Source organism: Scyliorhinus torazame, chromosome 24 (assembly GCF_047496885.1).
Source record: "Scyliorhinus torazame isolate Kashiwa2021f chromosome 24, sScyTor2.1, whole genome shotgun sequence".
NCBI lineage: Eukaryota > Metazoa > Chordata > Chondrichthyes > Carcharhiniformes > Scyliorhinidae > Scyliorhinus > Scyliorhinus torazame.
In genome coordinates, this window is record NC_092730.1 from 13712097 (window position 1) to 13838585 (window position 126489).

At 57.7% G+C, this 126489-nt stretch overlaps 1 protein-coding gene and 1 pseudogene across 1 annotated transcript; both read right to left on the reverse strand.

The window, feature by feature from the left end:
• Positions 1-6339: 6339 nt before the first annotated feature.
• Positions 6340-114872, reverse strand: LOC140400196 (serine/threonine-protein kinase D3-like). The gene is made up of 13 exons (XM_072489663.1): positions 114571-114872; positions 72656-72797; positions 72311-72442; positions 71652-71779; positions 67663-67858; positions 63271-63354; positions 61460-61625; positions 39825-39948; positions 25161-25238; positions 24096-24378; positions 23941-23969; positions 15304-15376; positions 6340-6500 (listed from the first exon to the last, which is right to left on the reverse strand). Exons 2-13 carry the CDS (start codon positions 72771-72773, stop codon positions 6340-6342), a joined length of 1572 nt encoding a protein of 523 aa, XP_072345764.1. The 5' UTR covers positions 72774-72797; positions 114571-114872.
• Positions 114873-126320: 11448 nt separating this feature from the next.
• LOC140400197 (seipin-like) overlaps positions 126321-126489 on the reverse strand; it is a 51209-nt pseudogene continuing 51040 nt past the window's right edge.

Genomic DNA, 126489 nt, shown 5'->3' on the forward strand with positions numbered 1-126489 from the left:
TCCCCATCAAACACTCCCAGGACAGGTACAGCACGGGGTTAGATACAGAGTAAAGCTCCCTCTACACTGTCCCCATCAAACACTCCCAGGACAGGTACAGCACGGGGTTAGATACAGAGTAAAGCTCCCGCTACACTGTCCCCATCAAACACTCCCAGGACAGGTACAGCACGGGGTTAGATACAGAGTAAAGCTCCCTCTACACTGTGTCCATTAAACACCCCCAGGACAGGTACAGCACGGGATTAGATACAGAGTAAAGCTCCCTCTACACTGTCCCCATCAAACATTCCCAGGACAGGTACAGTACGGGGTTAGATACAGAGTAAAGCTGCTCTACACTGTCCCCATCAAACACTCCCAGGACAGGTACAGCACGGGGTTAGATACAGAGTAAAGCTCCCTCTACACTGTCCCCATCAAACACTCCCAGGACAGGTACAGCACAGGGTTAGATACAGAGTAAAGCTCCCTCTACACTGTCCCCATCAAACACTCCCAGGACAGGTACAGCACGGGGTTAGATACAGAGTAAAGCTCCCTCTACACTGTCCCCATCAAACACTCCCAGGACAGGTACAGCACGGGGTTAGATACAGAGTAAAGCTCCCTCTACACTGTCCCCATCAAACACTCCCAGGGCAGGTCCAGCACGGGGTTAGATACAGAGTAAAGCTCCCTCTACACTGTCCCCAACACTCCCAGGACAGGTACAGCATGGGGTTAGATACAGAGTAAAGCTCCCTCTACACTGTCCCCATCAAACTCTCCCAGGACAGGTACAGCACGGGGTTAGATACAGAGTAAAGCTCCCTCCACACTGTCCCCATCAAACACCCCCAGGACAGGTACAGCTCGGGGTTAGATACAGAGGAAAGCTCCCTCCACACTGTCCCCATCAAACACTCCAGGACAGGTACAGCACGTGGTTAGATACAGAGTAAAGCTCCCTCTACACTGTCCCCATCAAACACTCCCAGGACAGGTACAGCACGGGATTAGATACTGAGTAAAGCTCCCTCGACACTGTCCCCATCAAACACTCCCAGGACAGGTACAGCACGGGGTTAGATACAGAGTAAAGCTCCCTCTACACTGTCCCTATCAAACACTCCCAGGGCAGGTCCAGCACGGGGTTAGATACAGAGTAAAGCTCCCTCTACACTGTCCCCAACACTCCCAGGACAGGTACAGCATGGGGTTAGATACAGAGTAAAGCTCCCTCCACACTGTCCCCATCAAACACTCCAGGACAGGTACAGCACGGGGTTAGATACAGAGTAAAGCTCCCTCTACACTGTCGCCATCAAACACTCCCAGGACAGGTACAGCACGGGGTTAGATACAGAGTAAAGCTCCCTCTACACTGTCCCCATCAAACACTCCAGGACAGGTACAGCACGGGGTTAGATACAGAGTAAAGCTCCCTCTACACTGTCCCCATTAAACACTCCCAGGACAGGTACAGCACGGGGTTAGATACAGAGTAAAGCTCCCTCTACACTGTCCCATCAAACACTCCCAGGACAGGTACAGCACGGGGTTAGATACAGAGTACAGCTCCCTCTACACTGTCCCCATCAAACACTCCCAGGACAGGTACAGCACGGGGTTAGATACAGAGTAAAGCTCCCTCTACACTGTCCCCATCAAACACTCCCAGGACAGGTACAGCACGGGGTTAGATACAGAGTAAAGCTCCTCTACACTGTCCCCATCAAACACTCACAGGACAGGTACAGCACGGGGTTAGATACAGAGTAAAGCTCCCTCTACACTGTCCCCATTAAACACTCCCAGGACAGGTACAGCACGGGGTTAGATACAGAGTAAAGCTCCCTCTACACTGTCCCCATCAAACACTCCCAGGACAGGTACAGCACGGGGTTAGATACAGAGTACAGCTCCCTCTACACTGTCCCCATCAAACACTCCCAGGACAGGTACAGCACGGGGTTAGATACAGAGTAAAGCTCCCTCTACACTGTCCCCATCAAACACTCCCAGGACAGGTACAGCACGGGGTTAGATACAGAGTAAAGCTCCCTCTACACTGTCCCCATCAAACACTCCCAGGACAGGTGCAGCACGGGGTTAGATACAGAGTAAAGCTCCCTCTACACTGTCCCCATCAAACACTCCCAGGACAGGTACAGCACGGGGTTAGATACAGAGTAAAGCTCCCTCTACACTGTCCCCTCACTCCCAGGACAGGTACAGCACGTCATCCTGAATGGCCCCTCCGGTGCGGGATTTGAACCCGCGCTGTTGAGTTGAGGATCCGCTGTGATCATGGTTAACGGCGGAGCAGGTTCGAGAGGCTGACTGGCACCGAGTTTGTCTGTTTCCCGATGTGGTCTGACCAATCGGAGTGAGACATAACATCGTTACTTTAATAAAGGCAAGCATCCCATTGGCCTCCTCAATTACCTGCCGTTCCTGCTTTTGGTGACTCCTGCCCTTGAACTCCCGGATCCCTCTGTAACTCGGAATTCTGCTCTCCGTTTGAGTAACACTCCGCTTCTTTATTCTTCCTGCCAAAGCAAACAACCTCACATTTTCCCACATCGTGCTCCCTCCGCCAGATTCTAGCCCCCCTCACTCAACTTGTCTACACCCGTCTGCAGTCTCGCTATGCCTTCTTCACAACATACCTTCCTACCTATCTTTGTATCGTCCGCAGATTTAGCACCGTGCCCTCGTTCCCCTCAGCTCGTGCATCGTAAGAAGTTGAGGCCTCAGCAGAGACCCCTGCGGGACTCCTCTCGTCACGTCCTGCTGATCCGGGAAAGACCCATTTTTGCATACTCTCTGTTACGGTAGACTACTGCAGAAAATACGGAGGCATGGGATTCAGGGTGATTTAGCAGTTTGGATCAGAAATTGGCTGGCTGGAAGAAGACAAAGGGTGGTGGTTGATGGGAAATGTTCAGACTGGAGTCCAGTTACTAGTGGTGTACCACAAGGATCTGTTTTGGGGCCACTGCTGTTTGTCATTTTTATAAATGACCTGGAGGAGGGCGTAGAAGGATGGGTGAGTAAATTTGCGGATGACACTAAAGTCGGTGGAGTTGTGGACAGTGCGGAAGGATGTTACAAGTTACAGAGGGACATAGATAAGCTGCAGCGCTGGGCTGAGAGGTGGCAAATGGAGTTTCATGCAGAAAAGTGTGAGGTGATTCATTTTGGAAGGAATACCAGGAAGACAGAGTACTGGGCTAATGGTAAGATTCTTGGCAGTGTGGATGAGCAGAGAGACCTCGGTGTCCATGTACATAGATCCCTGAAAGTTGCCACCCAGGTTGAGAGGGTTGTTAAGAAGGCGTACGGTGTGTTAGCTTTTATTGGTAGAGGGATTGAGTTTCGGAGCCATGAGGTCATGTTGCAGCTGTACAAAACTCTGGTGCGGCCGCATTTGGAGTATTGCGTGCAATTCTGGTCGCCGCATTATAGGAAGGATGTGGAAGCATTGGAAAGGGTGCAGAGGAGATTTACCGGAATGTTGCCTGGAGGGATGGAGGGAAGATCTTATGAGGAAAGGCTGAGGGACTTGAGATTGTTTTCGTTAGAGAGAAGAAGGTTAAGAGGTGACTTAATTGAGGCATACAAGATGATCAGAGGATTGGATAGGGTGGACAGTGAGAGTCTTTTTCCTCGGATGGTGATGGCTAGCACGAGGGTACATAGCTTTAAATTGAGGGGAGATAGATATAGGACAGATGTCAGAGGTAGGTTCTTTACTCAGAGAGTAGTAAGGGCGTGGAATGCCCTGCCTGCAACAGTAGTGGACTCGCCCACACTAAGGGCATTCAAATGGTCATTGGATAGACATATGGACGATAAGGGAATAGTGTAGATGGGCTTTAGAGCGGTTTCACAGGTCGGTGCAACATCGAGGGCCGAAGGGCCTGTACTGCTCTGTAATGTTCTGTGTTCTATGTTTCCTGCCAGCCAGCCATCTCTCTTTGCTAATGTGTTACCCCCCTCTTACCATGAACTTCTATTTTCCGCAATAACCCTTTGATGTGGCAGCTCATCAAGTGTCTTCTGGAAATCCGAGTTCAGTACATCCACGGGCTCCCCTCTAACCACAGCACATCATAACTTCAAACAAGACTTCCCTTTCACCAAACCATGCTGACTCTCCCCGATTACCTTGTGATAGAAACCTACTTTTCTTACAGGTAATAAAAGTTTGAGGGAAGAAATGATTTAGTGACATTATACTATTAAAAATCATATATTAGCCATGACAGCAGAGAATGCTGAGAGCGTGGGAAAGATCAGATAAGGAAGTCAGGGCGGGATTCTCTCAGCCCAGGCCGGGCCAGAGAATCGCCGGGACGGGCGGGAATCGCGCCACGCCGCCCCGACAGCGGTCCGCCGATTCTCAGGCAAGAGGACAATCGGCGCCATTGGCGCGCCGCCGGTCAGGGGCCACTCTACCTGGCCCCCCCACCCGGCGATTCCCGGGGCCAAGCGGCCACGCACAAAATCCGGGTCCCGCCTGCGCCGTCCTCGTGTGGTCTTACCCGGCGGGACCTCGACGTGGATGCATCCGGGGGCAGTCTGGTGGGGGGGGGGGGGTCCGACCCCGGGGGGGGGGGGGGGGGTGGGGGGCCTCCGCTGTGGCCTGGCCTGCGGTCGGGACCTACCGATCGGCGGGCCGGCCTCTCGGGCTGGGGGCCTCTTTTGTTCCGCGCCGGCCCCTGGAGCCCCGCGCCATGTTGCGTCGTTGCCGGCGCGGAGAAGGGAGCCACCGTGCATGCGCGGGAATCGCGCCGGTCCCGCTGCGCGTGCGCTGACCCGTGCCGCCCATCTGACGCCGGGGATCGGCAGCTGGAGCGGCGTGGGTCAAAGGTGCGGAATGCTCTGCCTCTTTGGGGGCCGAGCCCCAACATTGAGGGGCTAGGCCGACGCCGGAGGGATTTCCGCCCCGCCAGCTGGCGGGAAAGGCCTTTGTTGCCCCGCCAGCTGGCGCGGAAATGACATCTCCGGGCGGCGCACGCGCGGGAGCGTCAGCGGCCGCTGACAGTTTCCTGCGCATGCGCAGTGGGGGGAGTCTCTTCCGCCTCCGCCATGGTGGAGGCCGTGGCGGAGGCGGAAGGGAAAGAGTGCCCCCACGGCACAGGCCCGCCCGCGGATCGGTGGGCCCCGATCGCGGGCCAGGCCACCGTGGGGGCACCCCCCGGGGTCAGATCGCCCCGCGCCCCCCCCCCGGAGCCCGCCCACGCCGCCTTGTCCCGCTGGTAAATAGGTACTCTAATTTACGCCGGCAGGACAGGCAATTTATCGGCGGGACTTCGGCCCATCCGGGCCGGAGAATCGACCGGGGGGGGGGGCCCGCCAACCGGCGCGGCCCGATTCCCGCCCCCGCCGATTATCCGGTGCCGGAGACTTCGGCAACCAGCGGGGACGGGATTCACGGCGGCCAACGGCCATTCTCCGACCCGCTGGGGGGTCGGAGAAAGACGCCCCCGAATTGTAACTTGAATTCAACTCGACCAATCTGTACTTGCGTTGGACAAACAACTTTTTAGATTCTGTATTCGAATTTGACTCGATCAGTCGACTTTGAAACTGACGCAAATAAAGCTGACTTCACCTAAGAAGCTCAGTCTCGAGCTCTGCCGATTAATAGACAGTGCGGCGACACGTAAATTTATTAATAAAGTACAGATCCATCACCTTGAGTTTGTATCAGCTGCCCAATAACATCCTGATCCACTCCAAAACCTTCCCCACCACAGACGCCAAGCGAGTCGGCCTGTCATTCCTGCTTCCTGCCTTCCTCCCTTTTTGAATCGAGGGGTTATATTTGCGACCCTCCAGTCTGACGGAACCTTTCCAGAATCGAGCGGATTTTGAGACGAAAACACCACGTCAGCTCCTCCCCCACACGCCACCTCTTTTCAGACCCGATGGTAAGACAGGAAGGCAGACAGCATTGTCAGAGACCCCTCCCACCCAGGCACTGCCTTCCTCCAGACCCTTCCGTCAGGCAGAAGATGCAGAAGTCTGAAGACTCGCACATCCAGACAGAGGACCAGCTTCTTCCCCACAGCTACCAGACTCCTCAACGACTCCCCCTCGGACTGATCTGTTCCCTGTAAGAGCACTATTCACCACGCCCTATGCTGCTCTTGCTCATGTATTTGCTTTGTTTGGCCCCTTGTTCCGCACTGTAACCAATCACTGTTTGTCGATGTGACATTTGTCAATGTTCTCTGTCGATTATTCTTTTTGTCTACTATGTACGTACTGTGTACGTTCCCTCGGCCGCAGAGAAATACTTTTCACTGTACTTCGGTACACATGACAATAAATGGAATGGCTCACTCAATCCGGACACAGAGATGGTCGGTCTGCAGTTGTGTTCTGCTCCGGACTCACCTGTAAGATCGACACTTCATTGCGGAGCTGACTTTCTTGTTTGCTTTCGAAGCGCAATTTGTCGATAACCTTGATTGCGACATCCCGGCCGGTTTTCCTGTGTTTTCCTTGTTGACAGAGAGCAGGAGAATCCGTTAATATCCCCAAAATGGATCGTTTCCGGCTGGAGACCCTCTCCGAAATTACAACCCCCATCTCTCCGGCTCCTCCCCCCCCATCTCTCCGGCTCCTCTCCCCCCATCTCTCCGGCTCCTCTCCCCCCATCTCTCCGGCTCCTCTCCCCCATCTCTCCGGCTCCTCCCCCCCCATCTCTCCGGCTCCTCTCCCCCCATCTCTCCGGCTCCTCTCCCCCCATCTCTCCGACTCCTCTCCCCCCATCTCTCCGGCTCCTCTCCCCCATCTCTCCGGCTCCTCTCCCCCCATCTCTCCGGCTCCTCTCCCCCCATCTCTCCGGCTCCTCTCCCTCCATCTCTCCGGCTCCTCTCCCCCCATCTCTCCGGCTCCTCTCCCCCCATCTCTTCGGCGCCTCTCCCCCCATCTCTCCGGCTCCTCTCCCTCCATCTCTCCGGCTCCTCTCCCTCCATCTCTCCGGCTCCTCTCCCCCATCTCTCCGGCTCCTCACCCCCCATCTCTCCGGCTCCTCTCCCCCCATCTCTCCGGCTCCTCTCCCTCCATCTCTCCGGCTCCTCTCCCTCCATCTCTCCGGCTCCTCTCCCCCATCTCTCCGGCTCCTCTCCCCCCATCTCTCCGGCTCCTCTCCCCCCATCTCTCCGGCTCCTCCCCCCCATCTCTCCGGCTCCTCTCCCCCCCATCTCTCCGGCTCCTCTCCCCCCATCTCTCCGGCTCCTCCCCCCCCATCTCTCCGGCTCCTCTCCCCCCATCTCTCCGGCTCCTCTCCCCCATCTCTCCGGCTCCTCTCCCCCCATCTCTCCGGCTCCTCTCCCCCCATCTCTCCGGCTCCTCTCCCCCCATCACTCCGGCTCCTCTCCCCCCATCTCTCCGGCTCCTCTCCCCCCATCTCTCCGGCTCCTCTCCCCCCATCTCTCCCCCTCCTCCACCCCCCATCTCTCCGGCTCCTCTCCCCCCATCTCTCCGGCTCCTCTCCCCCCATCTCTCCGGCTCCTCTCCCCCCATCTCTCCGGCTCCTCTCCCCCCATCTCTCCGGCTCCTCTCCCCCCATCTCTCCGGCTCCTCTCCCCCCATCTCTCCGGCTCCTCTCCCCCCCATCTCTCCGGCTCCTCTCCCCCCATCTCTCCGGCTCCTCTCCCCCCCATCTCTCCGGCTCCTCTCCCCCATCTCTCCGGCTCCTCTCCCCCCCATCTCTCCGGCTCCTCTCCCCCATCTCTCCGGCTCCTCTCCCCCCATCTCTCCGGCACCTCTCCCCCATCTCTCCGGCTCCTCTCCCCCATCTCTCCGGCTCCTCTCCCCCCCATCTCTCCGGCACCTCTCCCCCCATCTCTCCGGCTCCTCTCCCCCCCATCTCTCCGGCTCCTCTCCCCCCATCTCTCCGGCTCCTCTCCCTCCATCTCTCCGGCTCCTCTCCCTCCATCTCTCCGGCTCCTCTCCCCCATCTCTCCGGCTCCTCTCCCCCCATCTCTCCGGCTCCTCTCCCCCCATCTCTCCGGCTCCTCCCCCCCATCTCTCCGGCTCCTCTCCCCCCCATCTCTCCGGCTCCTCTCCCCCCATCTCTCCGGCTCCTCCCCCCCCATCTCTCCGGCTCCTCTCCCCCCCATCTCTCCGGCTCCTCTCCCCCATCTCTCCGGCTCCTCTCCCCCCATCTCTCCGGCTCCTCTCCCCCCATCTCTCCGGCTCCTCTCCCCCCATCACTCCGGCTCCTCTCCCCCCATCTCTCCGGCTCCTCTCCCCCCATCTCTCCGGCTCCTCTCCCCCCATCTCTCCCCCTCCTCCACCCCCCATCTCTCCGGCTCCTCTCCCCCCATCTCTCCGGCTCCTCTCCCCCCATCTCTCCGGCTCCTCTCCCCCCATCTCTCCGGCTCCTCTCCCCCCATCTCTCCGGCTCCTCTCCCCCCATCTCTCCGGCTCCTCTCCCCCCATCTCTCCGGCTCCTCTCCCCCCCATCTCTCCGGCTCCTCTCCCCCCATCTCTCCGGCTCCTCTCCCCCCCATCTCTCCGGCTCCTCTCCCCCATCTCTCCGGCTCCTCTCCCCCCCATCTCTCCGGCTCCTCTCCCCCATCTCTCCGGCTCCTCTCCCCCCATCTCTCCGGCACCTCTCCCCCATCTCTCCGGCTCCTCTCCCCCATCTCTCCGGCTCCTCTCCCCCCCATCTCTCCGGCACCTCTCCCCCCATCTCTCCGGCTCCTCTCCCCCCATCTCTCCGGCTCCTCTCCCCCCATCTCTCCGGCTCCTCTCCCCCCATCTCTCCGGCTCCTCTCTCCCATCTCTCCGGCTCCTCTCCCCCCATCTCTCCGGCTCCTCTCCCCCCATCTCTCCGGCTCCTCTCCCCCCATCTCTCCGGCTCCTCTCCCCCCCATCTCTCCGGCTCCTCTCCCCCCATCTCTCCGGCTCCTCTCCCCCCATCTCTCCGGCTCCTCTCCCCCCATCTCTCCGGCTCCGCTCTCCCCATCACTCCGGCTCCTCCCCCCATCTCTCCCCCTCCTCCCCCCCCATCTCTCCGGCTCCTCTCCCCCATCTCTCCCCCTCCTCTCCCCCCAACTCTCCAGCTCCTCTCCCCCCATCTCTCCGGCTCCTCCCCCCATCTCTCCGGCTCCTCTCCCCCCATCTCTCCAGCTCCTCTCCCCCCTCATCTCTCCGGCTCCTCACCCCCCCCATCTCTCCGGCTCCTCTCCCCCCATCTCTCCCCCTCCTCCCCCCCCCATCTCTCAGGCTCCTCCCCCCCCATCTCTACCCCTCCCCTCCCCCCATCTCTCCGGCTCCTCCCCCCCATCTCTCCGGCTCCTCTCCCCCCATCTCTCCGGCTCCTTCCCCCCCATCTCTCCGGCTCCTCCCCCCATCTCTCCGGCTCCTCTCCCCCATCTCTCCGGCTCCTCTCCCCCATCTCTCCGGCTCCTCTCCCCCCATCTCTCCCCCTCCTCCCCCCATCTCTCCGGCTCCTCTCCCCCATCTCTCCGGCTCCTCTCCCCCCATCTCTCCGGCTCCTCTCCCCCATCTATCCGGCTCCTCTCCCCCCATCTCTCCGGCTCCTCCCCCCATCTCTCCAGCTCCTCTCCCCCCATCTCTCCGGCTCCTCTCCCCCCATTTCTCCGGCTCCTCTCCCCCCATCTCTCCGGCTCCTCTCCCCCCATCTCTCCGGCTCCTCTCCCCCCATCTCTCCGGCTCCTCTCCCCCCATCTCCCCGGCTCCTCCCCCATCTCTCCGGCTCCTCCCCCATCTCTCCGGCTCCTCTCCCCCCATCTCCCCAGCTCCTCTCCCCCCATCTCTCCAGCTCCTCTCCCCCCATCTCTCCGGCTCCTCTCCCCCATCTCTCCGGCTCCTCTCCCCCCAATTCTCCGGCTCCTCTCCCCCCATCTCTCCGGCTCATCTCCCCATCTCCCCGGCTCCTCCCCCCATCTCTCCGGCTCCTCCCCCCATCTCTCCGGCTCCTCTCCCCCATCTCTCCGGCTCCTCTCCCCCATCTCTCCGGCTCCTCTCCCCCCATCTCTCCCCCTCCCCGCCCCCATCCCTCCGGCTCCTCCCCCCATCTCTCCGGCTCCTCTCCCCCCATCTCTCCGGCTCCTCTCCCCCCCCATCTCTCCGGCTCCTCCGTCCCCCATCTCTCCCCCATCTTGAGCTGGCAAGGTGGATACAGAACTGGCTAGGCCATAGAAGGCAGAGGGTAGCAATGGAGGGATGCTTTTCTAATTGGAGGGCTGTGACCAGTGGTGTTCCACAGGGATCAGTGCTGGGACCTTTGCTGTTTGTAGTATATATAAATGATTTGGAGGAAAATGTAACTGGTCTGATTAGTAAGTTTGCAGACGACACAAAGGTTGGTGGAATTGCGGATAGCGATGGGGACTGTCAGAGGATACAGCAGGATTTAGATTGTTTGGAGACTTGGGCGGAGAGATGGCAGATGGAGTTTAATCCGGACAAATGTGAGGTAATGCATTTTGGAAGGTCTAATGCAGGTAGGGAATATACAGTGAATGGTAGAACCCTCAAGAGTATTGAAAGTCAAAGAGATCTAGGAGTACAGGTCCACAGGTCATTGAAAGGGGCAACACAGGTGGAGAAGGTAGTCAAGAAGGCATACGGCATGCTTGCCTTCATTGGCCGGGGCATTGAGTATAAGAATTGGCAAGTCATGTTGCAGCTGTATAGAACCTTAGTTAGGCCACTCTTGGAGTATAGTGTTCAATTCTGGTCGCCACACTACCAGAAGGATGTGGAGGCTTTAGAGAGGGTGCAGAAGAGATTTACCAGAATGTTGCCTGGTATGGAGGGCATTAGCTATGAGGAGCGGTTGAATAAACTCGGTTTGTCCTCACTGGAAGGACGGAGGTTGAGGGGAGACCTGATAGAGGTCTACAAAATTATGAGGGGCATAGACAGAGTGGATAGTCAGAGGCTGTTCCCCAGGGTAGAGGGGTCAATTACTAGGGGGCATAGGTTTAAGGTGAGAGGGGCAAGGTTCAGAGGGGATGTACGAGGCAAGTTTTTTACGCAGAGGGCAGTGGGTGCCTGGAACTCGTTACCGGAGGAGGTGGTGGAAGCAGGGACGATAGTGACGTTTAAGGGGCATCTTGACAAATATATGAATAGGATGGGAATAGAGGGATAGGGACCCAGGAAGTGTAGAAGATTGTAGTTTGGTCGGGCAGCATGGTCGGCACGGGCTTGGAGGGCCGAAGGGCCCGTTCCTGTGCTGTACATTTCTTTGTTCTTTGTTCTTTGTTCTCCGGTTCCTCTCCCCCCATCTCTCCGGCTCCTCCTCCCCCCCATCTCTCCAGCTCCTCCCCCCATCTCTCCGGCTCCTCTCCCCCCATTTCTCCGGCTCCTCCCCCCATTTCTCCGGCTCCTCCCCCCCAATTCTCCGGCTCCTCTCCCCCCATCTCTCCGGCTCCTCTCCCCCCATCTCTCCGGCTCCTCTCCCCCATCTCTCCGGCTCCTCTCCCCCCATCTCTCCGGCTCCTCTCCCCCATCTCTCCGGCTCCTCTCCCCCCATCTCTCCGGCTCCTCACCCCCCCCATCTCTCCGGCTCCTCTCCCCCCCATCTCTCCGGCTCCTGTCCCCCCATCTCTCTGGCTCCCTCTCCCCCCATCTCTCCCCCTCCTCCCCCCCATCTCTCCGGCTCCTCTCCCCCCATCTCTCCCCCTCCTCTCCCCCCAACTCTCCGGCTCCTCTCCCCCCATCTCTCCAGCTCCTCTCCCCCCATCTCTCCCCCTCCTCTCCCCCCATCTCTCCGGCTCCTCACCCCCCCCATCTCTCCGGCTCCTCTCCCCCATCTCTCCCCCTCCACCCCCCCCCATCAGTCCGGCTCCTCCCCCCCATCTCTCCCCCTCCCCTCCCCCCATCTCTCCGGCTCCTCCCCCCCATCTCTCCGGCTCCTCCCCCCCATCTCTCCGGCTCCTCTCCCCTCATCTCTCCGGCTCCTCTCCCCCCATCTCTCCGGCTCCTCTCCCCCATCTCTCCAGCTCCTCTCCCCCATCTCTCCCCCTCCCCTCCCCCATCTCTCCGGCTCCTCCCCCCCCCCCATCTCTCCGGCTCCTCTCCCCCATCTCTCCGGCTCCTCCCCCATCTCTCCGGCTCCCCCCCCCATCTCTCCGGCTCCTCTCCCCCCATCTCTCCGGCTCCTCCCCCATCTCTCCGGCTCCTCCCCCCATCTCTCCGGCTCCTCTCCCCCATCTCTCCGGCTCCTCTCCCCCCATCTCTCCCCCTCCCCTCCCCCCATCTCTCCGGCCCCTCCCCCCATCTCTCCGGCTCCTCTCCCCCATCTCTCCGGCTCCTCTCCCCCATCTCTCCGGCTCCTCTCCCCTATCTATCCGGCTCCTCTCCCCCCATCTCTCCGGCTCCTCCCCCCATCTCTCCAGCTCCTCTCCCCCCATCTCTCCGGCTCCTCTCCCCCCATTTCTCCGGCTCCTCTCCCCCCATCTCTCCGGCTCCTCTCCCCCCATCTCTCCGGCTCCTCTCCCCCCATCTCTCCGGCTCCTCTCCCCCCATCTCTCCGGCTCCTCTCCCCCATCTCTCCGGCTCCTCTCCCCCCATCTCTCCGGCCACTCCCCCATCTCTCCGGCTCCTCTCCCCCCATCTCCTCTCCCCCCATCTCTCCGGCTCCTCTCCCCCCATCTCTCCGGCTCCTCTCCCCCCATCTCTCCGGCTCCTCTCCCCCCATCTCTCCAGCTCCTCTCCCCCCATCTCTCCGGCTCCTCTCCCCCCATCTCTCCGGCTCCTCTCCCCCCAATTCTCCGGCTCCTCTCCCCCCATCTCTCCGGCTCATCTCCCCCCATCTCCCCGGCTCCTCCCCCATCTCTCCGGCTCCTCCCCCCATCTCTCCGGCTCCTCTCCCCCATCTCTCCGGCTCCTCTCCCCCATCTCTCCGGCTCCTCTCCCCCCATCTCTCCCCCTCCCCGCCCCCCATCTCTCCGGCTCCTCCCCCCATCTCTCCGGCTCCTCTCCCCCATCTCTCCGGCTCCTCTCCCCCCATCTCTCCGGCTCCTCTCCCCCCATCTCTCCGGCTCCTCTCCCCCCCAATTCTCCGGCTCCTCTCCCCCATCTCTCCGGCTCATCTCCCCCCATCTCCCCGGCTCCTCCCCCCCATCTCTCCGGTTCCTCTCCCCCATCTCTCCGGCTCCTCCCCCCCATCTCTCCGGCTCCTCTCCCCCCCATCTCTCCGGCTCCTCCACCCCCCCATCTCTCCCCCATCTTGAGCTGGCAAGGTGGATACAGAACTGGCTAGGCCATAGAAGGCAGAGAGTAGCAATGGAGGGATGCTTTTCTAATTGGAGGGCTGTGACCAGTGGTGTTCCACAGGGATCAGTGCTGGGACCTTTGCTGTTTGTAGTATATATAAATGATTTGGAGGAAAATGTAACTGGTCTGATTAGTAAGTTTGCAGACGACACAAAGGTTGGTGGAATTGCGGATAGCGATGAGGACTGTCAGAGGATACAGCAGGATTTAGATTGTCTGGAGACTTGGGCGGAGAGATGGCAGATGGAGTTTAATCCGGACAAATGTGAGGTAATGCATTTTGGAAGGTCTAATGCAGGTAGGGAATATACAGTGAATGGTAGAACCCTCAAGAGTATTGAAAGTCAAAGAGATCTAGGAGTACAGGTCCACAGGTCTTTGAAAGGGGCAACACAGGTGGAGAAGGTAGTCAAGAAGGCATACGGCATGCTTGCCTTCATTGGCCGGGGCATTGAGTATAAGAATTGGCAAGTCATGTTGCAGCTGTATAGAACCTTAGTTAGGCCACTCTTGGAGTATAGTGTTCAATTCTGGTCGCCACACTACCAGAAGGATGTGGAGGCTTTAGAGAGGGTGCAGAAGAGATTTACCAGAATGTTGCCTTGTATGGAGGGCATTAGCTATGAGGAGCGGTTGAATAAACTCGGTTTGTCCTCACTGGAAGGACGGAGGTTGAGGGGAGACCTGATAGAGGTCTACAAAATTATGAGGGGCATAGACAGAGTGGATAGTCAGAGGCTTTTCCCCAGGGTAGAGGGGTCAATTACTAGGGGGCATAGGTTTAAGGTGAGAGGGGCAAGGTTCAGAGGGGATGTACGAGGCAAGTTTTTTACGCAGAGGGCAGTGGGTGCCTGGAACTCGTGACCGGAGGAGGTGGTGGAAGCAGGGACGATAGTGACGTTTAAGGGGCATCTTGACAAATATATGAATAGGATGGGAATAGAGGGATAGGGACCCAGGAAGTGTAGAAGATTGTAGTTTGGTCGGGCAGCATGGTCGGCACGGGCTTGGAGGGCCGAACGGCCTGTTCCTGTGCTGTACATTTCTTTGTTCTTTGTTCTTTGTTCTCCGGTTCCTCTCCCCCCATCTCTCCGGCTCCTCTCCCCCCATTTCTCCGGCTCCTCCCCCCATTTCTCCGGCTCCTCCCCCCCATCTCTCCGGCTCCTCTCCCCCATCTCTCCGGCTCCTCTCCCCCCATCTCTCCGGCTCCTCTCCCCCATCTCTCCGGCTCCTCTCCCCCCATCTCTCCAGCTCCTCTCCCCCCATCTCTCCGGCTCCTCTCTCCCCCATCTCTCCGGCTCCTCTCCCCCCATCTCTCCGGCTCCTCCCCCCCCATCTCTCCGGCTCCTCTCCCCCATCTCTCCGGCTCCTCTCCCCCCATCTCTCCGGCTCCTCTCCCCCCATCTCTCCGGCTCCTCTCCCCCCATCTCTCCGGCTCCTCTCCCCCCATCTCTCCCCCTCCTCTCCCCCCATCTCTCCAGCTCCTCTCCCCCCATCTCTCTGGCTCCTCTCCCCCCATCTCTCCGGCTCCTCTCCCCCCATCTCTCCGGCTCCTCTCCCCCATCTCTCCGGCTCCTCTCCCCCCATCTCTCCGGCTCCTCTCCCCCCATCTCTCCGGCTCCTCTCCCCCCATCTCTCCGGCTCCTCTCCCCCCATCTCTCCCCCTCCTCTCCCCCCATCTCTCCAGCTCCTCTCCCCCCATCTCTCTGGCTCCTCTCCCCCCATCTCTCCGGCTCCTCTCCCCCCATCTCTCCGGCTCCTCTCCCCCCATCTCTCCCCCCATCTCTCCGGCTCCTCCGGGGGGTGGGATGGGGTGTGGGGTTGGGGGGGGCGGTGAGCAGTATGAAGAAGAATCTATTGTCCTGCTGTCACTGAGTCCCATACCTTTTGGAATAAGGGGTCTGTCTGTGACTGGAAATTGGACCCCATAGCTGTTGTGATGCCACCCACAGTCAAACTGCGTGGCAGCACGCACTATTCGGGCCATCGCTTCACCAGTCCCCCAGGGTGCCTCATTCACGTCAATTTCCACATCCTTACCTCCATAAACAACACCAAACTGACCCGATCCTAGAACATCGTCAGGGAATATCTGATAGACCACGCTGATATCCTACCAGGGAGAGAGAGAGAGAGAGAGTGAGGGAGAGTGAGAGAGGGAGTGAGGGAGGGAGGGAGAGAGAGAGACTGAGTGAGTGAGTGAGTGGGGGAGGGAGGGAGAGTGAGGGAGGGAGGGAGAGAGAGAGAGAGAGAGAGAGTGAGGGAGGGAGGGAGGGAGGGAGGGAGAGTGAGGGAGGGAGAGTGAGGGAGGGAGGGAGAGAGAGAGAATGAGTGAGGAAGGGCGCGAAGATGTGAAACAGGAATTGTGGTGGCGAGATTGTTAGGGCCGGAGTGATCGCCAAGGCCGGGAGGGATCGCCAAGGCCGGGAGTGATTGCCAAGGCCGGGAGTGATCGCCAAGGCCGGGAGTGATCGCCAAGGCCGGAGTGATCGCCAAGGCCGGGAGTGATCGCCAAGGCCGGGAGGGATCGCCAAGGCCGGGAGTGATCGCCAAGGCCGGGAGTGATCGCCAAGGCCGGGAGGGATCGCCAAGGCCGGGAGTGATCGCCAAGGCCGGGAGTGATCGCCAAGGCCGGGAGTGATCGCCAAGGCCGGGAGTGATCGCCAAGGCCGGGAGTGATCGCCAAGGCCGGGTGTGATCGCCAGGGCCGAGAGTGATCGCCAAGGCCGGGAAATCGCAAGGCCGGGAGTGATCGCCAAGGCCGGGAGTGATCGCCAAGGCCGGGAGTGATCGCCAAGGCCGGGAGTGATCGCCAAGGCCGGAGTGATCGCCAAGGCCGGAGTGATCGCCAAGGCCGGGAGTGATCGCCAAGGCCGGGAGTGATCGCCAAGGCCGGGAGTGATCGCCAAGGCCGGGAGTGATCGCCAAGGCCGGGAGTGATCGCCAAGGCCGGGAGTGATCGCCAAGGCCGGGAGTGATCGCCGAGGCCGGGAGTGATCGCCGAGGCCGGGAGTGATCGCCGAGGCCGGGTGTGATCGCCGAGGCCGGGAGTGATCGCCGAGGCCGAGAGTGATCGCCAAGGCCGGGAGTGATCGCCAAGGCCGGGAGTGATCGCCAAGGCCGGGAGTGATCGCCAAGGCCGGGTGTGATCGCCAGGGCCGAGAGTGATCGCCAAGGCCGGGAGTGATCGCCAAGGCCGGGAGTGATCGCCAAGGCTGGGAAATCGCCAAGGCCGGAGTGATCGCCAAGGCCGGGAGTGATCGCCAAGGCCGGGAGTGATCGCCAAGGCCGGGAGTGATCGCCATGGCCGGGAGTGATCGCCAAGGCCGGGAGTGATCGCCAAGGCCGGGAGTGATCGCCAAGGCCGGGAGTGATCGCCAAGGCCGGGAGTGATCGCCAAGGCCGGGAGTGATCGCCAAGGCCGGGAGTGATCGCCAAGGCCGGGAGTGATCGCCAAGGCCGGGAAATCGCCAAGGCCGGGAGGGATCGCCAAGGCCGGGAGTGATTGCCAAGGCCGGGAGTGATCGCCAAGGCCGGGAAATCGCCAAGGCCGGGAGTGATCGCCAAGGCCGGGAGTGATCGCCAAGGCCGGGAAATCGCCAAGGCCGGGAGTGATCGCCAAGGCCGGAGTGATCGCCAAGGCCGGAGTGATCGCCAAGGCCGGGAGTGATCGCCAAGGCCGGGAGTGATCGCCAAGGCCGGGAGTGATCGCCAAGGCCGGAGTGATCGCCAAGGCCGGGTGTGATCGCCAGGGCCGAGAGTGATCGCCGAGGCCGGGAGTGATCGCCGAGGCCGGGAGTGATCGCCGAGGCCGGGAGTGATCGCCGAGGCCGGGTGTGATCGCCGAGGCCGGGAGTGATCGCCGAGGCCGAGAGTGATCGCCAAGGCCGGGAGTGATCGCCAAGGCCGGGAGTGATCGCCAAGGCCGGAGTGATCGCCAAGGCCGGAGTGATCGCCAAGGCCGGGAGTGATCGCCAAGGCCGGGAGTGATCGCCAAGGCCGGAGTGATCGCCAAGGCCGGGAGATCGCCAAGGACGGGAGTGATCGCCAAGGACGGGAGTGATCGCCAAGGGCCGGAGTGATCGCCAAGGGCCGGAGTGATCGCCAAGGCCGGGAGATCGCCAAGGCCGGGAGATCGCCAAGGCCGGAGTGATCGCCAAGGCCGGGAGTGATCGCCAAGGCCGGAGTGATCGCCAAGGCCGGAGTGATCGCCAAGGGCCGGAGTGATCGCCAAGGCCGGGAGAGATCGCCAGGGCCGGGAGATTGCCAAGGCCGGGAGATCGCCAAGGCCGGAGTGATCGCCAAGGCCGGGAAATCGCCAAGGCCGGGAGATCGCCAAGGCCGGGAGTGATCGCCAAGGCCGGAGTGATCGCCAAGGCCGGGAGTGATCGCCAAGGCCGGGAAATCGCCAAGGCCGGGAGATCGCCAAGGCCGGGAGTGATCGCCAAGGCCGGGTGTGATCGCCAAGGCCGGGAGTGATCGCCAAGGCCGGGAGTGATCGCCAAGGCCGGGAGTGATCGCCAAGGCCGGGAGTGATCGCCAAGGCCGGGAGTGATCGCCAAGGCCGGGAGTGATCGCCAAGGCCGGGAGATCGCCAAGGCCGGGAGTGATCGCCAAGGCCGGGAGTGATCGCCAAGGCCGGGAGTGATCGCCAAGGCCGGGAGAGATCGCCAAGGCCGGGAGATCGCCAAGGCCGGGAGTGATCGCCAAGGCCGGGAGTGATCGCCAAGGCCGGGAGATTGCCAAGGCCGGAGTGATCGCCAAGGCCAGGAGATCGCCAAGGCCGGGAGTGATCGCCAAGGCCGGGAGTGATCGCCAAGGCCGGGAGTGATCGCCAAGGCCGGGTGTGATCGCCAGGGCCGAGAGTGATCGCCAAGGCCGGGAGATCGCCAAGGCCGGGAGTGATCGCCAAGGACGGGAGTGATTGCCAAGGACGGGAGTGATCGCCGAGGCCGGGAGATCGCCAAGGCCGGGCGAGATCGCCAAGGCCGGGCGAGATCGCCAAGCCGGGTGTGATCGCCAGGGCCGAGAGTGATTGCCAAGGACGGGAGTGATCGCCAAGGCCGGGAGAGATCGCCAAGGCCGGGAGATCGCCAAGGCCGGGAGATCGCCAAGGCCGGGAGTGATCGCCAAGGCCGGAGTGATCGCCAAGGCCGGGAGTGATCGCCAAGGCCGGGAGTGATCGCCAAGGCCGGGAGTGATCGCCAAGGCCGGGAGTGATCGCCAAGGCCGGGAGAGATCGCCAAGGCCGGGCGAGATCGCCAAGGCCGGGAGTGATCTCCAAGGCCGGGAAACCGCCAAGGCCGGGAGTGATCGCCAAGGCCGGGAGTGATCGCCAAGGCCGGGAGCGATCGCCAAGGCCGGGAGATCGCCAAGGCCGGGAGTGATCGCCAAGGCCGGAGTGATCGCCAAGGCCGGGGAGTGATCGCCAAGGCCGGGAAATCGCCAAGGCCGGGAGATCGCCAAGGCCGGGAGTGATCGCCAAGGCCGGGTGTGATCGCCAAGGCCGGGAGTGATCGCCAAGGCCGGGAGTGATCGCCAAGGCCGGGAGTGATCGCCAAGGCCGGGAGTGATCGCCAAGGCCGGGAGTGATCGCCAAGGCCGGGAGTGATCGCCAAGGCCGGGAGTGATCGCCAAGGCCGGGAGTGATCGCCAAGGCCGGGTGTGATCGCCAGGGCCGAGAGTGATCGCCAAGGCCGGGAGATCGCCAAGGCCGGGAGTGATCGCCAAGGACGGGAGTGATTGCCAAGGACGGGAGTGATCGCCGAGGCCGGGAGATCGCCAAGGCCGGGCGAGATCGCCAAGGCCGGGCGAGATCGCCAAGGCCGGGTGTGATCGCCAGGGCCGAGAGTGATTGCCAAGGACGGGAGTGATCGCCAAGGCCGGGAGAGATCGCCAAGGCCGGGAGATCGCCAAGGCCGGGAGATCGCCAAGGCCGGGAGTGATCGCCAAGGCCGGAGTGATCGCCAAGGCCGGGAGTGATCGCCAAGGCCGGGAGTGATCGCCAAGGCCGGGAGTGATCGCCAAGGCCGGGAGTGATCGCCAAGGCCGGGAGAGATCGCCAAGGCCGGGCGAGATCGCCAAGGCCGGGAGTGCGGGAGTGATCTCCAAGGCCGGGAAACCGCCAAGGCCGGGAGTGATCGCCAAGGCCGGGAGTGATCGCCAAGGCCGGGAGCGATCGCCAAGGCCGGGAGATCGCCAAGGCCGGGAGTGATCGCCAAGGCCGGAGTGATCGCCAAGGCCGGGAGTGATCGCCAAGGCCGGGAAATCGCCAAGGCCGGGAGATCGCCAAGGCCGGGAGTGATCGCCAAGGCCGGGTGTGATCGCCAAGGCCGGGAGTGATCGCCAAGGCCGGGAGTGATCGCCAAGGCCGGGAGTGATCGCCAAGGCCGGGAGTGATCGCCAAGGCCGGGAGTGATCGCCAGGCCGGGAGTGATCGCCAAGGCCGGGAGATCGCCAAGGCCGGAGTGATCGCCAAGGCCGGGAGTGATCGCCAAGGCCGGGAGTGATCGCCAAGGCCGGGAGAGATCGCCAAGGCCGGGAGATCGCCAAGGCCGGGAGTGATCGCCAAGGCCGGGAGTGATCGCCAAGGCCGGGAGATTGCCAAGGCCGGAGTGATCGCCAAGGCCAGGAGATCGCCAAGGCCGGGAGTGATCGCCAAGGCCGGGAGTGATCGCCAAGGCCGGGAGTGATCGCCAAGGCGGGTGTGATCGCCAGGGCCGAGAGTGATCGCCAAGGCCGGGAGATCGCCAAGGCCGGGAGTGATCGCCAACAGGACGGGAGTGATTGCCAAGGACGGGAGTGATCGCCGAGGCCGGGGAGATCGCCAAGGCCGGGCGAGATCGCCAAGGCCGGGCGAGATCGCCAAGGCCGGGTGTGATCGCCAGGGCCGAGAGTGATTGCCAAGGACGGGAGTGATCGCCAAGGCCGGGAGAGATCGCCAAGGCCGGAGATCGCCAAGGCCGGGAGATCGCCAAGGCCGGGAGTGATCGCCAAGGCCGGAGTGATCGCCAAGGCCGGGAGTGATCGCCAAGGCCGGGAGTGATCGCCAAGGCCGGGAGTGATCGCCAAGGCCGGGAGTGATCGCAAGGCCGGGAGAGATCGCCAAGGCCGGGCGAGATCGCCAAGGCCGGGAGTGATCTCCAAGGCCGGGAAACCGCCAAGGCCGGGAGTGATCGCCAAGGCCGGGAGTGATCGCCAAGGCCGGGAGCGATCGCCAAGGCCGGGAGATCGCCAAGGCCGGGCGAGATCGCCAAGGCCGGGCGAGATCGCCAAGGCCGGGTGTGATCGCCAGGGCCGAGAGTGATTGCCAAGGACGGGAGTGATCGCCAAGGCCGGGAGAGATCGCCAAGGCCGGGAGATCGCCAAGGCCGGGAGATCGCCAAGGCCGGGAGTGATCGCCAAGGCCGGAGTGATCGCCAAGGCCGGGAGTGATCGCCAAGGCCGGGAGTGATCGCCAAGGCCGGGAGTGATCGCCAAGGCCGGGAGTGATCGCCAAGGCCGGGAGAGATCGCCAAGGCCGGGCGAGATCGCCAAGGCCGGGAGTGATCTCCAAGGCCGGGAAACCGCCAAGGCCGGGAGTGATCGCCAAGGCCGGGAGTGATCGCCAAGGCCGGGAGCGATCGCCAAGGCCGGGAGATCGCCAAGGCCGGGAGTGATCGCCAAGGCCGGGAGTGATCGCCAAGGCCGGGAGTGATCGCCAAGGCCGGGAGTGATCGCCAAGGCCGGGAGAGATCGCCAAGGCCGGGAGTGATCGCCAAGGCCGGGAGAGATCGCCAAGGCCGGGAGTGATCGCCAAGGCCGGAGTGATCGCCAAGGCCGGGAGTGATCGCCAAGGCCGGGAGATCGCCAAGGCCGGGAGTGATCGCCAAGGCCGGGAGATCGCCAAGGCCGGGAGTGATCGCCAAGGCCGGGAGTGATCGCCAAGGCCGGGAGAGATCGCCAAGGCCGGGAGTGATCGCCAAGGCAGGAGTGATCGCCAAGGCTGGGAAATCGCCAAGGCCGGGAGTGATCGCCAAGGCCGGGGAGTGATCGCCAAGGCCGGGAGTGATCGCCAAGGCTGGGAAATCGCCAAGGCCGGGGAGTGATCGCCAAGGCCGGGAGTGATCGCCAAGGCTGCGAGATCGCCAAGGCCGGGAGTGATCGCCAATGCCGGGAGTGATCGCCAAGGCTGCGAGATCGCCAAGGCCGGGAGTGATCGCCAAGGCCGGGAGTGATCGCCAAGGCCGGGAGTGATCGCCAAGGCCGGGGAGTGATCGCCAAGGCTGCGAGATCGCCAAGGCCGGGAGTGATCGCCAAGGCCGGGAGTGATCGCCAAGGCTGCGAGATCGCCAAGGCCGGGAGTGATCGCCAAGGCCGGGAGTGATCGCCAAGGCCGGGAGTGATCGCCAAGGCTGCGAGATCGCCAAGGCCGGGAGTGATCGCCAAGGCCGGGAGTGATCGCCAAGGCCGGGAGTGATCGCCAAGGCCGGGAGAGATCGCCAAGGCCGGGAGTGATCGCCAAGGCTGGGAGAGATCGCCAAGGCCGGGAGATCGCCAAGGCCGGGAGTGATCGCCAAGGCCGGGAGTGATCGCCAAGGCCGGGAGTGATCGCCAAGGCCGGAGAGATCGCCAAGGCCGGGAGATCGCCAAGGCAGGAGTGATCGCCAAGGCTGGGAAATCGCCAAGGCCGGGAGTGATCGCCAAGGCCGGGAGTGATCGCCAAGGCCGGGAGTGATCGCCAAGGCTGCGAGATCGCCAAGGCCGGGAGTGATCGCCAAGGCTGGGAGTGATCGCCAAGCCGGGAGTGATCGCCAAGGCTGCGAGATCGCCAAGGCCGGGAGTGATCACCAAGGCCGGGAGAGATCGCCAAGGCCGGGAGATCGCCAAGGCCGGGAGTGATCGCCAAGGCCGGGAGTGATCGCCAAGGCCGGGAGTGATCGCCAAGGCCGGGAGTGATCGCCATGGCCGGGAGTGATCGCCAAGGCCGGGAGATCGCCAAGGCGGGAGTGATCGCCAAGGCCGGGAGAGATCGCCAAGGCCGGGAGTGATCGCCAAGGCCGGGAGATCGCCAAGGCCGGGAGATCGCCAAGGCCGGGAGTGATCGCCAAGGCTGGGAGTGATCGCCAAGGCCGGGAGAGATCGCCAAGGCCGGGAGATCGCCAAGGCCAGGAGAGATCGCCAAGGCCGGGAGATCGCCAAGGCCGGGAGTGATCGCCAAGGCTGGGAGTGATCACCAAGGCCGGGAGTGATCGCCAAGGCTGGGAGTGATCGCCAAGGCCGGCAGTGATCGCCAAGGCCGGGAGTGATCGCCAAGGCTGGGAGTGATCGCCAAGGCCGGGAGTGATCGCCAAGGCCGGGAGATCGCCAAGGCCGGGAGTGATCGCAGGCGGGAGTGATCGCCAAGGCCGGGAGTGATCGCCAAGGCCGGGAGTGACCGCCATGGCCGGGAGTGATCGCCAAGGCCGGGAGATCGCCAAGGCCGGGAGTGATCGCCAAGGCCGGGAGAGATCGCCAAGGCCGGGAGTGATCGCCAAGGCCGGGAGATCGCCAAGGCCGGGAGATCGCCAAGGCCGGGAGTGATCGCCAAGGCTGGAGTGATCGCCAAGGCCGGGAGAGATCGCCAAGGCCGGGAGATCGCCAAGGCCAGGAGAGATCGCCAAGGCCGGGAGATCGCCAAGGCCGGGAGTGATCGCCAAGGCCGGGAGTGATCGCCAAGGCCGGGAGATCGGCAAGGCCGGGAGTGATCGCCAAGGCCGGGAGTGATCGCCAAGGCCGGGAATGATCGCCATGGCTGGGAGATCGCCAAGGCCGGGAGATCGGCAAGGCCGGGAGTGATCGCCAAGGCCGGGAGATCGGCAAGACCGGGAGATCGCCAAGGCTGGGAGTGATCGCCAAGGCCGGGAGTGATCGCCAAGGCCGGGAGTGATCGCCAAGGCTGGGAAATCGCCAAGGACGGGAGTGATCGCCAAGGCTGGGAGTGATCGCCAAGGCCGGGAGTGATCGCCAAGGCCGGGAGTGATCGCCAAGGCTGGGAGTGATCGCCAAGGCCGGGAGATCGCCAAGACCGGGAGATCGCCAAGACCGGGAGATCGGCAGGGCCCGTTCCCCCTCAATGCCCCGCCCCCCTCAATGCTCCTCCCATCGATGACTCCAACCCGCTTGATGGCCCATCCACCTCGATGACCCCTCCCCCTCGATGCCCCCTCCCCCTCGATGCCCCATCCCCCTCGATGCCCCATCCCCTCGATGACCCCTCCCCCTCGATGACCCCTCCCCCTCGATGTCCCTTCCCCTCGATGCCCCCACTCCCTCAATGCCCCCTCCCCCTCGATGTCCCTCCCCCTCGATGCCCCCTCCCCTCATGATGTCCCTCCTCCTCGATGCCCCCTCCCCCTCATTGCCCTGCCGCTCAGTGTCTCCTCCCCCTTGATTTCCCCTCCCCTCGATGCTCCTCCCCCTCGATGTCCCTCTCTCTTCATGTCCCCACCCCTTCGCTGCCCCTCCCCATCAATGCCCCCCTCTCGATGCCCCCTCCACCTCCAGCCCCTCTCACTCCGCCAAACCCCCCCCCCCCGTGACCCTCTCTCCACGACACCCCCTCCATCAGCCCCACCCCACCGTCCCGCTGGACAAACCTTCCCCCCAGCCACTAACCCAACACTGCCTCCCGCTGCCTCAGACGCTCTCCCCGCGTACCGTGTTTTTCTGCGGCTGGTGGCTGGAATCTGAGGTGGGGGAGGGAGAGGGAGAGAGAGAGAGAGAGGGACCGTTAGTAATTCAATAATGTGACCCCCTCACCGCGGCCCATAATAACCCCTCCCTCCCCCCCCCCCTCCCTACCTGATACTCACCCTGATCCCTGCTAGACCGTGTCCGGCTGCCCTGTGGGGACTGTGGCACGACTGGCATCAGGGCCTGCCGGATGGCTTGCTCCCAGGCCTGGGCCACGCCAGAGCCTCGAAGCCCTCCCGACAGGCCCGAGCTCAGAGCCTCAGCCGAGACGTGGAGGTTCTCCCCCACGTACAGGGTGTCCGAGTCAGTGATCACCTCGAAAGAGTGGGGGGCGGCGCCCGGCGACAGACTGCAGAACTCCTTGGCGGACTTGACCAGAAGGATTTGGGAGAGGGGGATCTCCTGCGAGTGTGAGAGAGAGAGAGAGAGAGAGAGAGAGGAGAGTGTCACGCTGAACTGGAGCAGTGTTTTTCAAACTTTTTTTTCCGGGGACCATTTTACCAACCGGTCAACGTTCGGCACCCACGCCGGCCGACCTGCGCGACCCACGCCGGCCGACCTGCGCGACCCACGCCGGCCGACCTTCGCGACCCACGCTGCCGACCTGCCCGACCCACCATTTTCGATTGCCTTGTTCACTGCTGACAAAAATGGAGGAAATGGTTTTTGGTCCCTTTGGCCCTCGTACCCGCTCCTCCAATGGAACCTGTTGGATGAAGGGGAAGCCTTCCGGTGTGGGAAAGTATGGAGGCTCCATCTGTCCAAAGTTCTGCATTTTTTTCCTGGAAAATTTATCAAAGAACCCCCCCCCCCCCGAACTAGTAAAAAAAAAATTAATTAAACGAATAAACCCCCCCCCCCCCCCCCCCCCCCCCCGAACTTATAAAAAAAAATAGCTGCGACACGATGATCTGGCAGTGCGGCCAAATATTTAATATCTGTTCCCGGCCATTTTGAAGGCCGCTCGCAGCCGGCGTGATTAAAAGCCGGCTCCTGTGCCTGTCGCGCGCGGATTTACGAGATCGGGAGTGCGGCGACGGGCAGCTCCGCGACCCTCCCGCGGCTCGCACCCCCGGGTGTGACAATGCCTGAACTGGAGGGTGAAGGAAGACAGGCGTCCTGCTCGAAGCCGGACACCGAGGGACATTCAGGCTCCCATTCAACAAGCGGGAATTCTGCAATACCTTGTAGAACTTGGTCCCCGTTTCGTTCTGATAGAGAGTGATGCACTTGCTGTCCAGCCGCCAGTAATGTCTCTTCCTCTGTCAAGTAATCAAGATCAGAAATAAATAAGCAGAGCTCAGCTACACAGAGAGTGATTCTCACCCTGAATAAACAGTGACTCTGTACAGTTACACAGTGAGTGATCCTCACCCTGAATAAACAGTGACTCTGTACAGTTACACAGTGAGTGATCCTCACACTGCTGAATAAACAGTGACTCTGTACAGTTACACAGTGAGTGACCCTCACCCTGCTGAATAAACAGTGACTCTGTACAGTTACACAGTGAGTGATCCTCACCCTGCTGAATAAACAGTGACTCTGTACAGTTACACAGTGAGTGACCCTCACCCTGCTGAATAAACAGTGACTCTGTACAGTTACACAGTGAGTGACCCTCACCCTGCTGAATAAACAGTGACTCTGTACAGTTACACAGTGAGTGATCCTCACCCTGCTGAATAAACAGTGACTCTGTACAGTTACACAGTGAGTGATCCTCACCCTGAATAAACAGTGACTCTGTACAGTTACACAGTGAGTGACCCTCACCCTGCTGAATAAACAGTGACTCTGTACAGTTACACAGTGAGTGATCCTCACCCTGCTGAATAAACAGTGACTCTGTACAGTTACACAGTGAGTGACCCTCACCCTGCTGAATAAACAGTGACTCTGTACAGTTACACAGTGAGTGATCCTCACCCTGAATAAACAGTGATTCTGTACAGTTACACAGTGAGTGATCCTCACCCTGAATAAACAGTGACTCTGTACAGTTACACAGTGAGTGATCCTCACCCTGAATAAACAGTGACTCTGTACAGTTACACAGTGAGTGACCCTCACCCTGCTGAATAAACAGTGACTCTGTACAGTTACACAGTGAGTGACCCTCACCCTGCTGAATAAACAGTGACTCTGTACAGTTACACAGTGAGTGATCCTCACCCTGCTGAATAAACAGTGACTCTGTACAGTTACACAGTGAGTGATCCTCACCCTGCTGAATAAACAGTGACTCTGTACAGTTACACAGTGAGTGATCCTCACCCTGAATAAACAGTGACTCTGTACAGTTACACAGTGAGTGATCCTCATCCTGAATAAACAGTGACTCTGTACAGTTACACAGTGAGTGATCCTCACCCTGCTGAATAAACAGTGACTCTGTACAGTTACACAGTGAGTGATTCTCACCCTGCTGAATAAACAGTGACTCTGTCCAGTTACACAGTGAGTGATCCTCACCATGAATAAACAGTGACTCTGTACAGTTACACAGTGAGTGATCCTCACCCTGAATAAACAGTGACTCTGTACAGTTACACAGTGAGTGATCCTCACCCTGAATAAACAGTGACTCTGTACAGTTACACAGAGAGTGACCCTCACCCTGCTGAATAAACAGTGACTCTATACAGTTACACAGTGAGTGATCCTCACCCTGCTGAATAAACAATGACTTTGTACAGTTACACAGTGAGTGATCCTCACCCCGCTGAATAAACAGTGACTCTGTACAGTTACACAGTGAGTGATCCTCACCCTGAATAAACAGTGACTCTGTATAGTTACACAGTGAGTGATCCTCACCCTGCTGAATAAACAGTGACTCTCTACAGTTACACAGTGAGTGATCCTCACCCTGCTGAATAAACAGTGACTCTGTACAGTTACACAGTGAGTGATCCTCACCCTGAATAAACAGTGACTCTGTACAGTTACACAGTGAGTGATCCTCACACTGCTGAATAAACAGTGACTCTGTACAGTAACACAGTGAGTGATCCTCACCCTGCTGAATAAACAGTGACTCTGTACAGTTACACAGTGAGTGATCCTCACCCTGCTGAATAAACAGTGACTCTGTACAGTTACACAGTGAGTGATCCTCACCCTGCTGAATAAACAGTGACTCTGTACAGTTACACAGTGAGCGGTCCTCACCCTGAATAAACAGTGACTCTGTACAGTTACACAGTGAGTGATCCTCGCCCTGCTGAATAAACAGTGACTCTGTACAGTTACACAGTGAGTGACCCTCACCCTGCTGAATAAACAGTGACTCTGTACAGTTACACAGTGAGTGATCCTCACCCTGCTGAATAAACAGGAACCCTGTACAGTTACACAGTGAGTGATCCTCACCCTGCTGAATAAACAGTGACTCTGTAGAGTTGCACAGTGAGTGATCCTCACCCTGAATAAACAGTGACTCTGTACAGTTACACAGTGAGTGACCCTCACCCTGCTGAATAAACAGTGACTCTGTTCAGTTACACAGTGAGTGATCCTCACCCTGCTGAATAAACAGTGACCCTGTACAGTTACACAGTGAGTGACCCTCACCCTGCTGAATAAACAGTGACTCTGTACAGTTACACAGTGAGTGATCCTCACCCTGCTGAATAAACATGGACCCTGTACAGTTACACAGTGAATGATCCTCACCCTGAATAAAGAGTGACTCTGTACAGTTACACAGTGAGTGACCCTCACCCTGCTGATTAAACAGTGACTCTGTACAGTTACACAGTGAGTGATCCTCACCCTGCTGAATAAACAGGGACCCTGTACAGTTACACAGTGAGTGATCCTCACCCTGAATAAACAGTGACTCTGTACAGTTACAGTGAGTGATCCTCACCCTGAATAAACAGTGACTCTGTACAGTTACACAGTGAGTGACCCTCACCCTGCTGAATAAACAGTGACTCTGTACAGTTACACAGTGAGTGATCCTCACCCTGCTGAATAAACAGCGACTCTGTACAGTTACACAGTGAGTGATCCTCACCCTGAATAAACAGTGACTCTGTACAGTTACACAGTGAGTGATCCTCACACTGCTGAATAAACAGTGACTCTGTACAGCAACACAGTGAGTGACCCTCACACTGCTGAATAAACAGTGACTCTGTACAGTTACACAGTGAGTGACCCTCACTCTGAATAAACAGTGACTCTGTACAGTTACACAGTGAGTGATCCTCACCCTGCTGAATAAACAGTGACTCTGTACAGCAACACAGTGAGTGACCCTCACACTGCTGAATAAACAGTGACTCTGTACGGTTACACAGTGAGTGACCCTCACTCTGAATAAACAGTGACTCTGTACAGTTACACAGTGAGTGACCCTCACCCTGCTGAATAAACAGTGACTCTGTACAGTTACACAGTGAGTGATCCTCACCCTGCTGAATAAACAGTGACTCTGTACAGTTACACAGTGAGTGACCCTCACCCTGCTGAATAAACAGTGACTCTGTACAGTTACACAGTGAGTGACCCTCAACCTGAATAAACAGTGACTCTGTACAGTTACACAGTGAGTGATCCTCACCCTGCTGAATAAACAGTGACTCTGTACAGTTACACAGTGAGTGATCCTCACCCTGCTGAATAAACAGTGACTCTGTCCAGTTACACAGTGAGTGATCCTCACCCTGAATAAACAGTGACTCTGTACAGCTACACAGTGAGTGATCCTCACCCTGCTGAATAAACAGTGACCCTGTACAGTTACACAGTGAGTGACCCTCACCCTGCTGAATAAACAGTGACACTGTACAGTTACACAGTGAGTGATCCTCAGCCTGCTGAATAAACAGTGACTCTGTACAGTTACACAGTGAGTGACCCTCACCCTGCTGAATAAACAGTGACACTGTACAGTTACACAGTGAGTGATCCTCACCCTGCTGAATAAACAGTGACTCTGTACAGTTACACAGTGAGTGACCCTCACGCTGCTGAATAAACAGTGACTCTGTATAGGTACACAGTGAGTGATCCTCACCCTGAATAAACAGTGACTCTGTACAGTTACACAGTGAGTGACCCTCAACCTGAATAAACAGTGACTCTGTACAGTTACACAGTGAGTGACCCTCACACTGCTGAATAAACAGTGACTCTGTACGGTTACACAGTGAGTGACCCTCACTCTGAATAAACAGTGACTCTGTACAGTTACACAGTGAGTGACCCTCACCCTGCTGAATAAACAGTGACTCTGTACAGTTACACAGTGAGTGATCCTCACCCTGCTGAATAAACAGTGACTCTGTACAGTTACACAGTGAGTGACCCTCACCCTGCTGAATAAACAGTGACTCTGTACAGTTACACAGTGAGTGACCCTCAACCTGAATAAACAGTGACTCTGTACAGTTACACAGTGAGTGATCCTCACCCTGCTGAATAAACAGTGACTCTGTACAGTTACACAGTGAGTGATCCTCACCCTGCTGAATAAACAGTGACTCTGTCCAGTTACACAGTGAGTGATCCTCACCCTGAATAAACAGTGACTCTGTACAGCTACACAGTGAGTGATCCTCACCCTGCTGAATAAACAGTGACCCTGTACAGTTACACAGTGAGTGACCCTCACCCTGCTGAATAAACAGTGACACTGTACAGTTACACAGTGAGTGATCCTCAGCCTGCTGAATAAACAGTGACTCTGTACAGTTACACAGTGAGTGACCCTCACCCTGTTGAATAAACAGTGACACTGTACAGTTACACAGTGAGTGATCCTCACCCTGCTGAATAAACAGTGACTCTGTACAGTTACACAGTGAGTGACCCTCACGCTGCTGAATAAACAGTGACTCTGTATAGGTACACAGTGAGTGATCCTCACCCTGAATAAACAGTGACTCTGTACAGTTACACAGTGAGTGACCCTCACCCTGAATAAACAGTGACTCTGTACAGTTACACAGTGAGTGATGCTCACCCTGCTGAATAAACAGTAACTCTGTACAGTTACACAGTGAGTGACCCTCACCCTGAATAAACAGCGACTCTGTACAGTTACACAGGGAGTGATCCTCACCCTGCTGAATAAACAGTGACTCAGTACAGTTACACAGTGAGTGATCCTCACCCTGCTGAATAAACAGTGACTCTGTACAGTTACACAGTGAGTGATCCTCACCCTGCTGAATAAACAGTGACTCTGTACAGTTACAGAGTGAGTGACCCTCACCCTGAATAAACAGTGACTCTGTACAGTTACACAGTGAGTGATCCTCACCCTGAATAAACAGTGACTCTGTACAGTTACACAGTGAGTGATCCTCACCCTGCTGAATAAACAGTGACTCTGTACAGTTACACAGTGAGTGATCCTCACCCTGCTGAATAAACAGTGACTCTGTACAGTTACACAGTGAGTGATCCTCACCCTGCTGAATAAACAGTGACTCTGTACAGTTACACAGTGAGTGATCCTCATCCTGAATAAACAGTGACTCTGTACAGTTACACAGTGAGTGATCCTCACCCTGAATAAACAGTGACTCTGTACAGTTACACAGTGAGTGATCCTCACCATGCTGAATAAACAGTGACTCTGTACAGTTACACAGTGAGTGATCCTCATCCGGCTGAATAAACAGTGACTCTGTACAGTTACACAGTGAGTGATCCTCACCCTGCTGAATAAACAGTGACTCTGTACAGTTACACAGTGAGTGATCCTCACCCTGCTGAATAAACAGTGTCTCTGTACAGTTACACAGTGAGTGATCCTCACCCTGAATAAACAGTGACTCTGTACAGTTACACAGTGAGTGATCCTCACCCTGCTGAATAAACAGTGACTCTGTACAGTTACACAGTGAGTGATCCTCACCGTGAATAAACAGTGACTCTGTACAGTTACACAGTGAGTGATCCTCACCCTGCTGAATAAACAGTGACTCTGTACAGTTACACAGTGAGTGATCCTCACCCTGAATAAACAGTGACTCTGTACAGTTACACAGTGAGCGATCCTCACCCTGAATAAACAGTGACTCTGTACAGTTACACAGTGTGTGATCCTCACCCTTAATAAACAGTGACTCTGTACAGTTACACAGTGAGTGATCCTCACTCTGAATAAACAGTGACTCTGTACAGTTACACAGTGAGTGATCCTCACCCTGCTGAATAAACAGTGACTCTGTACAGTTACACAGTGAGTGATCCTCACCCTGCTGAATAAACACTGACTCTGTACAGTTACACAGTGAGTGATCCTCACCCTGTTGAATAAACAGTGACTCTGTACAGTTACAGTGAGTGATCCTCACCCTGCTGAATAAACAGTGACTCTGTACAGTTACACAGTGAGTGACCCTCACCCTGAATAAACAGTGACTCTGTACAGTTACACAGTGAGTGATCCTCACCCTGCTGAATAAACAGTGACTCTGTAGAGTTACACAGTGAGTGATCCTCACCCTGAATAAACAGTGACTCTGTACAGTTACACAGTGAGTGACCCTCACCCTGCTGAATAAACAGTGACTCTGTACAGTTACACAGTGAGTGATCCTCACCCTGCTGAATAAACAGTGACCCTGTACAGTTACACAGTGAGTGACCCTCACCCTGCTGAATAAACAGTGACTCTGTACAGTTACACAGTGAGTGATCCTCACCCTGCTGAATAAACAGGGACCCTGTACAGTTACACAGTGAGTGATCCTCACCCTGAATAAACAGTGACTCTGTACAGTTACACAGTGAGTGACCCTCACCCTGCTGAATAAACAGTGACTCTGTACAGTTACACAGTGAGTGATCCTCACCCTGCTGAATAAACAGGGACCCTGTACAGTTACACAGTGAGTGATCCTCACCCTGAATAAACAGTGACTCTGTACAGTTACACAGTGAGTGATCCTCACCCTGCTGAGTAAACAGTGACTCTGTACAGTTACACAGTGAGTGACCCTCACCCTGCTGAATAAACAGTGACTCTGTACAGTTACACAGTGAGTGATCCTCACCCTGCTGAATAAACAGCGACTCTGTACAGTTACACAGTGAGTGATCCTCACCCTGAATAAACAGTGACTCTGTACAGTTACACAGTGAGTGATCCTCACCGTGCTGAATAAACAGTGACTCTGTACAGTTACACAGTGAGTGACCCTCACACTGCTGAATAAACAGTGACTCTGTACAGTTACACAGTGAGTGACCCTCACCCTGAATCAACAGTGACTCTGTACAGTTACACAGTGAGTGATCCACACCCTGCTGAATAAACAGGGACCCTGTACAGTTACACAGTGAGTGACCCTCACCCTGCTGAATAAACAGTGACACTGTACAGTTACACAGTGAGTGATCCTCAGCCTGCTGAATAAACAGTGACTCTGTACAGTTACACAGTGAGTGACCCTCACCCTGCTGAATAAACAGTGACACTGTACAGTTACACAGTGAGTGATCCTCACCCTGCTGAATAAACAGTGACTCTGTACAGTTACACAGTGAGTGACCCTCACCCTGCTGAATATACAGTGACTCTGTACAGTTACACAGTGAGTGATCCTCACCCTGAATAAACAGTGACTCTGTACAGTTACACAGTGAGTGATCCTCACCCTGCTGAATAAACACTGACTCTGTACAGTTACACAGTGAGTGACCCTCACCCTGAATAAACAGTGACTCTGTACAGTTACACAGTGAGTGACCCTCACCCTGAATAAACAGTGACTCTGTACAGTTACACAGTGAGTGATCCTCACCCTGCTGAATAAACAGTAACTCTGTACAGTTACACAGTGAGTGACCCTCACCCTGAATAAACAGCGACTCTGTACAGTTACACAGGGAGTGATCCTCACCCTGCTGAATAAACAGTGACTCAGTACAGTTACACAGTGAGTGATCCTCACCCTGCTGAATAAACAGTGACTCTGTACAGTTACACAGTGAGTGATCCTCACCCTGCTGAATAAACAGTGACTCTGTACAGTTACACAGTGAGTGACCCTCACCCTGAATAAACAGTGACTCTGTACAGTTACACAGTGAGTGATCCTCACCCTGAATAAACAGTGACTCTGTACAGTTACACAGTGAGTGATCCTCACCCTGCTGAATAAACAGTGACTCTGTACAGTTACACAGTGAGTGATCCTCACCCTGCTGAATAAACAGTGACTCTGTACAGTTACACAGTGAGTGATCCTCATCCTGAATAAACAGTGACTCTGTACAGTTACACAGTGAGTGATCCACACCCGGAATAAACAGTGACTCTGTACAGTTACACAGTGAGTGATCCTCACCCTGCTGAATAAACAGTGACTCTGTACAGTTACACAGTGAGTGATCCTCACCCTGCTGAATAAACAGTGACTCTGTACAGTTACACAGTGAGTGATCCTCACCCTGCTGAATAAACAGTGACTCAGTACAGTTACACAGTGAGTGATCCTCACCCTGCTGAATAAACAGTGACTCTGTACAGTTACACAGTGAGTGATCCTCACCCTGCTGAATAAACAGTGACTCTGTACAGTTACACAGTGAGTGATCCTCACCCTGAATAAACAGCGACTCTGTACAGTTACACAGTGAGTGACCCTCACCCTGCTGAATAAACAGTGACTCTGTACAGTTACACAGTGAGTGATCCTCACCCTGCTGAATAAACAGTGACTCTGTACAGTTACACAGTGAGTGATCCTCACCCTGAATAAACAGTGACTCTGTACAGTTACACAGTGAGCGATCCTCACCCTGAATAAACAGTGACTCTGTACAGTTACACAGTGTGTGATCCTCACCCTTAATAAACAGTGACTCTGTACAGTTACACAGTGAGTGATCCTCACCCTGCTGAATAAACAGTGACTCTGTACAGTTACACAGTGAGTGATCCTCACCCTGCTGAATAAACAGTGTCTCTGTACAGTTACACAGTGAGTGATCCTCACCCTGAATAAACAGTGACTCTGTACAGTTACACAGTGAGTGATCCTCACCCTGCTGAATAAACAGTGACTCTGTACAGTTACACAGTGAGTGATCCTCACCGTGAATAAACAGTGACTCTGTACAGTTACACAGTGAGTGATCCTCACCCTGCTGAATAAACAGTGACTCTGTACAGTTACACAGTGAGTGATCCTCACCCTGAATAAACAGTGACTCTGTACAGTTACACAGTGAGCGATCCTCACCCTGAATAAACAGTGACTCTGTACAGTTACACAGTGTGTGATCCTCACCCTTAATAAACAGTGACTCTGTACAGTTACACAGTGAGTGATCCTCACTCTGAATAAACAGTGACTCTGTACAGTTACACAGTGAGTGATCCTCACCCTGCTGAATAAACAGTGACTCTGTACAGTTACACAGTGAGTGATCCTCACCCTGCTGAATAAACACTGACTCTGTACAGTTACACAGTGAGTGATCCTCACCCTGTTGAATAAACAGTGACTCTGTACAGTTACAGTGAGTGATCCTCACCCTGCTGAATAAACAGTGACTCTGTACAGTTACACAGTGAGTGACCCTCACCCTGAATAAACAGTGACTCTGTACAGTTACACAGTGAGTGATCCTCACCCTGCTGAATAAACAGTGACTCTGTAGAGTTACACAGTGAGTGATCCTCACCCTGAATAAACAGTGACTCTGTACAGTTACACAGTGAGTGACCCTCACCCTGCTGAATAAACAGTGACTCTGTACAGTTACACAGTGAGTGATCCTCACCCTGCTGAATAAACAGTGACCCTGTACAGTTACACAGTGAGTGACCCTCACCCTGCTGAATAAACAGTGACTCTGTACAGTTACACAGTGAGTGATCCTCACCCTGCTGAATAAACAGGGACCCTGTACAGTTACACAGTGAGTGATCCTCACCCTGAATAAACAGTGACTCTGTACAGTTACACAGTGAGTGACCCTCACCCTGCTGAATAAACAGTGACTCTGTACAGTTACACAGTGAGTGATCCTCACCCTGCTGAATAAACAGGGACCCTGTACAGTTACACAGTGAGTGATCCTCACCCTGAATAAACAGTGACTCTGTACAGTTACACAGTGAGTGATCCTCACCCTGCTGAGTAAACAGTGACTCTGTACAGTTACACAGTGAGTGACCCTCACCCTGCTGAATAAACAGTGACTCTGTACAGTTACACAGTGAGTGATCCTCACCCTGCTGAATAAACAGCGACTCTGTACAGTTACACAGTGAGTGATCCTCACCCTGAATAAACAGTGACTCTGTACAGTTACACAGTGAGTGATCCTCACCGTGCTGAATAAACAGTGACTCTGTACAGTTACACAGTGAGTGACCCTCACACTGCTGAATAAACAGTGACTCTGTACAGTTACACAGTGAGTGACCCTCACCCTGAATCAACAGTGACTCTGTACAGTTACACAGTGAGTGATCCACACCCTGCTGAATAAACAGGGACCCTGTACAGTTACACAGTGAGTGACCCTCACCCTGCTGAATAAACAGTGACACTGTACAGTTACACAGTGAGTGATCCTCAGCCTGCTGAATAAACAGTGACCCTGTACAGTTACACAGTGAGTGACCCTCACCCTGCTGAATAAACAGTGACACTGTACAGTTACACAGTGAGTGATCCTCACCCTGCTGAATAAACAGTGACTCTGTACAGTTACACAGTGAGTGACCCTCACCCTGCTGAATATACAGTGACTCTGTACAGTTACACAGTGAGTGATCCTCACCCTGAATAAACAGTGACTCTGTACAGTTACACAGTGAGTGATCATCACCCTGCTGAATAAACACTGACTCTGTACAGTTACACAGTGAGTGACCCTCACCCTGAATAAACAGTGACTCTGTACAGTTACACAGTGAGTGACCCTCACCCTGAATAAACAGTGACTCTGTACAGTTACACAGTGAGTGATCCTCACCCTGCTGAATAAACAGTAACTCTGTACAGTTACACAGTGAGTGACCCTCACCCTGAATAAACAGCGACTCTGTACAGTTACACAGGGAGTGATCCTCACCCTGCTGAATAAACAGTGACTCAGTACAGTTACACAGTGAGTGATCCTCACCCTGCTGAATAAACAGTGACTCTGTACAGTTACACAGTGAGTGATCCTCACCCTGCTGAATAAACAGTGACTCTGTACAGTTACACAGTGAGTGACCCTCACCCTGAATAAACAGTGACTCTGTACAGTTACACAGTGAGTGATCCTCACCCTGAATAAACAGTGACTCTGTACAGTTACACAGTGAGTGATCCTCACCCTGCTGAATAAACAGTGACTCTGTACAGTTACACAGTGAGTGATCCTCACCCTGCTGAATAAACAGTGACTCTGTACAGTTACACAGTGAGTGATCCTCATCCTGAATAAACAGTGACTCTGTACAGTTACACAGTGAGTGATCCACACCCGGAATAAACAGTGACTCTGTACAGTTACACAGTGAGTGATCCTCACCCTGCTGAATAAACAGTGACTCTGTACAGTTACACAGTGAGTGATCCTCACCCTGCTGAATAAACAGTGACTCTGTACAGTTACACAGTGAGTGATCCTCACCCTGCTGAATAAACAGTGACTCAGTACAGTTACACAGTGAGTGATCCTCACCCTGCTGAATAAACAGTGACTCTGTACAGTTACACAGTGAGTGATCCTCACCCTGCTGAATAAACAGTGACTCTGTACAGTTACACAGTGAGTGATCCTCACCCTGAATAAACAGCGACTCTGTACAGTTACACAGTGAGTGACCCTCACCCTGCTGAATAAACAGTGACTCTGTACAGTTACACAGTGAGTGATCCTCACCCTGCTGAATAAACAGTGACTCTGTACAGTTACACAGTGAGTGATCCTCACCCTGAATAAACAGTGACTCTGTACAGTTACACAGTGAGCGATCCTCACCCTGAATAAACAGTGACTCTGTACAGTTACACAGTGTGTGATCCTCACCCTTAATAAACAGTGACTCTGTACAGTTACACAGTGAGTGATCCTCACTCTGAATAAACAGTGACTCTGTACAGTTACACAGTGAGTGATCCTCACCCTGCTGAATAAACAGTGACTCTGTACAGTTACACAGTGAGTGATCCTCACCCTGAATAAACAGTGACTCTGTACAGTTACACAGTGAGTGATCCTCACCCTGCTGAATGAACAGTGACTGTACAGTTACACAGTGAGTGATCCTCACCCTGTTGAATAAACAGTGACTCTGTACAGTTACACAGTGAGTGATCCTTACCCTGAATAAACAGTGACTCTGTACAGTTACACAGTGAGTGACCCTCACCCTGCTGAATAAACAGTGACTCTGTACAGTTACAGTGAGTGATCCTCACCCTGAATAAACAGTGAGTCTGTACAGTTACACAGTGAGCGATCCTCACCCTGCTGAATAAACAGTGACACTGTACAGTTACACAGTGAGTGATCCTCACCCTGAATAAACAGTGACTCTGTACAGTTACACAGTGAGCGATCCTCGCCCTGCTGAATACACAGTGACTCTGTACAGTTACACAGTGAGTGATCCTCACCCTGCTGAATAAACAGTGACTCTGTACAGTTACACAGTGAGTGATCCTCACTCTGCTGAATAAACAGTGACTCTGTACAGTTACAGTGAGTGATCCTCACCCTGAATAAACAGTGACTCTGTACAGTTACAGTGAGTGATCCTCACCCTGAATAAACAGTGACTCTGTACAGTTACACAGTGAGTGATCCTCACCCTGAATAAACAGTGACTCTGTACAGTTACACAGTGAGTGATCCTCACCCTGCTGAATAAACAGTGACTCTGTACAGTTACACAGTGAGTGATCCTCACTCTGCTGAATAAACAGTGACTCTGTACAGTTACAGTGAGTGATCCTCACACTGCTGAATAAACAGTGACTCTGTACAGTTACACAGTGAGTGACCCTCACCCTGAATAAACAGTGACTCTGTACAGTTACACAGTGAGTGATCCTCACCCTGAATAAACAGTGACTCTGTACAGTTACACAGTGAGTGACCCTCACCCTGCTGAATAAACAGTGACTCTGTACAGTTACACAGTGAGTGATCCTCACCCTGAATAAAAAGTGACTCTGTACAGTTACACAGTGAGTGATCCTCACCCTGCTGAATAAACAGTGACTCTGTACAGTTACAGTGAGTGATCCTCACCCTGCTGAATAAACAGTGACTCTGTACAGTTACACAGTGAGTGACCCTCACCCTGAATAAACAGTGACACTGTACAGTTACACAGTGAGTGATCCTCACCCTGAATAAACAGTGACTCTGTACAGTTACACAGTGAGTGACCCTCACCCTGCTGAATAAACAGTGACTCTGTACAGTTACACAGTGAGTGATCCTCACCCTGAATAAACAGTGACTCTGTACAGTTACACAGTGAGTGACCCTCACCCTGCTGAATAAACAGTGACTCTGTACAGTTACACAGTGAGTGATCCTCACCCTGCTGAATAAACAGTGACTCTGTACAGTTACACAGTGAGTGACCCTCACCCTGCTGAATAAACAGTGACTCTGTACAGTTACACAGTGAGTGACCCTCAACCTGAATAAACAGTGACTCTGTACAGTTACACAGTGAGTGATCCTCACCCTGCTAAATAAACAGTGACTCTGTACAGTTACACAGTGAGTGATCCTCACCCTGCTGAATAAACAGTGACTCTGTATAGTTACACAGTGAGTGATCCTCACCCTGCTGAATAAACAGTGACTCTGTACAGTTACACAGTGAGTGATTCTCACCCTGCTGAATAAACAGTGACTCTGTACAGTTACACAGTGAGTGATCCTCACCCTGAATAAACAGTGACTCTGTACAGTTACACAGTGAGTGACCCTCACCCTGCTGAATAAACAGTGACTCTGTACAGTTACACAGTGAGTGATCCTCACCCTGAATAAACAGTGACTCTGTACAGTTACACAGTGAGTGACCCTCACCCTGCTGAATAAACAGTGACTCTGTACAGTTACACAGTGAGTGATCCTCACCCTGCTGAATAAACAGTGACTCTGTACAGTTACACAGTGAGTGACCCTCACCCTGCTGAATAAACAGTGACTCTGTACAGTTACACAGTGAGTGACCCTCAACCTGAATAAACAGTGACTCTGTACAGTTACACAGTGAGTGATCCTCACCCTGCTGAATAAACAGTGACTCTGTACAGTTACACAGTGAGTGATCCTCACCCTGCTGAATAAACAGTGACTCTGTATAGTTACACAGTGAGTGATCCTCACCCTGCTGAATAAACAGTGACTCTGTACAGTTACACAGTGAGTGATCCTCACCCTGCTGAATAAACAGTGACTCTGTACAGTTACACAGTGAGTGACCCTCACCCTGAATAAACAGTGACTCTGTACAGTTACACAGTGAGTGACCCTCACCCTGAATAAACAGTGACTCTGTACAGTTACACAGTGAGTGATTCTCACCCTGCTGAATAAACAGTGACTCTGTACAGTGACACAGTGAATGACCCTCACCCTGAATAAACAGTGACTCTGTACAGTTACACAGTGAGTGATCCTCACCCTGAATAAACAGTGATTAGACGCATCTGTTAAAGGGCCAGGATTGTAATGATGGGCTGAATGGCCTTACACTGTGCGGGGCGAGTCTGTCTTCGCTAAAAGCCAGGATGTACTTTGACCGCGAGACGGTCTATTATCACGGATTTGCTTCCCCGCCGTTCCCCTGCCTGTCTAACCGGTCTGTGGAGCTGCGACGGACTGAAGGACACACTGACCAGAGAGTCGATCTTGCTGTAGTGCATCAACCAGCCCTCCACCAGTACGGTACTGCACTTGCGTTTGGCGTGGCGGAGTGACTGAACCACTCGCATCAACGGGATGTTGTTGCTGGAACGCGGGCTAGGATGAAATAGAGATCGAGCATCAATCAGTAAAATCCGGAACATCCCTCCCACTTCGAGGACACGGGGGTGGTGGAGAAGGTGACACCTCACACCCCTCTGTCTCAAAGCAGCATCGACACAGAGTGCTGCACTGTCAGAGGGTCAGTACTGAGGGAGTGCTGCACTGTCAGAGGGTCAGTACTGAGGGAGAGCCGCACTGTCAGAGGGTCAGTGCTGAGGGAGTGCCGCACTGTCAGAGGGTCAGTACTGAGGGAGTGCCGCACTGTCAGAGGGTCAGTGCTGAGGGAGTGCTGCACTGTCAGAGGGTCAGTACTGAGGGAGCGCTGCACTGTCAGAGGGTCAGTGCTGAGGGAGTGCCGCACTGTCAGAGGGTCAGTACTGAGGGAGTGCCGCACTGTCAGAGGGTCAGTACTGATGGAACGCCGCACTGTCAGAGGGTCAGTGCTGAGGGAGTGCCGCACTGTCAGAGGGTCAGTACTGAGGGAGTGCTGCACTGTCAGAGGGTCAGTACTGAGGGAGTGCCGCACTGTCAGAGGGTCAGTACTGAGGGAGTGCTGCACTGTCAGAGGGTCAGTCCTGAGGGAGAGCCGCACTGTCAGAGGGTCAGTACTGAGGGAGCTCCGCACTGTCAGAGAGTCAGTACTGAGGGAGTGCTGCACTGTCAGAGGGTCAGTCCTGAGGGAGAGCCGCACTGTCAGAGGGTCAGTACTGAGGGAGTGCGGCACTGTCAGAGGGTCAGTCCTGAGGGTGTGCCGCACTGTCAGAGGGTCAGTACTGAGGGAGTGCCGCACTGTCAGAGGGTCAGTACTGAGGGAGTGCTGCACTGTCAGAGGGTCAGTCCTGAGGGAGAGCCGCACTGTCAGAGGATCAGTACTGAGGGAGTGCTGCACTGTCAGAGGGTCAGTACTGAGGGAGTGCTGCACTGTCAGAGGGTCAGTAGTGTGGGAGCGCATCACTGTCAGAGGGTCAGTACTGAGGGAGTGCCGCACTGTCAGAGGGTCAGTACTGAGGGAGTGCCGCACTATCAGAGGGTCAGTACTGAGGGAGCGCCGCACTGTCTGAGGGTCAGTACTGAGGGAGTGCCGCACTGTCAGAGGGTCAGTACTGAGGGAGTGCTGCACTGTCAGAGGGTCAGTACTGCGGGAGTGCCGCACTGTCAGAGGGTCAGTACTGAGGGAGTGCCGCACTGTCAGAGGGTCAGTACTCAGGGAGGGCTGCACTGTCAGAGGGTCAGTACTGAGGGAGTGCCGCACTGTCAGAGGCTCAGTACTGAGGGAGTGCCGCACTGTCAGAGGGTCAGTACTGAGGGAGTGCCGCATTGTCAGAGGGTCAGTACAGAGGGAGTGCTGCACTGTCAGAGGGTCAGTACTGAGGGAGCGCTGCACTGTCACAGGGCAGTACTGAGGGAGTGCCGCATTATCAGAGGGTCAGTACTGAGGGAGTGCTGCACTGTCAGAGGGTCAGTACTGAGGGAGTGCCGCACTGTCAGAGGGTGAGTACTGAGGGAGCGCCGCACTGTCAGAGGGTCAGTACTGAGGGAGTGCCGCACTGTCAGAGGGTCAGTACTGAGGGAGCGCCTCACTGTCAGAGGGTCAGTACTGAGGGAGAGCCGCACTGTCAGAGGGTCAGTACTGAGGGAGTGCCGCACTGTCAGAGGGTCAGTACTGAGGGAGCGCCTCACTGTCAGAGGGTCAGTACTGAGGGAGAGCCGCACTGTCAGAGGGTCAGTACTGAGGGAGTGCCGCACTGTCAGAGGGTCAGTACTGAGGGAGTGCTGCACTGTCAGAGGGTCAGTACTGAGGGAGTGCCGCACTGTGGGAGGGTCAGTACTGAGGGAGTTCCGCACTGTCAGAGTGTCGGTACTGAGGGAGTGCCGCACTGTCGGAGGGTCAGTACTGAGGGAGTGCCGGACTGTCAGAGGGTCAGTACTGAGGGAGCCGCACTGTCAGAGGGTCAGTACTGAGGGAGTGCCGCATTGTCAGAGGGTCAGTACTGAGGGAGCGCTGCACTGTCAGAGGGTCAGCACTGAGGGAGTGCTGCACTGTCAGAGGGTCAGTACTGAGGGAATGCCGCACTTCCAGAGGGTCAGTACTGAGGGAGTGCTGCACTGTCAGAGGGTCAGTACTGAGGGAGTGCCGCACTGTCAGAGGGTCAGTACTGAGGGAGTTCCGCACTGTCAGAGCGTCAGTACTGAGGGATTGCTGCACTGTTAGCGGGTCAGTACTGAGGGTGTGCCGCACTGTCAGAGGGTCAGTACTGAGGGAGTACTACACTGTCAGAGGGTCAGGACTGAGGGAGTGCCGCATTGTCAGAGGGTCAGTACTGTGGCAGTGCCTCACTGTCAGAGGGTCAGGACTGAGGGAATGCTGCACTGTCAGAGGTTCAGTACTGAGGGAGTGCCGCACTGTCAGAGGGTCAGTACTGAGGGAGTGCCGCACTGTCAGAGGGTCAGGACTGAGGGAATGCTGCACTGTCAGAGGTTCAGTACTGAGGGAGTGCCGCACTGTTAGAGGGTCAGTACTGAGGGAGCACCGCACTTTCAGAGGGTTAGTACTGAGGGAGTGCCGCACTGTCAGAGGCTCAGTACTGAGGGAGTGCCGCACTGTCAGAGGGTCAGTGCTGAGGGAGTGCTACACTGTCAGAGGGTCAGTACTGAGGGAGCGCCGCATTGTCAGAGGGTCAGTGCTGAGGGAGAGCCGCACTGTCAGAGGGTCAGTACTGAGGGAGTGCCGCACTGTCAGAGGGTCAGTGCTGAGGGAGTGCTACACTGTCAGAGGGTCAGTACTGAGGGAGTGCCGCATTGTCAGAGGGTCAGTACTGAGGGAGTGCCGCACTGTCAGAGGGTCAGTACTGAGGGAATGCTGCACTGTCAGGGGGTCAGTACTGAGGGAGTGCCGCATTGTCAGAGGGTCAGTACTGAGGGAGTGCTACACTGTCAGAGGGTCAGTACTGAGGGAGTGCCGCATTGTCTGAGGGTCAGTACTGAGTGAGTGCCGCACTGTCAGAGGGTCAGTACTGAGGGAGTGCGGCACTGTCAGAGGGTCAGTCCTGAGGGTGTGCCGCACTGTCAGAGGGTCAGTACTGAGGGAGTGCCGCACTGTCAGAGGGTCAGTACTGAGGGAGAGCTGCACTGTCAGAGGGTCAGTCCTGAGGGAGAGCCGCACTGTCAGAGGATCAGTACTGAGGGAGTGCTGCACTGTCAGAGGGTCAGTACTGAGGGAGTGCTGCACTGTCAGAGGGTCAGTAGTGTGGGAGCGCATCACTGTCAGAGGGTCAGTACTGAGGGAGTGCCGCACTGTCAGAGGGTCAGTACTGAGGGAGTGCCGCACTATCAGAGGGTCAGTACTGAGGGAGCGCCGCACTGTCTGAGGGTCAGTACTGAGGGAGTGCCGCACTGTCAGAGGGTCAGTACTGAGGGAGTGCTGCACTGTCAGAGGGTCAGTACTGAGGGAGTGCCGCACTGTCAGAGGGTCAGTACTGAGGGAGTGCCGCACTGTCAGAGGGTCAGTACTGAGGGAGGGCTGCACTGTCAGAGGGTCAGTACTGAGGGAGTGCCGCACTGTCAGAGGCTCAGTACTGAGGGAGTGCCGCACTGTCAGAGGGTCAGTACTGAGGGAGTGCCGCATTGTCAGAGGGTCAGTACAGAGGGAGTGCTGCACTGTCAGAGGGTCAGTACTGAGGGAGCGCTGCACTGTCAGAGGGTCAGTACTGAGGGAGTGCCGCACTGTCAGAGGGTGAGTACTGAGGGAGCGCCGCACTGTCAGAGGGTCAGTACTGAGGGAGTGCCGCACTGTCAGAGGGTCAGTACTGAGGGAGCGCCTCACTGTCAGAGGGTCAGTACTGAGGGAGAGCCGCACTGTCAGAGGGTCAGTACTGAGGGAGTGCCGCACTGTCAGAGGGTCAGTACTGAGGGAGCGCCTCACTGTCAGAGGGTCAGTACAGAGGGAGAGCCGCACTGTCAGAGGGTCAGTACTGAGGGAGTGCCGCACTGTCAGAGGGTCAGTACTGAGGGAGTGCTGCACTGTCAGAGGGTCAGTACTGAGGGAGTGCCGCACTGTCGGAGGGTCAGTACTGAGGGAGTTCCGCACTGTTAGAGGGTCGGTACTGAGGGAGTGCCGCACTGTCGGAGGGTCAGTACTGAGGGAGTGCCGGACTGTCAGAGGGTCAGTACTGAGGGAGCCGCACTGTCAGAGGGTCAGTACTGAGGGAGTGCCGCATTGTCAGAGGGTCAGTACTGAGGGAGCGCTGCACTGTCAGAGGGTCAGCACTGAGGGAGTGCTGCACTGTCAGAGGGTCAGTACTGAGGGAATGCCGCACTACCAGAGGGTCAGTACTGAGGGAGTGCTGCACTGTCAGAGGGTCAGTACTGAGGGAGTGCCGCACTGTCAGAGGGTCAGTACTGAGGGAGTTCCGCACTGTCAGAGCGTCAGTACTGAGGGATTGCTGCACTGTTAGCGGGTCAGTACTGAGGGTGTGCCGCACTGTCAGAGGGTCAGTACAGAGGGAGTACTACACTGTCAGAGGGTCAGGACTGAGGGAGTGCCGCATTGTCAGAGGGTCAGTACTGTGGCAGTGCCTCACTGTCAGAGGGTCAGTACTGAGGGAGTGCCGCACTGTCAGAGGGTCAGGACTGAGGGAATGCTGCACTGTCAGAGGTTCAGTACTGAGGGAGTGCCGCACTGTTAGAGGGTCAGTACTGAGGGAGCACCGCACTTTCAGAGGGTTAGTACTGAGGGAGTGCCGCACTGTCAGAGGCTCAGTACTGAGGGAGTGCCGCACTGTCAGAGGGTCAGTGCTGAGGGAGTGCTACACTGTCAGAGGGTCAGTACTGAGGGAGCGCCGCATTGTCAGAGGGTCAGTGCTGAGGGAGAGCCGCACTGTCAGAGGGTCAGTACTGAGGGAGTGCCGCACTGTCAGAGGGTCAGTGCTGAGGGAGTGCTACACTGTCAGAGGGTCAGTACTGAGGGAGTGCCGCATTGTCAGAGGGTCAGTACTGAGGGAGTGCCGCACTGTCAGAGGGTCAGTACTGAGGGAATGCTGCACTGTCAGGGGGTCAGTACTGAGGGAGTGCCGCATTGTCAGAGGGTCAGTACTGAGGGAGTGCTACACTGTCAGAGGGTCAGTACTGAGGGAGTGCCGCATTGTCTGAGGGTCAGTACTGAGTGAGTGCCGCACTGTCAGAGGGTCAGTACTGAGGGAGTGCTGCACTGTCAGAGGGTCAGTACTGAGGGAGTGCCGCATTGTCAGAGGCTCAGTACTGAGGGAGTGCTACACTGTCAGAGGGTCAGTACTGAGGGAGTGCCGCATTGTCTGAGGGTCAGTACTGAGGGAGAGCCGCACTGTTAGAGGGTCAGTACTGAGGGAGTGCCGCACTGTCAGAGGGTCAGTACTGAGGGAGTGCCGCACTGTCAGAGGGTCAGTACTGAGGGAGTGCTGCACTGTCAGAGGGTCAGTACTGAGGGAGCGCCGCACTGTCAGAGGGTCAATGCTGAGGGAGTGCCGCATTGTCAGAGTGTCAGTACTGAGGGAGTGCTACACTGTCAGAGGGTCAGTACGGAGGAAGTGCCGCACTGTCAGAGAGCCAGTACTGAGGGAGTGCTGCACTGTCAGAGGGTCAGTACTGAGGGAGCGCCGCACTGTCAGAGGGTCAGTACTGAGGGAGTGCCGCATTGTCAGAGGGTCAGTACTGAGGGAGTGCTACACTGTCAGAGGGTCAGTACTGAGGGAGTGCCGCACTGTCAGAGGGTCAGTACTGAGGGAGTGCCGCACTGTCAGAGGGTCAGTACTGAGGGAGTGCCGCACTGTCAGAGGGTCAGTACTGAGGGAGTGCCGCACTGTCAGAGGGTCAGTACTGAGGGTGCGCTGCACTGTCAGAGGGTCAGTACTGAGGGAGTGCTACACTGTCAGAGGGTCAGTACGGAGGAAGTGCGGCACTGTCAGAGAGCCAGTACTGAGGGAGTGCTGCACTGTCAGAGGGTCAGTACTGAGGGAGCGCCGCACTGTCAGAGGGTCAATGCTGAGGGAGTGCCGCACTGTCAGAGGGTCAATGCTGAGGGAGTGTCGCACTGTCAGAGGGTCAGTACTGAGGGAGTGCTGCACTGTCAGAGGGTCAGTACTGAGGGAGTGCCGCACTGTCAGAGGGTCAGTACTGAGGGAGTGCCGCACTGTCAGAGGGTCAGTACTGAGGGAGTGCTGCACTGTCACAGGGTCAGTACTGAGGGAGTGCCGCACTGTCAGAGGGTCAGTACTGAGGGAGTGCCGCACTGTCAGAGGGTCAGTACTGAGGGAGTGCCGCACTGTCAGAGGGTCAGTACTGAGGGAGTGCCGCACTGTCAGAGGGTCTGTCCTGAGGGAGTGCTACACTGTCAGAGGGTCAGTACTGAGGGAGTGCCGCATTGTCAGAGGGTCAGTACTGAGGGAGTGCCGCACTGTCAGAGGGTCAGTACTAAGGGAGTGCTGCACTGTCAGAGGGTCAGTACTGAGCGAGCGCCGCACTGTCAGAGGGTCAATGCTGAGGGAGTGTCGCACTGTCAGAGGGTCAGTACTGAGGGAGTGCTGCACTGTCAGAGGGTCAGTACTGAGGGAGTCCCGCACTGTCAGAGGGTCAGTACTGATGGAGTGCTGCACTGTCAGAGGGTCAGTACTGAGGGAGTGCCGCACTGTCAGAGGGTCAGTACTGAGGGAGTGCCGCACTGTCAGAGGGTTAGTACTGATGGAGTGCTGCACTGTCAGAGGGTCAGTACTGAGGGAGTGCCGCACTGTCAGATGGTCAGTACCGAGGGAGTGCCGCACTGTCAGAGGGTCAGTACTGAGGGAGTGCCGCACTGTCAGAGTGTCAGTACTGAGGGAGCGCTGCACTGTCAGAGGGTCAGTACTGAGCGAGTGCTGCACTGTCAGAGGGTCAGTACTGAGGGAGTGCTGCACTGTCAGAGGGTCAGTACTGAGGGAGTGCCGCACTGTCAGAGGGTCAGTACTGAGGGAGCGCCGCACTGTCCGAGGGTCAGTGCTGAGGGAGTGCCGCACTGTCAGAGGGTCAGTACTGAGGGAGCACCGCACTGTCACAGGGTCAGTACTGAGGGAGTGCCGCACTGTCCGAGGGTCAGTACTGAGGGAGTGCCGGACTGTCAGAGGGTCAGTACTGAGGGAGCCGCACTGTCAGAGGGTCAGTACTGAGGGAGCGCCGCACTGTCAGAGGGTCAGTACTGAGGGAGTGCCGAATTGTCAGAGGGTCAGTACTGAGGGAGCGCTGCACTGTCAGAGGGTCAGTACTGAGGGAGTGCTGCACTGTCAGAGGGTCAGTACTGAGGGAATGCCGCACTGTCAGAGGGTCAGGACTGAGGGAGCGCTGCACTGTCAGAGGGTCAGTACTGAGTGAGTGCCGCACTGTCAGAGGGTCAGTACTGAGGGAGTGCTGCACTGTCAGAGGATCAGTACTGAGGGAGTGCTACACTGTCAGAGGGTCAGTCCAGAGGGAGTGCCGCATTGTCAGAGGGTCAGTACTGAGGGTGTGCCGCACTGTCAGAGCGTCAGTACTGAGGGAGTGCTGCACTGTTAGCGAGTCAGTACTGAGGGTGTGCTGCACTGTCAGAGGGTCAGTACTGAGGGAGTGCCGCACTGTCAGAGGGTCAGTACTGAGGGAGTGCTGCACTGTTAGCGAGTCAGTACTGAGGGTGTGCTGCACTGTCAGAGGCTCAGTACTGAGGGAATGCCGCACTGTCAGAGGGTCAGTACTGAGGGAGTGCCGCACTGTCAGAGGGTCAGTACTGAGGGAGCGCTGCACTGTCAGAGGCTCAGTACTGAGGGAATGCCGCACTGTCAGAGGGTCTGTACTGAGGGAGTGCCGCACTGTCAGAGGGTCAGTACTGAGGGAGTGCCGCACTGTCAGAGGGTCAGTACTGAGGGAGTGCCGCACTGTCAGAGGGTCAGTACTGAGGGAGTGCCGCACTGTCAGAGGGTGAGTACTGAGGGAGCGCCGCACTGTCAGAGGGTCAGTACTGAGGGAGTGCTACACTGTCAGAGGGTCAGTACGGAGGAAGTGCCGCACTGTCAGAGAGCCAGTACTGAGGGAGTGCTGCACTGTCAGAGGGTCAGTACTGAGGGAGCGCCGCACTGTCAGAGGGTCAGTACTGAGGGAGTGCCGCATTGTCAGAGGGTCAGTACTGAGGGAGTGCTACACTGTCAGAGGGTCAGTACTGAGGGAGTGCCGCACTGTCAGAGGGTCAGTACTGAGGGAGTGCCGCACTGTCAGAGGGTCAGTACTGAGGGAGTGCCGCACTGTCAGAGGGTCAGTACTGAGGGAGTGCCGCACTGTCAGAGGGTCAGTACTGAGGGTGCGCTGCACTGTCAGAGGGTCAGTACTGAGGGAGTGCTACACTGTCAGAGGGTCAGTACGGAGGAAGTGCGGCACTGTCAGAGAGCCAGTACTGAGGGAGTGCTGCACTGTCAGAGGGTCAGTACTGAGGGAGCGCCGCACTGTCAGAGGGTCAATGCTGAGGGAGTGCCGCACTGTCAGAGGGTCAATGCTGAGGGAGTGTCGCACTGTCAGAGGGTCAGTACTGAGGGAGTGCTGCACTGTCAGAGGGTCAGTACTGAGGGAGTGCCGCACTGTCAGAGGGTCAGTACTGAGGGAGTGCCGCACTGTCAGAGGGTCAGTACTGAGGGAGTGCTGCACTGTCACAGGGTCAGTACTGAGGGAGTGCCGCACTGTCAGAGGGTCAGTACTGAGGGAGTGCCGCACTGTCAGAGGGTCAGTACTGAGGGAGTGCCGCACTGTCAGAGGGTCAGTACTGAGGGAGTGCCGCACTGTCAGAGGGTCTGTCCTGAGGGAGTGCTACACTGTCAGAGGGTCAGTACTGAGGGAGTGCCGCATTGTCAGAGGGTCAGTACTGAGGGAGTGCCGCACTGTCAGAGGGTCAGTACTAAGGGAGTGCTGCACTGTCAGAGGGTCAGTACTGAGCGAGCGCCGCACTGTCAGAGGGTCAATGCTGAGGGAGTGTCGCACTGTCAGAGGGTCAGTACTGAGGGAGTGCTGCACTGTCAGAGGGTCAGTACTGAGGGAGTCCCGCACTGTCAGAGGGTCAGTACTGATGGAGTGCTGCACTGTCAGAGGGTCAGTACTGAGGGAGTGCCGCACTGTCAGAGGGTCAGTACTGAGGGAGTGCCGCACTGTCAGAGGGTTAGTACTGATGGAGTGCTGCACTGTCAGAGGGTCAGTACTGAGGGAGTGCCGCACTGTCAGATGGTCAGTACCGAGGGAGTGCCGCACTGTCAGAGGGTCAGTACTGAGGGAGTGCCGCACTGTCAGAGTGTCAGTACTGAGGGAGCGCTGCACTGTCAGAGGGTCAGTACTGAGCGAGTGCTGCACTGTCAGAGGGTCAGTACTGAGGGAGTGCTGCACTGTCAGAGGGTCAGTACTGAGGGAGTGCCGCACTGTCAGAGGGTCAGTACTGAGGGAGCGCCGCACTGTCCGAGGGTCAGTGCTGAGGGAGTGCCGAACTGTCAGAGGGTCAGTACTGAGGGAGCACCGCACTGTCACAGGGTCAGTACTGAGGGAGTGCCGCACTGTCCGAGGGTCAGTACTGAGGGAGTGCCGGACTGTCAGAGGGTCAGTACTGAGGGAGCCGCACTGTCAGAGGGTCAGTACTGAGGGAGCGCCGCACTGTCAGAGGGTCAGTACTGAGGGAGTGCCGAATTGTCAGAGGGTCAGTACTGAGGGAGCGCTGCACTGTCAGAGGGTCAGTACTGAGGGAGTGCTGCACTGTCAGAGGGTCAGTACTGAGGGAATGCCGCACTGTCAGAGGGTCAGGACTGAGGGAGCGCTGCACTGTCAGAGGGTCAGTACTGAGTGAGTGCCGCACTGTCAGAGGGTCAGTACTGAGGGAGTGCTGCACTGTCAGAGGATCAGTACTGAGGGAGTGCTACACTGTCAGAGGGTCAGTCCAGAGGGAGTGCCGCATTGTCAGAGGGTCAGTACTGAGGGTGTGCCGCACTGTCAGAGCGTCAGTACTGAGGGAGTGCTGCACTGTTAGCGAGTCAGTACTGAGGGTGTGCTGCACTGTCAGAGGGTCAGTACTGAGGGAGTGCCGCACTGTCAGAGGGTCAGTACTGAGGGAGTGCTGCACTGTTAGCGAGTCAGTACTGAGGGTGTGCTGCACTGTCAGAGGCTCAGTACTGAGGGAATGCCGCACTGTCAGAGGGTCAGTGCTGAGGGAGTGCCGCACTGTCAGAGGGTCAGTACTGAGGGAGTGCTGCACTGTCAGAGGGTCAGTACTGAGGGAGTGCCGCACTGTCAGAGGGTCAGTACTGAGGGAGTGCTGCACTGTCAGAGGGTCAGTCCTGAGGGAGAGCCGCACTGTCAGAGGGTCAGTACTGAGGGAGCTCCGCACTGTCAGAGAGTCAGTACTGAGGGAGTGCTGCACTGTCAGAGGGTCAGTCCTGAGGGAGAGCCGCACTGTCAGAGGGTCAGTACTGAGGGAGTGCGGCACTGTCAGAGGGTCAGTCCTGAGGGTGTGCCGCACTGTCAGAGGGTCAGTACTGAGGGAGTGCCGCACTGTCAGAGGGTCAGTACTGAGGGAGTGCTGCACTGTCAGAGGGTCAGTCCTGAGGGAGAGCCGCACTGTCAGAGGATCAGTACTGAGGGAGTGCTGCACTGTCAGAGGGTCAGTACTGAGGGAGTGCTGCACTGTCAGAGGGTCAGTAGTGTGGGAGCGCATCACTGTCAGAGGGTCAGTACTGAGGGAGTGCCGCACTGTCAGAGGGTCAGTACTGAGGGAGTGCCGCACTATCAGAGGGTCAGTACTGAGGGAGCGCCGCACTGTCTGAGGGTCAGTACTGAGGGAGTGCCGCACTGTCAGAGGGTCAGTACTGAGGGAGTGCTGCACTGTCAGAGGGTCAGTACTGCGGGAGTGCCGCACTGTCAGAGGGTCAGTACTGAGGGAGTGCCGCACTGTCAGAGGGTCAGTACTCAGGGAGGGCTGCACTGTCAGAGGGTCAGTACTGAGGGAGTGCCGCACTGTCAGAGGCTCAGTACTGAGGGAGTGCCGCACTGTCAGAGGGTCAGTACTGAGGGAGTGCCGCATTGTCAGAGGGTCAGTACAGAGGGAGTGCTGCACTGTCAGAGGGTCAGTACTGAGGGAGCGCTGCACTGTCACAGGGCAGTACTGAGGGAGTGCCGCATTATCAGAGGGTCAGTACTGAGGGAGTGCTGCACTGTCAGAGGGTCAGTACTGAGGGAGTGCCGCACTGTCAGAGGGTGAGTACTGAGGGAGCGCCGCACTGTCAGAGGGTCAGTACTGAGGGAGTGCCGCACTGTCAGAGGGTCAGTACTGAGGGAGCGCCTCACTGTCAGAGGGTCAGTACTGAGGGAGAGCCGCACTGTCAGAGGGTCAGTACTGAGGGAGTGCCGCACTGTCAGAGGGTCAGTACTGAGGGAGCGCCTCACTGTCAGAGGGTCAGTACTGAGGGAGAGCCGCACTGTCAGAGGGTCAGTACTGAGGGAGTGCCGCACTGTCAGAGGGTCAGTACTGAGGGAGTGCTGCACTGTCAGAGGGTCAGTACTGAGGGAGTGCCGCACTGTGGGAGGGTCAGTACTGAGGGAGTTCCGCACTGTCAGAGTGTCGGTACTGAGGGAGTGCCGCACTGTCGGAGGGTCAGTACTGAGGGAGTGCCGGACTGTCAGAGGGTCAGTACTGAGGGAGCCGCACTGTCAGAGGGTCAGTACTGAGGGAGTGCCGCATTGTCAGAGGGTCAGTACTGAGGGAGCGCTGCACTGTCAGAGGGTCAGCACTGAGGGAGTGCTGCACTGTCAGAGGGTCAGTACTGAGGGAATGCCGCACTTCCAGAGGGTCAGTACTGAGGGAGTGCTGCACTGTCAGAGGGTCAGTACTGAGGGAGTGCCGCACTGTCAGAGGGTCAGTACTGAGGGAGTTCCGCACTGTCAGAGCGTCAGTACTGAGGGATTGCTGCACTGTTAGCGGGTCAGTACTGAGGGTGTGCCGCACTGTCAGAGGGTCAGTACTGAGGGAGTACTACACTGTCAGAGGGTCAGGACTGAGGGAGTGCCGCATTGTCAGAGGGTCAGTACTGTGGCAGTGCCTCACTGTCAGAGGGTCAGGACTGAGGGAATGCTGCACTGTCAGAGGTTCAGTACTGAGGGAGTGCCGCACTGTCAGAGGGTCAGTACTGAGGGAGTGCCGCACTGTCAGAGGGTCAGGACTGAGGGAATGCTGCACTGTCAGAGGTTCAGTACTGAGGGAGTGCCGCACTGTTAGAGGGTCAGTACTGAGGGAGCACCGCACTTTCAGAGGGTTAGTACTGAGGGAGTGCCGCACTGTCAGAGGCTCAGTACTGAGGGAGTGCCGCACTGTCAGAGGGTCAGTGCTGAGGGAGTGCTACACTGTCAGAGGGTCAGTACTGAGGGAGCGCCGCATTGTCAGAGGGTCAGTGCTGAGGGAGAGCCGCACTGTCAGAGGGTCAGTACTGAGGGAGTGCCGCACTGTCAGAGGGTCAGTGCTGAGGGAGTGCTACACTGTCAGAGGGTCAGTACTGAGGGAGTGCCGCATTGTCAGAGGGTCAGTACTGAGGGAGTGCCGCACTGTCAGAGGGTCAGTACTGAGGGAATGCTGCACTGTCAGGGGGTCAGTACTGAGGGAGTGCCGCATTGTCAGAGGGTCAGTACTGAGGGAGTGCTACACTGTCAGAGGGTCAGTACTGAGGGAGTGCCGCATTGTCTGAGGGTCAGTACTGAGTGAGTGCCGCACTGTCAGAGGGTCAGTACTGAGGGAGTGCGGCACTGTCAGAGGGTCAGTCCTGAGGGTGTGCCGCACTGTCAGAGGGTCAGTACTGAGGGAGTGCCGCACTGTCAGAGGGTCAGTACTGAGGGAGTGCTGCACTGTCAGAGGGTCAGTCCTGAGGGAGAGCCGCACTGTCAGAGGATCAGTACTGAGGGAGTGCTGCACTGTCAGAGGGTCAGTACTGAGGGAGTGCTGCACTGTCAGAGGGTCAGTAGTGTGGGAGCGCATCACTGTCAGAGGGTCAGTACTGAGGGAGTGCCGCACTGTCAGAGGGTCAGTACTGAGGGAGTGCCGCACTATCAGAGGGTCAGTACTGAGGGAGCGCCGCACTGTCTGAGGGTCAGTACTGAGGGAGTGCCGCACTGTCAGAGGGTCAGTACTGAGGGAGTGCTGCACTGTCAGAGGGTCAGTACTGAGGGAGTGCCGCACTGTCAGAGGGTCAGTACTGAGGGAGTGCCGCACTGTCAGAGGGTCAGTACTGAGGGAGGGCTGCACTGTCAGAGGGTCAGTACTGAGGGAGTGCCGCACTGTCAGAGGCTCAGTACTGAGGGAGTGCCGCACTGTCAGAGGGTCAGTACTGAGGGAGTGCCGCATTGTCAGAGGGTCAGTACAGAGGGAGTGCTGCACTGTCAGAGGGTCAGTACTGAGGGAGCGCTGCACTGTCAGAGGGTCAGTACTGAGGGAGTGCCGCACTGTCAGAGGGTGAGTACTGAGGGAGCGCCGCACTGTCAGAGGGTCAGTACTGAGGGAGTGCCGCACTGTCAGAGGGTCAGTACTGAGGGAGCGCCTCACTGTCAGAGGGTCAGTACTGAGGGAGAGCCGCACTGTCAGAGGGTCAGTACTGAGGGAGTGCCGCACTGTCAGAGGGTCAGTACTGAGGGAGCGCCTCACTGTCAGAGGGTCAGTACAGAGGGAGAGCCGCACTGTCAGAGGGTCAGTACTGAGGGAGTGCCGCACTGTCAGAGGGTCAGTACTGAGGGAGTGCTGCACTGTCAGAGGGTCAGTACTGAGGGAGTGCCGCACTGTCGGAGGGTCAGTACTGAGGGAGTTCCGCACTGTTAGAGGGTCGGTACTGAGGGAGTGCCGCACTGTCGGAGGGTCAGTACTGAGGGAGTGCCGGACTGTCAGAGGGTCAGTACTGAGGGAGCCGCACTGTCAGAGGGTCAGTACTGAGGGAGTGCCGCATTGTCAGAGGGTCAGTACTGAGGGAGCACTGCACTGTCAGAGGGTCAGCACTGAGGGAGTGCTGCACTGTCAGAGGGTCAGTACTGAGGGAATGCCGCACTACCAGAGGGTCAGTACTGAGGGAGTGCTGCACTGTCAGAGGGTCAGTACTGAGGGAGCGCTGCACTGTCAGAGGGTCAGTACTGAGGGAGTGCCGCACTGTCAGAGGGTGAGTACTGAGGGAGCGCCGCACTGTCAGAGGGTCAGTACTGAGGGAGTGCCGCACTGTCAGAGGGTCAGTACTGAGGGAGCGCCTCACTGTCAGAGGGTCAGTACTGAGGGAGAGCCGCACTGTCAGAGGGTCAGTACTGAGGGAGTGCCGCACTGTCAGAGGGTCAGTACTGAGGGAGCGCCTCACTGTCAGAGGGTCAGTACAGAGGGAGAGCCGCACTGTCAGAGGGTCAGTACTGAGGGAGTGCCGCACTGTCAGAGGGTCAGTACTGAGGGAGTGCTGCACTGTCAGAGGGTCAGTACTGAGGGAGTGCCGCACTGTCGGAGGGTCAGTACTGAGGGAGTTCCGCACTGTTAGAGGGTCGGTACTGAGGGAGTGCCGCACTGTCGGAGGGTCAGTACTGAGGGAGTGCCGGACTGTCAGAGGGTCAGTACTGAGGGAGCCGCACTGTCAGAGGGTCAGTACTGAGGGAGTGCCGCATTGTCAGAGGGTCAGTACTGAGGGAGCACTGCACTGTCAGAGGGTCAGCACTGAGGGAGTGCTGCACTGTCAGAGGGTCAGTACTGAGGGAATGCCGCACTACCAGAGGGTCAGTACTGAGGGAGTGCTGCACTGTCAGAGGGTCAGTACTGAGGGAGTGCCGCACTGTCAGAGGGTCAGTACTGAGGGAGTTCCGCACTGTCAGAGCGTCAGTACTGAGGGATTGCTGCACTGTTAGCGGGTCAGTACTGAGGGTGTGCCGCACTGTCAGAGGGTCAGTACAGAGGGAGTACTACACTGTCAGAGGGTCAGGACTGAGGGAGTGCCGCATTGTCAGAGGGTCAGTACTGTGGCAGTGCCTCACTGTCAGAGGGTCAGTACTGAGGGAGTGCCGCACTGTCAGAGGGTCAGGACTGAGGGAATGCTGCACTGTCAGAGGTTCAGTACTGAGGGAGTGCTGCACTGTTAGAGGGTCAGTACTGAGGGAGCACCGCACTTTCAGAGGGTTAGTACTGAGGGAGTGCCGCACTGTCAGAGGCTCAGTACTGAGGGAGTGCCGCACTGTCAGAGGGTCAGTGCTGAGGGAGTGCTACACTGTCAGAGGGTCAGTACTGAGGGAGCGCCGCATTGTCAGAGGGTCAGTGCTGAGGGAGAGCCGCACTGTCAGAGGGTCAGTACTGAGGGAGTGCCGCACTGTCAGAGGGTCAGTGCTGAGGGAGTGCTACACTGTCAGAGGGTCAGTACTGAGGGAGTGCCGCATTGTCAGAGGGTCAGTACTGAGGGAGTGCCGCACTGTCAGAGGGTCAGTACTGAGGGAATGCTGCACTGTCAGGGGGTCAGTACTGAGGGAGTGCCGCATTGTCAGAGGGTCAGTACTGAGGGAGTGCTACACTGTCAAGAGGGTCAGTACTGAGGGAGTGCCGCATTGTCTGAGGGTCAGTACTGAGTGAGTGCCGCACTGTCAGAGGGTCAGTACTGAGGGAGTGCTGCACTGTCAGAGGGTCAGTACTGAGGGAGTGCCGCATTGTCAGAGGCTCAGTACTGAGGGAGTGCTACACTGTCAGAGGGTCAGTACTGAGGGAGTGCCGCATTGTCTGAGGGTCAGTACTGAGGGAGAGCCGCACTGTTAGAGGGTCAGTACTGAGGGAGTGCCGCACTGTCAGAGGGTCAGTACTGAGGGAGTGCCGCACTGTCAGAGGGTCAGTACTGAGGGAGTGCTGCACTGTCAGAGGGTCAGTACTGAGGGAGCGCCGCACTGTCAGAGGGTCAATGCTGAGGGAGTGCCGCATTGTCAGAGTGTCAGTACTGAGGGAGTGCTACACTGTCAGAGGGTCAGTACGGAGGAAGTGCCGCACTGTCAGAGAGCCAGTACTGAGGGAGTGCTGCACTGTCAGAGGGTCAGTACTGAGGGAGCGCCGCACTGTCAGAGGGTCAGTACTGAGGGAGTGCCGCATTGTCAGAGGGTCAGTACTGAGGGAGTGCTACACTGTCAGAGGGTCAGTACTGAGGGAGTGCCGCACTGTCAGAGGGTCAGTACTGAGGGAGTGCCGCACTGTCAGAGGGTCAGTACTGAGGGAGTGCCGCACTGTCAGAGGGTCAGTACTGAGGGAGTGCCGCACTGTCAGAGGGTCAGTACTGAGGGTGCGCTGCACTGTCAGAGGGTCAGTACTGAGGGAGTGCTACACTGTCAGAGGGTCAGTACGGAGGAAGTGCGGCACTGTCAGAGAGCCAGTACTGAGGGAGTGCTGCACTGTCAGAGGGTCAGTACTGAGGGAGCGCCGCACTGTCAGAGGGTCAATGCTGAGGGAGTGCCGCACTGTCAGAGGGTCAATGCTGAGGGAGTGTCGCACTGTCAGAGGGTCAGTACTGAGGGAGTGCTGCACTGTCAGAGGGTCAGTACTGAGGGAGTGCCGCACTGTCAGAGGGTCAGTACTGAGGGAGTGCCGCACTGTCAGAGGGTCAGTACTGAGGGAGTGCTGCACTGTCACAGGGTCAGTACTGAGGGAGTGCCGCACTGTCAGAGGGTCAGTACTGAGGGAGTGCCGCACTGTCAGAGGGTCAGTACTGAGGGAGTGCCGCACTGTCAGAGGGTCAGTACTGAGGGAGTGCCGCACTGTCAGAGGGTCTGTCCTGAGGGAGTGCTACACTGTCAGAGGGTCAGTACTGAGGGAGTGCCGCATTGTCAGAGGGTCAGTACTGAGGGAGTGCCGCACTGTCAGAGGGTCAGTACTAAGGGAGTGCTGCACTGTCAGAGGGTCAGTACTGAGCGAGCGCCGCACTGTCAGAGGGTCAATGCTGAGGGAGTGTCGCACTGTCAGAGGGTCAGTACTGAGGGAGTGCTGCACTGTCAGAGGGTCAGTACTGAGGGAGTCCCGCACTGTCAGAGGGTCAGTACTGATGGAGTGCTGCACTGTCAGAGGGTCAGTACTGAGGGAGTGCCGCACTGTCAGAGGGTCAGTACTGAGGGAGTGCCGCACTGTCAGAGGGTTAGTACTGATGGAGTGCTGCACTGTCAGAGGGTCAGTACTGAGGGAGTGCCGCACTGTCAGATGGTCAGTACCGAGGGAGTGCCGCACTGTCAGAGGGTCAGTACTGAGGGAGTGCCGCACTGTCAGAGTGTCAGTACTGAGGGAGCGCTGCACTGTCAGAGGGTCAGTACTGAGCGAGTGCTGCACTGTCAGAGGGTCAGTACTGAGGGAGTGCTGCACTGTCAGAGGGTCAGTACTGAGGGAGTGCCGCACTGTCAGAGGGTCAGTACTGAGGGAGCGCCGCACTGTCCGAGGGTCAGTGCTGAGGGAGTGCCGCACTGTCAGAGGGTCAGTACTGAGGGAGCACCGCACTGTCACAGGGTCAGTACTGAGGGAGTGCCGCACTGTCCGAGGGTCAGTACTGAGGGAGTGCCGGACTGTCAGAGGGTCAGTACTGAGGGAGCCGCACTGTCAGAGGGTCAGTACTGAGGGAGCGCCGCACTGTCAGAGGGTCAGTACTGAGGGAGTGCCGAATTGTCAGAGGGTCAGTACTGAGGGAGCGCTGCACTGTCAGAGGGTCAGTACTGAGGGAGTGCTGCACTGTCAGAGGGTCAGTACTGAGGGAATGCCGCACTGTCAGAGGGTCAGGACTGAGGGAGCGCTGCACTGTCAGAGGGTCAGTACTGAGTGAGTGCCGCACTGTCAGAGGGTCAGTACTGAGGGAGTGCTGCACTGTCAGAGGATCAGTACTGAGGGAGTGCTACACTGTCAGAGGGTCAGTCCAGAGGGAGTGCCGCATTGTCAGAGGGTCAGTACTGAGGGTGTGCCGCACTGTCAGAGCGTCAGTACTGAGGGAGTGCTGCACTGTTAGCGAGTCAGTACTGAGGGTGTGCTGCACTGTCAGAGGGTCAGTACTGAGGGAGTGCCGCACTGTCAGAGGGTCAGTACTGAGGGAGTGCTGCACTGTTAGCGAGTCAGTACTGAGGGTGTGCTGCACTGTCAGAGGCTCAGTACTGAGGGAATGCCGCACTGTCAGAGGGTCAGTACTGAGGGAGTGCCGCACTGTCAGAGGGTCAGTACTGAGGGAGCGCTGCACTGTCAGAGGCTCAGTACTGAGGGAATGCCGCACTGTCAGAGGGTCTGTACTGAGGGAGTGCCGCACTGTCAGAGGGTCAGTACTGAGGGAGTGCCGCACTGTCAGAGGGTCAGTACTGAGGGAGTGCCGCACTGTCAGAGGGTCAGTACTGAGGGAGTGCCGCACTGTCAGAGGGTGAGTACTGAGGGAGCGCCGCACTGTCAGAGGGTCAGTACTGAGGGAGTGCTACACTGTCAGAGGGTCAGTACGGAGGAAGTGCCGCACTGTCAGAGAGCCAGTACTGAGGGAGTGCTGCACTGTCAGAGGGTCAGTACTGAGGGAGCGCCGCACTGTCAGAGGGTCAGTACTGAGGGAGTGCCGCATTGTCAGAGGGTCAGTACTGAGGGAGTGCTACACTGTCAGAGGGTCAGTACTGAGGGAGTGCCGCACTGTCAGAGGGTCAGTACTGAGGGAGTGCCGCACTGTCAGAGGGTCAGTACTGAGGGAGTGCCGCACTGTCAGAGGGTCAGTACTGAGGGAGTGCCGCACTGTCAGAGGGTCAGTACTGAGGGTGCGCTGCACTGTCAGAGGGTCAGTACTGAGGGAGTGCTACACTGTCAGAGGGTCAGTACGGAGGAAGTGCGGCACTGTCAGAGAGCCAGTACTGAGGGAGTGCTGCACTGTCAGAGGGTCAGTACTGAGGGAGCGCCGCACTGTCAGAGGGTCAATGCTGAGGGAGTGCCGCACTGTCAGAGGGTCAATGCTGAGGGAGTGTCGCACTGTCAGAGGGTCAGTACTGAGGGAGTGCTGCACTGTCAGAGGGTCAGTACTGAGGGAGTGCCGCACTGTCAGAGGGTCAGTACTGAGGGAGTGCCGCACTGTCAGAGGGTCAGTACTGAGGGAGTGCTGCACTGTCACAGGGTCAGTACTGAGGGAGTGCCGCACTGTCAGAGGGTCAGTACTGAGGGAGTGCCGCACTGTCAGAGGGTCAGTACTGAGGGAGTGCCGCACTGTCAGAGGGTCAGTACTGAGGGAGTGCCGCACTGTCAGAGGGTCTGTCCTGAGGGAGTGCTACACTGTCAGAGGGTCAGTACTGAGGGAGTGCCGCATTGTCAGAGGGTCAGTACTGAGGGAGTGCCGCACTGTCAGAGGGTCAGTACTAAGGGAGTGCTGCACTGTCAGAGGGTCAGTACTGAGCGAGCGCCGCACTGTCAGAGGGTCAATGCTGAGGGAGTGTCGCACTGTCAGAGGGTCAGTACTGAGGGAGTGCTGCACTGTCAGAGGGTCAGTACTGAGGGAGTCCCGCACTGTCAGAGGGTCAGTACTGATGGAGTGCTGCACTGTCAGAGGGTCAGTACTGAGGGAGTGCCGCACTGTCAGAGGGTCAGTACTGAGGGAGTGCCGCACTGTCAGAGGGTTAGTACTGATGGAGTGCTGCACTGTCAGAGGGTCAGTACTGAGGGAGTGCCGCACTGTCAGATGGTCAGTACCGAGGGAGTGCCGCACTGTCAGAGGGTCAGTACTGAGGGAGTGCCGCACTGTCAGAGTGTCAGTACTGAGGGAGCGCTGCACTGTCAGAGGGTCAGTACTGAGCGAGTGCTGCACTGTCAGAGGGTCAGTACTGAGGGAGTGCTGCACTGTCAGAGGGTCAGTACTGAGGGAGTGCCGCACTGTCAGAGGGTCAGTACTGAGGGAGCGCCGCACTGTCCGAGGGTCAGTGCTGAGGGAGTGCCGAACTGTCAGAGGGTCAGTACTGAGGGAGCACCGCACTGTCACAGGGTCAGTACTGAGGGAGTGCCGCACTGTCCGAGGGTCAGTACTGAGGGAGTGCCGGACTGTCAGAGGGTCAGTACTGAGGGAGCCGCACTGTCAGAGGGTCAGTACTGAGGGAGCGCCGCACTGTCAGAGGGTCAGTACTGAGGGAGTGCCGAATTGTCAGAGGGTCAGTACTGAGGGAGCGCTGCACTGTCAGAGGGTCAGTACTGAGGGAGTGCTGCACTGTCAGAGGGTCAGTACTGAGGGAATGCCGCACTGTCAGAGGGTCAGGACTGAGGGAGCGCTGCACTGTCAGAGGGTCAGTACTGAGTGAGTGCCGCACTGTCAGAGGGTCAGTACTGAGGGAGTGCTGCACTGTCAGAGGATCAGTACTGAGGGAGTGCTACACTGTCAGAGGGTCAGTCCAGAGGGAGTGCCGCATTGTCAGAGGGTCAGTACTGAGGGTGTGCCGCACTGTCAGAGCGTCAGTACTGAGGGAGTGCTGCACTGTTAGCGAGTCAGTACTGAGGGTGTGCTGCACTGTCAGAGGGTCAGTACTGAGGGAGTGCCGCACTGTCAGAGGGTCAGTACTGAGGGAGTGCTGCACTGTTAGCGAGTCAGTACTGAGGGTGTGCTGCACTGTCAGAGGCTCAGTACTGAGGGAATGCCGCACTGTCAGAGGGTCAGTACTGAGGGAGTGCCGCACTGTCAGAGGGTCAGTACTGAGGGAGCGCTGCACTGTCAGAGGCTCAGTACTGAGGGAATGCCGCACTGTCAGAGGGTCTGTACTGAGGGAGTGCCGCACTGTCAGAGGGTCAGTACTGAGGGAGTGCCGCACTGTCAGAGGGTCAGTACTGAGGGAGTGCCGCACTGTCAGAGGGTCAGTACTGAGGGAGTGCCGCACTGTCAGAGGGTCAGTACTGAGGGAGTGCTGCACTGTCAGAGGGTCAGTACTGAGGGAGTGCCGCACTGTCAGAGGGTCAGTACTGAGGGAGCGCCGCACTGTCAGAGGGTCAGTACTGAGGGAGCGCCGCACTGTCAGAGGGTCCGTACTGAGGGAGTGCCGCACTGTCAGAGGGTCAGTACTGAGGGAGTGCCGCACTGTCAGAGGGTCAGTACTGAGGGAGCGCCGCACTGTCAGAGGGTCAGTACTGAGGGAATGCCGCACTGTCAGAGGGTCTGTACTGAGGGAGCCGCAATGTGGGAGGTGCCGTCTTTCAGGATGAGACGGGGGAGAGATGGGGGGAGGAGGGGGAGAGATGGGGGGGAGGAGGGGGAGAGATGGGGGGAGAGAGGAGGGGGAGAGATGGGGAGAGGAGGGGGAGAGCAGGGGGAGAGATGGGGGAGAGGAGGGGGAGAGATGGGTGAGTGATGTGGGGAGAGGAGGGGGAGGGGGAGAGATGGGGAGAGAGGAGGGGGGGAGAGATCGGGGGAGAGGAGGGGGAGAGATGGGGGGAGAGGAGGGGGAGAGATGGGGGGAGAGGAGGGGGAGAGATGGGGGGAGAGATGGGGGAGAGGAGGGGGAGAGGAGGGGGACGGACCTGATGGTCTCAGAGGATTGCTCAGCACCCCAATCCGTCGGTGAATGGGATTCAGAATCGGGAATCCTCGCCGTGCCTTCCGGCGGATTGGAACCGGAATCATGTCCTTCCGAACATCTTGCATCTCCTTCAGGAAGTGAATCGGCAATGTCAGGATTCAGGCCCTCTGAGGAAACAAAGTCACTGATGAATCATTATCGGTACACAGAACAGGAGGGGCCCATTCAGCCCCCTCCTCGAGCCTGTTACACAGAACAGGGGGAGGCCCCATTCAGCCCCCTCCTCGAGCCTGTTACACAGGAACAGGAGGATCCCATTCAGCCCCCTCCTCCTCGAGCCTGTTACACAGGAACAGGAGGAGGCCCATTCAGCCCCCTCCTCGAGCCTGTTACACAGGAACAGGAGGAGGCCCATTCAGCCCCCTCCTCGAGCCTGTTACACAGGTACAGGAGGAGGCCCATTCAGCCCCCTCCTCGAGCCTGTTACACAGGAACAGGAGGAGGCCCATTCAGCCCCCTCCTCCAGCCTGTTACACAGGAACAGGAGGAGGCCCATTCAGCCCCCCCTCCTCGAGCCTGTTACACAGGAACAGGAGGAGGCCCATTCAGCCCCCTCCTCGAGCCTGTCACACAGGAACAGGAGGAGGCCCATTCAGCCCCCTCCTCCTCGAGCCTGTTACACAGGAACAGGAGGAGGCCCATTCAGCCCCCCCTCCTCGAGCCTGTTACACAGGAACAGGAGGAGGCCCATTCAGCCCCCTCCTCGAGCCTGTTACACAGGAACAGGAGGAGGCCAATTCAGCCCCCTCCTCAAGCCTGTTACACAGGAACAGGAGGAGGCCCATTCAGCCCCCTCCTCGAGCCTGTTACACAGGAACAGGATGAGGCCCATTCAGCCCCCTTCTCGAGCCTGTTACACAGGAACAGGAGGAGGCCCATTCAGCCTCCTCCTCGAGCCTGTTACACAGGAACAGGAGGGGGCCCATTCAGCCTCCTCCTCGAGCCTGTTACACAGGAACAGGAGGAGGCCCATTCAGCCCCCCCTCCTCGAGCCTGTTACACAGGAAAAGGAGGAGGCCCATTCAGCCCCCTCCTCGAGCCTGTTACACAGGAACAGGAGGAGGCCCATTCAGCCCCCTCCTCGAGCCTGTTACACAGGAACAGGAGGAGGCCCATTCAGCCCCCTCCTCCTCCAGCCTGTTACACAGGAACAGGAGGAGGCCCATTCAGCCCCCTCCTCGAGCCTGTTACACAGGAACAGGAGGAGGCCCATTCAGCCCCGTCCTCGAGCCTGTTACACAGGAACATGAGGAGGCCCATTCAGCCCCCTCCTCGAGCCTGTTACACAGGAACAGGAGGAGGCCCATTCAGCCCCCTCCTCGAGCCTGTTACACAGGAACAGGAGGAGGCCCATTCAGCCCCCTCCTCGAGCCTGTTACTCAGGAACAGGAGGAGGCCCATTCAGCGCCCTCCTCCAGCCTGTTACACAGGAACAGGAGGAGGCCCATTCAGCCCCCTCCTCGAGCCTGTTACACAGGAACAGGAGGAGGCCCATTCAGCCCCCACCTCGAGCCTGTTACTCAGGAACAGGAGGAGGCCCATTCAGCCCCCTCCTTGAGCCTGTTACACAGGAACAGGAGGAGGCCCATTCAGCCCCCTCCTCCAAGGATAATGTCCCCTTCCTGAGGTGGAGGGGCGCGGGGAGATTTAGGAATCGGCCTGGTTTCTAAACGTGTTCACGGCCCCATTGCCGCAGACTCCTTGAAATAAACAGAAGGATCTGCATTGATCCCAAATTAAAATGTTTCTTACGTTCTCCATTCGACAGCGCTGATTCCCCCAAGCAGTCGTTCGGTACCAGGGCGATGCAGCGTTTGTGGCAATTAAACTTGCAATCTTTGGAAACAGAAAGTCACAATTCGGTGGGGGAAGAGAAGTGCGGAACCCCCTCAGTACTGACCCTCTGACAGTGCGGCACTCCCTCAGTACTGACCCTCTGACAGTGCGGCACTCCCTCAGTACTGACCCTCTGACAGTGCGGCCCTCCCTCAGTACTGACCCTCTGACAGTGCGGCACTCCCTCAGTACTGACCCTCGGACAGTGCGGCACTCCCTCAGTACTGACCCTCTGACAGTGCAGCACTCCCTCAGTACTGACCCTCTGACAGTGCGGCACTCCCTCAGTACTGACCCTCTGACAGTGCGGCACTCCCTCAGTACTGACCCTCTGACAGGGCGGCTCCCTCAGTACTGACCCTCTGACAGTGCAGCGCTCCCTCAGTACTGACCCTCTGACAGTGCAGCGCTCCCTCAGTACTGACCCTCTGACAGTGCAACACTCCCTCAGTACTGACCCTCTGACAGTGCGGCGCTCCCTCAGTACTGACCCTCTGACAGTGCGGCATTCCCTCAGTACTGACCCTCTGACAGGGCGGCTCCCTCAGTACTGACCCCCTGACAGTGCAGCACTCCCTCAGTACTGACCCTCTGACAGTGCGGCGCTCCCTCAGTACTGACCCTCTGACAGTGCAGCACTCCCTCAGTACTGACCCTCTGACAGTGCGGCACTCCCTCAGTACTGACCCTCTGACAGTGCGGCACTCCCTCAGTACTGACCCTCTGACAGTGCAGCACTCCCTCAGTACTGACCCTCTGACAGTGCGGCACTCCCTCAGTACTGACCCTCTGACAGTGCGGCACTCCCTCAGTACTGACCCTCTGACAGTGCAGCACTCCCTCAGTACTGACCCTCTGACAGTGCGGCACTCCCTCAGTACTGACCCTCTGACAGTACAGCACTCCCTCAGTACTGACCCTCTGACAGTGCGGCTCTCCCTCAGTACTGACCCTCTGACAGGGCGGCTCCCTCAGTACTGACCCTCTGACAGTGCGGCACTCCCTCAGTACTGACCCTCTGACAGTGCGGTGCTCCCTCAGTACTGACCCTCTGACAGTGCGGCACTCCCTCAGTACTGACCCTCTGACAGTGCGACACTCCCTCAGTACTGACCCTGTGACAGTGCAGCACTCCCTCAGTACTGACCCTCTGACAGTGCGGAACCCCCTCAGTACTGACCCTCTGACATTGCGGCACTCCCTCAGTACTGACCCTCTGACAGTGCGGCACTCCCTCAGTACTGACACTCTGACAGTGCAGCTCTCCCTCAGTACTGACCCTCTGACAGTGCAGCACTCCCTCAGTGCTGACCCTCTGACAGTGCGGCTCCCTCAGTACTGACCCTCTGACAGTGCGGCTCCCTCAGTACTGACCCTCTGACAGTGCGGCACTCCCTCAGTACTGACCCTCTGACAGTGCGGCACTCCCTCAGCACTGACCCTCTGACAGTGCGGCACTCCCTCAGTACTGACCCTCTGACAGTGCAGCGCTCCCTCTGTACTGACCCTCTGACAGTGCGGCACTCCCTCAGTACTGACCCTCTGACAGTGCAGCGCTCCCTCAGTACTGACCCTCTGACAGTGCAGCACTCCCTCAGTACTGACCCTCTGACAGTGCAGCGCTCCCTCAGTACTGACCCTCTTACAGTGCAGCGCTCCCTCAGTACTGACCCTCTGACAGTGCAGCACTCCCTCAGTACTGACCCTCTGACAGTGCGGCTCTCCCTAAGTACTGACCCTCTGACAGTGCGGAACCCCCTCAGTACTGACCCTCTGACAGTGCGGCACTCCCTCAGTACTGACCCTCTGACAGTGCGGCACTCCCTCAGTACTGACCCTCTGACAGTGCGGCACTCCCTCAGTACTGACCCTCTGACAGTGCAGCGCACCCTCAGTACTGACCCTCTGACAGTGCAGCACTCCCTCAGTACTGACCCTCTGACAGTGCAGCACTCCCTCAGTACTGACCCTCTGACAGTGCGGCACTCCCTCAGTACTGACCCTCTGACAGTGCGGCACTCCCTCAGTACTGACCCTCTGACAGTGCAGTGCTCCCTCAGTACTGACCCTCTGACAGTGCAGCACTCCCTCAGTACTGACGCTCTGACAGTGCAGCGCTCCCTCAGTACTGACCCTCTGACAGTGCAGCGCTCCCTCAGTACTGACCCTCTGACAGTGCAGCACTCCCTCAGTACTGACCCTCTGACAGTGCGGCACTCCCTCAGTACTGACCCTCTGACAGTGCGGCACTCCCTCAGTACTGACCCTCTGACAGTGCAGCGCACCCTCAGTACTGACCCTCTGACAGTGCAGCACTCCCTCAGTACTGACCCTCTGACAGTGCAGCGCTCCCTCAGTACTGACCCTCTGACAGTGCAGCACTCCCTCAGCACTGACCCTCTGACAGTGCAGCACTCCCTCAGTACTGACCCTCTGACAGTGCGGCACTCCCTCAGTACTGACCCTCTGACAGTGCAGCGCTCCCTCAGTACTGACCCTCTGACAGTGCAGCACTCCCTCAGTACTGACCCTCTGACAGTGCGGCTCTCCCTCAGTACTGACCCTCTGACAGTGCGGCACTCCCTCAGTACTGACCCTCTGACAGTGCGGCTCTCCCTCAGTACTGACCCTCTGACAGTGCAGCGCTCCCTCAGTACTGACCCTCTGACAGTGCAGCACTCCCTCAGTACTGACCCCCTGACAGTGCGGCGCTCCCTCAGTACTGACCCTCTGACAGTGCGGAACCCCCTCAGTACTGACCCTCTGACAGTGCGGAACCCCCTCAGTACTGACCCTCTGACAGTGCGGCACTCCCTCAGTACTGACCCTCTGACAGTGCGGCACTCCCTCAGTACTGACCCTCTGACAGTGCGGCACTCCCTCAGTACTGACCCTCTGACAGTGCGGCACTCCCTCAGTACTGACCCTCTGACAGTGCGGCACTCCCTCAGTACTGACCCTCTGACAGTGCGGCACTCCCTCAGTACTGACCCTCTGACAGTGCGGAGCTCCCTCAGTACTGACCCTCTGACAGTGCGGCACTCCCTCAGTACTGACCCTCTGACAGTGCGGCTCTCCCTCAGTACTGACCCTCTGACAGTGCGGCACTCCCTCAGTACTGACCCTCTGACAGTGCGGCACTCCCTCAGTACTGACCCCCTGACAGTGCGGAGCTCCCTCAGTTCTGATCCTCTGACAGTGCGGCACTCCCTCAGTACTGACCCTCTGACAGTGCGGAGCTCCCTCAGTACTGACCCTCTGACAGTGCGGCACTCCCTCAGTACTGACCCTCTGACAGTGCGGCTCTCGCTCAGTACTGACCCTCTGACAGTGCGGCACTCCCTCAGTACTGACCCTCTGACAGTGCGGCACTTCCTCAGTACTGACCCTCTGACAGTGCGGCAGTCCCTCAGTGCTGACCCTCTGACAGTGCGGCACTCCCTCAGTACTGACCCTCTGACAGTGCAGCACTCCCTCAGTACTGACCCTCTGACAGTGCGGCACTCCCTCAGTACTGACCCTCTGACAGTGCAGCACTCCCTCAGTACTGACCCTCTGACAGTGCGGCACTCGCTCAGTACTGACCCTCTGACAGTGCAGCACTCCCTCAGTACTGACCCACCGACAGTGCGGCACTCCCTCAGTACTGACCCTCTTGTGGTGTTGGGTGTTCTGACACACAGATGAGCCAACACAGTTGCATATGGTACAACGCTTCTTTATTTAAACTCACTATTTACAACTTGGTCTTTGCACTCTGCACGTGGGGGGCTCCCTGCTTGTGGTGTTTCATCAGCTCTTTCTTGTTCCCTTCTCCCCAGACCTACTGACCTCCAGGTGTCGTGCTCGTGCTTTTTATGTGGTTGGTGTTCTTGTCTGTGATTGGTTGTGGTGTTGTGTACTCTGATTTGCCTGTTAGTGTGTCCATCATGATGTGTGTGTTTGAATATCATGACACCTCTGACAGTGCGGCACTCCCTCAGTACTGACCCTCTGACAGTGCGGCACTCCCTCAGTACTGACCCTCTGACAGTGCAGCACTCCCTCAGTACTGACCCTCTGACAGTGCAGCACTCCCTCAGTACTGACCCTCTGACAGTGCGGCACTCCCTCAGTACTGACCCTCTGACAGTGCGGCACTCCCTCAGTACTGACCCTCTGACAGTGCGGCACTCCCTCAGTACTGACCCTCTGACAGTGCGGCACTCCCTCAGTACTGACCCTCTGACCGTGCGGCACTCCCTCAGTACTGACCCTCTGACAGTGCGGCGCTCCCTGGGCAGGTTGGGTGTTGCCTGTCAATCTCACCTCGACACTGCATGCCTTGACGGAAGAGTCCCTTGAGGAGGTGCTTACAGTGTTGACAGATAGTTGGTCTGGTGTACGAGTGGATCTGGAACGTGTGGGGAACTTTTACCCTCGTCACCTCCTGCTCGTCCATCCAGAGGGGCCGGCCACTGAACGATGGGGTCCTCTGGCCAGGTCCAAGGAGCGGGCGAGTAGTCTGAGACAGGGGGCAAAGTGGTCAGTGAAGCAACAGCCAATCAGATAAACGCACTGTCCCAAATCATGGTGCCTTTATACAGGGGAGGGCGACAGTGTGGAACCCGTATCCCAGTGAGAGTCAGTGTGTGTGGGACCCGTACCTCAGTGAGAGTCAGTGTGTGTGGTACCCGTACCCCAGTGAGAGTCAGTGTGTGTGGGACCCGTACCCCAGTGAGAGTCAGTGTGTGTGGAACCCGTACCCCAGTGAGAGTCAGTGTGTGTGGGACCCGTACCCCAGTGAGAGTCAGTGTGTGTGGGACCCGTACCCCAGTGAGAGTCAGTGTGTGTGGAACCCGTATCCCAGTGAGAGTCAGTGTGTGTGGGACCCGTACCCCAGTGAGAGTCAGTGTGTGTGGGACCCGTACCCCAGTGAGAGTCAGTGTGTGTGGAACCCGTATCCCAGTGAGAGTCAGTGTGTGTGGGACCCGTACCCCAGTGAGAGCCAGTGTGTGTGGAACCCGTACCCCAGTGAGAGTCAGTGTGTGTGGGACGTGTACCCCAGTGAGAGTCAGTGTGTGTGGGACCCATACCCCAGTGAGAGTCAGTGTGTGTGGGACCCGTACCCCATTGAGAGTCAGTGTGTGTGGAACCCGTACCCCAGTGAGAGTCAGTGTGTGTGGGACCCGTACCCCAGTGAGAGTCAGTGTGTGTGGAACCCGTACCCCAGTGAGAGTCAGTGTGTGTGGGACCCGTACCCCAGTGAGAGTCAGTGTGTGTGGGACCCGTACCCCAGTGAGAGTCAGTGTGTGTGGGACCCGTACCCCAGTGAGAGTCAGTGTGTGTGGAACCCGTATCCCAGTGAGAGTCAGTGTGTGTGGGACCCGTACCCCAGTGAGAGTCAGTGTGTGTGGGACCCGTACCCCAGTGAGAGTCAGTGTGTGTGGAACCCGTATCCCAGTGAGAGTCAGTGTGTGTGGGACCCGTACCCCAGTGAGAGCCAGTGTGTGTGGAACCCGTACCCCAGTGAGAGTCAGTGTGTGTGGGACGTGTACCCCAGTGAGAGTCAGTGTGTGTGGGACCCATACCCCAGTGAGAGTCAGTGTGTGTGGGACCCGTACCCCATTGAGAGTCAGTGTGTGTGGAACCCGTACCCCAGTGAGAGTCAGTGTGTGTGGGACCCGTACCCCAGTGAGAGTCAGTGTGTGTGGAACCCGTACCCCAGTGAGAGTCAGTGTGTGTGGGACCCGTACCCCAGTGAGAGTCAGTGTGTGTGGGACGCGTACCCCAGTGAGAGTCAGTGTGTGTGGGACCCGTACCCCAGTGAGAGTCAGTGTGTGTGGGACCCGTACCCCATTGAGAGTCAGTGTGTGTGGAACCCGTACCCCAGTGAGAGTCAGTGTGTGTGGGACCCGTACCCCAGTGAGAGTCAGTGTGTGTGGGACCCGTACCCCAGTGAGAGTCAGTGTGTGTGGGACCCGTACCCCAGTGAGAGTCAGTGTGTGTGGGACCCGTACCCCAGTGAGAGTCAGTGTGTGGGACCCGTACCCCAGTAATAGTCAGTGTGTGTGGGACCCGTACCCCAGTGAGAGTCGGTGTGTGGAACCCGTACCCCAGTGAGAGTCAGTGTGTGTGGGACCCGTACCCCAGTGAGAGTCAGTGTGTGTGGGACCCGTACCCCAGTGAGAGTCAGTGTGTGTGGAACCCGTACCCCAGTGAGAGTCAGTGTGTGTGGGACCCGTACCCCAGTGAGGGTCAGTGTGTGTGGGACCCGTACCCCAGTGAGAGTCAGTGTGTGTGGGACCCGTACCCCAGTGAGAGTCAGTGTGTATGGGACCCGTACCCCAGTGAGAGTCAGTGTGTGTGGGACCCGTACCCCAGTGAGAGTCAGTGTGTGTGGGACCCGTACCCCAGTGAGAGTCAGTGTGTGTGGGACCCGTACCCCAGTGAGAGTCAGTGTGTGTGGGACCCGTACCCCAGTGAGAGTCAGTGTGTGTGGGACCCGTACCCCAGTGAGAGTCAGTGTGTGTGGGACCCTTACCCCAGTGAGAGTCAGTGTGTGTGGGACCCGTACCCCAGTGAGAGTCAGTGTGTGTGGAACCCGTACCCCAGTGAGAGTCAGTGTGTGTGGGACCCGTACCCCAGTGAGAGTCAGTGTGTGTGGAACCCGTACCCCAGTGAGAGTCAGTGTGTGTGGGACCCGTACCCCAGTGAGAGTCAGTGTGTGTGGGACCCGTACCCCAGTGAGAGTCAGTGTGTGTGGAACAAGTACCCCAGTGAGAGTCAGTGTGTGTGGGACCCGTACCCCAGTGAGAGTCAGTGTGTGTGGGACCCGTACCCCAGTGAGAGTCAGTGTGTGTGGGACCCGTACCCCAGTGGGAGTCAGTGTGTGTGGGACCCGTACCCCAGTGAGAGTCCGTGTGTGTGGAACCCGTACCCCAGTGAGAGTCAGTGTGTGTGGGACCCGTACCCTAATGAGAGTCAGTGTGTGGGACCCGTACCCCAGTGAGAGTCAGTGTGTGTGGGACCCGTACCCCAGTGAGAGTCAGTGTGTGTGGGACCCGTACCCCAGTGAGAGTCAGTGTATGTGGGACCCGTACCCCAGTGAGAGTCAGTGTGTGTGGGACCCGTACCCCAGTGAGAGTCAGTGTGTGTGGGACCCGTACCCCAGTGAGAGTCAGCGTGTGTGGGACACGTACCCCAGTGAGAGTCAGTGTGTGTGGGACCCGTACCCCAGTGAGAGTCAGTGTGTGTGGGACCCGTACCCCAGTGAGAGTCAGTGTGTGTGGGACCCGTACCCCAGTGAGAGTCAGTGTGTGTGGGACCCATACCCCAGTGAGAGTCAGTGTGTGTGGGACCCGTACCCCAGTGAGAGTCAGTGTGTGTGGGACCCATACCCCAGTGAGAGTCAGTGTGTGTGGGACCCGTACCCCAGTGAGAGTCAGTGTGTGTGGGACCCATACCCCAGTGAGAGTCAGTGTGTGTGGGACCCGTACCCCAGTGAGAGTCAGTGTGTGTGGGACCCGTACCCCATTGAGAGTCAGTGTGTGTGGAACCCGTACCCCAGTGAGAGTCAGTGTGTGTGGGACCCGTACCCCAGTGAGAGTCAGTGTGTGTGGGACCCGTACCCCAGTGAGAGTCAGTGTGTGTGGGACCCGTACCCCAGTGAGAGTCAGTGTGTGTGGAACCCGTACCCCAGTGAGAGTCAGTGTGTGTGGGACCCGTACCCCAGTGAGAGTCAGTGTGTGTGGGACCCGTACCCCAGTGAGAGTCAGTGTGTGGGACCCGTACCCCAGTGAGAGTCAGTGTGTGTGGGACCCGTACCCCGGTGAGAGTCAGTGTGTGTGGGACCCGTACCCCAGTGAGAGTCAGTGTGTGTGGGACCCGTACCCCAGTGAGAGTCAGTGTGTGTGGGACCCGTACCCCGGTGAGAGTCAGTGTGTGTGGGACCCGTACCCCAGTGAGAGTCAGTGTGTGTGGGACCCGTACCCCAGTGAGAGTCAGTGTGTGTGGGACCCGTACCCCAGTGAGAGTCAGTGTGTGTGGGACCCGTACCCCAGTGAGAGTCAGTGTGTGTGGGACCCGTACCCCAGTGAGAGTCAGTGTGTGTGGGACCCGTACCCCAGTGAGAGTCAGTGTGTGTGGGACCCGTACCCCAGTGAGAGTCTGTGTGTGTGGGACCCGTACCCCAGTGAGAGTCAGTGTGTGTGGGACCCGTACCCCAGTGAGAGTCAGTGTGTGTGGGACCCGTACCCCAGTGAGAGTCAGTGTGTGTGGGACCCGTACCCCAGTGAGAGTCAGTGTGTGAGACTCACCTCGTCCTGGATCGTGGGGCTCCGCGGAGGGTTGATGCTGGTGATGTTGGTCTCGCTGTGAAGACTGCGCCTCTTGCAGTTGTTGGGAATATTCAAGGCACATCTCTTGTGATAGTCTAGGCCGCAGCCTGTAGGGGGAGAGTGGGGCGGAGGGGGTGGGAGCGAGGAGCAGAACAGAAGGTGGTTAAAATGTGTGTTGCCTGGGTAAGGGGGTTGGGGGGTGGGAGAGGGTGAAGGATCTTCCCAGAGGAACTGAACAGCTATAATTAACCCACCCAGAATATCTAGCAGCCTATTCTCGGGGGTGGGGTATTCAATAAAATTCTGGAATTAAAAATCTCACGATGACCATCGCCTGTTGGTTCACTCGGGAACAAAATCTGTCGTCTTCACCTGATCTGGCCTACAATTTGACAGCAATGGGGTTGAATCTTCCTCAGGGATGGGCAATAAATGCTGGATCACCTCCTAAGAATGACTGTGAAAAAAAAAACGGCAACTGGGGGTCAGGAGTTGGTTCTCGGCCTACAGCTCTAGGCTTCTGGAGTCAGGCCCCGAACCCAGGGCCTCCCGATGGAGGAGCCCCGCCCAAAGACCCCTCGAGGCAGGAGGCCCGTTGCCAGATCTCGCCGCGTCACCCGTCAGCCGGTCTCTCTTACCGTCACATTTGAGGCCTTGCCGGACTAGGCCCCACAGCATCTCGCCACAGCAGTTACAGAAGGCCGGAGTCCTGTAGGAGTGCACAAAGAGGACGTGTGGGCGGATATTGGTCCCTGCGATCGACACCGAGCCTAAAAGAAAGCAGGGTGGGGGGGGGGGGTGGGAAAGAGAGAGAGGGGGAGGCATGACGTTAGTGATGGAGGTAGAAAGACGGACAGAGAGAAGGCCCGGTTCGCTCCTCCCACAGGCCGCACCGACCCACCACGCCTCTCCTGAACCTGGCAGCTCTGCCTGCTGCCTGTTTTCTCATCTAGCCCAGGGTGGTCACACCCTCCCGGTCTCACCTGCTAAGACGGCCTCGATCAGCTCCCCCTCACGGATGGTATCATCGGACAGGAGTCTCTGCAGGATGTTCTTCGATTCCAGGTCGTGGCGGAAAAGCAGAATCTGATCTCTGGCCATCCCGTACAGTCCATTCTCTGGAAACTGACAGAGCGGGAGGGGGGTTCAGGTCAGTTAAAGCTACTGAGGGAGAGACAGGGGCGTGCCTCTGACATCCAATATCATCTTCCCCCAACAGAACTATTTCAACACCTCCTCCAGCCCCTACAACCTCCCTCTCTCTGTAACCTCCACCAGCCCCAACAACCCTCCCTATCTCTGTAACCCCCTCCAGCCCCTACAAGCCTATCTCTGTAACCTCCTCCAGCCCCTACACCCCTCCCTATCTCTGTAACCTCCTCCAGTCCCTACAACCCTCCCTCTCTCTGTAACCCCCTCCAGCCCCAACAACCCTCCCTTTCTCTGTAACCTCCTCCAGCCCCTACAAACCTCCCTATCTCTGTAACCTCCTCCAGCCCCTACAACCCTCCTTATCTCTGTAACCTCCTCCAGCCCCGACACCCCTATCTCTGTAACGTCCTCCAGCCCCTACAACCCTCCCTATCTCTGTAACCGCCTCCAGCCCCTACAACCCTCCCTCTCTCTGTAACCTCCTCCAGCCCCTACAACCCTCCCTTTCTCTGTAACATCCTTGAGCCCCTACAACCCTCCCTATCTCTGTAAACTCCTGCAGTCCCTACACCCCTCCCTAACTCTGTAACCTCCTCCAGCCCCTACAACTCTCCCTATCTCTGTAAACTCCTCCAGTCCCTACACCCCTCCCTAACTCTATAACCTCCTCCAGCCCCTACAACCCTCCCTATCTCTGTAACCTCCTCCAGTCCCTACAACCCTCCCTATCTCTGTAACCTCCTCCAGCCCCTACACCCTTCCTATCTCTGTAACTTCCTCCAGCCCCTAAAACCCTCCCTATCTCTGTAACCTTCTCCAGCCCCTACACCCCTCTCTGTAACCTCCTCCAGCCCCTACAACCCTCCCTATCTCTGTAACCTCCTCCAGCCCCGACAACCCTCCTTATCTCTGTAGCCTCCTGCAGCCCCTACACCCCTATCTCTGTAACGTCCTCCAGCCGCTACAACCATCCCTATCTCTGTAACCTCCTCCAGCCCCTACAACCCTCCATATCTCTGTAACCTCCTTGAGCCCCTACAACCCTCCCTATCTCTGTAAACACCTACAGACCCTACACCCCTCCCTATCTCTGTAACCTCCCTGAGCCCCGACAACCCTCCCTATCTCTGTAAACTCCTACAGTCACTACACCCCCACTAACTCTGTAACCTCCTCCAGCCCCTACAACTCTCCCTATCTCTGTAACCGCCTCCAGTCCCTACACCCCTCCCTAACTCTGTAACCTGCTCCAGCCCCTACAACCCTCCCTATCTCTGTAACCTCCTCCAGTCCCTCCAACCCTCGCTATCTCTGTAACCTCCTCCAGCCCCGACACCCTTCCGATCTCTGTAACTTCCTCTAGCCCCTAAAACCCTCCTTATCTCTGTAACCTCCTCCAGCCCCTACAAACCTCCCTATCTCCGTAACCTCCTCCAGCCCCTACAACCCTCCCTTTCTCTGTAACCTCCTCCAGCCCCTACACCGCTCCCTATCTCTGTAACCTCCTCTAGCCCCTGCAAGCCTCCCTATCTCTGTAACCTCCTCCAGCCCCTACAACCATCCCTATCTCTGTAACCTCCTCCAGCCCCTACACCGCTCCCTATCTCTGTAACACCCTCCACTCTCTACACCCCTATCTCCGTAACCTCCTCCAGCCCCTATACCCCGCTCTGTAACCTCCTCCAGCCCCTACAACACTCCCTATCTCTGTAACCTCCTCCAGGCCCTACAACACTCCCTATCTCTCTAACCTCCTCCAGCACCTACACCCTTATCTCTGTAACCTCTTCCAGCCCCTACAACCCTCCCTATCTCTGTAACCTCCTCCAGCCCCTACAACCCTCCCTATCTCTGTAACCTCCTCCAGCCCCTACAACCCTCCCTCTCTCTGTAACCTCCTCCAGCCCCTACAACACTCCCTAGCTCTGTAACCTCCTCCAGTCCCTACACCCCTCCCTTAATTCTGTAACCTCCTCCAGCCCCTACAACCCTCCCTATATCTGTAACCTCCTCCAGCCCCTACAACCCTCCCTCTCTCTGTAACCTCCTCCAGCCCCTACAACCCTCCCTATCTCTGTAACCTTCTCCAGCCCCTACACCCCTCTCTGTAACCTCCTCCAGCCCCTACAAGCCTCCCTATCTCTGTAACCTCCTCCAGCCCCTACACCCCTATCTCTGTAACCTCCTCCAGCCCCTACAACCCTCCCTATCTCTGTAACCTCCTCCAGCCCCTACAACCCTACCGATCTCTGTAACCTCCTCCAGCCCCGACACCCCTCCCTATCTCTGTAACCTCCTCCAGCCCCGACAACCCTCCCTATCTCTGTAACCCCCTCCACTCTCTACACCCCTATCTCCGTAACCTCCTCCAGCCCCTACATCCCTCTCTGTAACCTCCTCCAGCCCCTACAACCCTCCCTATCTCTGTAACCTCCTCCAGACCCGACAACCCTCCCTATCTCTCTAACCTCCTCCAGCACCTACACCCTTATCTCTGTAACCTCTTCCAGCCCCTACAACCCTCCCTATCTCTGTAACCTCCTCCAGCCCCTACAACCCTCCCTATCTCTGTAACCTCCTCCAGCCCTACAACCCTCCCTCTCTCTGTAACCTCCTCCAGCCCATACAACACTCCCTAGCTCTGTAACCTCCTCCAGTTGCTACACCCCTCCCTTAATTCTGTAACCTCCTCCAGCCCCTACAACCCTCCCTATCTCTGTAGCTTCCTCCAGTCCCTACAACCCTCCCGATCTCTGTAACCTCCTCCTGCCCGTACACCCTTCCTATCTCTGTAACTTCCTCCAGCCCCTACAACACTCCCTACCTCTGTAACCTCCTCCAACCCCGACAACCCTCCCTCTCTCTGTACCCTCCTCCAGCCCCTACAATCCTCCCTATCTCTGTAACCTCCTCCAGCCCCTACAACCCTCCCTATCTCTGTAACCTCCTCCAGTCCCTACACCCCTCCCTAACTCTGTAACCTCCACCAGCCCCTACAAACCTCCCTATCTCTGTAACCTCCTCCAGTCCCTACAACCCTCCCTATCTTTGTAACCTCCTCCAGCCCCTACACCCTTCCTATCTCTGTAACTTCCTCCAGCCCCTAAAAAACCCTCCCTATCTCTGTAACCTCCTCCAGCCCCTACAACCCTCCCTATCTCTGTAACCGCCTCCAGCCCCTACAACCCTCCCTCTCTCTGTAACCTCCTCCAGCCCCTGCAACCCTCCCTATCTCTGTAACCTCCTTGAGCCCCTACAACCCTCCCTATCTCTGTAAACTCCTACAGTCCCGACACCCCTCCCTATCTCTGTAACCTCCTCCAGCCCCTACAACTCTCCCTATCTCTGTAACCTCCTCCAGTCCCTACACCCCTCCCTAACTCTGTAACCTCCTCCAGCCCCTACAACCCTCCCTATCTCTGTAACCTCCTCCAGTCCCTCCAACCCTCCCTGTCTCTGTAACCTCCTCCAGCCGCTACACCCTTCCGATCTCTGTAACTTCCTCCAGCCCCTAAAACCCTCCCTATCTCTGTAACCTCCTCCAGCACCTACAACACTCACTATCTCCGGAACCTCCTCCAGCCCCTACAACCATCCCTATCTCCGTAACCTCCTCCAGCTCCTACACCCCTCTCTGTAACCTCCTTCAGTCCCTACAACCCTCCCTATCTCTGTAACCTCCTCCAGCCCCTACAACCCTCCCTATCTCTGTAAACTCCGACAGTCCCAACACCCCTCCCTAACTCTGTAACCTCCTCCAGCCCCTACAACTCTCCCTATCTCTGTAACCTCCTCCAGTCCCTACACCCCTCCCTAACTCTGTAACCTCCTCCAGCCCCTACAACCCTCCCTATCTCTGTAACCTCCTCCAGTCCCTCCAACCCTCCCTATCTCTGTATCCTCCTCCAGCCCCTACACCCTTCCGATCTCTGTAACTTCCTCCAGCCCCTAAAACCCTCCCTATCTCTGTAACCTCCTCCAGCCCCTACAACCCTCCCTAGCTCCGTAACCTCCTCCAGCCCCTACACCGCTCCCTATCTCTGTAACCTCCTCTAGCCCCTGCAACTCTCCCTATCTCTGTTACCTCCTCCAGCCCCTACAACCCTCCCTATCTCCATAACCTCCTCTAGCACCTACAACCCTCCCTATCTCTGTAACCTCCTCCAGCCCCTACAACCCTCCCTACCTCTGTAACCTCCTCCAGTCCCTACAACACTCCCTATCTCTGTAACCTCCTCCAGCCCCTACACCGCTCCCTATCTCTGTAACCTCCTCCACTCTCTACACCCCTATCTCCGTAACCTCCTCCAGCCCCTACAACCTTCCCTATCTCCGGAACCTTCTCCAGCCCCTGCACCCCTCTCTGTAACCTCCTCCAGCCCCTACAACCCTCCCTATCTCTGTAACCTCTTCCAGCCCCTACAACCCTCCCTATCTCTGTAACCTCTTCCAACCCCTACAACCCTCCCTATCTCTGTAACCTCCTCCAGCCCCTACAATCCTCCCTCTCTCTGTAACCTCCTCCAGCCCCTACAACACTCCCTATCTCTGTAACCTCCTCCAGTCCCTACACCCCTCCATTAATTCTGTAACCCCCTCCAGCCCCGACAACCCTCCCTCTCTCTGTACCCTCCTCCAGTCCCGACAACCCTCCCTATCTCTGTAACCTCCTCCAGCCCCTACAACCCTCCCTATCTCTGTAACCTCCTCCAGCCCCTACACCCTTCCTATCTCTGTAACCTTCTCTAGCCCCTACACCCCTCCCTATCTCTGTAACCTCCTCCAGCCCCTACAACCCTCCCTATCTCTGTAACCTCCTCCAGCCCCTACAACCCTTCCTATCTCTGTAACCTCATCCAGTCCCTACTCCCCTCCCTTAATTCTGTAACCTCCTCCAGTCCCTACAACCCTCCCTACCTCTGTAACCTCCTCCAGCCCCTACAACCCTCCTCTCTCTGTAACCTCCTCCAGCCCCTACAACCCTCCCTATCTCTGTCACCTTCTCCAGCCCCTACACCCCTCTCTGTAACCTCCACCAGCCCCTACAAGCCTCCCTATCTCTGTAACCTCCTCCAGCCCCTACACCCCTATCTCTGTAACCTCCTCCAGCCCCTACAACCCTCCCTATCTCTGTAACCTCCTCCAGCCCCTACAACACTACCTATCTCTGTAACCTCCTCCAGCCCCGACACCCCTCCCTATCTCTGTAACCTCCTCCAGCCCCGACAACCCTCCCTATCTCTGTAACATCCTCCAACCACTACAACCCGCCCTATCTATGTAAACTCCTCCAGCCCCAACAACCCTCACTATCTCTGCAACCTCCTCCAGCCCCTACACCCCTCCCTATCTCTGTCACCTCCTCCAGCCCCGACAACCATCCCCATCTCTGTAACCTCCTCCAGCCCCTACAACACTCCCTATCTCTGTATCCTCCTCCAGCCCCTACAACCCTCCCTATCTCTGTAACCTCCTCCAGTCCCTACACCCCTCCCTAACTCTGCAACCTCCTCCAGCCCCTACAACCCTCCCTATCTCTGTAACCTCCTCCAGTCCCTACAATCCTCCCTATCTCTGTAACCTCCTCCAGCCCCTACACCCTTCCTATCTCTGTAACCTCCTCCAGCCCCTACAACCCTCCTTATCTCTGTAACCTCCTCCAGCCCCGACACCCCTATCTCTGTAACATCCTCCAGCCCCTACAACCCTCCCTATCTCTGTAACCGCCTACAGCCCCTACAACCCTCCCTCTCTCTGTAACCTCCTCCAGCCCCTACAACCCTCCCTTTCTCTGTAACATCCTTAAGCCCCTACAACCCTCCCTATCTCTGTAAACTCCTGCAGTCCCTACACCCCTCCCTAACTCTGTAACCTCCTCCAGCCCCTACAACTCTCCCTATCTCTGTAAACTCCTCCAGTCCCTACACCCCTCCCTAACTCTGTAACCTCCTCCAGCCCCTACAACCCTCCCTATCTCTGTAACCTCCTCCAGTCCCTACAACCCTCCCTATCTCTGTAACCTCCTCCAGCCCCTACACCCTTCCTATCTCTGTAACTTCCTCCAGCCCCTAAAACCCTCCCTATCTCTGTAACCTTCTCCAGCCCCTGCACCCCTCTCTGTAACCTCCTCCAGCCCCTACAACCCTCCCTATCTCTGTAACCTCCTCCAGCCCCGACAACCCTCCTTATCTCTGTAACCTCCTGCAGCCCCTACACCCCTATCTCTGTAACGTCCTCCAGCCGCTACAACCATCCCTATCTCTGTAACCTCCTCCAGCCGCTACAACCCTCCATATCTCTGTAACCTCCTTGAGCCCCTACAACCCTCCCTATCTCTGTAAACTCCTACAGACCCTACACCCCTCCCTAACTCTGTAACCTCCTCCAGCCCCTACAACCCTCCCTATCTCTGTAACCTCCTCCAGTCCCTACAACCCTCCCTATCTCTGTAACCTCCTCCAGCCCCTACACCCTTCCTATCTCTGTAACCTCCTCCAGCCCCTACAACCCTCCTTATCTCTGTAACCTCCTGCAGCCCCTACACCCCTATCTCGGTAACGTCCTCCAGCCCCTACAACCATCCCTATCACTGTAACCTCCTCCAGCCCCTACAACACTCCCTATCTCTGTAACCGCCTCCAGCCCCTACAACCCTCCCTCTCTCTGTAACCTCCTCCAGCCCCTACAACCCTCCCTATCTCTGTAACCTCCCTGAGCCCCGACAACCCTCCCTATCTCTGTAAACTCCTACAGTCACTACACCCCTCCCTAACTCTGTAACCTCCTCCAGCCCCTACAACTCTCCCTATCTCTGTAACCGCCTCCAGTCCCTACACCCCTCCCTAACTCTGTAACCTCCTCCAGCCCCTACAACCCTCCCTATCTCTGTAACCTCCTCCAGTCCCTCCAACCCTCGCTATCTCTGTAACCTCCTCCAGCCCCTACACCCTTCCGATCTCTGTAACTTCCTCTTGCCCCTAAAACCCTCCCTATCTCTGTAACCTCCTCCAGCCCCTACAACACTCCCTATCTCCGTAACCTCCTCCAGCCCCTACAAACCTCCCTATCTCCGTAACCTCCTCCAGCCCCTACAAGCCTCCCTTTTTCTGTAACCTCCTCCAGCCCCTACACCGCTCCCTATCTCTGTAACCTCCTCTAGCCCCTGCAAGCCTCCCTATCTCTGTAACCTCCTCCAGCCCCTACAACCATCCCTATCTCTGTAACCTCCTCCAGCCCCTACACCGCTCCCTATCTCTGTAAGACCCTCCACTCTCTACACCCCTATCTCCGTAACCTCCTCCAGCCCCTATACCCCTCTCTGTAACCTCCTCCAGCCCCTACAACCCTCCCTATCTCTGTAACCTCCTCCAGGCCCTACAACACTCCCTATCTCTCTAACCTCCTCCAGCACCTACACCCTTATCTCTGTAACCTCTTCCAGCCCCTACAACCCTCCCTATCTCTGTAACCTCCTCCAGCCCCTACAACCCTCCCTATCTCTGTAACCTCCTCCAGCCCCTACAACCCTCCCTCTCTCTGTAACCTCCTCCAGCCCCTACAACACTCCCTAGCTCTGTAACCTCCTCCAGTCCCTACACCCCTCCCTTAATTCTGTAACCTCCTCCAGCCCCTACAACCCTCCCTATATCTGTAACCTCCTCCAGCCCCTACAACCCTCCCTCTCTCTGTAACCTCCTCCAGCCCCTACAACCCTCCCTATCTCTGTAACCTTCTCCAGCCCCTACACCCCTCTCTGTAACCTCCTCCAGCCCCTACAAGCCTCCCTATCTCTGTAACCTCCTCCAGCCCCTACACCCCTATCTCTGTAACCTCCTCCAGCCCCTACAACCCTCCCTATCTCTGTAACCTCCTCCAGCCCCTACAACCCTACCGATCTCTGTAACCTCCTCCAGCCCCGACACCCCTCCCTATCTCTGTAACCTCCTCCAGCCCCGACAACCCTCCCTATCTCTGTAACCCCCACCACTCTCTACACCCCTATCTCCGTCACCTCCTCCAGCCCCTACACCCCTCTCTGTAACCTCCTCCAGCCCCTACAACCCTCCCTATCTCTGTTACCTCCTCCAGACCCTACAACCCTCCCTATCTCTCTAACCTCCTCCAGCACCTACACCCTTATCTCTGTAACCTCTTCCAGCCCCTACAACCCTCCCTATCTCTGTAACCTCCTCCAGCCTCTACAACCCTCCCTATCTCTGTAACCTCCTCCAGCCCTACAACCCTCCCTCTCTCTGTAACCTCCTCCAGCCCATACAACACTCCCTAGCTCTGTAACCTCCTCCAGTTGCTACACCCCTCCCTTAATTCTGTAACCTCCTCCAGCCACTACAACCCTCCCTATCTCTGTAGCTTCCTCCAGTCCCTACAACCCTCCCTATCTCTGTAACCTCCTCCTGCCCGTACACCCTTCCTATCTCTGTAACTTCCTCCAGCCCCTACAACACTCCCTACCTCTGTAACCTCCTCCAACCCCGACAACCCTCCCTCTCTCTGTACCCTCCTCCAGCCCCTACAATCCTCCCTATCTCTGTAACCTCCTCCAGCCCCTACAACACTCCCTATCTCTGTAACCTCCTCCAGCCCCTACAACCCTCCCTATCTCTGTAACCTCCTCCAGTCCCTACACCCCTCCCTAACTCTGTAACCTCCTCCAGCCCCTACAAACCTCCCTATCTCTGTAACCTCCTCCAGTCCCTACAACCCTCCCTATCTTTGTAACCTCCTCCAGCCCCTACACCCTTCCTATCTCTGTAACTTCCTCCAGCCCCTAAAAAACCCTCCCTATCTCTGTAACCTCCTCCAGCCCCTACAACCCTCCCTATCTCTGTAACCGCCTCCAGCCCCTACAACCCTCCCTCTCTCTGTAACCTCCTCCAGCCCCTGCAACCCTCCCTATCTCTGTAACCTCCTTGAGCCCCTACAACCCTCCCTATCTCTGTAAACTCCTACAGTCCCTACAACCCTCCCTATCTCTGTAACCGCCTCCAGTCCCTACACCCCTCCCTAACTCTGTAACCTCCTCCAGCCCCTACAACCCTCCCTATCTCTGTAACCTCCTCCAGTCCCTCCAACCCTCCCTATCTCTGTAACCTCCTCCAGCCCCTACACCCTTCCGATCTCTGTAACTTCCTCCAGCCCCTAAAACCCTCCCTATCTCTGTAACCTCCTCCAGCCCCTACAACACTCACGATCTCCGTAACCTCCTCCAGCCCCTACAACCATCCCTATCTCAGTAACCTCCTCCAGCTCCTACACCCCTCTCTGTAACCTCCTTCAGTCCCTACAACCCTCCCTATCTCTGTAACCTCCTCCAGCCCCTACAACACTCACTATCTCCGTAACCTCCTCCAGCCCCTACAACCATCCCTATCTCAGTAACCTCCTCCAGCTCCTACACCCCTATCTCTGGAACGTCCTCCAGCCCCTACAACCCTCCCTATTTCTGTAACCGCCTCCAGCCCCTACAACCCTCCCTCTCTCTGTAACCTCCTCCAGCCCCTACAACCCTCCCTATCTCTGTAACCTCCTTGAGCCCCTACAACCCTCCCTATCTCTGTAAACTCCTACAGTCCCAACACCCCTCCCTAACTCTGTAACCTCCTCCAGCCCCTACAACTCTCCCTATCTCTGTAACCTCCTCCAGTCCCTACACCCCTCCCTAACTCTGTAACCTCCTCCAGCCCCTACAACCCTCCTTATCTCTGTAACCTCCTCCAGTCCCTCCAACCCTCCCTTTCTCTGTAACCTCCTCCAGCCCCTACACCCTTCCGATCTCTGTAACTTCCTCCAGCCCCTAAAACCCTCCCTATCTCTGTAACCTCCTCCAGCCCCTACAACCCTCCCTAGCTCCGTAACCTCCTCCAGCCCCTACACCGCTCCCTATCTCTGTAACCTCCTCTAGCCCCTGCAACTCTCCCTATCTCTGTTACCTCCTCCAGCCCCCACAACCCTCCCAATCTCCATAACCTCCTCTAGCCCCTACAACCCTCCCTATCTCTGTAACCTCCTCCAGCCCCGACAACCCTCCCTATCTCTGTAACCTCCTCCAGTCCCTACAACCCTCCCTATCTCTGTAACCTCCTCCAGCCCCTACACCGCTCCCTATCTCTGTAAACTCCTCCACTCTCTACACCCCTATCTCCGTAACCTCCTCCAGCCCCTACAACCTTCCCTATCTCCGTAACCTTCTCCAGCCCCTGCACCCCTCTCTGTAACCTCCTCCAGCCCCTACAACCCTCCCTATCTCTGTAACCTCCTCCAGACCCTACAACCCTCCATATCTCTCTAACCTCCTCCAGCACCTACACCCTTATCTCTGAAACCTCTTCCAGCCCCTACAACCCTCCCTATCTCTGTAACCTCTTCCAACCCCGACAACCCTCCCTATCCCTGTAACCTCCTCCAGCCCCTACAACCCTCCCTCTCTCTGTAACCTCCTCCAGCCCCTACAACACTCCCTATCTCTGTAACCTCCTCCAGTCCCTACACCCCTCCATTAATTCTGTAACCTCCTCCACCCCCTACAACCCTCCCTATCTCTGTAACCTCCTCCAGTCCCTACAACCCTCCCTATCTCTGTAACCTCCTCCAGCCCGTACACCCTTCTTATGTCTGTAACTTGCTCCAGCCCCTACAACACTCCCTACATCTGTAACCTCCTCCAACCCCTACAACCCTCCCTATCTCTGTAACCTCCTCCAGCCCCTACAACCCTACCGATCTCTGTAACCTCCTCCAGCCCCGACACCCCTCCCTATCTCTGTAACCTCCTCCAGCCCCGACAACCCTCCCTATCTCTGTAACCCCCTCCACTCTCTACACCCCTATCTCCGTAACCTCCTCCAGCCCCTACACCCCTCTCTGTAACCTCCTCCTGCCCCTACAACCCTCCCTATCTCTGTAACCTCCTCCAGACCCTACAACCCTCCCTATCTCTCTAACCTCCTCCAGCACCTACACCCTTATCTCTGTAACCTCTTCCAGCCCCTACAACCCTCCCTATCTCTGTAACCTCCTCCAGCCCCTACAACCCTCCCTATCTCTGTAACCTCCTCCAGCCCTACAACCCTCCCTCTCTCTGTAACCTCCTCCAGCCCATACAACACTCCCTAGCTCTGTAACCTCCTCCAGTTGCTACACCCCTCCCTTAATTCTGTAACCTCCTCCAGCCCCTACAACCCTCCCTATCTCTGTAACTTCCTCCAGTCCCTACAACCCTCCCTATCTCTGTAACCTCCTCCTGCCCGTACACCCTTCCTATCTCTGTAACTTCCTCCAGCCCCTACAACACTCCCTACCTCTGTAACCTCCTCCAGCCCCTACAACACTCCCTAGCTCTGTAACCTCCTCCAGTCCCTACACCCCTCCCTTAATTCTGTAACCTCCTCCAACCCCGACAACCCTCCCTCTCTCTGTACCCTCCTCCAGCCCCTACAATCCTCCCTATCTCTGTAACCTCCTCCAGCCCCTACAACCCTCCCTATCTCTGTAACCTCCTCCAGCCCCTACAACCCTCCCTATCTCTGTAACCTCCTCCAGCCCCTACAACCCTCCCTCTCTCTGTAACCTCCTCCAGCCCCTACAACACTCCCTAGCTCTGTAACCTCCTCCAGTCCCTACACCCCTCCCTTAATTCTGTAACCTCCTCCAGCCCCTACAACCCTCCCTATATCTGTAACCTCCTCCAGCCCCTACAACACTCCCTCTCTCTGTAACCTCCTCCAGCCCCTACAACCCTCCCTATCTCTGTAACCTTCTCCAGCCCCTACACCCCTCTCTGTAACCTCCTCCAGCCCCTACAAGCCTCCCTATCTCTGTAACCTCCTCCAGCCCCTACACCCCTATCTCTGTAACCTCCTCCAGCCCCTACAACCCTCCCTATCTCTGTAACCTCCTCCAGCCCCTACAATCCTACCGATCTCTGTAACCTCCTCCAGCCCCGACACCCCTCCCTATCTCTGTAACCTCCTCCAGCCCCGACAACCCTCCCTATCTCTGTAACCCGCTCCACTCTCTACACCCCTATCTCCGTAACCTCCTCCAGCCCCTACACCCCTCTCTGTAACCTCCTCCAGCCCCTACAACCCTCCCTATCTCTGTAACCTCCTCCAGACCCTACAACCCTCCCTATCTCTCTAACCTCCTCCAGCACCTACACCCTTATCTCTGTAACCTCTTCCAGCCCCTACAACCCTCCCTATCTCTGTAACCTCCTCCAGCCCCTACAACCCTCCCTATCTCTGTAACCTCCTCCAGCCCTACAACCCTCCCTCTCTCTGTAACCTCCTCCAGCCCATACAACACTCCCTAGCTCTGTAACCTCCTCCAGTCCCTACAACCCTCCCTAACTCTGTAACCTCCTCCAGCCCCTACAAACCTCCCTATCTCTGTAACCTCCTCCAGTCCCTACAACCCTCCCTATCTTTGTAACCTCCTCCAGCCCCTACACCCTTCATATCTCTGTAACTTCCTCCAGCCCCTAAAAAACCCTCCCTATCTCTGTAACCTCCTCCAGCCCCTACAACCATCGCTATCTCTGTAACCTCCTCCAGCCCCTACAACCCTCCCTATCTCTGTAACCGCCTCCAGCCCCTACAACCCTCCCTCTCTCTGTTACCTCCTCCAGCCCCTACAACCCTCCCTATCTCTGTAACCTCCTTGAGCCCCGACAACCCTCCCTATCTCTGTAAACTCCTACAGTCCCAACACCCCTCCCTATCTCTGTAACCTCCTCCAGCCCCTACAACTCTCCCTATCTCTGTAACCTCCTCCAGTCCCTACACCCCTCCCTAACTCTGTAACCTCCTCCAGCCCCTACAACTCTCCCTATCTCTGTAACCTCCTCCAGCCCCTACAACTCTCCCTATCTCTGTAACCTCCTCCTGTCCCTACACCCCTCCCTATCTCTGTAACCTCCTCCAGCCCCTACAACTCTCCCTATCTCTGTAACCTCCTCCAGTCCCTACACCCCTCCCTAACTCTGTAACCTCCTCCAGCCCCTACAACCCTCCCTATCTCTGTAACCTCCTCCAGTCCCTCCAACCCTCCCTATCTCTGTAACCTCCTCCAGTCCCTCCAACCCTCCCTATCTCTGTAACCTCCTCCAGTCCCTACAACCCTCCCTAGCTCCGTAACCTCCTCCAGCCCCTACACCGCTCCCTATCTCTGTAACCTCCTCTAGCCCCTGCAACTCTCCCTATCACTGTTACCTCCTCCAGCCCCTACAACCCTCCCTATCTCCATAACCTCCAAAGCCCCTACAACCCTCCCTATCTCTGTAACCTCCTCCAGCCCCTACAACCCTCCCTATCTCTGTAACCTCCTCTTGTCCCTACAACCCTCCCTATCTCTGTAACCTCCTCCACTCTCTACACCCCTATCTCCGTAACCTCCTCCAGCCCCTACAACCTTCCCTATCTCCGTAACATTCTCCAGCCCCTGCACCCCTCTCTGTAACCTCCTCCAGACCCTACAACCCTCCATATCTCTCTAACCTCCTCCAGCACCTACACCCTTATCTCTGTAACCTCTTCCAGCCCCTACAACCCTCCCTATCTCTGTAACCTCCTCCAGCCCCTACAACACTCCCTATCTCTGTAACCTCCTCCAGTCCCTACACCCCTCCATTAATTCTGTAACCTCCTCCACCCCCTACAACCCTCCCTATCTCTGTAACCTCCTCCAGTCCCTACAACCCTCCCTATCTCTGTAACCTCCTCCAGCCCGTACACCCTTCTTATCTCTGTAACTTCCTCCAGCCCCTACAACACTCCCTACATCTGTAACCTCCTCCAACCCCTACAACCCTCCCTATCTCTGTAACCTCCTCCAGCCCCTACAACCCTACCGATCTCTGTAACCTCCTCCAGCCCCGACACCCCTCCCTATCTCTGTAACCTCCTCCAGCCCCGACAACCCTCCCTATCTCTGTAACCCCCTCCACTCTCTACACCCCTATCTCCGTAACCTCCTCCAGCCCCTACACCCCTCTCTGTAACCTCCTCCTGCCCCTACAACCCTCCCTATCTCTGTAACCTCCTCCAGACCCTACAACCCTCCCTATCTCTCTAACCTCCTCCAGCACCTACACCCTTATCTCTGTAACCTCTTCCAGCCCCTACAACCCTCCCTATCTCTGTAACCTCCTCCAGCCCCTACAACCCTCCCTATCTCTGTAACCTCCTCCAGCCCTACAACCCTCCCTCTCTCTGTAACCTCCTCCAGCCAATACAACACTCCCTAGCTCTGTAACCTCCTCCAGTTGCTACACCCCTCCCTTAATTCTGTAACCTCCTCCAGCCCTTACAACCCTCCCTATCTCTGTAACTTCCTCCAGTCCCTACAACCCTCCCTATCTCTGTAACCTCCTCCTGCCCGTACACCCTTCCTATCTCTGTAACTTCCTCCAGCCCCTACAACACTCCCTACCTCTGTAACCTCCGACAACCCCGACAACCCTCCCTCTCTCTGTACCCTCCTCCAGCCCCTACAATCCTCCCTATCTCTGTAACCTCCTCCAGCCCCTACAACACTCCCTATCTCTGTAACCTCCTCCAGCCCCTACAACCCTCCCTATCTCTGTAACCTCCTTGAGCCCCTACAACCCTCCCTATCTCTGTAAACTCCTACAGTCCCAACACCCCTCCCTAACTCTGTAACCTCCTCCAGCCCCTACAACTCTCCCTATCTCTGTAACCTCCTCCAGTCCCTACACCCCTCCCTAACTCTGTAACCTCCTCCAGCCCCTACAACCCTCCCTATCTCTGTAACCTCCTACAGTCCCTCCAACCCTCCCTATCTCTGTAACCTCCTCCAGTCCCTCCAACCCTCCCTATCTCTGTAACCTCCTCCAGCCCCTACAACCCTCCCTAGCTCCGTAACCTCCTCCAGCCCCTACACCGCTCCCTATCTCTGTAACCTCCTCTAGCCCCTGCAACTCTCCCTATCACTGTTACCTCCTCCAGCCCCTACAACCCTCCCTATCTCCATAACCTCCAAAGCCCCTACAACCCTCCCTATCTCTGTAACCTCCTCCAGCCCCTACAACCCTCCCTATCTCTGTAACCTCCTCCAGTCCCTACAACCCTCCCTATCTCTGTAACCTCCTCCAGCCCCTACACCGCTCCCTATCTCTGTAACCTCCTCCACTCTCTACACCCCTATCTCCGTAACCTCCTCCAGCCCCTACAACCTTCCCTATCTCCGTAACATTCTCCAGCCCCTGCACCCCTCTCTGTAACCTCCTCCAGACCCTACAACCCTCCATATCTCTCTAACCTCCTCCAGCACCTACACCCTTATCTCTGTAACCTCTTCCAGCCCCTACAAGCCTCCCTATCTCTGTAACCTCCTCCAGCCCCTACAACACTCCCTATCTCTGTAACCTCCTCCAGTCCCTACACCCCTCCATTAATTCTGTAACCTCCTCCACCCCCTACAACCCTCCCTATCTCTGTAACCTCCTCCAGTCCCTACAACCCTCCCTATCTCTGTAACCTCCTCCAGCCCGTACACCCTTCTTATCTCTGTAACTTCCTCCAGCCCCTACAACACTCCCTACATCTGTAACCTCCTCCAACCCCTACAACCCTCCCTATCTCTGTAACCTCCTCCAGCCCCTACAACCCTACCGATCTCTGTAACCTCCTCCAGCCCCGACACCCCTCCCTATCTCTGTAACCTCCTCCAGCCCCGACAACCCTCCCTATCTCTGTAACCCCCTCCACTCTCTACACCCCTATCTCCGTAACCTCCTCCAGCCCCTACAACCCTACCGATCTCTGTAACCTCCTCCAGCCCCTACAACCCTCCCTATCTCTGTAACCTCCTCCAGCCCTACAACCCTCCCTCTCTCTGTAACCTCCTCCAGCCAATACAACACTCCCTAGCTCTGTAACCTCCTCCAGTTGCTACACCCCTCCCTTAATTCTGTAACCTCCTCCAGCCCCTACAACCCTCCCTATCTCTGTAACTTCCTCCAGTCCCTACAACCCTCCCTATCTCTGTAACCTCCTCCTGCCGTACACCCTTCCTATCTCTGTAACTTCCTCCAGCCCCTACAACACTCCCTACCTCTGTAACCTCCTCCAACCCCGACAACCCTCCCTCTCTCTGTACCCTCCTCCAGCCCCTACAATCCTCCCTATCTCTGTAACCTCCTCCAGCCCCTACAACACTCCCTATCTCTGTAACCTCCTCCAGCCCCTACAACCCTCCCTTTCTCTGTAACCTCCTCCAGTCCCTACAACCCTCCCTATCTTTGTAACCTCCTCCAGCCCCTACACCCTCCCTCTCTCTGTACCCTCCTCCAGCCCCTACAATCCTCCCTATCTCTGTAACCTCCTCCAGCCCCTACAACCCTCCCTATCTCTGTAACCGCCTCCAGCCCCTACAACCCTCCCTCTCTCTGTAACCTCCTCCAGCCCCTGCAACCCTCCCTATCTCTGTAACCTCCTTGAGCTTCTACAACCCTCCCTATCTCTGTAAACTCCTACAGTCCCTACACCCCTCCCTATCTCTGTAACCTCCTCCAGCCCCTACAACTCTCCCTATCTCTGTAACCTCCTCCAGTCCCTACACCCCTCCCTAACTCTGTAACCACCTCCAGCCCCTACAACCCTCCCCATCTCTGTAACCTCCTCCAGTCCCTCCAACCCTCCCTATCTCTGTAACCTCCTCCAGCCCCTACACCCTTCCGATCTCTGTAACGTCCTCCAGCCCCTAAAACCCTCCCTATCTCTGTAACCTCCTCCAGCCCCTACAACACTCACTATCTCCGTAACCTCCTCCAGCCCCTACAACCCTCCCTATCTCTGTAACTTCCTCCAGTCCCTACAACCCTCCCTATCTCTGTAACCTCCTCCTGCCCGTACACCCTTCCTATCTCTGTAACTTCCTCCAGCCCCTACAACACTCCCTACCTCTGTAACCTCCTCCAACCCCGACAACCCTCCCTCTCTCTGTACCCTCCTCCAGCCCCTACAATCCTCCCTATCTCTGTAACCTCCTCCAGCCCCTACAACACTCCCTATCTCTGTAACCTCCTCCAGCCCCTACAACCCTCCCTTTCTCTGTAACCTCCTCCAGTCCCTACAACCCTCCCTATCTTTGTAACCTCCTCCAGCCCCTACACCCTTCCTATCTCTGTAACTTCCTCCAGCCCCTACAACCCTCCCTATCTCTGTAACCGCCTCCAGCCCCTACAACCCTCCCTCTCTCTGTAACCTCCTCCAGCCCCTGCAACCCTCCCTATCTCTGTAACCTCCTTGAGCTTCTACAACCCTCCCTATCTCTGTAAACTCCTACAGTCCCTACACCCCTCCCTATCTCTGTAACCTCCTCCAGCCCCTACAACTCTCCCTATCTCTGTAACCTCCTCCAGTCCCTACACCCCTCCCTAACTCTGTAACCACCTCCAGCCCCTACAACCCTCCCCATCTCTGTAACCTCCTCCAGTCCCTCCAACCCTCCCTATCTCTGTAACCTCCTCCAGCCCCTACACCCTTCCGATCTCTGTAACGTCCTCCAGCCCCTAAAACCCTCCCTATCTCTGTAACCTCCTCCAGCCCCTACAACACTCACTATCTCCGTAACCTGCTCCAGCCCCTACAACCCTCCCTATCTCTGTAACTTCCTCCAGTCCCTACAACCCTCCCTATCTCTGTAACCTCCTCCTGCCCGTACACCCTTCCTATCTCTGTAACTTCCTCCTGCCCCTACAACACTCCCTACCTCTGTAACCTCCTCCAACCCCGACAACCCTCCCTCTCTCTGTACCCTCCTCCAGCCCCTACAATCCTCCCTATCTCTGTAACCTCCTCCAGCCCCTACAACACTCCCTATCTCTGTAACCTCCTCCAGCCCCTACAACCCTCCCTTTCTCTGTAACCTCCTCCAGTCCCTACAACCCTCCCTATCTCTGTAACCTCCTCCAGCCCCTACACCCTTCCGATCTCTGTAACGTCCTCCAGCCCCTAAAACCCTCCCTATCTCTGTAACCTCCTCCAGCCCCTACAACACTCACTATCTCCGTAACCTCCTCCAGCCCCTACAACCCTCCCTATCTCTGTAACTTCCTCCAGTCCCTACAACCCTCCCTATCTCTGTAACCTCCTCCTGCCCGTACACCCTTCCTATCTCTGTAACTTCCTCCTGCCCCTACAACACTCCCTACCTCTGTAACCTCCTCCAACCCCGACAACCCTCCCTCTCTCTGTACCCTCCTCCAGCCCCTACAATCCTCCCTATCTCTGTAACCTCCTTGAGCTTCTACAACCCTCCCTATCTCTGTAAACTCCTACAGTCCCTACACCCCTCCCTATCTCTGTAACCTCCTCCAGCCCCTACAACTCTGCCTATCTCTGTAACCTCCTCCAGTCCCTACACCCCTCCCTAACTCTGTAACCACCTCCAGCCCCTACAACCCTCCCCATCTCTGTAACCTCCTCCAGTCCCTCCAACCCTCCCTATCTCTGTAACCTCCTCCAGCCCCTACACCCTTCCGATCTCTGTAACGTCCTCCAGCCCCTAAAACCCTCCCTATCTCTGTAACCTCCTCCAGCCCCTACAACACTCACTATCTCCGTAACCTCCTCCAGCCCCTACAACCATCCCTATCTCCGTAACCTCCTCCAGCTCCTACACCTATCTCTGTAACCTCCTCCAGCCCCTACAACCATCGCTATCTCTGTAACCTCCTCCAGCCCCTACAACCCTCCCTATCTCTGTAACCGCCTCCAGCCCCTACAACCCTCCCTCTTTCTGTAACCTCCTCCAGCCCCTACAACCCTCCCTATCTCTGTAACCTCCTTGAGCCCCTACAACCCTACCTATCTCTGTAAACTCCTACAGTCCCAACACCCCTCCCTAACTCTGTAACCTCCTCCAGCCCCTACAACTCTCCCTATCTCTGTAACCTCCTCCAGTCCCTACACCCCTCCCTAACTCTGTAACCTCCTCCAGCCCCTACAACCCTCCCTATCTCTGTAACCTCCTCCAGTCCCTCCAACCCTCCCTATCTCTGTAACCTCCTCCAGCCCCTACACCCTTCCGATCTCTGTAACTTCCTCCAGCCCCTAAAACCCTCCCTATCTCTGTAACCTCCTCCAGCCCCTACAACCCTCCCTAGCACCGTAACCTCCTCCAGCCCCTACACCGCTCCCTATCTCTGTAACCTCCTCTAGCCCCTGCAACTCTCCCTATCTCTGTAACCTCCTCCAGCCCCTACAACCCTCCCTATCTCCATAACCTCCTCTAGCCCCTACAACCCTCCCTATCTCTGTAACCTCCTCCAGCCCCTACAACCCTCCCTATCTCTGTAACCTCCTCCAGTCCCTACAACCCTCCCTATCTCTGTAACCTCCTCCAGCCCGTACACCCTTCCTATCTCTGTAACTTCCTCCAGCCCCTACAACACTCCCTACCACTGTAACCTCCTCCAACCCCTACAACCCTCCCTCTCTCAGTACCCTCCTCCAGCCCCTACAACCCTCCCTATCTCTGTAACCTTCTCCAGCCCCTACACCCCTCTCTGTAACCTCCTCCAGCCCCTACAACACTCCCTATCTCTGTAACCTCCTCCAGCCCCTACACCCCTTCCTATCTCTGTAACTTCCTCCAGCCCCTAAAAACCTCCCTATCTCTGTAACCTCCTCCAGCCCCTACACCGCTCCCTATCTCTGTAACCTCCTCCACTCTCTACACCCCTATCTCCGTAACCTCCTCCAGCCCCTACAACCTTCCCTATCTCCGTAACCTTCTCCAGCCCCTGCACCCCTCTCTGTAACCTCCTCCAGCCCCTACAACCCTCCCTATCTCTGTAACCTCCTCCAGACCCTACAACCCTCCCTATCTCTCTAACCTCCTCCAGCACCTACACCCTTATCTCTGTAACCTCTTCCAGCCCCTACAACCCTCCCTATCTCTGTAACCTCTTCCAGCCCCTACAACCCTCCCTATCTCTGTAACCTCCTCCAGCCCCTACAACCCTCCCTCTCTCTGTAACCTCCTCCAGCCCCTACAACACTCCCTATCTCTGTAACCTCCTCCAGTCTCTACACCCCTCCCTTAATTCTGTAACCTCCTCCACCCCCTACAACCCTCCCTATCTCTGTAACCTCCTCCAGTCCCTACAACCCTCCCTATCTCTGTAACCTCCTCCAGCACGTACACCCTTCTTATCTCTGTAACTTCCTCCAGCCCCTACAACACTCCCTACCTCTGTAACCTCCTCCAACCCCTACAACCCTCCCTCTCTCTGTACCCTCCTCCAGCCCCTACAACCCTCCCTATCTCTGTAACCTTCTCCAGCCCCTACATCCCTCTCTGTAACCTCCTCCAGCCCCTACAACACTCCCTATCTCTGTAACCTCCTCCAGCCCTTACACCCCTTCCTATCTCTGTAACTTCCTCCAGCCCCTAAAAACCTCCCTATCTCTGTAACCTTCTCCAGCACCTACACCCCTCTCTGTAACCTCCTCCAGCCCCTACAACCCTCCCTATCTCTGTAAACTGCTCCAGACTCTACAACCCTCCTTATCTCTGTAACCTCCTCCAGCCCCTACACCCCTATCTCTGTAACCTCCTCCAGCCCCTCCAACCATCCCTATCTCTGTAACCTCCTCCAGCCCCGACAACCCTCCCTATCTCTGTAACCGCCTCCAGCCCCTACAACCCTCCCTCTCTCTGTAACCTCCTCCTGTCCCTACAACCCTCCCTCTCTCTGTACCCTCCTCTAGCCCCTACAACCCTCCCTATCTCTGTAACCTTCTCCAGCCCCTACACCCCTCTCTGTAACCTCCTCCAGCCCCTACAACACTCCCTATCTCTGTAACCTCCTCCAGCCCCTACACCCCTCCCTATCTCTGTAACCTCCTCCAGTCCCTACACCCCTCCCTATCTCTGTAACTTCCTCCAGCCCCTAAAACCTCCCTATCTCTGTAACCTTCTCCAGCCCCTACACCCCTCTCTGTAACCTCCTCCAGCCCCTACACCCTTATCTCTGTAACCTCCTCCAGCCCCTGCACCCCTATCTCTGTAACCTCCTCCAGCCCCTACACCCTTCCTATCTCTGTAACTTCCTCCAGCCCCTAAAACCCTCCCTATCTCTGTGACCTCCTCCAGCCCCTAAAACCCTCCCTATCTCTGTAACCTCCTCCAGCCCCTACAACCCTCCCTATCTCTGTAACCTCCTCCAAACCCGACAACCCTCCCTATCTCTGTAACTTCCTCCAGCCCCTACACACCTCCCTATCTCTGTAACCTCCTCCAGCACCTACAACCCCTCCCTATCTATGTAACCTCCTCCAGCCCCTACAACCCTCCCTATCTCTGTAACCTCCTCCAGCCCCTACACCCCCTCCCTATCTCGAGAACCTCCTCCAGTCCCTACAACTCTCCCTATCTCTGTAACCTCCTCCAGCCCCTACAACCCTCCCTATCTCTGTAACCTCCTCCACCCCGACAACCCTCCCTTTCTCTGTGACCTCCTCCAGCCCCGACACCCCTCCCTATCTCTGTAACCTCCTCCAGCCCCGACAACCCTCCCTATCTCTGTAACCTCCTCCAGCGCCTGTAACACTCCCTAACTCTGTAACCTCCCACAGCCCCTACAACCCTACCTATCTCTGTAACATCCTCCAGCCCCTACACCCCTCCCTATCTTTGTAACCTCCTCCAGCCCCTACACCCCTCCCTGTCTCTGTAACCTCCTCCAGTCCCTACAACCCTCCCTATCTCTGTAACCTCCTCCAGCCCCTACACCCCTCCCTATCTCTGTAACCTCCTCCAGTCCCTACACCCCTCCCTATCTCTGTAACCTCCTCCAGCCCCTACACCCCTCCCTATCTCTGTAACCTCCTCCAGCCCCTACAACCCTCCCTGTCTCTGTAACCTCCTCCAGCCCCGACACCCCTCCCTATCTCTGTAACCTCCTCCAGTCCCTACAACCCTCCCTATCTCTGTAACCTCCTCCAGCCCCTGCTGACCTCAGCTCTCCGGCCCACGAGGAAGTCAGCACGGAAGGCATTTTCCTGTCAACATACAGTCATTTCCACACCTCTGACCCTAAGCACACTGTAAAATACATTGCCACTTCCTCACCTAACACCAGTGCCAATTAACAGCTTCGATGTCAACTGCTAATAGGTATCCGACTGGTGCACCCCAGTGAGAGTCAGTGTGTGTGGGACCCGTACCCCAGTGAGAGTCAGTGTGTGTGGAACCCGTACCCCAGTGAGAGTCAGTGTGTGTGGGACCCGTACCCCTGTGAGAGTCAGTGTGTGGGACCCGTACCCCAGTGAGAGTCAGTGTGTGTGGGACCCGTACCCCAGTGAGAGTCAGTGTGTGTGGGACCCGTACCCCAGTGAGAGTCAGTGTGTGTGGGACGCGTACCCCAGTGAGAGTCAGTGTGTGTGGGACCCTTACCCCAGTGAGAGTCAGTGTGTGTGGGACCCTTACCCCAGTGAGAGTCAGTGTGTGTGGGACCCGTACCCCAGTGAGAGTCAGTGTGTGTGGGACCCGTACCCCAGTGAGAGTCAGTGTGTGTGGGACCCGTACCCCAGTGAGAGTCAGTGTGTGTGGGACCCGTACCCCAGTGAGAGTCAGTGTGTGTGGGACCCGTACCCCAGTGAGAGTCAGTGTGTGTGGAACCCGTACCCCAGTGAGAGTCAGTGTGTGTGGGACCCGTACCCCAGTGAGAGTCAGTGTGTGTGGGACCCGTACCCCAGTGAGAGTCAGTGTGTGTGGGACCCGTACCCCAGTGAGAGTCAGTGTGTGTGGGACCCGTACCCCAGTGAGAGTCAGTGTGTGTGGAACCCGTACCCCAGTGAGAGTCAGTGTGTGTGGGACCCGTACCCCAGTGAGAGTCAGTGTTTGTGGCACCCGTACCCCAGTGAGAGTCAGTGTGTGTGGGACCCGTACCCCAGTGAGAGTCAGTGTGTGTGGGACCCGTACCCCAGTGAGAGTCAGTGTGTGTGGGTCCCGTACCCCAGTGAGAGTCAGTGTGTGTGGCACCCGTACCCCAGTGAGAGTCAGTGTGTGTGGTACCCTTACCCCAGTGAGAGTCAGTGTGTGTGGGACCCGTACCCCAGTGAGAGCCAGTGTGTGTGGGACCCGTACCCCAGTGAGAGTCAGTGTGTGTGGAACCCGTACCCCAGTGAGAGTCAGTGTGTGTGGAACCCGTACCCCAGTGAGAGTCAGTGTGTGTGGGACCCGTACCCCAGTGAGAGTCAGTGTGTGTGGGACCCGTACCCCAGTGAGAGTCAGTGTGTGTGGGACCCGTACCCCAGTGAGAGTCAGTGTGTGTGGAACCCGTACCCCAGTGAGAGTCAGTGTGTGTGGGACCCGTACCCCAGTGAGAGTCAGTGTGTGTGGCACCCGTACCCCAGTGAGAGTCAGTGTGTGTGGTACCCTTACCCCAGTGAGAGTCAGTGTGTGTGGGACCCGTACCCCAGTGAGAGCCAGTGTGTGTGGGACCCGTACCCCAGTGAGAGTCAGTGTGTGTGGAACCCATACCCCAGTGAGCGTCAGTGTGTGTGGAACCCGTACCCCAGTGAGAGTCAGTGTGTGTGGGACACGTACCGCAGTGAGAGTCAGTGTGTGTGGAACTCGTACCCCAGTGAGAGTCAGTGTGTGTGGGACCCGTACCCCAGTGAGAGTCAGTGTGTGTGGAACCCGTACCCCACTGAGAGTCACTGTGTGTGGAACCCGTACCCCAGTGAGAGTCAGTGTGTGTGGGACCCGTACCCCAGTGAGAGTCAGTGTGTGTGGGACCCGTACCCCAGTGAGAGTCAGTGTGTGTGGGACCCGTACCCCAGTGAGAGTCAGTGTGTGTGGGACCCGTACCCCAGTGAGAGTCAGTGTGTGTGGGTCCCATACCCCAGTGAGAGTCAGTGTGTGTGGGATCCGTACCCCAGTGAGAGTCAGCGTGTGTGGGACCCGTACCCCAGTGAGAGTCAGTGTTTGTGGGACCTGTACCCCAGTGAGAGTCAGTGTGTGTGGGACCCGTACCCCAGTGAGAGTCAGTGTGTGTGGGACCCGTACCCCCGTGAGAGTCAGTGTGTGTGGGACCCGTACTCCAGTGAGAGTCAGTGTGTGTGGGACCCGTACCCCAGTGAGAGTCAGTGTGTGTGGGACCCGTACCCCAGTGAGAGTCAGTGTGTGTGGGACCCGTACCCCAGTGAGAGTCAGTGTGTGTGGGACCCGTACCCCAGTGAGAGTCAGTGTGTGTGGGACCCGTACCCCAGTGAGAGTCAGTGTGTGTGGGACCCGTACCCCAGTGAGAGTCAGTGTGTGTGGGACCCGTACCCCAGTGAGAGTCAGTGTGTGTGGGACTCCTACCCCAGTGAGAGTCAGTGTGTGTGGGACCCGTACCCCAGTGAGAGTCTGTGTGTGCGGGACCCGTACCCCAGTGAGAGTCAGTGTGTGTGGGACCCGTACCCCAGTGAGAGTCATTGTGTGTGGGACCCGTACCCCAGTGAGAGTCAGTGTGTGTGGGACCCGTACCCCAGTGAGAGTCAGTGTGTGTGGAACCTCGTACCCCAGTGAGAGTCAGTGTGTGTGGGACCCGTACCCCAGTGAGAGTCAGTGTGTGTGGGACCCGTACTCCAGTGAGAGTCAGTGTGTGAGGGACCCGTGCCCCAGTGAGAGTCAGTGTGTGTGGGACCCGTATCCCAGTGAGAGTCAGTGTGTGTGGGACCCGTACCCCAGTGAGAGTCAGTGTTTGTGGGACCCGTACCCCAGTGAGAGTCAGTGTGTGTGGGACCCGTACCCCAGTGAGAGTCAGTGTGTGTGGGACCCGTACCCCAGTGAGAGTCAGTGTGTGTGGAACCTGTACCCCAGTGAGAGTCAGTGTGTGTGGGACCCGTACCCCAGTGAGAGTCAGTGTGTGTGGGACCCGTACCCCAGTGAGAGTCAGTGTGTGAGGGACCCGTACCCCAGTGAGAGTCAGTGTGTGTGGGACCCGTACCCCAGTGAGAGTCAGTGTGTGAGGGACCCGTACCCCAGTGAGAGTCAGTGTGTGTGGGACCCATACCCCAGTGAGAGTCAGTGTGTGTGGGACCCGTACCCCAGTGAGAGTCAGTGTGTGTGGGACCCGTACCCCAGTGAGAGTCAGTGTGTGTGGGACCCGTACCCCAGTGAGAGTCAGTGTGTGTGGGACCCATACCCCAGTGAGAGTCAGTGTGTGTGGGACCCGTACCCCAGTGAGGGTCAGTGTGTGTGTGATAGTGAGTTGGGTCGGGGGAGGGAGTGTGTAGCGACAGGAAGTCTGAGAAACTGTGAGCTGACTGTGCAAACGGCAGATTGAGAGTAGGAAGCGAGCAGCAGTGTGAATGGAAAATGCTGGGGGCCCCGTGTGGTTGCTGTGGTGGGAGAGTCTCCTCAGAGAGCTGTGAAGGTCACTGCAGGCCAGTTGACTGAACACAGCCGGAGGCCATTCAGCCCCTCCTGAGCATTCTAACCCCTCGCCCCCACTGCCCATCCCGTCTCTTGAAGCCATTCACCTGACATCCTTTCGAGAGGGAGACAAAGAAAGCGAGAGAGAACTACTTCAGTCACCCCTAAAAAATAGCCCCTACAACCCGATGTTGGTCACATGTCCCATCTATCGCCCAAAGTCGGTCGGGGTCAAGTTCTGTCTGATTGCCCCCGCCCCCCCCCCCACACCCCCGAAGCCCCTCGGGGACGTTTTACCCAGTTAAACGCTGGTGGTTGTTGGTGGCACGGGGCTCAAAAGGGCACAGGAAGATCCCATCCCGGTAGCACAGCGGGTCAGCACTGTTGCTTCACAGCGCCAGGGTCCCGGGTTCGATTCCCGGCTTGGGGTCACTGTCTGCGCGGAGTCTGCACGTTCTCCCCCCCCCCCCCCCCCCGTGTCTGCGAGGGTTTCCTCCGGGCGCTCCGGTTCCCTCCCGCGAGTCGCGACAGACCGGTTTGTTCGGTAATTTGGACATTCCGAACTCTCCCTCCACGTCCCCGAACGGGAGGAGGGTGGAACAATCGAGGGGTGTGGGATCTGGCGGTGTGCAGGCCGGTCTGGGGGCACCGTGGCCATTTGCGAAGCTCCGTTAGTGAGGAATTAATGGCTGCGGTCTCCACGTGAACCTTTCTCTGCGCAGATCTCTCCAGTTGTGGTAGTAACCACTGTTCTATTATATTGTAGAGATGGGTATTACGGTAAGGCCCCTGTACTACAGGTACGGGGGGTAGATCCCTGCCTGCTGGCTCCGCCCAGTCGGCGGAGTATAAATGTGCGTGCTCCCCGAACTGCAGCCATTTCAGCAGCAGCTGTCGGAGGCCACACACCCCTGCGTAATAAAGCCTCGATTACTCTCTACCCTCGTCTCGTCGTAATTGACAGCGCATCACTAAATTTAAGGGTGACGGCGAGGGAAAACGGGGGGCAGGCGGATCGCTGCACTGGGGGATGGAAGTTGCCAGGCACAGAATAGACTCCGCCACGTACGGAGGAGTGGCGGCCTGGGGAGGAGGCCAGATGTCCGGAGGAGGCGCGAAGGCTTTTCACGTTGTCATTTGCCGGTTTGACAATCGTGTGAGCGAAGGTGACTCTCAAGTATTGGAAACAAAAAAAAAAAACCCTTCCACTCTCAGACTGCACACGCCCACATGACGGAAAAAAGATTATTTAAATCCAGCGCAGGTGGGGGATGTTGGCACAGAGGGAGATGAGATATCTAAAGTCAAAAACAAAGAGTTCACCAGCGGTGGAAAAACATCAGGCAGGTCACGAACGCCTGCAAGGCCTTCGTCCTGAACTCCTTCTGCTGTGGGGTTCAGCACCCTGCCGTCAGCACAGAGACAGCTCTGTCTCACAGGGCCGGATTGCACTCTACTATCTCAGACGGGCCGAGTGGTCACAACTGCAATGCCTTCTGCAGCCGATCACCCACCAATGCCCGCCGTCCTGCCTCACCAATAGTGGAGTCGCTTCTGACCCCGACACCGCTCGCCCCGCACGGTCAGAGGGTCAGTACTGAGGGGGTGTTGCACTGTCAGAGGGTCAGTACTGAGGGAGTGCCGCACTGTCAGAGGGTCAGTACTGAGGGAGTGCCGCACTGTCAGAGGGCCAGTACTGAGGGAGTGCCGCACTGTCAGAGGGTCAGTACTGAGGGAGTACCGCACTGTCAGAGGGTCAGTACTGAGGGAGTGCCGCACTGTCAGAGGGTCAGTACTGAGGGAGTGCCGCACTGTCAGGGGGTCAGTACCGAGGGAGTGCCGCACTGTCAGAGGGTCAGTACTGAGGGAGTGCTGCACTGTCAGAGGGTCAGTACTGAGGGAGCCCCGCACGGTCAGAGGGTCAGTACTGAGGGAGTGTCGCACTGTCAGAGGGTCAGTACTGAGGGAGTGCCGCACTGTCAGAGGGTCAGTACTGAGGGAGTGCCGCACTGTCAGAGGGTCAGTACTGAGGGAGTGCCGCACTGTCAGAGGGTCAGTACTGAGGGAGTGCCGCACTGTCAGAGGGTCAGTACTGAGGGAGCGCTGCACTGTCATAGGGTCAGTACTGAGGGAGTGCCGCACTGTCAGAGTGTCAGTACTGAGGGTGTGCCGCACTGTCAGAGGGTCAGTACTGAGGGAGTGCCGCACTGTCAGAGGGTCAGTACTGAGGGAGTGCTGCACTGTCAGAGGGTCAGTACTGAGGGAGTGCTGCACTGTCAGAGGGTCAGTACTGTGGGAGTGCTGCACTGTCAGAGGGAAAGTACTGAGGGAGTGTCGCACTGTCAGAGGGTCAGTACTGAGGGAGTGCCGCACTGTCAGAGGGTCAGTACTGAGGGAGTGCCGCACTGTCAGAGGGTCAGTACTGAGGGAGTGCCGCACTGTCAGAGGGTCAGTACTGAGGGAGTGCCGCACTGTCAGAGGGTCAGTACTGAGGGAGCGCTGCACTGTCATAGGGTCAGTACTGAGGGAGTGCCGCACTGTCAGAGTGTCAGTACTGAGGGTGTGCCGCACTGTCAGAGAGTCAGTACTGAGGGAGTGCTGCACTGTCAGAGGGAAAGTACTGAGGGAGTGTCGCACTGTCAGAGGGTCAGTACTGAGGGAGTGCCGCACTGTCAGAGGGTCAGTACTGAGGGAGTGCCGCACTGTCAGAGGGTCAGTACTGAGGGAGTGCCGCACTGTCAGAGGGTCAGTACTGAGGGAGTGCCGCACTGTCAGAGGGTCAGTACTGAGGGAGCGCTGCACTGTCATAGGGTCAGTACTGAGGGAGTGCCGCACTGTCAGAGTGTCAGTACTGAGGGTGTGCCGCACTGTCAGAGGGTCAGTACTGAGGGAGTGCCGCACTGTCAGAGGGTCAGTACTGAGGGAGTGCTGCACTGTCAGAGGGTCAGTACTGAGGGAGTGCTGCACTGTCAGAGGGTCAGTACTGTGGGAGTGTCGCAATGTCAGAGGGTCAGTACTGAGGGAGTGCCGCACTGTCAGAGGGAAAGTACTGAGGGAGCGCCGCACTGTCAGAGGGTCAGTACTGAGGGAGTGCCGCACTGTCAGAGGGTCAGTACTGAGGGAGTGCCGCACCGTCAGAGGGACAGTACTGAGGGAGTGCCGCACTGTCAGAGGGTCAGTACTGAGGGAGCGCCGCACTGTCAGAGGGTCAGTACTGAGGGAGTGCCGCACGGTCAGGGGGTCAGTGCTGAGGGAGCGCTGCACTGTCAGAGGGTCAGTACTGAGGGGGTGCCGCACTGTCAGAGGGTCAGTACTGAGGGAGTGCCGCACTGTCAGAGGGTCAGTACTGAGGGAGCGCCGCACTGTCAGAGGGTCAGTACTGAGGGAGTGCCGCACGGTCAGAGGGTCAGTACTGAGGGAGTGCCGCACTGTCAGAGGGTCAGTACTGAGGGAGCGCCACTCTGTCAGAGGGTCAGTGCTGAGGGAGTGCTGCACTGTCAGAGGGTCAGTACTGAGGGAGTGCCGCACTGTCAGAGGGTCAGTACTGAGGGAGTGCCGCACTGTCAGAGGGTCAGTACTGAGGGAGTGCTGCACTGTCAGAGGGTCAGTGCTGAGGGAGTGCCGCACTGTCAGAGGGTCAGTACTGAGAGAGCGCTGCACTGTCAGAGGGTCAGTACTGAGGGAGTGCCACACTGTCAGAGGGTCAGTGCTGAGGGAGTGCCGCACTGTCAGAGGGTCAGTACTGAGGGAGTGCTGCACTGTCAGAGGGTCAGTTCTGAGGGAGTGTCGCACTGTCAGAGGGTCAGTACTGAGGGAGTGTCGCACTGTCAGAGGGTCAGCACTGAGGGAGTGCTGCACTGTCAGAGGGTCAGTACTGAGGAAGTGCCGCACTGTCAGAGGGTCAGTACTGAGGGAGTGCCGCACTGTCAGAGTGTCAGTACTGAGGGAGTGCCGCACTGTCAGAGGGTCAGTACTGAGGGAGTGCCGCACTGTCAGAGGCTCAGTACTGAGGGAGTGCCGCACTGTCAGAGGGTCAGTACTGAGGGAGCGCCGCACTGTCAGAGGGTCAGTACTGAGGGAGCACCGCACTGTCAGAGGGTCAGTACTGAGGGAGTGCCGCACTGTCAGAGGGTCAGTACTGAGGGAGTGCCGCACTGTCAGAGGGTCAGTGCTGAGGGAGTGCCGCACTGTCAGAGGGTCAGTACTGAGGGAGTGTCGCACTGTCAGAGGGTCAGTACTGAGGGAGAGCTGCACTGTCAGAGGGTCAGTACTGAGGGAGTTCCGCACTGTCAGAGGGTCAGTACTGAGGGAGTGCCGCACTGTCAGAGGGTCAGTACTGTGGGAGTGCCGCACTGTCAGAGGGTCAGTGCTGAGGGAGTGCCGCACTGTCAGAGGGTCAGTACTGAGGGAGTGCCGCACTGTCAGAGGGTCAGTACTGAGGGAGTGCCGCACTGTCAGAGGGTCAGTGCTGAGGGAGTGCCGCACAATCAGAGGGTCAGTACTGAGGGAGTGCTGCACTGTCAGAGGGTCAGTACTGAGGGAGTGCTGCACTGTCAGAGGGTCAGTACTGAGGGTGTGCCGCACTGTCAGAGGGTCAGTACTGAGGGAGTGCCGCACTGTCAGAGGATCAGTACTGAGGGAGTGTTGCACTGTCAGAGGGTCAGTACTGAGGGAGCCGCACTGTCAGAGGGTCAGAACTGTGGAGCGCTGCACTGTCAGAGGGTCAGTACTGAGGGAGTGCCGCACTGACAGAGGGTCAGGACTGAGGGAGCGCAGCACTGTTAGAGGGTCAGTACTGAGGGAGTGCCGCACTGTCAGAGGGTCAGTACTGAGGGAGTGCCGCTCTGTCAGAGGGTCAGTACTGAGGGAGTGCCGCACTGTCAGAGGGTCAGTACTGAGGGAGCGCCGCACTGTCAGAGGGTCAGTACTGAGGGAGTGCCGCACTGTCAGAGGGTCAGTACTGAGTGAGTGCCGCACTGTCAGAGGGTCAGTACTGAGGGAGTGCCGCACTTTCAGAGGGTCAGTACTGAGGGAGCGCCGCACTGTCAGAGGGTCAGTACTGATGGAGTGCTGCACTGTCTGAGGGTCAGTACTGAGGGAGTGCCGCACTGTCAGAGTGTCAGTACTGAGGGAGCGCCGAACTGTCAGAGGGTCAGTACTGAGGGAGTGCCGCACTGTCAGAGGGACAGTACTGAGGGAGTGCCGCACTGTCAGAGGGTCAGTACTGAGGGAGTGCCGCACTGTCAGGGGGTCAGTACTGAGGGAGTGCCGCACTGTCAGAGGGCCAGTACTGAGGGAGCGCTGCGCTGTCAGAGGGTCAGTACTGAGGGAGCGCCGCACTGTCAGACGGTCAGTACTGAGGGAGTGCTGCACTGTCAGAGGGTCAGTACTGAGGGAGTGCCGCACTGTCAGAGGGTCAGTACTGAGGGAGTGCCGCACTGTCAGAGGGTCAGTACTGAGGGAGCGCCGCATTGTCAGAGGGTCAGTACTGAGGGAGTGCTGCACTGTCAGAGGGTCAGTACTGAGGGAATGCCGCACTATCAGAGGGTCAGTACTGAGGGAGTGCCACACTGTCAGAGGGTCAGTACTGAGGGAGTGCTGCACTGTCAGAGGGTCAGTACTGAGGGGGAGCCGCACTGTCAGAGGGTCAGTACTGAGGGAGTGCCGCACTGTCAGAGGGTCAGTACTGAGGGAGTGCCGCACTGTCAGAGGGTCAGCGCTGAGGGAGCGCCGCACTGTCAGAGGGTCAGTACTGAGGGAGTGCCGCACTGTCAGAGGGTCAGTACTGAGGGAGCGCCGCACTGTCAGAGGGTCAGCGCTGAGGGAGCGCCGCACTGTCAGAGGGTCCGTACTGAGGGAGTGCCGCACTGTCAGAGGGTCAGTACTGAGGGAGTGCCGCACTGTCATAGGGTCAGTACTGAGTGAGTGCCGCACCGTCAGAGGGTCAGTACTGAGGGAGTGCCGCACTGTCAGAGGGTCAGTACTGAGGGAGTGCCGCACTGTCAGAGGGTCAGTACTGAGGGAGTGCTGCACTGTCAGAGGGTCAGTACTGAGGGAGTGCTGCACTGTCAGAGGGTCAGTACTGAGGGAGTGCCGCACTGTCAGAGGGTCAGTACTGAGGGAGAGCCGCACTGTCAGAGGGTCAGTACTGAGGGAGTGCCGCACTGTCAGAGGGTCAGTACTGAGGGAGTGCCGCACTGTCAGAGGATCAGTACTGAGGGACTGCTGCACTGTCAGAGGGTCAGTACTGAGGGAGTGCCGCACTGTCAGAGGGTCAGTACTGAGGGAGTGCCGCACTGACAGAGGGTCAGTACTGAGGGAGTGCTGCACTGTCAGAGGGTCAGTACTGAGGGAGTGCCGCACTGTCAGAGGGTCAGTACTGAGGGAGTGCCGCACTGTCAGAGGGTCAGTACTGAGGGAGCGCCGCACTGACAGAGGGTCAGTACTGAGGGAGTGCCGCACTGTCAGAGGGTCAGTACTGAGGGAGCGCCGCACTGACAGAGGGTCAGTACTGAGGGAGTGCCGCATTGTTGGAGTTCGGCTGGGTGTATAAGATCCCACAGCCCCGATGGGAAGAAGAACGATCTTGCTGTGCGTAAATTGGTCGCTGCCTTTCCACCATCACAATGGAGAGTTGATCTTCTCCACGGATTCTGGACCATCCACTTGCTCCAGCGCTGACACACGGGCACCAATAAGGTTACAGTCTGTCCTGGGATTGGGAACAGATATCCTTCCCACCAAAGGGTGGGACAAGGAAAGCAGCTGAGAATGTGACACATGGTGTGGTGGAGAAGGGAAGTTAGACTAGAATACCCAGGGCACCATTGTTCTGTGTCTATCAACTGAACCTACTTAACTATCGCCGTGTCAGTGCAGTGATCCCTCTACACTGTCCCCATCAAACAGTCCCAGGACAGGTACAGCACGAGTTAGATACAGAGTAAATCTCCCTCTACACTGTCCCCATCAAACACTCGCAGGACAGGTACAGCACGGGGTTAGATACAGAGTAAAGCTTCCTCTACACTGTCCCCATCAAACACTCCCAGGACAGGTACAGCACGGAGTTAGATACAGAGTAAATCTCCCTCTACACTGTCCCCATCAAACACTCGCAGGACAGGTACAGCACGGGGTTAGATACAGAGTAAAGCTTCCTCTACACTGTCCCCATCAAACACTCCCAGGACAGGTACAGCACGGAGTTAGATACAGAGTAAAGCTCCCTCTACACTGTCCCCATCAAACACTCCCAGGACAGGTACAGCACGGGGTTAGATACAGATTAAAGCTCCCTCTACACTGTCCACATCAAACACTCCCAGGACAGGTACAGCACGGGGTTAGATACAGAGTAAAGCTCCCTCTACAATGTCCCCATCAAACACTCCCAAGACAGGTACAGCACGGGGTTAGATACAGAGTAAAGCTCCCTCTACACTGTCCCCATCAAACACTCCCAGGACAGGTACAGCACGGGGTTAGATACAGAGTAAAGCTCCCTCTACACTGTCCCCCTCAAACACTCCCAAGACAGGTACAGCACGGGGATAGATACAGAGTAAAGCTCCCTCTACACTGTCCCCATCAAACACCCCCAGGACAGGTACAGCACGGGGTTAGATACAGAGTAAAGCTCCCTCTACACTGTCCCCATCAAACACTCCCAGGACAGGTACAGCACGGGGTTAGATACAGAGTAAAGCTCCCTCTACACTGTCCCCATCAAACACTCCCAGGACAGGTACAGCACGGGGTTAGATACAGAGTAAAGCTCCCTCTACACTGTCCCCCTCAAACACTCCCAAGACAGGTACAGCACAGGGATAGATACAGAGTAAAGCTCCCTCTACACTGTCCCCCTCAAACACTCCCAAAACAGGTACAGCACAGGGATAGATTCAGAGTAAAGCTCCCTCTACACTGTCCCCATCAAACACTCCCAGGACAGGTACAGCACGGGGTTAGATACAGAGTAAAGCTCCCTCTACACTGTCCCCATCAAACACTCCCAGGATAGGTACAGCACGGGGTTAGATACAGAGTAAAGCTCCCTCTACACTGTCCCCATCAAACAGTCCCAGGACAGGTACAGCACGGGGTTAGATACAGAGTAAAGCTCCCTCTATACTGTCCCCATCAAACACTCCCAGGACAGGTACAGCACGGGGTTAGATACAGAGTAAAGCTCCCTCGACACTGTCCCCATCAAACACTCCCAGGACAGGTAGAGCATGGGGATTGATTCAAAGTAAAGCCCCCTCTATCCTGTCCCCATCAAACACTCCCAGGACTGGTTGAGCACGGGGTTAGATACAGAGTAAAGCTCCCCCTACACTGTCCCCATCAAACACTCCCAGGACAGGTACAGCACGGGGTTAGATACAGAGTAAAGCTCTCTCTACACTGTCCCCATCAAACACTCCCAGGACAGGTACAGCACGGGGTTAGATACAGAGTAAAGCTCCCTCTACACTGTCCCCATCAAACGCTCCCAGGACAGGTCCAGCACGGGGTTAGATACAGAGTAAAGCTCCCTCTACACTGTCCCCATCAAACATTCCCAGGACAGGTACAGCACGGGGTGAGATACAGAGTAAAGCTCCCTCTACACTGTCCCCATCAAACACTCCCAGGACAGGTACAGCACGAGGATAGATACAGAGTAAAGCTCCCTCTGCACTGTCCCCATCAAACACTCCCAGGACAGGTACAGCACGGGGTTAGATACAGAGTAAAGCTCCCTCTACACTGTCCCCATCAAACACTCCCAGGACAGGTACAGCACGGGGTTAGATACAGAGTAAAGCCCCCTCTATACTGTCCCCATCAAACACTCCCAGGACAGGTCCAGCTCGGGGTTAGATACAGAGTAAAGCTCCCTCTACGCTGTCCCCATCAAACACTCCCAGGACAGGTACAGCACGGGGTTAGATACAGAGTAAAGCTCCCTCTACACTGTCCCCATCAAACACTCCCAGGACAGGTACAGCACGGGGTTAGATACAGAGTAAAGCTCCTTCTGCACTGTCCCCATCAAACACTCCCAGGACAGGTACAGCATGGGGTTAGATACAGAGTAAAGCTCCCTCGACACTGTCCCCATCAAACACTCCCAGGACAGGTACAGCACGGGGTTAGATACAGAGTAAAGCTCCCACTACACTGTCCCCATCAAACACTGAGGGGGATAGGGAGGGAGAGGGGGAGGGGTAGAGGGAGGGAGGGGGAGAGGGAGGGAGGGGGAGAGGGTGAGAGGGAGGGAGGGGGAGAGGGTGGGAGGGAGAGAGGGGGAGAGGGGGAGAAGGAGGGAGGGGGAGAGGGGGAGAGGGGGAGAGGGAGGGAGGGAGGGGGAGAGGGGGAGAGGGGGAGAGGGGGAGAGGGGGAGAGGGGGAGAGGGAGGGAGGGGGAGAGGGGGAGAGGGGAGAGGGGAGAGGGGGAGAGGGGAGAGGGGGAGGGGGGAGAGGGGGGAGGGGGGAGAGGGGGGAGGGGGGAAATGGGGGAGGGGGAGTGGGGGGAGGGGGGAGTGGGGGGAGGGGGGAGTGGGGGGAGGGGGAAGTGGGGGAGAGGGGGAGGGGGAGAGGGGGAGGGGGAGAGGGGGGAGGGGGGAGGGGAGAGGGGGAGGGGGAGGGTGGTAGAGGGGTAGAGGGGGGAGAGGGGGAGAGGGGGGAGAGGGGGAGAGGGGGAGAGGGGGGAGAGGGGGAGGGGGGAGAGGGGGGAGAGGGGGAGGGGGGAGAGGGGGGAGAGGGGGGAGAGGGGGAGAGGCGGGAGGGAGGGAGGGTGGGGCGATAGGGAGGGGGAGAGGGAAAGAGGGGGAGAGGGAGGGAGGGGGAGAGGGGGAGAGGGGAGAGGGGGAGGGGGGAGAGGGGAGAGGGGGAGGGGGGAGAGGGGGAGGGGGGAGGGGGGAGGGGGGAAATGGGGAGGGGGGAGGGGGGAAATGGGGGAGAGGGAGGCGGGAGAGGGGGGAGTGGGGGTAGGGGGAAGTGGGGGGGAGGGGGAAGTGGGGGAGAGGGGGGAGGGGGGAGGGGGGAGGGGAGGGGGGGAGGGGAGTGGGGGGACAGGGGGGAGGGGAGTGGGTAGAGAGGGGGAGGGGAGAGGGGAGAGAGGGGGAGGGGAGAGGGGGGAGAGAGGGGGAGGGGAGAGGGGGGAGAGAGGGGGAGGGGAGAGGGGGAGAGGGGGAGAGAGGGGGAGGGGAGAGGGGGGAGAGAGGGGGAGGGGAGAGGGGGGAGAGAGGGGGAGGGGAGAGGGGGGAGAGGGAGGGGGAGGGGAGAGGGGGGAGAGGGGGGAGAGGGGAGAGGGGGGTGGAGAGGGGGAGGGGAGAGGGGGAGGGGAGAGGGGGAGGGGAGAGGGGGGAGGGAGGGTGGAGAGGGAGAGGGGGAGGGAGGGGGGAGAGGGGGGAGGGGGGAGGGAGAGGGGGGAGGGGGGAGGGAGGGGGGGAGGGGGGAGGGAGGGGGGGAGGGGGAGGGAGGGGGGAGAGGGGGAGGGAGGGGGAGGGAGGGGGGAGAGGGGGGAGGGAGGGTGAAGAGGGGGGGAGGGAGAGGGGAGAGGGGGAGGGAGGGGGGAGAGGGGGGACGGAGGGGGGGAGAAGGGGGAAGGAGGGGGGAGAAGGGGGGAGGGAGGGGGGAGAAGGGGGGAGGGAGGGGGAGAAGGGGGGAGGGAGGGGGGAGAAGGGGGGAGGGAGGGGGGAGAAGGGGGGGAGAAGGGGGGGAGAAGGGGAAGAAGGGGGGGAGAAGGGGGAGGAAGGGGGAGAAGGGGGAGGGAGAGGGGAGAAGGGGGGAGGGAGGGGGAGAAGGGGGGAGGGAGGGGGAGAGGGTGGGTGGGAGGGATGGGGAGAGGGGGGAGGGAGGGGGAGAGGGGGAGGGAGGGGGAGAGGGGGAGGGAGGGGGGATGGGGGGGCAGAGGGGGGATGGAGGGGGAGGGAGGGGAAGAGGGGGAGGGGAGGGGGAGAGGGGGAGGGGAGGGGGAGAGGGGGGAGGGGAGGGGGAGAGGGGAGGGGAGAGGGTGTGGGGGGGAGGGTGTGGGGGGAGGAGAGAGGGGTGAGGGAGGGGAGGGGAGGGGAGGGGAGGGGAGGGGGAGGGGAGAGGAGGGGGAGGGGGAGGGGGGGAGAGGGGACGGGAGGGGGAGGGGAGGAGGAGAGGGGAGGGGAGGGGAAGGGGAGGGGAGGGGGGAGGGGAGGGGGGGGAGGGGGAGGGGGGAGGGGGGGAGGGGGGAGGGGGGAGGGGAGGGGGAGGGGGCTGAGGGGAAGGGGAGGGGGGAGGGAGGGGAAGGGGGGAGGGAGGGGAAGGGGGAGGGAGGGGGGGAGGGAGGGGAAGGGGGAGGGAGGGGAGGGGGGAGGGAGGGGAGGAGGGGGGGAGGGGAGGAGGGGGGGAGGGAGGGGGGAGGAGGGGGGGAGGGAGGGGGGAGGGAGGGGGGAGGGAGGGGAGGAGGGGGGGAGGGAGGGGAGGAGAGGGGAGGGAGGGGAGGAGGGAGGGAGGGGAAGGGGGGGAGGGGAAGGGGAGGGAGGAGAAGGGGGAGGGAGGGGAGAGGGGGGGGAGGGAGGGGAGAGGGGGGGGAGGGAGGGGAGGGGGGGAGGGAGGGGAGAGGGTGTGGGGGGAGGGGGGTGGGGGGAGGAGAGAGGGGTGAGGGAGGGGAGGGGTGGGGGAGGGGAGAGGGAGGGGAAGGGGGAGGGAGGGGAAGGGGAAGGAGGGGAGGGGAAGGGGGAGGGAGGGGAGGGGAAGGGGAGGGGGAGGGGAGAGGGGGTAGGGGGTGGGGGGGAGGGGGGAAGGGGTGAGGGGGGAGGGTGGTGAGGGCGGGAGAGGGGAGGGGGGAGAGGGGAGGGGGGAGGGGGAGGGGGAGGGGAGGGGGAGGGGGGAGGGGGAGGGAGGGGGGAGGGGGAGGGAGGGGGAGGGGGGAGGGAGGGGTGGGGGGGAGGGAGGGGGTGGGGGGGAGGGAGGGGAGGGGGGAGGGAGGGAGTGGGGGGAGGGAGGGGGAGGGAGGGGTAGGGGAGGCAGGGGGAGGGGAGGGGGAGGGGGAGGCAGGGGGAGGGGGAGGGGAGGGGGAGGCAGGGGGGGAGGCAGGGGGAGGGGGGGAGGCAGGGGGAGGGGGGGAGGCAGGGGGAGGGGGGGAGGCAGGGGGAGGGTGGGGAGGCAGGGGGAGGGTGGGGAGGCAGGGGGGAGGGGGGGAGGGAGGGGAGGGGAGGGGGGGGAGGGAGGGAGGAGGGAGGGGGAGGGGGGGGAGGGAGGGGGAGGGGGGGGAGGGAGGGGGAGGGGGGGAGGGAGGGGGAGGGGGGGGATGGGAGGGAGGAGGGAGGAGGGAGGCGGATGGGAGGGAGGAGGGAGGGGGATGGGAGGGAGGAGGGAGGGGGATGGGAGGGAGGAGGGAGGGGGATGGGAGGGAGGAGGGAGGGGGAGGAGGAGGGAGGGGGAGCGGAGGAGGAGGGAGGGAGGAGGAGGGGAGGGGGGAGGGGGGAGGGGGGATGGAGGAGGGGGAGGGAATGTGAGGGGAGTGGGGTGTGAGGGGAGGGGGTGAGGGGGAGGGGGAGGGGTGAAGGGGGAGGGGGAGGGACGGGGGGAGGGGGAGGGGGGAGCGGGGAGTGGGGGGAGGGGGTGGGGGGAGTGGGGGGGCGGTGGTGGGAGGAGTGGGGGGGGAGTGGGGGAGGGGAGGTGTGAGTGGGGGAGGGGGAGGGTTGAGTGGGTGAGGAGGTGGGGGAGGAGGGGGAGGGGAGTCGGTAGGGGAGGAGGGGAGGGGGTAATGGGGAAGGGGAAGTTGGTATGGGGAAAGGGTGAGGGGGGTTGAGGGGGGGGTGAGGGGGGAGGGGAGGGGGTAGGGGGAGGGGAGGGGGGAGGGTGAGGGGTGGCGGTGAGGGGGTGGGGTTGTGGGTGTGGGTGGGGGGGAGGGTGAGGGGAGGCGGTGCGGTTGAGAGGGAGGAGGAGGAGGAGGGGGAGGTGGAGAGGAGGTGAGGGTGAGGAGGTGAGGGGGAGGGGGGAGGGGGGTGGGGTGAGGGTGAGGGGAGGGGGGTGTGAGGGGGGGTGGGAGGTGAGGGGGGAGGGAGAAGTGAGGGGGGGAGGGGTGGGGTGAGGGTGAGTGGAGGGTGAGGGGAGGGGGTGTGAGGGGGGTGGGTGGGGTGATGGGGGTTGAGGGGGGTTGGGGGTGTGAGGGGTGTGGGGGGTGAGGGGGGTGAGGGTGAGGGGGGAGGGGGGTGGGTGAGGGGGGAGGGGGGTGGGTGAGGGTGAGGGGTGAGGGGTTGAGGGTGAGGGGTGAGGGGTGGGGGGTGAGGGGGTGAGGGGGGTGTGAGGGGGGTGGGGGGGGTGAGGGAGTGGTGAGGGGCGAGGGGGGTGTGAGGGGGGTGGGAGGTGAGGGGGAGGTGAGGGGGGTGGGGGAGGGCAAGGGGTAGGGGAGGGGGGTGTGAGGGGAGGTGTGAGGGGGGTGAGGGAGGGGGTGGGTGAGGGTGAGGGAGGGTGAGGGTGAGGGGGTGAGGGGAGGGGTGGGTGAGGGTGAGGGAGGGTGAGGGTGAGGGGGGGGAGGGGGGTGAGGGGAGGGTGAGGGGGGTGAGGGGGGTGAGGGGAGGGGGGGTGAGGGGAGGGTGAGGGGGGTGAGGGGGGTGAGGGGGTGAGGGAGGGGGGAGGGGGGGTGAGGATGAGGGGGAGGGGGTGAGGGGGTGGGGGTGGGTGAGGGTGAGGGAGGGTGAGGGTGAGGGTTGAGGGGGAGGGGGGGTGAGGGGGGGGATGAGGATGAGGGGAGGGGGGGTGAGGGGAGGGGGGGTGAGGGGGGTGAGGATGAGGGGAGGGGGTGAGGGGAGGGGTTGAGGGGGGGTGAGGATGAGGGGAGGGGGGTGAGGGGGGTTAGGGGGGGTGAGGGGAGGGGGAGGGGGGGTGAGGGGGGTGAGGATGAGGGGAGGGGGGTGAGGGGGGTGAGGGGGGGTGAGGGGAGGGGGAGGGGGGTGAGGGGAGGGGGGGGTGAGGGGGGTGAGGGGGGGTGAGGGGAGGGGGTGAGGGGAGGGGGAGGGGGGGTGAGGGGGTGAGGATGAGGGGAGGGGGGTGAGGGGGGGTGAGGGGGGGTGAGGGGAGGGGGAGGGGGGTGAGGGGAGGGGAGGGGGGTGAGGGGAGGGGGGTGAGGGGGGTGAGGGGGGGGTGAGGATGAGGGGAGGGGGGGTGAGGGGAGGGGGGTGAGGGAGAGGGGGGTGTGAGGGGGTGGGAGGTGAGGGGGGAGGGAGAAGTGAGGGGGGGGAGGGGTGGGGTGAGGGTGAGTGGAGGGTGAGGGGAGGGGGTGTGAGGGGGGTGGGTGGGGTGATGGGGTTGAGGGGGGGTGGGGGTGTGAGGGGTGTGGGGGGTGAGGGGGGTGAGGGTGAGGGGGGAGGGGGGTGGGTGAGGGGGGAGGGGGTGGGTGAGGGTGAGGGGTGAGGGGTGGGGGGTGAGGGGGGTGAGGGGGGTGTGAGGGGGTGGGGGGGGTGAGGGAGTGGTGAGGGGCGAGGGGGGTGTGAGGGGGGTGGGAGGTGAGGGGGAGGTGAGGGGGTGGGGAGGGCAAGGGGGTAGGGGAGGGGGGGTATGAGGGGGGTGTGAGGGGGGTGAGGGGAGGGGGTGGGTGAGGGTGAGGGAGGGTGAGGGTGAGGGGGGTGAGGGGAGGGGGTGGGTGAGGGTGAGGGAGGGTGAGGGTGAGGGGGGGGAGGGGGTGAGGGGAGAGGGTGAGGGGGGTGAGGGGGGTGAGGGAAGGGGGGGGTGAGGGGAGGGTGAGGGGGGTGATGGGGGTGAGGGGGGTGAGGGGGTGAGGGAGGGGTAGGGGGGGGTGAGGATGAGGGGGAGGGGGTGAGGGGGTGGGGTGGGTGTGGGTGAGGGTGAGGGTTGAGGGGGAGGGGGGTGAGGGGGGGATGAGGATGAGGGGAGGGGGGTGAGGGGAGGGGGAGGGGGGTGAGGGGAGGGGGGTGAGGGGGGTGAGGGGGGGGTGAGGATGAGAGGGGAGGGGGGGTGAGGGGAGGGGGGGTGAGGGGAGGGGGGTGTGAGGGGGGTGGGAGGTGAGGGGGGAGGGAGAAGTGAGGGGGGGAGGGGTGGGGTGAGGGTGAGTGGAGGGTGAGGGGAGGGGGTGTGAGGGGAGGGGGTGTGAGGGGGGTGGGTGGGGTGATGGGGGGTTGAGGGGGGGTGGGGGTGTGAGGGGTGTGGGGGGGTGAGGGGGGTGAGGGTGAGGGGGGAGGGGGGTGGGTGAGGGGGGAGGGGGTGGGTGAGGGTGAGGGGTGAGGGGTGGGGGCGTGAGGGGGTGAGGGGGGTGTGAGGGGGGTGGGGGGGTGAGGGAGAGGTGAGGGGCGAGGGGGGTGTGAGGGGGGTGGGAGGTGAGGGGAGGTGAGGGGGTGGGGAGGGCAAGGGGGGTAGGGGAGGGGGGGTATGAGGGGGGTGTGAGGGGGGTGAGGGGGAGGGGGTGGGTGAGGGTGAGGGAGGGTGAGGGTGAGGGGGTGAGGGGAGGGGGGTGGGTGAGGGTGAGGGAGGGTGAGGGTGGGGGGGGGAGGGGGTGAGGGGAGGGTGAGGGGGGTGAGGGGGGTGAGGGGAGGGGGGGTGAGGGGAGGGTGAGGGGGGTGATGGGGGTGAGGGGGGTGAGGGGGTGAGGGAGGGGGAGGGGGGGTGAGGATGAGGGGGAGGGGGTGAGGGGTGGGGGTGGGTGAGGGTGAGGGAGGGTGAGGGTGAGGGTTGAGGGGGAGGGGGGTGAGGGGGGGATGAGGATGAGGGGAGGGGGGTGAGGGGAGGGGGGTGAGGGGGGGTGAGGGATGAGGGGATGGGGTGAGGGGAGGGGGGGGTGAGGGGGGGTGAGGATGAGGGGAGGGGGTGAGGGGAGGAGGGGGGTGAGGATGAGGGGAGGGGGGTGAGGGGGGTGAGGGGAGGGGGAGGGGGGGTGAGGGGAGGGGGAGGGGGGGGTGAGGGGGGTGAGGATGAGGGGAGGGGGGTGAGGGGGGTGAGGGGGGTGAGGGGGGGTGAGGGGAGGGGGAGGGGGGGGGAGGGGAGGGGGGGGTGAGTGGGGTGAGGGGGGGAGGGGGGGTGAGGATGAGGGTGAGGGGGTGAGGGGAGGGGGGGTGAGGATGAGGGTGAGGGGGTGAGGGGAGGGGGGGTGAGGATGAGGGGAGGGGGTGAGGGGAGGGTGAGGGGGGTGAGGGGGGGTGAGGGAGGGGGAGGGGGGTGAGGGGAGGGGGGGTGAGGGGAGGGGGAGGGGGGGTGAGGGGGGTGTGGGGAGGGGGGGTGAGGGGGGGTGAGGGTGAGGGGGGTGAGGGGGGTGAGGGGAGGGGGGGTGAGGGGTGAGGGGGGAGGGGGGTGAGGGGGGTGAGGGGAGGGGGGTGAGGGGAGGGGGAGGGGGGTGAGGGGAGGGGGCACCTTACCTTCTTGTCAATGATGCTGAGGGTTGAGGGTTTCGCGCTGTCCTGACGGTCACATCCCGGAGGGAGACGGGCTCCCGGCGCAGCCCCAGCTGGAGGATGAAGTGGACGCGGTCGGGCTGCTGGGGGGAGCCGCTCCGGGCGGCCCGGCTGCTGCTCAGCCCCGGGGAGGGAGCTCCTGGGGGCGGCGGGGAGCGGCTGGGGGGTCGCTGCCGGGCTCCGGGGCTCAGGCACCCAGGACCATTGCAAAGGTGACACTTCAGCTAGAGACTAAAATAAAGACAAAGGTTTGATTTGTTATAAATTCCGACCCTTGCAAAGTGGGGGGGGGGTTACCACAAGAGGAAAGTCACTTTTCTAAACTTTACCAAAAGTTTTCAAACTTCGGGCAAAACTTTTTCTGAAGTTTCTCTCGCTGCTGCATCACCTCGAGTGGTTTGTACTGACTCGAGAGGCGGAAACCGGTGCAGAAAACCACCCACAGCTCACACATTAACCAGGTTACACAGGCTAACTGGTGTCAGTCACTTCAACCAGTAACCAGGTTAGACAGATTAACCAGTGACAGTCACATCAACAAGTAACCAGGTCACACAGGCTAACTGGTGTCAGTCACTTCAACCAGTAACCAGGTCACACAGGCTAACAAGTGACAGTCACATCAACCAGTAACCAGGTCACACAGGCTAACAAGTGACAGTCACATCAACCAGTAACCAGGTCACACAGGCTAACTGGTGTCAGTCACTTCAACCAGTAACCAGGTCACACAGGCTAACCAGTGACAGTCACATCAACCAGTAACCAGGTCACACAGGCTAACCAGTGACCGTCACATCAACCAGTAACCAGGTTTGACAGGCTAACCAGTGACAGTCACATCAACCAGTAACCAGGTCACACAGGCTAACCAGTGACCGTCACATCAACCAGTAACCAGGTTTGACAGGCTAACCAGTGACAGTCACATCAACCAGTAACCAGGTCACACAGACTAACCAGTGACAGTCACATCAACCAGTAACCAGGTCATACAGGCTAACCAGTGACAGTCACATCAACCAGTAACCAGGTCACACAGACTAACCAGTGACAGTCACATCAACCAGTAACCAGGTCACACAGGCTAACCAGTGACAGTCACATCAGCCAGTAACCAGGTCACACAGGCTAACCAGTGACCGTCACATCAACCAGTAACCAGGTTAGACAGGCTAACCGGTGACAGTCACATCAACCAGTAACCAGGTCACACAGGCTAACCAGTGACAGTCACATCAACCAGTAACCAGGTTAGACAGGCTAACCAGTGACAGTCACATCAACCAGTAACCAGGTCACACAGGCTAACCAGTGACAGTCACATCAACCAGTAACCAGGTCTCACTGGCTAACCAGTGACAGTCACGTCAACCAGTAACCAGGTCACACAGGCTAACCAGTGACAGTCACATCAACCAGTAACCAGGTCACACAGGCTAACCAGTGACAGTCACGTCAATCAGTAACCAGGTTAGACAGGCTAACAAGTGACAGTCAGGTCAATCAGTAACCAGGTCACTCAGGCTAACCAGTGACAGTCACATCAACCAGTAACCAGGTTAGACAGGCTAACAAGTGACAGTCACATCAACCAGTAACCAGGTCACACAGGCTAACCAGTGACAGTCACATCAACCAGTAACCAGGTTAGACAGGCTAACAAGTGACAGTCACATCAACCAGTAACCAGGTCACACAGGCTAACCAGTGACAGTCACATCAACCAGTAACCAGGTCACACAGGCTAACCAGTGACAGTCACATCAACCAGTAACCAGGTCTCACTGGCTAACCAGTGACAGTCACGTCAACCAGTAACCAGGTCACACAGGCTAACCAGTGACAGTCACATCAACCAGTAACCAGGTCACACAGGCTAACCAGTGACAGTCACGTCAATCAGTAACCAGGTTAGACAGGCTAACAACTGACAGTCAGGTCAATCAGTAACCAGGTCACTCAGGCTAACCAGTGACAGTCACATCAACCAGTAACCAGGTTAGACAGGCTAACAAGTGACAGTCACATCAACCAGTAACCAGGTCACACAGGCTAACCAGTGACAGTCACATCAACCAGTAACCAGGTTAGACAGGCTAACAAGTGACAGTCACATCAACCAGTAACCAGGTCACACAGGCTAACCAGTGACAGTCACATCAACCAGTAACCAGGTTAGACAGGCTAACAAGTGACAGTCACATCAACCAGTAAACAGGTCACACAGGCTAACCAGTGACAGTCACATCAATTTGTAACCAGGTCACACAGGCTAACCAGTGACAGTCACATCAACCAGTAACAAGGTGACTTCCGGGTGCGGCGATGACCAGCTGAGTCGTACGTTTCGGCAGCTCCCTGTGAAACGGACTTTGGGCTCTTGATAGGAGCCCCAACGGCAATTTTAACGGCTGAAAACACCGTGCGGTAAACCAGAAGGGTGTTCCCCCTGGACACGGATGGAAAAAGGAGAGGAAAGTGGCCGGATTGCAGCGGATCCTTTGGAGCAGCGGCAAGGAAGGCAAGCAGAAACCAAGATGGCGTCGGAAGGTGGCAGTTTCATATGGGGCCCTGAACAACAAGAGTTCTTGAAACGCTGCGTGGAGGAGATAAAAAAGGAAATGAAGAAAGAGTTGTTGGCCCCGATATTACAGGCGATTGAAGGGCTGAAAGAGGAACAAAAGACCCAGGAGCAGGAGCTTCGGGTCGTGAAGGCGAAAGCAGCAGAGAATGAAAACGACATACAGGGCCTGGTGGTGAAGTCGGAGATACAGGAGGCACACCAGAAACGATCTGTGGAGAGGTTGGAGGCACTGGAAAATAACGCAAGGAGGAACAACTTGAGGATTCTTGGCCTTCCTGAAGGTGTGGAGGGGGCGGACGTCGGGGCATATGTGAGCACGATGCTGCACTCGTTAATGGGAGTGGAGGCCCCGACGGGTCCGTTGGAGGTGGAGGGAGCATACCGAGTGATGGCGCGAGGATCGAGAGCAGGAGAAGCTCCCAGAGCCATAGTGGTGAGATTTCTCCGTTTTAAGGATAGAGAAATGGTCCTTAGATGGGCGAAGAAAACTCGGTGTAGTAAATGGGAGAACGCGGTGATCCGCGTCTATCAAGATTGGAGTGCGGAGGTGGCGAGAAGGAGGGCGAGCTTTAATCGGGCCAAAGCAGTACTTCACAAAAAAAAGATAAAGTTTGGAATGCTGCAACCGGCAAGACTGTGGGTCACATATCAAGGGAGGCACCACTACTTTGAGACGGCGGATGAAGCGTGGACTTTTATTGTAGAAGAAAAATTGGAATGATTGGACTACGAAAATGAACGTTTGGACAAAGTGGTGGGACGAGTGGGGGGGGGGGGGGGGCGAAGAGGGATTGTATGATTAATCCTGCGGTATGGTAACTTTTCTTTCTCCCACAGGTGGTGATGGGGGGAGGTGGGGAGGGAGAGGAGATGGGGCGTTGGCCATGGGAGGCGGGGCCGAGGGAGAGGCGCGGGCTTGGTTCCCGCGCTATGATAATTATGGCGGGAATAGAGAAGCAGGAAGGAGGGGGCGCCGCACGGGGCGAGCCGTGATCACGGGGGGAAGCCGAGGTCAGCCAGAGTTTGCTGACTTCTGGGAGCAACATGGGGGGAGTAATTACGCTAGCGGGGGGTCTAGCGGGGGGGGGGGGAGGGGGGAATTACTGGGTTGCTGCTGCTGGGGAAAGGGGGGAGTGGGTACGGGAAAGGATGGGCGGGGGGGCACCGTCTGGGAGAAATACAGCTGCGTGGGAACTGGGCGAGAAGCTGGAAAAAGATGATGGCTAACCGGCAAGGGGGGGGGGTGGGAAGCCCCCCAACTCGGCTGATCACGTGGAACGTGAGGGGGCTTAACGGGCCGATAAAGAGGGCACGAGTACTCGCACACCTTAAGAAACTTAAAGCAGATGTGGTCATGTTACAGGAAACGCACCAGAAACTGATAGATCAGGTTAGGTTGCGCAAAGGATGGGTAGGGCAGGTGTTCATTCGGGGCTGGATGCGAAAAACAGGGGGGTGGCTATATTAGTGGGGAAGCGGGTAATGTTCGAGGCAAAGACTATAGTGGCGGATAGTGGGGGCAGATACGTGATGATGAGTGGCAAATTACAGGGAGAGATGGTGGTGTTGGTAAACGTGTATGCCCCGAATTGGGACGATGCCAATTTTATGAGGCGGATGCTAGGACGCATCCCAGACCTGGAGACCGGAAAGCTGATAATGGGGGGAGACTTTAACACGGTGTTGGAACCAAGGCTGGATAGGTCGAAGTCCAGGACTGGTAGGAGGCCGGCAGCAGCCAAGGTGCTTAAGGATTTTATGGAGCAGATGGGAGGGGTGGACCCGTGGAGATTCAGTAGACCTAGGAGTAAGGAGTTCTCGTTTTTCTCCTATGTCCATAAAGTCTATTCACGCATAGACTTTTTTGTGTTGGGTAGGGCATTGATCCCGAGGGTGAGGGGAACGGAATATACGGCTATAGCCATTTCGGATCGTGCCCCACACTGGGTAGACTTGGAGATAGGGGAGGAAACAAGAGGGCGTCCACCCTGGAGAATGGACATGGGACTAATGGCGGATGAGGGGGTGTGCCTAAGGGTGAGGGGGTGCATTGAAAAGTACTTGGAACTCAATGACAATGGGGAGGTTCAGGTGGGAGTGGTCTGGGAGGCGTTGAAGGCGGTGGTTAGGGGGGAGCTGATATCAATAAGGACACATAAAGGGAAGCAGGAGAGTAAGGAACGGGAGCGGTTGTTGCAAGAACTTTTGAGGGTGGACAGACAGTATGCGGAAGCACCGGAGGAGGGACTGTATAGTGAAAGGCAAAGGCTGCATGTGGAATTTGACTTGCTGACCACAGGCACTGCAGAGGCACAATGGAGGAAGGCGCAGGGTGTACAGTATGAATATGGCGAGAAGGCGAGCAGATTGCTGGCACACCAATTGAGGAAAAGGGGAGCAGCGAGGGAAATAGGGGGGGTGAGAGACGAAGATGGAGAGACGGAGCGGGGAGCGGAGAGAGTGAATGAAGTGTTTAAGACATTTTATAAAAAATTGTATGAAGCTCAACCCCCGGATGGGAGGGAGAGAATGATGGAGTTTTTGGATCGGCTGGAAATTCCCAAGGTGGAAGAGCAGGAAAGGATGGGATTGGGAGCACAGATCACGGTAGAAGAAGTGGTGAAAGGAATTAGGAACATGCAGACGGGAAAGGCCCCGGGACCGGACGGATTCCCAGTTGAATTTTACAGAAAATATTTGGACTTGCTCGCCCCGCTACTGACGAGGACCTTTAACGAGGCAAAGGAAAGGGGACAACTGCCCCCGACTATGTCAGAAGCAACGATATCGCTTCTTTTAAAGAAGGAAAAGGATCCGCTACAATGCGGGTCCTACAGACCAATCTCCCTCCTCAATGTAGATGCCAAGGTCTTGGCCAAGGTAATGGCAATGAGAATAGAGGAATGTGTCCCGGGGGTGGTTCATGAGGACCAAACTGGGTTTGTGAAGGGGAGACAGCTGAACACGAACATACGGAGGTTGTTAGGGGTAATGATGATGGCCCCACCAGAGGGTGAAACGGAGATAGTAGTGGCGATGGATGCCGAGAAAGCATTTGATAGAGTGGAGTGGGATTATCTGTGGGAGGTGTTGAGGAGATTTGGGTTCAGAGAGGGGTATGTTAGATGGGTGCAGCTGTTGTATAGGGCCCCAGTGGCGAGTGTGGTCACGAATGGACGGGGATCGGCATATTTTTGGCTCCATAGAGGGACAAGGCAGGGATGTCCTCTGTCCCCATTACTGTTTGCACTGGCGATTGAGCCCCTGGCGATAGCGCTGAGAGGTTCCAAGGGATGGAGGGGAATACTTAGGGGAGGAGAAGAACACCGGGTATCTTTATATGCGGATGATCTGCTACTATATGTGGCGGATCCAGCGGAGGGGATGCCAGAAATAATGCGGATACTTGGGGAGTTTGGGGATTTTTCAGGGTATAAATTGAACATGGGGAAGAGTGAGCTGTTTGTGGTGCATCCAGGGGAGCAGAGTAGAGAAATAGAAGACCTACCGTTGAGGAAGGTAACAAGAGACTTTCGTTACCTGGGGATCCAGATAGCTAAGAATTGGGGCACATTGCACAGGCTAAATTTGACGCGGTTGGTGGAACAGATGGAGGAAGATTTCAAGAGATGGGATATGGTAGCATTGTCAATGGCAGGGAGGGTGCAGGCGGTTAAGATGGTGGTCCTCCCGAGATTCCTCTTTGTGTTTCAGTGTCTCCCGGTGGTGATCACGAAGGCTTTTTTCAAAAGGATAGAAAAGAGTATCATGGGTTTTGTTTGGGCCGGGAAGACTCCGAGAGTGAGGAAGGGATTCTTACAGCGTAGTAGGGATAGGGGGGGCTGGCACTACCGAGCCTAAGTGAGTATTATTGGGCCGCTAATATTTCAATGGTGAGTAAGTGGATGGGAGAGGAGGAAGGAGCGGCGTGGAAGAGATTAGAGAGGGCGTCCTGTAGGGGGACCAGCCTGCAGGCTATGGTGACAGCCCCATTGCCGTTCTCACCGAGGAACTACACCACAAGCTCGGTGGTGGTAGCTACACTGAAGATTTGGGGACAGTGGAGACGACATAGGGGAAAGACCGGAGCACTGTGGGGGGTCCCCGATAAGAAACAACCATAGGTTTGCCCCGGGGGGAATGGATGGGGGATATGGAATGTGGCAAAGAGCAGGTATAACGCAATTGAAAGATCTATTTGTGGATGGGAAGTTTGCGAGTCTGGGAGCGCTGACCGAGAAATATGGGTTGCCCCAAGGGAATGCATTCAGGTACATGCAATTGAGGGCTTTTGCGAGGCAACAGGTGAGGGAATTCCCGCAGCTCCCGACACAAGAGGTGCAGGACAGAGTCATCTCAAAGAAATGGGTGGGGGATGGTAAGGTGTCGGATATATATAGGGAAATGAGAGACGAAGGGGAGACTATGATGGACGAACTAAAAGGGAAATGGGAAGAAGAGCTAGGGGAGGAGATTGAGGAGGGGATGTGGGCAGATGCCCTAAACAGGGTAAACTCGTCGTCCTCGTGCGCCAGGCTAAGCCTGATTCAGTTTAAGGTATTACACAGGGCACATATGGCTGGAACACGGCTCAGTAAATTTTTTGGGGTGGAGGATAGGTGTGCGAGGTGCTCGAGAAGCCCAGCGAATCATACCCATATGTTTTGGTCATGCCCGGCACTACAGGGGTTTTGGATGGGGGTGACAAAGGTGCTTTCGAAAGTAGTAGGAGTCCGGGTCGAACCAAGCTGGGGGTTGGCTATATTTGGGGTTGCACAAGAGCCGGGAGTGCAGGAGGCGAGAGAGGCCGATGTTTTGGCCTTTGCGTCCCTAGTAGCCCGGCGCAGGATATTGCTAATGTGGAAAGAAGCCAAGCCCCCGGGGGTGGAGACCTGGATAAATGATATGGCGGGGTTCATAAAGTTAGAGCGGATTAAGTTCGTCCTAAGGGGGTCGGCTCAAGGGTTTACTAGGCGGTGGCAACCGTTCGTCGAATATCTTGCGGAAAGATAGATAGGGGAGAACAAAGAAGGCAGCAGCAGCGGCCCAGGACTTGGGGGGGGGGGAGGGATGGGGGGGGATGGGGGGGGGGGTGTGGCCTGAGACAAGGCAGTTGCCAATTAGGGCTAGTTTTTATTTTTTGTTATTTAATATTTATTTATTTGTTGTTGTTTTTGTTTAAATTTAAAAAGGTCATTATTATCTGTGTTGTTATAATATTGTGTAAAGGATGCACAATGTACTGTGTTGGTTGACCAAAAATTTTCAATAAAATATTATTTAAAAAAAAAAAAAACCAGTAACAAGGTTAGACAGGCTAACCAGTGACAGTCACGTCAACCAGTAACCAGGTTAGACAGGCTAACCAGTGACAGTCACGTCAACCAGTAACCAGGTTAGACAGGCTAACCAGTGACAGTCACGTCAACCAGTACCCAGGTCACACTGGCTAACCAGTGACAGTTACATCAACCAGTAACCAGGTCACACTGGCTAACCAGTGACAGTCACATCAACCAGTAACCAGGTCACACAGGCTAACCAGTGACAGTCACATCAACCAGTAACCAGGTCACACAGGCTAACCAGTGACAGTCACATTGACCAGTAACCAGGTTAGACAGGCTAACCAGTGACAGTCACATCAACCAGTAACCAGGTTAGACAGGCTAACCGGTGCCTGTCACATTAACCAGTCTCCAGGGTAAACGGGCTAACTGGTGCCAGTCACATTAACCAGTCTCCAGGGTAAACAGGTTAACCGGTGCCAGTCACATTAACCAGTCCCCAGGGTAAACGGGCTAACTGGTCCCAGTCACATTAACCAGTCTCCAGGGTAAACGGGCTAAATGGTGCCAGTCACATTAACCAGTCCCCAGGGTAAACGGGCTAACTGGTGCCCATCACATTAACCAGTCTCCAGGGTAAACGGGCTAACTGGTGCCCATCACATTAACCAGTCCCCAGGGTAAACGGGTTAACTGGTGCCAGTCACATTAACCAGCCCCAAGGGTAAACGGGCTAACTGGTGCCAGTCACATTAACCAGTCCCCAGGGTAAACGGGCTAAATGGTGCCAGTCACATTAACCAGTCTCCAGGGTAAACGGGCTAACTGGTGCCCATCACATTAACCAGTCCCCAGGGTAAACGGGCTAACTGGTGCCCATCACATTAACCAGTCCCCAGGGTAAACGGGTTAACTGCTGCCAGTCACATTAACCGGTCCCCAGGGTAAAAGGGCTAACTGGTGCCAGTCACATTAACCAGTCCCCAGGGTAAACGGGCTAAATGGTGCCAGTCACATTAACCAGTCTCCAGGGTAAACGGGCTAACTGGTGCCAGTCACATTAACCAGTCCCCAGGGTAAACGGGCTAACTGGTGCCAGTCACATTAACCAGTCCCCAGGGTAAACGGGCTAACTGGTGCCAGTCACATTAACCAGTCCCCAGGGTAAACGGACTAACTGGTGCCAGTCTCATTAACCAGTCTCCAGGGTAAACGGGCTAACTGGTGCCAGTCACATTAACCAGTCTCCAGGGTAAACAGGCTAACTGGTGCCAGTCACATTAACCAGTCCCCAGGGTAAACGGGCTAACTGGTGCCAGTCACATTAACCAGTCCCCAGGGTAAACGGGCTAACTGGTGCCAGTCACATTAACCAGTCCCCAGGGTAAACGGGCTAACTGGTGCCAGTCACATTAACCAGTCTCCAGGGTAAACAGGCTAACTGGTGCCAGTCACATTAACCAGTCCCCAGGGTAAACGAGCTAACTGGTGCCCATCACATTAACCAGTCTCCAGGGTAAACGGGCTAACTGGTGCCGGGCACATTAACCAGTCTCCAGGGTAAACGGGTTAACTGGTGCCAGTCACATTAACCAGTCTCCAGGGTAAACGGGCTAACTGGTGCCAGTCACATTAACCAGTCCCCAGGGAAAACGGGCTAACAGGTGCCAGTCACATTAACCAGTCCCCATGGTAAACAGACTAACTGGTGCCAGTCACATTAACCAGTCTCCAGGGTAAACGGGTTAACTGGTGCCAGTCACATTAACCAGTCCCCAGGGTAAACGGGCTAACTGGTGCCAGTCACATTAACCAGTCTCTAGGGTAAACGGGCTAACTGGTGCCCGTCACATTAACCAGTCCCCAGGGAAAACAGGGTAAATGGTGCCAGTCACATTAACCAGTCCCCAGGGTAAACGGGCTAACTGGTGCCCGTCACATTAACCAGTCCCCAGGGTAAACGGGCTAACTGGTGCCAGTCACATTAACCAGTCCCCAGGGTAAACGGGCTAACTGGTGCCGGGCACATTAACCAGTCTCCAGGGTAAACGGGTTAACTGGTGCCAGTCACATTAACCAGTCTCCAGGGTAAACGGGCTAACTGGTGCCAGTCACATTAACCAGTCCCCAGGGAAAACGGGCTAACAGGTGCCAGTCACATTAACCAGTCCCCATGGTAAACAGACTAACTGGTGCCAGTCACATTAACCAGTCTCCAGGGTAAACGGGTTAACTGGTGCCAGTCACATTAACCAGTCCCCAGGGTAAACGGGCTAACTGGTGCCAGTCACATTAACCAGTCTCTAGGGTAAACGGGCTAACTGGTGCCCGTCACATTAACCAGTCCCCAGGGAAAACAGGGTAAATGGTGCCAGTCACATTAACCAGTCCCCAGGGTAAACGGGCTAACTGGTGCCAGTCACATTAACCAGTCCCCAGGGTAAACGGGCTAACTGGTGCCAGTCACATTAACCAGTCCCCAGGGTAAACGGGCTAACTGGTGCCCGTCACATTAACCAGTCCCCAGGGTAAACAGGGTAAATGGTGCCAGTCACATTAACCAGTCTCCAGGGTAAACGGGCTAACAGGTGCCAGTCACATTAACCAGTCCCCAGGGAAAACAGGGTAAATGGTGCCAGTCACATTAACCAGTCCCCAGGGTAAACAGACTAACTGGTGCCAGTCACATTAACCAGTCTCCAGGGTAAACGGGTTAACTGGTGCCAGTCACATTAACCAGTCCCCAGGGTAAACGGGCTAACTGGTGCCAGTCACATTAACCAGTCTCTAGGGTAAACGGGCTAACTGGTGCCCGTCACATTAACCAGTCCCCAGGGTAAACGGGCTAACTGGTGCCAGTCACATTAACCAGTCCCCAGGGTAAACGGGCTAACTGGTGCCCGTCACATTAACCAGTCCCCAGGGTAAACGGGCTAACTGGTGCCAGTCACATTAACCAGTCTCCAGGGTAAACGGGCTAACTGGTGCCCGTCACATTAACCAGTCCCCAGGGTAAACGGGCTAACTGGTGCCCGTCACATTAACCAGTCTCCAGGGTAAACAGGGTAAATGGTGCCAGTCACATTAACCAGTCTCCAGGGTAAACGGGCTAACTGGTGCCAGTCACATTAACCAGTCCCCAGGGAAAACAGGGTAAATGGTGCCAGTCACATTAACCAGTCCCCAGGGAAAACAGGGTAAATGGTGCCAGTCACATTAACCAGTCCCCAGGGTAAACGGGCTAACTGGTGCCCGTCACATTAACCAGTCCCCAGGGTAAACGGGCTAACTGGTGCCCGTCACATTAACCAGTCCCCAGGGTAAACAGGGTAAATGGTGTACAATGGCATCCCAGCCCGGGATCTTCTGGATCCCCGGTCCGCATCTGGGTTCCATATCTTAAAATCCAGCCAGCGAGACCCTATTGGGCGGGTTCCGCCTGCTCAACGTGGGAACACGGGCTCCGCGGAACCCACGGGGAGATCAATGGGCGAGTCTTCGTGGTTGTCATAACAGTCCGTTAACGGGCAGCACGGTGGCACAGTGGGTTAGCCCTGCTGCCTCGCGGCGCCGAGGTCCCAGGTTCGATCCCGGCTCTGGGTCACTGTCCCTGTGGAGTTTGCACATTCTCCCCGAGTTTGTGTGGTTTTGCTCCCACAATCCAAAAGATGTGCAGGGTTAGGTGGATTGGCCGCGCTAAATTGCCCCTTAATTGGAAAAAATGAATTGGGTACTCTAAATTTAAAAAAACAGTAACAGTCTGGTAACTATTATGTGGATTTGACCTGTAGGGTTACTAAAATCGGATGTTGCTTGGGATAAGGGGTGTCTCAGTGAGTTCAGGTAAGGTGAGTTGTCATGGATCTGCCCAGCAACAGGTAGAAATCTGCCCAGTAACAGCAGTAACACAAATGTAACAAGGCATGATGGGATGCAATCTGTCCAGCAACAGGTGTCATGGGTCTGCCTAGCAACAGGTAGAAATCTGCCTAGCAACAGCAATAGCCA

Excerpts from the sequence above, each read along its gene's own strand:
- LOC140400196 (XM_072489663.1), bottom strand. The coding sequence starts at position 72,773 with ATGGCCAGAGATCAGATTCTGCTTTTCCGCCACGACCTGGAATCGAAG. Across the intron at positions 25,239-39,824 it reads ACAGCAAGATCGACTCTCTG|AGGAAGAGACATTACTGGCG; the intron begins GTCAGTGTGTCC and ends ATTACTTGACAG. Across the intron at positions 23,970-24,095 it reads ACGGTCTAGCAGGGATCAGG|ATTCCAGCCACCAGCCGCAG; the intron begins GTGAGTATCAGG and ends CCCCCACCTCAG.